Source organism: Lithobates pipiens, unplaced genomic scaffold (assembly GCF_037356315.1).
Source record: "Lithobates pipiens isolate NorthernLeopardFrog02 unplaced genomic scaffold, aLitPip1_a1.2 Scaffold_8, whole genome shotgun sequence".
NCBI classification, from domain to species: Eukaryota; Metazoa; Chordata; class Amphibia; order Anura; family Ranidae; genus Lithobates; species Lithobates pipiens.
This window is the reverse complement of record NW_027507903.1, coordinates 51220523-51364701: the sequence shown is the minus strand read 5'-3', so window position 1 is coordinate 51364701 and position 144179 is coordinate 51220523. Positions and strand designations below refer to the sequence as shown.

The 144179-nt window shown below is 42.8% G+C and overlaps 2 protein-coding genes across 4 annotated transcripts in view; one reads left to right on the top strand and one right to left on the bottom strand.

The window, feature by feature from the left end:
* The window catches only part of CKMT1A (creatine kinase, mitochondrial 1A), a 78488-nt gene extending 46089 nt beyond the window's left edge, over positions 1-32399 (top strand). For all 3 annotated transcript variants that reach the window (XM_077470161.1, XM_077470162.1, XM_077470163.1), the window contains exons 3-10: positions 14831-15029; positions 22290-22385; positions 22534-22755; positions 23309-23394; positions 26211-26334; positions 27347-27481; positions 28572-28697; positions 31545-32399. In XM_077470161.1, coding sequence (XP_077326287.1) covers positions 14831-15029; positions 22290-22385; positions 22534-22755; positions 23309-23394; positions 26211-26334; positions 27347-27481; positions 28572-28697; positions 31545-31661 — 1105 coding nt within the window. In that variant the 3' untranslated portion in view covers positions 31662-32399. The remainder of the gene's footprint in view (positions 1-14830; positions 15030-22289; positions 22386-22533; positions 22756-23308; positions 23395-26210; positions 26335-27346; positions 27482-28571; positions 28698-31544) is intronic.
* Positions 32400-42274: 9875 nt separating this feature from the next.
* STRC (stereocilin) lies at positions 42275-125059 on the bottom strand. The gene is made up of 27 exons (XM_077471297.1): positions 124999-125059; positions 121018-122082; positions 119970-119994; positions 115073-116372; positions 112642-112704; positions 106587-106697; positions 103542-103708; positions 102535-102721; positions 91596-91705; positions 87147-87279; positions 86111-86293; positions 76563-76730; positions 74782-74925; positions 72688-72746; positions 70181-70304; positions 70006-70097; positions 66836-66971; positions 64712-64911; positions 61643-61733; positions 58443-58617; positions 52203-52372; positions 49317-49472; positions 49000-49142; positions 48755-48903; positions 47197-47294; positions 42579-42726; positions 42275-42443 (listed from the first exon to the last, which is right to left on the bottom strand). Exons 1-27 carry the CDS (start codon positions 125057-125059, stop codon positions 42367-42369), a joined length of 5535 nt encoding a protein of 1844 aa, XP_077327423.1. The 3' UTR covers positions 42275-42366.
* Between the last annotated feature and the right edge of the window lie 19120 nt (positions 125060-144179).

Genomic DNA, 144179 nt, shown 5'->3' with positions numbered 1-144179 from the left:
ATTGATCTGTGTAATGCAGTCGTACTCCAGCATAACACATAATACAAGAGGGGTGTCAGCGCTATGTACACTAATCTGCCTCTGGAAGTTGTGCCTTTCATCAAGAGATTAATTCATAATAAATGTTGTAATTATTCACAATGCTGCTTCTTGAAATTAGGACAGGGGACACATGGCATTGATAAGTAGCTTATAGAGGATTTTGTTTCTCTTTGCTAATATCTCCAGGCCACCCAATGTCTGGTTTGTGATGTAGAGATATCCTAAAATCCACATAAAGTGTTTTTTATTTCAAACTCTTTATTCAAAGTTTTTAAGAATACATGGGGTAAGAAGGAAGGCAAAATTAGAACATAGGTCAGTACATCATACATTGTAACAGTTATATGAAAGGTGAACCATCCCATCTTGTATACAATAATGATACAAAAAACAAGACTATAGTAAAGAGGGGTACATTAAAAAACAAGGGGGAAGAATTAGAAGACGAAAAAACGTGGGAAAGGAAATACTGTATTTATCGGCGTATAACTTTTTTTACCCCTTAAAATCAGGGGATAATCGTGGGTGCATGTTATACGCCGAAACGCTACCTCGGAGGGGAAGGAGGGAACGAGTGCCATCGAAATAGACAGAGCTGAGTGTACTGTGTACTCGGCTAGACTCGGCTCCACTCGGCTCTGCTCGCAGTCACGCCCAGTCCCGCCTGCTAGCATTTACATCCCGCCATTGGACCGGTGCTGTGTCCATCATAGGAGCCGGGCCAAGGGGCAGGACTGTGAGAGGAGCTGAGAGGAGCCAAGTACACAGGACATCCGGCTCTGTCTAATGATTCATTTAAAGGGGTTGTAAAGGTAAATGTTTTTTCACCTTAATGCATTCTATGCATTAAGGTGCAAAAACATCTCACACTGCTGGCGCCCCCAGTCCCCCCGTTTTACTTACCTGACCCCTCGAAAATCCCGCGCTCGCCCCCGCCGTCCTCTTCGCCGCTCAGCCTGGCCGCTGATTGGCTGGAGTGGATGGATTGAAAGCAGCGCAGCCATTGGCTCGCGCTGCTGTCAATCACATCCAATGACGCAGCGCGCCGGGGGGCGGGGCCTTGTGATACAGCGAGCGGCTATAGCCGCCGGCTGTATCACGGGAGCGCGCCCGCAGTGCTTCTCACCAATGCGAGGGAGCTCGCATTAACGTGAGAAGCACCTGCGGGAGGAAGCAGAGACAGCCGCCGAGGGACCCCAGAAGAGCAGGTTCGGGGCCACTCTGTGCAAAACGAGCTGCACAGTGGAGGTAAGTATGACATGTTTGTTATTTTAAAAAAATAAAAATTTTTACTTTACAACCCCTTTAAGGTAAGACTGCAGATGGAGACTGTTGGGCAAGGCTGCAGATGGATACTGATCATTCTCCAATGATGGACTAGACTGTAGACATGTGCATTCATTTTCGTCTGAATGCATTTTCGTCCGAATTTCAGGTATTTTCGTTTTGACAAACGATAACGAAAGTGCAGAATCCGAAAAACGAAAGATCCAACATAAATAAATGCTTTATTTTTGTTTTCGTTGTTACAACAGTTCGATATAGAATAGGAGATTCAACGTGACTCTAAGGCCGCGTACACGGGCGGACTGTTCGCCCAACTAAGTTTGTCAAACAATCCGACAAACAGTCCGCTCAAAATTAGCATGAACGGACTTGACCACACACGTTGAACGAACAGTCCGCTGAAAGCGTGCGCGATGACGTGAACGGCACGTACGACGGGACTAGAAAAACGACGTCCTATACACTGCAATGCAACCTTCGCCGTGTAAATTCTTTCTGAGCATGCGCGAGACTTAGGCCGCGTACACACGGGCGGACTGTTCGCCCAACCTTGTCCGCTGAACAGTGTTTGGGCGGACAGTCCGCTCGTGTGTGGGCTTTCAGCGGACAGTTTCAGCGGACAGTTGGACGGACAAAGTCTTTCGGAAATTCCGAAAAACTGTCCGCTGAAACTGTGTTTGAGCGAACAGTCCGCCCGTGTGTGGGCCTGTCCGCTGTACTTTCGAAATGAGCGGACTGTTCCCGCTCGGAAAGTCCGCCCATTTCGAGCGCGTGTACAGGTAGGCGGGGCCCGCGAGGGAGACGTCGCGGGCTCCGCCGCCTGGAATGGGCTTAAAGGGGAACCCCAACGCCGAAAAAAATCGGCGTGGGGGTTCCCCCCAAGTCCACACCAGACCCTTGTCCGAGCACGCTACCCGGCCGGCCAGGAAAGGGGGGCGAGCGAGCGCGCCCCCCCTCCTGAGCCGTACCAGGCCGCGTGCCCTCAACATGGGGGGTGCCTTGGGGAAGGGGGGGCCGCGCGGCCCCCCCACCCCAAAGCACCTTGTCCCCATGTTGATGAGGACAAGGGCCTCTTCCCGACAACCCTGGCCGTTGGTTGTCGGGGTCTGCGGGCGGGGGGCTTATCGGAATCCGGGAGCCCCCTTTAAGAAGGGGGCCCCCGGATACCGGCCCCCCACCCTATGTGAATGAGTATGGGGTACAATGTACCCCTACCCATTCACCTGTGGAATAAAGTACAAAAAAAACACAACACATGGAAAAAGTATTTTATTGCACAGCTCCGGGGGTCTTCCGTCTTCGGGGGTCTTCTCGCCGGACTCCTCCGCTATGTGTGTGTAGCTCTTTTACTAGCGGAGGAGTCCGGCTTTCTTCCTCCCCGCCGCCGGCCTCTTCTCCCGACTTCGGGGGTCTTGTCCCCCTCTTCGGTTCTTCTGCCGGGCCACCGCGCCTGGTCCGGTGGCCCGGTCTTCTGTCGCCGTCTTCCGTTCTTCTGTCGCCGCCTTCGGTTCTTCTGCCGGGCCACCGCGCCTTCTTGTAGCTCTTTTACAGGCGGTGGCCCGGTCTTCTGTCGCCGTCGCCGCCGCCGCCGCCGCCGCCGCCGCCTTCCGTTCTTGTTCTTCTTCTTCTTCTCCTGGAGATGTTGACTCGACGATCTCTCCGGCCGGAATGCCAGGGACACGCTCCGCTGCCACTTATATAGTGACAATGGGGCGGTGTCACATGGTATATGTCACATGGGTTGGTCACATGGGTTGATGTCACATGGGGACTATGACATCGTAAGGGGGCGGGGTCACCATGTGACCAACCCATGTGACATATACCATGTGACACCGCCCCATTGTCACTATATAAGTGACCGCACAGCGCGGCTCTGGCATTCCGGCCGGAGAGATCGTCGAGTCAACATCTCCAGGAGAAGAACAAGAAGAAGAACAAGAAGAACAAGAACGGAAGGCGGCGGCGGCGGCGACGACAGCGGCGACAGAAGACCGGGCCACCGCCTGTAAAAGAGCTACAAGAAGGCGCGGTGGCCCGGCAGAAGAACCGAAGGCGGCGACAGAAGAACGGAAGACGGCGACAGAAGACCGGGCCACCGGACCAGGCGCGGTGGCCCGGCAGAAGAACCGAAGAGGGGGACAAGACCCCCGAAGTCGGGAGAAGAGGCCGGCGGCGGGGAGGAAGAAAGCCGGACTCCTCCGCTAGTAAAAGAGCTACACACACATAGCGGAGGAGTCCGGCGAGAAGACCCCCGAAGACGGAAGACCCCCGGAGCTGTGCAATAAAATACTTTTTCCATGTGTTGTGTTTTTTTTGTACTTTATTCCACAGGTGAATGGGTAGGGGTACATTGTACCCCATACTCATTCACATAGGGTGGGGGGCCGGTATCCGGGGGCCCCCTTCTTAAAGGGGCTCCCGGATTCCGATAAGCCCCCCGCCCGCAGACCCCGACAACCAACGGCCAGGGTTGTCGGGAAGAGGCCCTTGTCCTCATCAACATGGGGACAAGGTGCTTTGGGGTGGGGGGGCCGCGCGGCCCCCCCTTCCCAAGGCACCCCCCCATGTTGAGGGCACGCGGCCTGGTACGGCTCAGGAGGGGGGGCGCGCTCGCTCGCCCCCCTTTCCTGGCCGGCCGGGTAGCGTGCTCGGACAAGGGTCTGGTGTGGACTTGGGGGGAACCCCCACGCCGATTTTTTTCGGCGTTGGGGTTCCCCTTTAAGCCCATTCCAGGCGGCGGAGCCCGCGACGTCTCCTTCGCGGGCCCCGCCTACCTGTACACGCGCTCGAAATGGGCGGATTTGCCTCCTCCTTACGTGGGCGAGTCCGTTCATTTCAAAAGTTGAGCGAACTGTTTGCCCAACCTTGTTCGTCAAACAGTCCGCTCGTGTGTGGGCAAGTCCGCTCATGCAAATTTTGAGCGGACTGTTTGCCCAAACTGTTTGACGAACAAGGTTGGGCAAACAGTCCGCGCGTGTGTACGCGGCCTTAGTTTGTCGAACAAGCCTACACACGAGCGGACTGTCCGCTGAAACCAAGTTTCAGCGGACTATCTTACGGAAATTCCGAAAAACTTTGTTCGTCAGACTGTCCGCTGAAACTGTCCGCTGAAGCCCACACACGAGCGGACTGTCCGCTGAAACACTGTTCAGCGGACAAAGTTGGGCGAACAGTCCACCCGTGTGTACGCGGCTTGACAATAACAATCTGTGTCTATAGAACCTGTGGTCGAATGTGCCTAACCTTACCTCTATTAGTCCAAGATTATATAGAGAAAATATTCGACAGAGAGAAAAGATTTGACAGAGAGAAAAGATTCTAAAGTGCTCATTTTAAAGGCTAATATGCAAGTTACTGTCTTAAAAAGTGTTTGGGGACCCGGGTCCTGCCCCAGGGGACATGTATCAATGCAAAAAAAAGTTTTAAAAACATCCGTTTTTTCGGGAGCAGTGATTTTAACCTCCCTGGCGGTACGATTATTTCGGATTTTAGGTGCTAAAAGCGGTACCATTATTTTGCATGAAAATTTGGCATTTTATATTGTAGTCCTGCAATTCTTAGGAATAACTCACTTAAATCTGTCCAAACCAGAGTCTAGCAGACATCCCGGGTATAATAAAGTTTGAAAAATGAAATCATAAATTATAATATAATAAATAATTATAAATAATTGTACCAAATAATAATATAACAATAATAAAAATTATTCAATAATGTAATCAAATCAAAAACACTGAAATTTGCTCAGTTGCAGAATTGTTGCTGTCATTGCTTTTCAATATTTGATGACGGATCTCCCCACAAATCGCTATCCCTCAATTCTGCGAGTGATTCCAATTTATTTATTAACCCCCAGCTAATTTTTTAAGTGGCAGCTGGAGGGAGGGAGTGTGGGAGCGCTGTGATGATACACTAATTGGTAGGTCATTGAGAGTGTATCTTAAGTTGATTCCAATTTATTATTGCTGTTTTCTAGCTGGTCTAAAACCATTTTTGATGTAAAAGGACAGTTTTGGTTGCTATGGACAATCTCCAGTTTCCAGGCATAAAGAACAGTTTTTATTACATAAAACTGCATGCAGGACACTGGGCAGACCACTAGGGACAACGGGGATGTGAAATATTTACATACAGCAATGTAATCTGTAAGATTACATTATACTGTATGTTTACTGTTTGTTTCACTTTTTGAATTTGGCGCCGATCTCCGTCCCTGTGCGTCGCAACGCTCGCAGGGCACGGAGATCGGCGATGTGATAGATCGAGCGAGACACGGCTCGCTCGTACAGCGGGGAGACAACGCTGGATCCGAGGGAGAAGGTGAGTAAACGTCCTCCTGGATCCAGCGATGCAGTCCCGAGTCTGGCTCGGGGATACCGCTTTTGGTATGAAAATTCCACCCCGAGCCAGACTCGGGAATACCGTCAGGGGGGTTAATAATGATTAAAGTGAAACAATAAAAGTGTAATATTCCTTTAAATTTCGTACCTGGGGGGTGTCTATAGTATGCCTGTGAAGGGGCGCATGTTTCCCGTGCTTAGAACTGTCCCTGCACAAAGTGTCATTTCTGCAGGAAAAAAAGTCCCTTAAAATCACTCGGGGCTATAATGAATTGTCGGCTCCTGTAATACAGAGAACACTCATTGAAAGTCATTGATTAAAAAAAAGAAAAAAAAAAAGTGTGGGGTTCCCCCAAATTCAATTACCAGGCCCTTCAGGTCTGGTATGGATATTAAGCGGAACCCCGCATCAAATTTAAAAAAAAATTGACGTGGGGGTCCCCCTAAAAATCCATACCAGACCCTTTATCCGAGCAAGGCCGGCAGGCCGCAGGAAAAGAGGGGGGAACTAGAGAGCACCCCCCTCCTGAACTGTACCAGGCCACATGCCCTCAACATTGGAAGGATGCTTTGGGGGTCTGTGGGGATGACAAGGGTTAGCAAGTGAAATGCATGCTCAATTGGGTTGAGATCAGGTTATTGATTCGGCCATTGCAGAATATTCCACTTCTTCTCCTTCAAAAGCTCCTGGGTTGCTTTTACAGTGTGTTTTGGATCATTGTCCATCTGTACTGTGAAGCACTTTCCAATCAACTTTGCTGCATTTGGCTGAATCTGGGCTGACAGGAAATCTTTAAACACTGCAGAATTCATCCGACTGCTTCTGTCTTCATCCAACTGTTTCTGCTTCTGTCTTCTGTCACATCATCAGTAAACACCAATGACCCAGTGCCACTGGAAGCCATGCATGCGATCACACTGCAAGTTCAACTTTGTGACCACAGATGATATTGTGTGCTTTGGATTATGAGCTATTCCAACCCTGCAACACACTTTTTTTCTTCCCATTGATCTTAGTTTCAACCGTCCAAAGAATGCTTTTCCAGATCTGGTCTGGCTATTTTAGATGTTTTTTGGAAAAGTCTATTCTGGCTTTTCTATTCTTCAGGCTTATGAATGGTTTGCGCCTTGTGGAGAACCCTCTGTATTTGCTCTCGTGAAGTCTTCTCTTGATTGTAGACTTTGACAATGATACACCTACCTCCTGGACAGTGTACTTCAAATTCAATGTTGTGATTTGATTTTTTTTTTTTAAATAGAGAGAGAGGATCTTGCGATCATCTACCACTGTTGTCTTCCATGGACGTCCAGGCCTTTTTATGTTGCTGAGCTCACAAGTGGGTTCTCCTTTTCTCAGAATGTACCAAACTGTTGATTTGGCCACTCCTAATGCTGCTGCTATCTCTCTGATGGATTTTTTTCATTTTTGAAGCCTTACAATGGCCTGTTTCAATTGCATGGACAGCTCCTTTGAACACATGATGTAGGTTCATAGCAATAGATTCCAAATGCAAATAGCACACTTAAGCCTTGCACACAAAATCACAATTTAAAAAGTACTTTTTTTTGCCTGGAAGTGCACTTTAAATCAGATTGGTGGCTGTAAGAAGCCACTTAGTACTGAGAGTTTTGTGGATTAGGCTGGCTGTCGAGGGGAGACAGCAAGAAATCTAGAGTGGGAGTGTTTCAGAATAGCGCCCCTGAATCAGCAGCAGGGGTTCCCAGATTACCAAGACAAATGAATGTGCTACAGCAATGCCTAGATGAAAAATTGAAATACTGCAGCATTTGTATGTAGTCTATAGCATGAACCAGGCATTGGGAGGCCTGGAGACGTTAGTAAAAAGAAACAAAGTCCTCTTTATGGCTGCTAATTAAAAAAGAACTTCAGACAAAAGGGACGTTCCACTCTTTTTCCGCCTCCCCCGCTTATGCCATATTTGTTTTTTGTTTTTTTGGGGGGGGGGAGTGGGCACCTAGTTTTGGCAGGTACCCATTCCCACTGCAGTTTGGATCGAACAGGTGAGCAATGGGGCCACAGGGAAACCGCACAAGTGTGAACCTAGTATAAGAAAGAATTAGAACATCTGTCAAGATTTTATTGCTGCTTGTTTCCATGCTGAAGACATCCACCCTCTCTATTTGTTCTGGTGACCATTATCACTATTGTAGAAAGTCATGGGAACTTTTATATGTGTTACTGGAACAAGAAGTGATGGTTAAAAGGTTAAAGCAGAACTAAGGGCACAGTGCTTACCTTCTCTCCAAAGGTCCAGCATCTGTAAGGGGTCCCTCGCTGGCGTCAGCACCTTCTCCATGGCTTCTTACAGGTACCAGTCTTCAGCCATGAGGTCACTGGGGTTGAAGTCACTCCTGCACATGCACTGGAGATAGACATCCCAGCACACATGGGCAGTGCTGGCGATGTAAACTGAGCAGCACAAGAGCAGCTTAATGTGCATCTTAAAGATGACCGTGAACAGGCAGGCAGATTTATTTTATTGCATAAGGTACATTGCATGTCTCCTCTGTGATAAATATCCTGCCTGCTTGCAAACTCTATAATTTTGAATTTAGTTAAACTTTAAAGCCCAACTCCATGTTTCTTGTGACTTTAAATAGTTTGTTTGGACCAAGCTGGTCCAAACTTTTTCCTTTGCATTGTGTTCCAGCAGTGGGATGGGGACTTCCTGCCTCACCCCAGAACAAAATCAAGTTGGGCTGAAAGCTACTCAACCATTCACAGGAAGCTTTCTATTCCATCAATGAATACAAGGCTTCCTCTGATTGGCCGAGGTGGAGATTGTAATGTCATCTGTCCACCTCTCCACCTCAGCCAATCAGAGGAAGCCTTGTATTCATTGAATAAATACAAAGTTTCCTGTGAATGGCTGAGCAGTGCTCAGCCTGACTCAATTTTGTTACAGGAGTGGGACAGGAACTCCCTATCTCACTGATGGAACACACAGCACTGTATGTAGCTAATGGTACATACAGTTTTTACAATGCTTCCAATGAGTACATCCATTAGTGAAGCAAATATGGTTCACCTTGGTACAAATGTATTATTTAAATTACAAGAAATAATTTTCTTGTAATCGATTTTGTATTGATATTTAACCAACAAACTCTGCTGCTTTTTAGTAACTCGGGATGAAGAATGCAGTAAAACAGAGGTTCTACATATACAGTGGTGTGAAAAAGTGTTTGCCCCCTTCCTCATTTCCTGTTCCTTTGCATGTGTGTCACACTTAAGTGTTTCGGAACATCAAACCAATTTAAACAATAGTCAAGGACAACACAAGTAAACACAAAATGCAATTTGTAAATGAAGGTGTTTATTATTAAAGGTGAAAAAAAATACAAACCATCATGGCCCTGTGTGAAAAAGTGATTGCCCCCTAAACCTAATAACTGGTTGGGCCACCCTTAGCAGCAACAACTGCAACCAAGCGTTTGCGATAACGTGCAATGAGGCTTTTACAGCGTCCTGGAGGAATTTTGGCCCACTCATCTTTGCAGAATTGTCCTAATTCAGTTACATTAGAGGGTTTTCGAGCATGAACGGCCTTTTTAAGGTCATACCACAACATCTCAATAGGATTCAGGTCAGGACTTTGGCTAGGCCACTCCAAAGTCTTCATTTTGTTTTTCTTCAGCCATTCGGTGGTGGACTTGCTGGTGTGTTTAGGATCATTGTCCTGCTGCAGAACCCAAGTTCGTTTCAGCTTCAGTACACGAACAGATGGTCGGACATTCTCCTTCAGGATCTCTTGGTAGACAGCAGAATTCATAGTTCCTTTTATCATGGCAAGTCTTCCAGGTCCTGAAGCAGCAAAACAGCCCCAGACCATCACACTACCACCACCATATTTTACTGTTGGTATAATGTTCTTTTTATGAAATGCAGTGTTCCTTCTACGCCAGATATACTTGGACACACACCTTCCAAAGAGTTCCACTTTTGTCTCATCGGTCCACAGAATGTTGTCCCAAAAGTCTTGGGGATCATCAAGATGTGTTGTGGAGAAATTGAGACGAGCTTTGATGTTCTTTTTGCTCAGCAGTGGTTTTCTCCTTGGAACTCTGCCCTGCAGGCCATTTTTGCCCAGTCTTTTCCTGATGGTGGAGGCATGAACGCTGACCTTAACTGAGGCAAGTGAGGCCTGCAGTTCCTTGGACGTTGTTGTGGGGTCTTTTGTGACCTCTTGGATGAGTCGTCGCTGCGCTCTTGGGGTAATTTTGGGCGGCCGGCCACTCCTGGGAAGGTTCACCACTGTTCCATGTCTTCGCCATTTGTGGATAATGGCTCTCGCTGTGGTTCGCTGGATTCCCAAAGCTTTGGAAATGGCTTTATAACCCTTTCCAGACTGATAGATCTCAATTACTTTCTTTCTCAATTGTTCCTGAATTTCTTTGGGTCTCGGCATGATGTGTAGCTTTTAAGGATCTTCTGGTGGGCCTTACTGTGTCAAGCAGCTCCTATTTAAGTGATGCCTTGATTGTGAACAGGTGTGGCAATAATCAGGCCTGGGTGTGGCTAGAGAAATTGAACTCAGGTGTGGACAACCACAGTTATAGTATGTTTTAACAAGGGGGGCAATCACTTTTTCACACAGGGCCATGATGGTTTGGATTTTTTTTCACCTTTAATAATAAACACCTTCATTTACAAATTGCATTTTGTGTTTACTTGTGTTGTCCTTGACTATTGTTTAACCACTTCCCACCCGGCCAATGCATATATACGGCCGGGTGGGAGCCGTCTACTCCTGATAGGACGTTCAGGAACGTCATTCAGGAGTAGCGGGATCGCGCGCGCGCGCGCCCGCGCAGCGGCGCGATCCCGATGTGCTCGTGTCACCCGGACACGGCACATCTCAGATCGGCAGGAGGGCTCTGTGATTGGCCCTCCTGATCACATGACGGCCGTGTCCAATCACGGCCGTCATGTGATGTAAACAAACAGCCGGTTGCTAGGCAATCGGCTCTCCTCTCCTCACACGGAAGTCACCGCTGAGGAGAGGAGAGAAGAACGCTGCAGCCGGCTGATGATCAGTGAGTATGGGCTGCTTTTTACAGCTTTTTACTCACTGATCATCAGTGTAGTGTAAACACACAACACACCACACAGTACAAACACAGTCCCCACACATGTCCCCAAAACACACATGTCCCCAAAACATACATGTCCCCAAATAATAAAAACACATGTCCCTAATAATAAAAACATGTCCCCCACATATGTCCCACTAAAATCACATGTCCCAATGATTATCTGCACACATATGTACGTGATCACCTGCACACATATGTACATGATCATTTGCGTACATATGTCCGTGATCACACAAACCAATTATTATACACTTAACGGAATTTTTTTTACCAAAAACATGTAGCAGAATACATTTTGGCTTAAATTTATGACAAAATTTGATTTTATTGGATTTCTTTTCAAATAGAAAAAAGAAAATATTGTTTTTTTTCCAAATTTTCGCTATTTTTGCGCTTATATCGCAAAAAAAAAAAAACGGAGTCGTGAATAAATAACACCAAAATAAAGCTCTATTTGTGCGAACAAAATGATAACAATTTCATTTGGGTACAGTGTAGCATGACCGCGCAATTGTCACTGAAAGCGCTAGAGCGCTGAAAGCTGAAAATTGGGCTGGGAAGGAAGGGGGCGAAAGTGCCCTGTAGTGTAGTGGTTAAATTGGTTTGATGTTCCGAAACACTTAAGTGTGACAAACATGCAAAGGAACAGGAAATGAGGAAGGGGGCAAACACTTTTTCACACCACTGTATTCATGCAATATTTCTCAACTGATTTTTAATAATAAATCTGTCATTGTTATTCAAGTTGTCTTCTAATAAGAAAAAAAAGCTATGACTAGAAAGACATAATGAAATGTAATAGCAAAAGGTCATGAAAATCACAGTGCCATAATGCATTTAGTGTTCATAATTAAAAGGTATTTTTGAATATCTAATAAAAGCATAATGCATCCATGGCAAGTGAGGGATGACAGTCATAACTAAGATTGAGTTTGTAAACCATGCATAAGGCAGCTTTCTGTACTAACAACTGCAGCACATTGGTAAACCAGAGAAATAATATATATATTTATTTTTTATATAGTTTAATTGTTTTATTGTTTTCTTTGTTATGTGTCATGATCTTAAAGCGGTTGTATACTGCTGGACTAAAGTCATAATGTGCTAGTATGTGAAACTTACCTTAAAATGATGCTGTTCCAGTGCCACCATGTCAGCGCTGCAGGGGCTCTCATCTTCACCCACTTCTCGCTTCCAGGCTCACGAGTTCCCGCTCTGTGACTGGCCGAAGCTACGATGGTGTCACTCCTGCGCATGCGCGTGGAAGCCGCCGTTCATGGCACAGGGCTCTGAAGGAATGGCACAGGTGACTGTTCCGTCAGAGCGCATGCACCAGTGATGTCACTGGCTGCATGCAATGTAAATATCTTCTAAACAGTGCATGTTTAGGAGATATGTACATTACCTATAGGCTTATTGTAGGTAAAAGTTTGTAAGGGAAGTTTACTTCCTCATTAAACAAAAAAAATCAAATAGTATGCGACACACATGGTTTTGTATTGAAATGCATATGTTTTAAAGTGATACTAAACATACACTGCTTAAAGTGAATGTAAACCCACCATTCACCCACTGTAAACTAATGGCACAGTATTAATGTATATATACATGCAAGCCTCCTGCATGTATACCTACCCTACAGACGTCACCCCCGTGTCAGATGTCATGCGTAGGAGCCCAAAAAAACTATGAAATAGGTGGGTGGGTCTCTTTGCCGGAGCTGGGTGGGCAGAGTCGTGATGTCACAAGACTTCTCATCCACCTTCACACTCTCCTAGGAAAGGCACCACATGACTTCAGCATGCCCAATTATGCTGAGGTGTGGAGCAGCCAATCCTGGAAGAGCTGGAGAACAAGGGGGGGGGGGGGGGTGTGAAGCTGGAATTGTAACACTCTCTCTCTCTCTCTCTCTCTCTCTCTCATGCCGTTCATGAGATAAAGACATGAGATGTCAGTCACAACATTGGAGGATGTGGCGACACAAACTTATCAATGTGACATTTTTTATCTTACTAAAAAAAGACAACAGAAATGCTCAGAGCTGGATTAACTCTTTGTGGCAAGACTGGGCACAGATGACTTGACATCCTTTACTGTACCAGGTAGAAGTCTTCATGAAAAATACAATTTTCAGGTTTACATCCACTTTCATTTACATTGTCCCTTTATGTAAGTGGATGATGGCACTGTAATTATTCTAATTAAAAAAATTAAAAAATCTAAGTACTTTTTTCCTAATGGATATACAGTTGTCACATGACCCAGATCTTCCCAGCCTGTCTGCAGGGAAACATAAGCAGGAGGTTCTTCTAGTCCTCTGCTATTGGTCACATTTTTAAAAAAATGGCAATAAACAGTTTTAAATTGGCATACAAATATGTATTTGAAATCAAATCTTTATTATTTTGTTGAAATAACATGGTGTGAGTGCATTTCTGCCAGTCACAGGCTGTGTCACACCCCTCCAGCCTGTGTCTTAGAATAAGAGGGAGGTGAAGCCACCATTAATCTAGATGTAATATCCCACCCTTATTGGTTAGTGGGCATGGAGGAGGAGGGAGGGAGTGGGTTTTCATTTAGCACAGTGTATACACCCACATGTGTGACTCTATAGTCACATGGGCTGCTCAAATGTGACAGGGAGGAAATGCTCAGCATAGAAACTCCCTGAAAACTGAGCATGGGCAGAGTTGACACCACAGCTGCAAAATCCCTGGCTGAATTGGGGACATGAACAGAAGAGGGAGATAGAGAACAGCATGATCAACCATGTTGTATGCAGCATACAGGAAAGGAATCTCATTGTGACCGAGTGGGTATGAACAGCATGTGATACGCCATTTATTGGTAGTCTTTTATAATGTGGGTTTAGTGACACTAGCTAAAGCTAAACTTCATAAAGAAACCAAACCTCATGAGTTTAGTAATAGAAACATGCAGAAATAAATGACATTTTAATTCTAGTTTAGTGCTTTAATTTCCTGCTCAAATTTTGGGTCATATGATGCAGTTTAGCTGCTCTAAAATGTAAAATATGTCAATGTAAGAGAGTGTATACAAGTAGGCAAACAGCTACTGCTTGTGATCTTACTGAAGTTTTTTCTTAGACTACTTGTAACAAAAGTAGAATTAAAACCCTCAGCATTTTAGTTTATCACATTGCACATCATATAATAATCATTCCCCAAAAAACGATTTGTTTAAATTTTTACCCCATCACGTATAGTTTACAACTTTCAATGCTGGCTCCTACTCTCTCAGTGCTGCTTCCCTGAACTTCTGGTCTTCACAGTAAAAAGGTAACAGTAGACAGTGCAGTCCTCAGTCAGTCTGTTAGGAGAATGGAAGAGCGGAGGAGTGCCTTGCAATCCTAGGCTATGGGACTGTGTGTTTCTATCGCTGGACATAGGAGACACAACTCTAGTCCTTGCATGCAAGAATGGCTCTATAGGGCGCTTAAGGATGAATAGAGCTGTTTCATTACTACAGTGCCACATAGCAGGTAATCACTAGTGTAACTACTTATACACAACTAGGCTTTTGAAAGATCTATAACTTAACACTTGGGGTTGATTTACCAAAACTGAAGAGTCCAAAATCTGGTGCAGCTGTGCATGGTAGCCAATCAGCTTCTAACTTAATTTTCTTCAATTAAGCTTTGACAAAAAAAATAAAAAATTCTGGAAGCTGATTGGTTTCTGCACAGAGCTTCTGCACAGACCAGATTGTGCACTCTCCAGTTTTAGTAAATCAACACCAATGTTTGTTCCCATTGTCATATTTTAATTTCTTCTAGAATGAAGCCAAAAAATGAAAGACTTGACCCATGGACACTAATGTGAAATGAAAACACGGTTACCCAAAATGATTATAAATAGGGGGTTGCAGAAAAGCAAAAGATGTGCCATCCTTTCACAAGGACAAATTGTGCTTAATAAAATGACCAGAGATTGATAGTAATATCCTCTGTAATATCATTTACATGAACCTACCACAAGCATCATTGTATTACATCTTTATTTATCTCCAATCTCCTACAGTGCAGAATATCCCGACCTCCGAAAACACAACAATTGTATGGCAAGCAACCTGACTCCTGCCATTTATGCCAAACTCTGTGACAAGACCACCCCAAATGGCTTCACCCTTGACGAATGCATCCAGACCGGAGTAGATAACCCAGGACATCCCTTCATTAAGACTGTGGGTATGGTGGCAGGAGATGAAGAATGCTATGAGGTGAGAAAGTCTTTGAGTATATATTGTAAGGGATCTTCCCGGGGTAGGGTGTGTTTGGACACAGTTCACAGCAGACTTGGAATATATGAAGCAGATCTTGGCGTTTATTCGTGGTACAAACAGTCCAGCAAACAAAACATACAGCAACACCGTGCTTTCTAAGTACAACAAAATAAACAAAAGACCTAGCCCGGCTGGGCGCTTACTAACAGGTTCTTCTCACCTATCTGACAATTATAAAGACAGCGTCTTTTCGTCTGGATATCGCAGGGTGGGTTTTAGCTCCAGCAGTGTCTGTGCTTGCAGCTTCCTTCAACATACAGGCTGTTCATTCCCTGGCTGGGAGCAATCACCTGCAGACCCTACAGAGCCTTTAGCTTCCCAGGCTAATTAGGATCCAAGCTCACCTGATCCCAAACCCAGAACTGGATCGGGGGATGTGGAATGACAGGTCCCTCTACCAAACCTACCTGCCATTCCATATAAACCCAGGCCCGGCAAAATTAAATAACAATTCAGCAGCATATCACTGCTGAGAAACTGATCCATCCTGGATTTACCATCTCACACTGTGTAGCAACCTAGGTGAGATGTACACCCCCTCGATCACTTCTCCAGTGACATGTCTACATATCCCCCCCCTCTTTTTCAGACCGGAGGGCTGAGCCTTTTGTCCCCACAGACAACTTACCCTCGACAATGCGTCAGCATTTGCCTGTAATTTCCCTGGCCTGTGTTCCACAGTGAAATTAAAGTTTTGTAGGGAGAGAAACCATCTAGTCACTCTTGCATTTCTCTCCTTGTTTAACTTCATCCATGTTAGGGGGGCATGGTCTGTCACCAACTTGAATTTCCTGCCTAGCAAGTAATACTTTAACGATTCTAGGGCCCACTTTACTGCCAAACACTCTCGCTCCACAATGGCATAATTTTTCTCGGCCGGGGTTAATTTTCTACTCAAGTACGTCACCGGATGCTCCTCACCATTCACTACTTGTGAGAGTACTGCACCTAAGCCTGTGTTAGAGGCATCTGTCTGGACCAGAAACTCTCGTTTGAAATCGGGGGTAACTAACACAGGTGGTTGGCACAAGGCAGACTTAAGGCTTTGGAAAGCCTTCTCGGCCTCTGGGGTCCACGTGACCATTGCTGTCTTTCCGCCCTTTGTCAAGTCAGTTAGTGGAGCAGCAACTGAGGCAAAGTTCGGCACAAACCTACGGTAATACCCCGTAATACCCAGGAAAGCTCTAACCTGTTTCCTTGTCAGGGGTCTAGGCCAATTCTGTATTGCCTGAATTTTATTTAGCTGTGGCTTAATCAACCCTCTCCCAATAATGTAGCCTAGATATTTGGCCTCTTCTAGGGCTAGAGCACACTTCTCGGCATTTATGGTCAACCCCGCATCACTTATGGCATCCAACACGGCCTGTACCTTACAGAGGTGACTTTCCCAATCAGGGCTAAAAATGACCACATCATCGAGGTAGGCAGCTGAGTAATCACGATGTGGTCGCAGAATCAAGTCCATCAACCTCTGGAAAGTTGCAGGCGCTCCATGTAACCCGAATGGCATCACTACATACTGGAATAGCCCATCAGGGGTGGAGAATGCAGTTTTCTCTTTAGCCTCACCAGAAAGTGGAATCTGCCAGTAGCCCTTTGTGAGATCGAGAGTGGTTATGTACCTGGCGTTACCCAACTTCTCAATCAACTCATCTACCCTGGGCATAGGATACGCATCGAACTTGGAGATCTCATTCAACTTTCTGAAATCGTTACAGAACCTCCAAGTTCCATTGGGCTTTGGGATTAGCACAATTGGGCTGGACCATTCACTCTGTGACACCTCAATTACCCCCAGAGCAAGCATACGTTTTACCTCAGCAGATACGGCTTCCCTACGTGCCTCCGGTATCCTATAGGGCTTAAGGTTTACTCTGCTTCTAGGCTCAGTTTCAATGTGATGATGGATGAGGTGTGTACGCCCTGGGAGGTCAGAGAACTTTTTTTTGTTTTTCTGTAAAAATTCCTGAGCCTCCTGTTTCTGTGACACTGATAGAGTATCACCTACCTTGACTGGAGGGATTGGTTGTGACAAATCATTAACAGTATTTGTCGCCACCAAGGATTCCCTGTCTTTCCAGGGCTTGATCAAGTTTATGTGATAAACTTGGAAAGGCTTCCTTCTACCTGGTTGGTGCACCTTGTAGTTCACAGGGTTCTCACCATTCGAGTTGGTCTATGGTCATCACCCTAGGGGTCTACTGGACATTGCAAAAGAGACATGGGAGAATGAGTCCACCCCATACAAGAGTGTTTTTGGAGTGTAGTTGCAGCTTTCACCCAGAACAACAGCAGATGATGGCTGCACAACAGCAGGCTCAGACAGAGGCCAATAGACGACATGAACAGTCCATGGCTGCACAACAACAGTCCATGGCTGCACAACAGCAGATGATGGCTGCACAACAGCGGATGCATAAGGAAGAGTTGCAAGCTTTGCGCCAAAGCCAACAACAACTTATCGAGCACCTGATAGTAAATCGAGAGGCGCCTGTGGTTACTAATCCACCCACAATGGAGGGAGCCGCTCCAGAGATTTTTTTTGGGAGAAGGACTGTGCAGAAAGCGCTGCAAAAGATGACTGCTGAGGACGATGTTGAGGCCTTTCTAACAGTATTTGAGCGCGTGGCTGAGCGAGAGAAGTTACCAGCTGCTGAGTGGGCAGAGGTAATTGCACCCTATTTAACAGGTGAACCCCAAAAGGCCTACTATGACCTCAGTGAGCAAGAGGTTAAGGACTATACTCGGCTAAAAGAGGAGATACTTGCCCGCATTCTCCACCAATTGTAAGGGATCTTCCCGGGGTAGGGTGTGTTTGGACACAGTTCACAGCAGACTTGGAATATATGAAGCAGATCTTGGCGTTTATTCGTGGTACAAACAGTCCAGCAAACAAAACATACAGCAACACCGTGCTTTCTAAGTACAACAAAATAAACAAAAGACCTAGCCCGGCTGGGCGCTTACTAACAGGTTCTTCTCACCTATCTGACAATTATAAAGACAGCGTCTTTTCGTCTGGATATCGCAGGGTGGGATTTAGCTCCAGCAGTGTCTGTGCTTGCAGCTTCCTTCAACATACAGGCTGTTCATTCCCTGGCTGGGAGCAATCACCTGCAGACCCTACAGAGCCTTTAGCTTCCCAGGCTAATTAGGATCCAAGCTCACCTGATCCCAAACCCAGAACTGGATCGGGGGATGTGGAATGACAGGTCCCTCTACCAAACCTACCTGCCATTCCATATAAACCCAGGCCCGGCAAAATTAAATAACAATTCAGCAGCATATCACTGCTGAGAAACTGATCCATCCTGGATTTACCATCTCACACTGTGTAGCAACCTAGGTGAGATGTACACCCCCTCGATCACTTCTCCAGTGACATGTCTACATAATATATATATATATATATATATATATATATATATATATATATATATTTCAGAGTAGTAAGATGGACAATGTGTCATATTGCAGCATATTCAGTTCCCAAGTACAAAAGTACAAAAGAAATTTGATTTTAGGAATAGGTTAGTGAGTTTAGGTTGTTGCAGATATTGTATACTGTACATATTTGGACTGTATGTTTAGCACACTTGAGTCATTCTTTTCTGATTCCAATGTTATACCCTTGGTGGTGTAACTTTTTTAATATATGATAAAGCGCTGAGACTAAAGTATGTTGTAAAATTATGTGCACTGCATAGATGCATTCAGCTGTAAAATTATTAATCCCCCTTTGGATGACTATCTCTATATCAAAGAATACAGTTAGTGACCCTACTATAACAACTACTGACACACGACCAATCAAACTAAATAAAGAGCACTCCTCCAACCTGAGCAGACTGATATGCTTGCCCTGAACAGAGGATCAATAAAATACAAATGTACACTACTACTAAGCAAGAAATAGAGCCTGCAAAATGTCAGAGGAACAAAGATCAAGTTGCAATCAGGACCAGCGGTAAATTTCAGAGATAAAAGACCGAACCAGTGGTAAATGATAGAAGGAAAGGACGAGGCCAGTGATAAATGTCAGAAGTAAAGGATCGAACCAGTGGTAAATGACAGAAGGAAAGGATCGAAGCAGTGGCAAATGACAGAAGGAAAAGACCAGACCAGTGAAAAAATGTCAGAACTAAAGAATCGAACCAGTGGTAAATGACAGAAGGAAATGACCGGACCAGTGGAAAATTACAGAAGGAGAGCCTCTATTAAATAACAGATGCTCAATAAATGGATTCCTATTAGGACTGAAAGGTCCATTTATGGGGTTCTATGTCCAAATATTGCCCCGAGGTCCTTTGGCATCTAGCTACACCACTGAGTCTGCATATGTCACCATGTACATAATATTTACACGCTAGATACTCAGAAAGAAGGTTTTTAACTTCATAGAGTTGCCCTGATCTCCTCTACATTGTAACAGCAGAGTGAAGGCCTGGTATTTTACCTGCCAGCACTACACATACTCATGTACCTGGGCATTTCTATTTACTGTATACCTGCATACTAAGCATCATGGTCATAAAGGTGACGGGAGCAAAACACCCCGGGCCTCATTCATGTAAAAGATATTTCCATTGTGGGTAAAATGTTCACATGTTTTTTTTAACTAATAAGTGCGATAAGCAAATATGTCCCCAGACAGTTGTAAAGGCATAACCCACTAATTAAAGTGAGCTGGAACTGAATGGACTCAGCTCGGTTCTGTTAATTTGCACTGCAGTTACAGTAATAATCCATGCTGGTGCTGTAAACACAGATGGGAAAAACATCTTTCTGCACTGCAGGGAAGTTTTACAAATCTGCTTAGCTACTTGAAGAAGTAGGTTAGGGCTAAAAGAATGATTCTTAGTCGGTCATGAGACTAAAATTCATGTGATCAATGATTTTCTGTACATTACAGTGGTTTTAATAGGAACTGTTATACGGGAGATTTGTAGGTGCTCTACTAAGTAATCGATCACCCACAATCAAACAATGCTGCAATTTGTGTAGCAGAAAGTGTTAAGCCACATATACACTATCAGATTTTCTGCAGATTTTTGTCTTCAGATTTACCAAAACCATATAATATGAGGTCAAACCTTAGGAGTTTCAATTTGTATGCAATCAGGCAGGCCCTTGCACCACATGGTTTTTGTAAATCTGAAGACAAAAATCCTCAGAAAATCTAATAATGTGTATGGGGCTTTAGTGATTAATCTCTTTTTACTGAAGATTTGACAGAAGAAAGAAATTCATTGCTCAGCAATAGTCATCTATGTAAATATTTTTCCCATTTTAAAGACCATCCTTAAATATACAATATAATTGCTATAATAGTCATTTGACAGTTTATTGCAGCCAAGATAAAACTGGCAAAAAATGCACAATTTTCTTTCTTGCAGCCATGAAAAGCGTGCTATGTCTCACAAATATCCCATCACCTGCTCACATGGCTGCCACACTGCTTTTACCAGAAATTTGCACAAAGCATAGGACCAAGTATAAGCAATTTCAAAATATAGAGATGTATACTTTCAAAGGCTGTTGTAGATTTTCTTATTACACTGTTGGGGTTATAATTGTAAAGGTAGACCTTCTTATTTTTAGGTTGTTTTAGAAAGTGCTGACAAGGCTTACATTAAACTGTATACAGTAAATAAGATTGTGCCCAGGACATGCATAATTCCCGTGTAGCTTTTCTTTCCTGTTGCCTACAGTTTCTTACTGCCTTACAAATGTGATAGGTGGTTTCAAAAAACAAGAAGAAGGTGTTGGGGGATGGAAGGGTGGATATATTTATTAGCCTCAGTTCCTAATACTCAACCGCCCGCTCCTCTTTAAATTTTAACTGTGCTACTAACCTCTGGACACTAATCTAGCTCATCTCCAACCAGCTATCCATGGTTAAAGTTAGTACCTGCTCAATGAGCAATAAACTCTTTGTAGAGTTTTTGCTTCTCAGTGTTGCCTGTTCTTTATTACTGGTTAACAAATGTGATATGTGGTTTCATAAACCAAAAGAAAGGTGGTGATGGGAGGAAGGGTTGACATATTTATTAAGTTCAATTCCTGATACTCAACCATCTACCTCCCTTCAAATTCTAACCATGCTACTTACCTCTGGATATGAGTCTAGCCCATCTCCAACCAACTTTCCATTGGTTACAGATAGTATCTGATCAACGAGCAACAAAGTCTTCTTCGAGTTTTTGCTTTTCAGTTTTGCCTTCACGTTCTCACTGGCTAACAAATCTGATAGGTGGTTTAATAAACCAAGAGGAAGGTGTTGAACGGTCAGCTCCTGATACTCAAGTAGCCCTTCAAATTCTAACCTTGAAAGTCTATTCTGAATACTAGACTACCCCATCCCCACTGGTTAGAGTCAGTATCTGCTCAGAGAGCAGTAAACATTTATTTGAGTTATTGTTTCTCAGTGTTGCAAAGTATTAATTCAGATCCAGTATCTGGGCTTCCATATGAGCAAACCACTTAAACAGAGAGCAGCAGTATTTACCCTCAAACACTAATACATTACACAGGAGGTATACAGGACAGCATTGTCAATTTTGTCAAACATATTACATATCATGTACTACAGGCATACCCCACTTTTAAGTACACAATGGGGTTTATTTACTAAAGCTGGAAAGTGAAAAATCATGCTCACTTCTGCATAGAAACAAATGAGCTTCTAACCCTAGCTTGTTCAATTAAGCTTTGGTAATAAAACCTGGAAGCTCGTTGGTTTCTATGCAGAAGTGAGCCTGATTTTGCACTTTCCAGCTTTAGTAAAGACACCCCATTGTGTACTTAAAAGTGGGGTATGCCTGTCTATGCTTTCACTAAGGCTCTTAGCAACAACCAAAAAAAGCAGTTTCAAGGTCAGTGTGCCGTTTGCCTTCACTACAGAACTAGAGGTTTGTATGAGCCTGCTGACCAAAAAGTCATAGAATTACGGAAAAAGCCATTTACAGAATTGCCTTTGGTAAACCCTGGTTTTAGTCGTGATTTTAAAATGTGCAGCTAAAAAAATACATTTTAGTGGATAAACTGCAAATTTCACTTTCACTCAACCAGGTTTTTCACAGGATGTATAAATGATATTGAATATTGTAGTAGATCAAAATGATCCATGTATTGTACAAAAACCTTAGATAATAAAATTAAGTGTAATGATCTGAAATGGTTTTCTTAATGTTCTAGGTATTTGCAGATATTTTTGACCCCGTAATAAAAGAGAGACATAATGGATACGACCCAAGAGCCATGAGACATCCCACAGATTTAGATGCCAGCAAGGTAAATGTCATAATAAATGCAAGCACCAAGGAGAAAAACATAAGTTCATGACACTGGCCATAGGAAATGGCAAATCTGATCAATTGAATATATACACCAAATACAGTAATAGTACCCACTCTGTGTTCTTTGTGCTTGCTCTTTGCAGATTAAAGCTGGCCATTTTGATGAGCGTTATGTACTGTCATCTCGTGTTCGCACTGGAAGAAGCATCAGAGGCCTAAGCTTGCCCCCAGCATGCACACGTGCTGAGAGGAGGGAGGTTGAGAAGGTGGCAGCGGATGCCCTTAATGGACTCAAAGGAGACCTTGCTGGACGCTACTACAGACTCAGCGACATGACAGATCAAGAGCAACAACAATTAATAGACGTAAGTGTCTGACTAAGACGCAACTTTCTCTACATTAAACTCAAGCGTTACAAGTAAACTAAGCATTTTTCTTGAATTACATGAACTAGGAATATATACTAATCATCACAGTTACAGTTAAAATCTGTAGGGATTTTGTTTTTGTTTTTTTACCTGTTGCTAGGGTAATCATTTCCCATTTTAGATATTGCAGACTTGATTTGTCTTTCCAGACAATTTATGCTAAGTTGGATACTCTATATCTGAAGATAACAAACGTGCATGCAGATAGATGCTTCTCTTCTCTCTTAAACATGGTGTCACATGGACTTTATACACACATTAATATAAAATACTACAATTATCAGTACATATAATGACTTGAGGGATGTCCTTCAAAATTTCATTTGATTTAACATTCTTTTTTAGAATGAATAAACTTTTTTTTACTTACCTTTTTGGCTTTGTACTATTGTGTGTAATATGTCAGAGTAGGTTGGCATTACACTGTGGAGAGCTATAAATTTGTTCTTCTGTATCTTAACTTCATGATTCCTGACTTTTCTCTTGATAGGACCATTTCCTCTTTGACAAGCCTGTGTCACCATTACTGACAGCAGCGGGAATGGCCCGAGACTGGCCTGATGCTCGTGGCATTTGGTAAGAGGCTGTGAAATAATGCCTAGGTCTGTTAACAAACAGGCAGCAATATGTTAAGCCATATGTTCTGATCATTTCACTTAAGGAATTTAGTAACAGATGCAGTCATTCAATGTATGTTCCTTAGTACTTTGATAATTTATATATATATATATATATATATATATATATACAGATATAAATATATATATACATCCAAGAGATTAATGGGTCTTCCAGTGCCATTGAAATGTGGATAATAAAACACTGTCACTTTGATTTATCTTCACTGCAAGACCAGTGAGTGCCCCTATACCCGTTTTTGGATTTGGGTGGATTACTTTATGGGTGAGCACCTGGATATTAAAGTGGATCTTCACCCTTTTAATGTGTTCTCCTCTTCTCCACCCCCCCCCCCCCCCCCAATCCTCCGGCATTTGCCTATAGGAATTACGCCGCTGCTCCCTTGGATGCATGATGTGCATATCCCAGGTGGCACCAGGGGCACTATACAATTCCATTCTTTTTTATTTTTTCTAAAAAAAATCCTAGCCCCTCCCCCCATCCTCTGGCATTTGACTTCACAATGACACCGTTGCCCCAGTGCCTCCTGGGATGCATGATGTGCATATCCTAGGTTGCACCAGGGCACTATACTAGTTCTGTTCAGGAAGGAGGAGGGGGGGATGAGCCTAGAAGCAACTGCAGCCGGAACAGCCGGTAGCTTTCAGAAGGCAGCATTGTGGAACCAGCCCCATCCAGTAGCTGCAGAGAGGAGGATCCCAGCAGGTCAATGTTCTGCTGACAAGGTGAGTATCCTTACTGTGCAGAACACAGTATCAGGTTAGCAGAAGAAAAAAAATACGAGGGTTGATAGGAAAGGCTGAAGTTCCTCTTTAACCTCACAAATAGAGTGCAGTGCAGGGGCGTAACTATAGGGGGTGCAGCAGTCGTGACCACAACTGGGCCCTGTGCTGGAGGAGGCCCATGCAGCCCCCTCTACATATGGCCGGCAGCAGCATAGGCAGCTAGGGATACCAGTGCACCATGCACACGGGTGGTGGAGGTGGAGGGTGACTAGCAGAGCTCCATGCTCGATTATCGCACTGGCTGCTCTTTAGTTGTGCATTCCCCGCATGACCTGTGTCCTCGGCCGGCTCCTCAGAGTACCCATCTCCTGCTTCATGCATTGCTGCTCAGTCCGATGTCTGTTCTCCCCAGCCAGAGTCCCGCCCCCCCTGAGTCCGGCCCACACTGCACTGCATACTTCTCCCGGGTAAACAAACTTTAAGCACACAGATGCAGTGCAGCCCTATGAGAGACGGCTCCCTGGAGGACACTGCAGGCTTGTCTGCCAGCCCCCCTCCTCCCCCGTCATACACAGATGATGAAAGGTCTTTCTGGGAGATATGCTGATTGCCCGTCCAGCACACTAGATGGAGCCCAGGCCAACATGGATGAGTGCCCGGCCTGCAGCTTGGTCATGGTGAGTGAGAGGACCCCACCCCCCACACACCATTACATATCCCCTCCATCTCCCCCTGGGGACAGGGGCCCCTTCTCATGTGGGGACAGGGACCCCCATCTCCCCTGGGGACAGGGACCCCTTCTCACCTGGGGGCAGTAACTTCATCTGCCCTGGAGAAAAGGACCTCATCTCTTCTGGGGATGGGGCACCTAAAAATAAAAAAACTACTGATGCCAGTGGTGGAACTACATGGCTGACAAAGGTCATACCTGTGACCTCGCCCTGGAGTTCCATCGCCGGACTCAGAGGGAAGGGCGCTGGCTGGGGTTCAGGGGGGCCCTTCATGGTTTCTTGCATCGGGGGCCAAGAAAGTTCTAGTTACGCCACTGGTGCAGTGGCTACCTTTGGGACAATATACATACACTATATTACCAAAAGTATTGTGATGCCTGCCTTTACATGCACATGAACTTTAATAGCATCCCGGTCTTCGTCCGTTTCAATATTGATATTGAGTAGGCCCACCCTTTGCTGTTACAACAGCTTCAACTGTTCTGGGAAGGCTGTCCACAAGGTTTAGGAGTGTCTATGGGAATGTTTGAGCATTCTTCCAGAAGTGCATTTGTAAGGTCAGGCACTGATGTGGTCGAGAAGACCCTAAATCCTGGGATGCCATTAAAGTTCATGTGTGTGTAAATGCAGGTGTCCTAATACTTTTATTAATATAGTGTATATACAAAAGGGTCACTGCACATAGCTTTTCTTTGCTTGAAGAAAAATAAATGTTATATTGCAGGACATAGATACATACAATGCTTTGAATAAACCTATGCACCAAAAAAAAAACATTTCTTCTACCATTTTATATTTAGCTAAGAGTGCGGTGCTGAGTTCAGTGATACAAAAGACCTAGGCGCTCAGTTTAACAAAAAATGTATTCCAATGGAAGCGGATATTTCCATGAGAACAAAGAGTAAAGCAGATTCTAGTTTTTAATTAAATCAATGTTTCAATGAGAGGTTGCTCGCCTTCCTCAGGGTTACTAGGAAGAAGGTGAGTTGTGTCTCACCAAATTGTACTTTACAACAAATTAGCATCTGCTATAATTCTTTGTTCTCATGGAAATATATGTTTCTATGCCTCTATTGGGAAATAAGTGATCAGAAATGAAACTTTGGGGAACAGGTACCTATTTTTCTTTAGGTTCCTGCTCTTACAGTACTTCCTCTGAAATCGCCCCACCCGCCTGCAGACTCCTCCAGGTCCAAGAGGACTGCAGAACCATTCACACAGTGCAGCTCACGCATGCACAGTGAGGAGCCACTATTATTATTATTATTAGTAGGTAACATTATTTTTATTTTTTTAGGCACAACAATGACAAGACTTTCCTCATCTGGATAAATGAGGAGGATCATACCAGGGTCATTTCCATGGAGAAGGGAGGAAACATGAAAAGGGTGTTTGAAAGATTTTGCAGAGGACTGAAGGAGGTAAGGAAGAGCACTGGAAGGTATTTCAGTATTTTTCACAAACAGCATAGCGTGGGCGGTAAAACGCCGCCTTTTTAGCGGCGTTTTACCGCCGGATATGCGGCGCATTTCGGGCGCTAGCGGGGCGCTTTTACCCCCGCTAGCGGCCGAGAAAGGGTTAAAACCGCCGGCAATATGCCGCAATAGACTAAGTTGTCGAAAAATCCGATCATTCAGAACGTGATGACGTAATTTCATTACTAAGTTGTCGAAAAATCCGATCATTCAGAACGTGATGACGTAATTTCGTTACGATGGGACTACATTCAGGCTAGTAGCCAATAGCTTTGATGTAGGAATTTGATCTGAGCATGCGTGGCACTTGGTCCGATCGGAATTCTCTACACATGATCGGAGTATGTCCGATCGAACCAGTTGGTCGGAAAATATTTCCAACAATTTGGAAAATTGGGTCCGACGGATATTCCGACAGAATCAGTCCGATGCATACCACACACAGTCGGATTATCCGACATCACGGTCCGATAGGACACATTCCGACGGATTCTCCGACCGTGTGTACAAGGGCTAAGACTGAAACCAGTGCACAATGCAGAATGGGGAGCAGAACACCTGCCACTTCTTCTACATCTGTAGTACCTAGGCAAGAAGATGCTGATGTCATCTATCAGTCTGAAAAAGGAATCTTTCAATTACGTTGTTAAGCGATGAAAAGTCAATTTTCAGCCATGTCAACCGTTTATTTGCTTATAAAATAAAAACTGGTTGTGGCTTGTTCCTAACAGACACGCCTAGGCAAACATACCTCCCCATCTAACCACTCTCCCAACTAATATATCAGAGGAAATGCGTTGTTCCTTTCTGATTCTATTACATTATCCATTGGGCTATTTGTTTTTGGTGTTTATACAGTGCACTGTTGGCGAGCCAGTTCTTTGTTTATCTCTGACATAGTATAAATCAGCTGATACCGCTTATGTATGTTAACAGACTGTCACTCTGCCCTCTACAGGTTGAAAGGCTTATCCAGGAGAGAGGCTGGGAATTCATGTGGAATGAGAGGCTGGGATATATCCTGACATGTCCATCTAACTTGGGCACTGGCTTGAGAGCTGGCGTTCACATTAAACTACCTCTACTGGGCAAAGTAAGCTATGTACACTTTTCCAATGTATGATCAGATATTTACTTCATACTAGAGCTGCACGATTCTGGCTAAAATGAGAATCACCATTTATTTTGCTTAGAATAAAGATTACGATTCTCTCACGATTCTCGTGGCGTAACATCAACTTTCACATTATACAAAAAAATTGCGCTAATTTTACTGTTTCGTATTTTTTTTTATTCATTGTAGTGTATTTTTTTCCCACAAATTTGTCTTTGAAAGACCGCTGCGCAAATACAATGTGACCTAAAATATGGCAACAATCGCCTTTTTTTCCCCAGTGTACACTATTAGGCTGCATTCACATCTGCACATTCCGGGAATGAGTGCAGAAATGCGTGTTCACGCGGCATGCAAATGTGACTGGGGCCTTACTCACCACCTATTTCCTATTTCTTACAGTTACATTTACAGGCATATAATTTATGCATCCTTTTTTATAAATGTAACTATAATTTAGACTAGGGATTAGGGTTCATGTGTGTGAAGTCACCCTCTTCTGATCAGTATTATCATCACTAGAGTCGCTTTTTGGACACTAATACGTATAATACTCCAATTTGCACTTTTGTCTCTGTGGATTGATGAAAATTGGGAGAAAACAAATCTCTTTTTTTTAGACTTGATATTAAGGAATGATACTAAATTTCTTCCACTGTGAGCTTGCTTGTTACAAAAATATTTTTTTATGTTCATAGTTACATTTTTTAGCAATATTGATTTTCATTGTTTATGGCACTATCTATGCATTTGTAGGATTCAGTATCACATTTGCATTTTCCAGGGGCATCGGGCAGGTATGGTTTAGTATGGACCAGTGCAGCTACGTAAACATATACCATGCCTGAAATTTATCATTTTAAATGGTGAAAATCATCAAACTTTTACCAGTAAAAATTAGTGAAGTATTGATGAAGCGGAATATTTTATTTTGTTAAATAATACCCAACTTTTTTTTTCACATTGAAAGCATGTAATCAATTTTTTTCTTAGGAATTGTTTTATTCTGTAGGATTGTTTTCACTTTTCTGAATACTATGTTCTGAGATCTGTTTGTGAATGTTTTTAGGATCCTCGCTTCCCCAAGATCCTAGAAAATCTTCGTCTTCAGAAGAGAGGAACAGGAGGAGTTGACACTGCCGCTGTTGGTGGTACATTCGATATCTCGAACTTGGACCGCTTGGGAAAATCTGAGGTAGAGAACAGTGATAGTAATATGTGCTTGGGGGTGGGGGGTGCGTTAAAGTCTATTTAAAAATATTTAGTAAAAAAAAAAAAAAGAAAAAAAAATTCAGAGTGGGTATGTGGGTAATTAGCTCCAAACTACATCAAACATGTAATTACTTCTTTGCATTACATTAGAGATTTATCAAGAACAGTCTGCATAGGAATATATATATATATATATATATATATATATATATATATATATATATATATATATATATATATATATATATATATATATATATATATATATATTTATTTATATACACACATTAAAAAAATGAATATTAGAGAAACGATTCATATAATATGGATGTGTATACAATAAGTATCAATTAATTTAATAAAAATGTATTTATTTACATAAACCATTACAATTAAAATAAATTGTAATACAAAAGTGATTCAGAACATATAGTATATATACAGTATTATACATACACACAAGAAAAATCTCCATCCATCATCCACATGTATTAACCTCCCTGGCAGTATAATTATGTCAGACTTTTGATGCTGAAAGCAGTACAATGTTTTGCATGGAAATTTGGGGTTTTATATTGTAGACCTGTAATTCTTAGTAATAACGCACTTAAATCTGTCCAAACAAGAGTCTAGTAGACATCCCGGGTATGATAAAGTTTGAAACATAAAATCATAAATTATAATATAATAAATAACTATAATTAATTATAAAAAATAATAATATAATAATAATACAATTTATTCAATAATGTAATCAAACCAAAAACACGGCGCTCGCAGGGAACGGAGCCCGGCACATTTATAGATCAAGCAGATTACATGGCCCGCACACACAGCGGGGAGGACTTCACAGGATCCTGGGGACAAGGTAAGTAACTTTGCCTGGATCCTGTGATGCAATCCTGAGTGTGACTCGGCGTTACTGCTTTTGGTAATGAAAATTCACCAAGCCACACTTGGGAATACTGCCAGGGAGGTTCAACAAAAAAACACTGCCAAATGTGTGACCACCTATTGGAAAGCAGCTCACGTTTTTGTTTGACCTGGGTCAGGAAGGTCACTCATCTCTGTGAGCGAGATTCCTTGAGTGGATTATCCTACTCACATATTATACTTACCTGTTCTGTGCAATGGTTTTGCACAAAGCAGCCCCAAACCTCCTCTTTTGGGGTCTCCTATAGCTGATCTTGGCTTCTCCTCTTCTGTGTCTGCGCCACAGTAAGCCACTTTCTATAGGAGTAGACGTACAGGCTTGTTCCCATCTATTGACACACACAGTGTGGCTTGGCCCCACCCCACGCTCCCTTCTCACAGGATTTTATTGATAGCAGCGAAAGCCAATGGTTCCCATTTCTGGCACTGAGTCCTGTGAGGAGAGAGAGAGCAGCGCCGCTGCTCTCAGGCACAGCACTGAATCAAGACTGTGCTCAGGTAAATATTGAGGGGTGGCCGGGTAGGGGAGGGGGGCTGAATAGCTGAACATGAAAGGTTTTTTACCTTAATGCAGAGGATACATTAAGGTAAAAAGCTTATAGCCTTAAACCTTTAAACCAATGATTCTCAAACTGTTACACGCCATGATTTGCAGGTGTGCCGTGGTAGTTTAGATTTTATTTTTTTTAAATGCCCAGCATTTGAAACCTTGAATTTATCGATAAAATTAAATGATAAATCAATGTTCCATTTGTAACCATGGAATCATTGGTTCCTTTTGTAACACGAGACTTGTGCAAGATTTGGGGAAAACTTGATTGCTCTAACAAAGACTGTTTGTTCTGTCTGGCAACTTTGGAGCCTTGCTTCAATCTCATTTACTCTCAAAAGCATGCACATTCTTCATATTAAATTTAACATTAAATATATATGTAAAAATAAATAAGTTCTTCACCACAAAAATGGTTAAATCTTTTCAGGTGTGCCGTGAAAAAGTTTATATCTTTTTGGTGCGCCACAAGACAAAAAAGTTTGAGGAACACTGCTTTAAACCTATGCATTTACACGATTGAATTACATATGAGCGCTTATCAGACACTTTTGTATGTAAGAATGCTAATAGGGGTGTGAATTAGGTCCCGCAATGTGCATGGATATGGTGAGGTTACTAAAAAATAATGACCTTTTAGAATATAGAAAATAAAGAGACCGAGTGCTTAGAGTAATATCGAAGTTAGAGAGAGGTATTCTCCTCTTTGACAGGTGTCACAGAACAAGCATCCCCATTGGATAATTTCCCCTCACCCTCTCTGCTAAAGACAACTGTAAAATGGTGAATTTACTATTCTTGATGTCAGTGGTCAGCAGGACAAACAGAGAAGGTGAACCTACCTAGTGAGGACATAGAGGACAATATACACCTGACAGGGTTTCGATCTTCACTACTCGTATCCAAAACCTGCTCTTTGTTGTTTTGGATAATATATATATATATATATATATATATATACATACAGACACATACACACACACACATACACATATATAATACACATACACAAACACATTTTACCTTAAAGCACCCACCTTGATCACATAGATAGTTTGAGTTTACCCTTGCTTTGAGTTGCCCTTGTAGGATGGACTAGGAGGCTATGAATAAACTCAACAATAACTTAACGCCTCTTAACAATCATGTGCCTAAATGGAAAATTGGTATTAAATGACTTAACTAAAATCCCTGGGAAGCTGCAGTGAATTAAGCATGCCCATATTTATAGTGTCACCTTCAGGTCACAATAAGCTTTGGCGAGCAAGCTGATTTATGAGCCAAAAGTATCTCTCCAGTCCTCTTACCGTTTACTGCCCTCACCTAATCGTTTTATAATCCCTGCAGGTGGAGTTGGCGCAGCTGGTCATCGATGGAGTGAACTATCTGGTTGACTGCGAAAAGAGACTAGAAAAAGGACAAGACATCCGTATCCCAGCACCAGTGGCTCAGTTCAAGCACTAATCCAAAGCTATTACTGTCATACAGCAACAAAAAAAAAAAAAAACATATGTGGCCTGAAGAATGTATATTAATCATGACAACACATCAGTGAATGGAACATCATTTATACATTGTGAGTTCACCTGACTTAATATGGTGGACAGGAACAGCATGCACCCTATGGGCCTGATTTACTAAGGGTAAGCTTGCCTGCCAGGTTGATGATTTCCAATAACATAACAAAGATGCCTTACCCTAATTTTTGAAAAGTGAATGTGATATGTACAGTATGAATGTAAATGTCACATAAAGTACCCAATGAAAGGTCTAAGCAAACATAAAATCACTAAAATGTAGCATACATCCTCATTGACATATCACCCCAATTCCAATTTTATATATATATATATATGTATACACCGGTACACGGAAGGGTTTATTTTGATTTATTTACAAAATTATTTTTGTTACAACTTTGAGCATAATCCTGTTTTTACAATTTTTTCTAAACGTTATGAGCTAGAAGTTCTTCAGAATGTACTACTTATCAATTGCTTGCTAACTGATCACCCACAGTAAACCACATCATAGAGATCATCAGCTAAGCCGGGTTGTCGGCATTGCTTAACCTCATTGGCAGTGTGAGCTCAGATTTAGTAAATCAGGCCAAATATGTTGTACAGCGGTTAAATTATGTTGTGGACATCTCCGTATATTAAAAGCAAATGTCACCATGCTAATAAAATTCACTGCTGCCTATACTGCTTGCCTTTCTTATCATCTGAAGTCAAAATAATTGATAAGGAAAACGTTCTTGTGAAAAATCCTGTTAGTAGATAATGCCAACAAAGATTTGACAAATTTCATTCAAAATTCCATTTACATTTAACATTTGGATATGGAATTAATGAAGTTTCAAAAACAAAAACCACATTCACTGTTAGAATTTCGCTCATTGGAGAAAAAAAGTTTCCATCCTGTACCTTCGTTCTTTTACTCACATGGTCAAAACAATTATCGATTTCACCGCAATTTGTGTCACACTATGTGTACCAGTATATTCCGATCAATTATTTATTTACTTAAATATACACATAAGGTAAATCAAGTTTAAAATGTGAGAATCAGAAGACTCCTATTTACTAAATGCTAAATTAACAAAGCAACTAAGTGAACACTTCTTGTATGAGGAGGTGTGTACTAAGGACTGACTGCTTTAGCTGTCATTAGCGCACGTATAATGGTTAGTAAGTCTTGGTGCTGCATAGTGAGCTTTGCTAGACAGGCCAGGTGTGTGTCCTAATATGCACCTGTATATTGACAGCTCATATAGTGTAAGCAGTCTGTTGAGTCTATTTAACCTCCCTGGAGGTATAATTATTTCTGATTTTAGGTGCTGAAAGCGGTACAATTATTTTGCATGGAAATTTGGCGTTTTATATTGTAGGCCTGTAATTCTTAGGAATAACTCTCTTAAATCTGTTCAAACAAGAGTCTAGTAGACATCCCGGGTATGATAAAGTTTATAATATAATTAATGATAATAAATAATAAAATTATTCAATAATGTAATCAAATCCAAAAACACTGAAATTTGCTTATTTTCAGAATTGTCGCTGTCATTAGATTTAGTGTTTGATGACGAATTTCCCCACAAATCGCTATCGCTCAATTCTGCAAGTGATTCTAATTTATTATCATTGTTTTCTAGTTGGTCTAAAATCACTTTTGACATAAAGGGACACTTTTTGGTTGCTATGGACAATCTCCAAATTCCAGGCAGAAAAAAACAGTATTTATAATATAAAAGTGCATGCAGGGCACTGCACAGACCACTAGGGACAAAGGGGGTTTGTAATGTTTTTATACAGTACTGTAATCTGTAAGATTACAGTACTGTATGTGTTTTGTGTTTTTTAACTTTTTTGAATTTGGCGCCGATCTCCGCTCCCGTGCATCGTAACGTCGCAGAGAACGGAGCTCGGCGGCACTTGGGCACTGTGTGAATCGAGCGGAGGACGGCTCGATCACACAGCGCGGAGGACATTGCTGGATCCAGGGGACAAGGTAAGTAACCTCTCCCTGTATCCAGCGATGGCTCGGGGGTTACCGCTCATGGTACTGAAATTGTAGCCCGAGCCAGACTCAGGATTATCGCTAGGGAGGTTAACACATTGCATCTTCTCATCTGAAATTGATTTGATATGTTAATAAAAAGAAACAAAAAAAAACATTTTTTAAAGTCTATGTAGCACCCTGGAGTTTAGTCAGGGAGCTCCTTACAAATTTACTTACCAGGCGTAGTTATCCTGGTCAATTGTTAGAGATCTATTGATTTCCTCCTAAGTTTGGCCTTTTTGCACTTTTCTCTTCTACCACTAGGAGGCCGGGTACTTGGTGGTACTAGATATGAGAAGGGCAACTCGAGGTCAGGTTATGGGTATATGGGGTATCTCAGCCTGTGGGCAGGGGTTTTCTTGGATCCCTTGGCCTGCTGGGAGCACTTATATATTTGGATGGAGTCAGGTGATCTATGTTCTGTGACACCCAGACGGTTGTCTGGGTAGACGTGTGTCATGTTGTCCCGGGCTGCTAAGCTGGAGATTGGGCCTATCCCATGGGTATCTGGCTGTTGTCTATCCAGAACCAAGAGCTGAGTTGGGATTGCGGCTTGCAGTCCCCACCAGAAGTGACGGTTCTGTCGGCTGGAGAACCTGTCAGTGGTCGGAGGTAAAGGGGAAGCTGGCGCCACAAAGGGACCATCCACCTTATTGCCAGGGACCACAGTGAGTAACTGAAACAAGTATCGGAGTAGTATTTTAACCAAACAGGCACGGTGGAGAACCTGGAAATTTCAGACAGTGATCAAGTCAGGGACCCAACCAGCGGAGGTGACACTTGCAGAGCAGCCTTGTGTGTCAAGCCAGGGACTGAGCAGGCCAATAGGGGTGAAGCTTGAGAAGTATTGGGAATGCCAAGCTAGAGACCCAGCAGAGGGGCAGGGGTGACGCTTGATGTAGATACCACAGTGAAGATTGGAGGAGCTCAAGGAATTCAGTGGCAGTGAATCAGTGGGTCTAGTGAGAGACTGGGAACTCAGTGTGCTGAGGAATTACAAGGAGAAGTTGTAGTGAAGGTCAAAAAACTGTTACGCTTTGTGTTAGGAACTGTTAAAGACTGTTGCCATAGGAGACAACATTCCTGCACGTGCAGATGTGGCTTCTAGCTGGAGGTCTTTCCCTGCACGGCTGTCCTCCTAATAAAGTCTCAGAGTCTACTAATTGAACTTGCAACTACCTAAGGGTTTCCTGGCCCTAACCCTCTTTCCCCCCCAAAAAAAAAAAAAGAGAAATTAAACCTCTTTTACATCCAAGAAGTGTCCAGCGCCCAATGACTTTCACAATCGTTGCACCCACTATGCTTCACAACCCACTACATACAGAAGGATGTCAGCTATCTTTGACCTTGGAGTTTCTCATTAGACCAAAGGAGGCAGGAGACCTTGCTACATGTATCTAAACCCAATAAAAAATAATATAGTGCAGCTTACCAGTACTTAGATGTGGTGGCTTCATGTCACATCGGGATTCTGGGGTAACACACTTCTACCCCTACAGTGACAACACCTAAACAGGCCATTATTAAGGGGGGGGCAGTTTTAAGACTAGTTGGGTGTAATTAGAAATCTACTTTAGGTTGGTTTCAGTCTACAATTATCTGCTTTGTGTTTACATTACAGAGCTGACAGGCTGCCAATATTCTGGAATGATAGAAGGTAATAGGGAAAGAACTAAGATTTCAGAGCCTATGTTGTAAAATTTAAAGCTGAATTTCTCTGAAATACAGAGGCTACAGAGGTGACTGAAGGCTTGTTTTAAAGCATATTTTTACAGTTTTACTGCTACAGTATATAAAAACGTAAGTGTGCATAGTGAGGGCACAAGTTCATTTTTACATTTAGGATCTGATCATTTATTCAGTAAACTCCTTAGTGGAAAGAAGGCTTTTGGTCCACGGCTGTCTGTTCTAACATACATGTCGAATAGCCCAGCATGTGATCAATACTCGCAACCAACAGCTGTAAGCGCTGATCGCTGTATTCTGGTGGGGGGGGGGGGGGGGGGCATAATACAGTGTTTCAACAGGGTAGATCCCTGCATCACACATTGTTTGTGTTAATGCAGCGATTTATCACTTTAGGAAATTTTTTTTGTTCAACCCGCTGGTTGAATGGAAAAAAAAAACAAAAAAACGGAAGTGTGTACCCAGCTTAAAGTGGTTGTAAACCCTTACATACACCCAGTGAAGAGGCTATCCTCAGGTGCTACACAGAGATGAAACAAATCCTCCTACATCAGTAGTTCTCAACTCACTGACCCAATAACAGGCCAGGTTTGCAAGATAACTGAAATACATCACAGGTGATATCGTTTGCTGCTCAGTGATTGCAGTATTCTAGTCTGCATCTCCCCCAAGGTAATGCTTAACATCTGGCCTGTTGGTGGGTACTGAGGACTGGAGTTGAGAACCACTGTCCTACATAAATTGTATTTGTCTATCTGTAGGCTTCTCTTTTCTACATCGGTTCAAAATGCTGAATTTATGAGCTTGTCTGAGAGTTCAGAAAAATGGGGCTGAGAGCTGAAGTTTCACTCCGCAGAGCTCAGTAAGGAAAGCTCTGAGAGCTGATCGGAGAGAGGGGACACACGCCCCTTCACACAGCACACAGTTACAGAGCTGAGGCTGTCAGTTTGCTAAAGGTCCCTCCCCTGTCACCATTTTTCTCTTGGTGTCAGGTAAAATTGTCAGAAGTGACTGCTGGTAGCAGAGGAACGAAGCAGCAGACATAAATTACATAAATGACAATCAGTCCTTTTAATTTAATACAAGTACACACTATAGAGGGGTATGATTTGTTCATATTTCATATCTGAGGTTTAAAACCACTGTAAACTTGTCTGCAGAAGCACAACAGACCAGACATGATCATACCAGTGCTCAGTATTGAGTCAGTAAACCATTGCCCTTCTCGGTGTAGACTGCTGGCTGGCTAGTGGGGCTAGTTGTGGTCATTTAACAAACGTGTTATTTACTCAAATATGTATTTACTAAAACCTTTTGTTCTAACTATATATTTTTGTTACAAAACTATTTGCACCTTTTATATTTTCATCTCATTTCCCACCATTATATGAAAGACATCATTTAACATGAATAACAGGAGTGACACCAAAAGAAATTGATATGCAATAGCAAATATTTGCAACATGTCAGTCTTATAAAGTGATGCAATTTTTTTGGCCATTTCCATACAATCATAGCTGTCTGAACAAATTACAGGACCCCATAAAGCTTGTATATCCATCTTTGTGGGAATAAGGTCTCTTCTGAACTAAAAGGTCACCAGGCCGTTCCAAATCATTTATAATTAAGGGTTTGCTATAGAATGAATCCCCCTCGTCTGGCTTCCCTCACAGTGGGGTCTCTGTAGGTTCTTTTATTGAGGTGGCTTCTGTCTGTGGATAAGATATTGCAGGGAATGGTAGTCACAAATGCTGCTAATGCAGTGACCCAAAAATCAATGTAGATCCTCTTTAGAAATGAGATGATGTGAGCAATAAAATTTGAATCATCTTATTTTCTCACTTGAATTATTAACTTCGGGAACATGTGAAGATAAATACTTCTCTTGATGGGATATTATAAATAAATGAGTGCGTGGGCCATGTGTTCAGACTGGACCTGATTCTGGAATCTTTATTATTTGAAATCAGCATCCTCTAAATCTGAAAGATCCCAACCCTTCTATCTCAAAATACAAGAAGCTTTGTATGTAATGATGATGTCTCATTTAGACTAATTAATTAGTCACTGGTAAAAAAAAATAAGGGTAATAAAATAAGATTCAAATTACCTTTTTAAAAAAGTGCAGAGCAATGGTACGTGCAATAAACCTTACCAAACAATGGCATTTCACCTTTCACCAGATAAATGAAAGGAATTTACAGTTAACTATTAAAACACTATGGGGTTGATTTACTAAAGACACAGTACGCATGTCGGGGGACAACGGCCCGTGTGTATGTCGTTTTGTCCAACAGAAGACGGCTCCTGCTGGACGTGCATGCTAGAAAACCAGCATCCGACCGACCCCCCGATCAGCAATCTCAGCCAATGGTAGAGTTCTCAGCCAATGGCAGTTCTTGTGGGGGGCTGTCCTCCTGTCAGAACAGCTCAGGGGAGATAGCTGAACTAACCTTGCAAGGTTAGTACATTGACTCCGACCGGAGCTGACAGTTCTTTGTTCAACCTGCAGGGTTGTACAAAAAAAAAAATGAATAGTGTACCCAGCTTAAAGCGGAGTTCTGCTTAAAAAAAAAATCCAAAGTCAGCAGCTACAAATACTGCAGCTTCTGACTTTTAATGATCAGACACTTACCTGTCCCAGGTTTCCAGCAATGCGGGTGTACGAAGCCCCGCTCATCTCCCCCTCCTCCCTGCGGCGCCACCGTTGTAACTGTGGGCGCCAGCTGTGACTTCACAGTCGGAGACCCACTGCGGATGCGCGAGCTGCGCCGCGACTGGCCGGGTAATCATCTGGAACCTGTGAGGGAGGGGGGAGAGGTGATCTCCCTTCCGGTGCCGCGGTGCACCGGGAGGAAGAGGGAGCTGGGACCCTCTGAAAAGAGGGTATTCACTCCCCACCCCCAACAAAAATGACTTGCCAAATGCAGCATGTCAGGGGGTCACCTTCCCTTAAAGCCGAAGTTCCATTTTTGGGTGGAACTCCGCTTTAAGGTAAACATGGACCAAAAATCTGACAGTTGGTTCGGCAGGAACCTCACAACTTTGAGCCCCTGTGTACAGCTCCTCGTCCAACAGAAGTCAATCGTGAGAAAAAACTGCATCTGATCCATTGGCTGCCAGAGCTGATCAGTGTGTTCTGGTGGGGACGCAGGGGGGGGGGGTCACCCTGTCAGAACACAATAGCACAGTGGGGGAGATCACCAAACTCATTTCAGATGTCTTAGTACGGCGATCTGTACGTTTTGTTTTTACGTTCAGCCTGCTTGATTGAAGAAAAAAAAAAAAAAACTATTGCATGTACCAGGCTTTAAGGCAGGCATGTCCAAAGTCTGGCCCACGGGCCAATCGCGGCCCACGGTCTGGTTATGAATGGCCCGCCTGGTTATCTAAACATATATATCTTTTGTAGCCCCCGACGATCTCCCAGCGCCGGGGCCACAAAAGATATATAGGCTCAGTCTGGCTGCCTCGGATATAGGAGGCGGTACGAGTGCCGTGCACACAGGAGTATTTCCTGTTTACACTGCAGCCTCTGTAATAGGAAGTCCCATCATCCGCCATTGGACGACTGTTCTGTCCATCAAAGCAGGCGGGACTTGCTCTTAAAGAGGCCGCTGTGTAAACAGGAGATTCTCCTGTTCTTTGGCGCTCGTCCTGCCCCCTCCATGTCCCCTCCAAGACTGCACTGATGGCAATAGTGAGTACATTCCTGGCTAATGGTGGGTGTATTCCTGGATAATGGTGGCTGCATTCCTGGCTAATGGTGGCTGCATTCCTGGCTAATAGTGAGTGAAATCCTGGCTAATGGTGGGTGCATTCCTGGCTAATGGTGGCTGCATTCCTGGCTAATGGTGGCTGCATTCCTGGCTAATGGTGGCTGCATTCCTGGCACTGGTGGCTGCATTCCTGGCAAATAGTGAGTTAAATCCTGGCAATGGTGGGTGCATTCCTGGCAATGGTGGGTGCTGCATTCCCAGCAATGGTGGGCGCGCAGATGGGCACTGACCCTTATTTTGCTTCACAGTTCTTTATTTAAAATTTTCAGTGTTTTTTATTTTTTTTCCTGAAACTTCCCTCTTAAAGTGAAGGTGCGTGTTATTCGCCAGTAAATACGGTGTATCCAAATAACACGCCTGACCTCTTCCCCACACACAGCCACAAAGGCAAGAGAATTCTTGTTGGGCAGTGTATTAGTGTTCGAACGAATTTTAATGGTTCAAAGAATGTCAGGCAAAATGGTCGGCCCTCGCGCATGTTCACTTCATCAAATCTGGCCCTCTTTGAAAAAAGTTTGGACACCCCTACTTCAAGGAAAATAGACTGTTTACTTTGCAAGGGAATTTTCATTTTGCAATGGAGTTTTCCCTTAGCTTAGTGAATGATTTGAAGCTCCATCATCCAATTATGTGAAAGCAAAAATACAGTTTTTTCTATTTTCCTTGCCTAATATTCAGTATTCAGTGCAAAGTGAATTGTATTCACATTCACTTAAGCCAGGCATACATGGATTGAAATTCGCTAGTTCAGCAGGACAAGACAAGATTTAATCTATGTATGGTCAAGCTGATTATTCCATCCACTCATCAACTTTGGCAAAACCAGCCTAACGGATTTTTTGTATATATTAATGCCGGCAGCTATAGCCGCTAGTAGTAATTATTTTGTCCTTCTGACCAGGAAGGGCTCCCGTGCCCCCTGCTGGAAGAACACAATAGTGCTGGGGAGGCATATACCCAGAAACAATGATTGTGTTGATGGGGAATTTCATGATTTTCTTTCCTTCCGTTCATGGTGGAAGGAAAGAAAATCGAATCATCTATGGGCTGCCTTACTGAAGAAAAAGGTCCCTTGCAGAGTGAACATCCTAATTGCCTTTAGTAAATCAACCCTTATAGGTCAGACAATGATATTCTGTGCCTTTAAATCCATCTGAGATACGTCACTTCCTTCTTGAGACACAGGTGGAGCGCACAACGTCAATAGTGGTTTCGGTTTCCATATTCACTTGCCATATTGGGATTCTTGTTTTTAAAGGGAATATGTAAGTGCATTTTAACACGTTTTTAATAAACATTATTTAATTGACCTACTACACTATGAGAGATCTTTTTATCCTTACCCTCAGCAAGTGAGTTCATTATAGAGAGCTTTAAAGGTGCAAGAGCACTGATGTCCATTTTGAGGAATACATTAGTCGGGATTCAGAGCATATAGTGAAGAAGTTTAGAGATCCTTATCCAAGCGAGTTTGACCATACTTTGAGAGCAGGGGTCATATCTTTCTGGTGAGTGCAAGGGGGGGTGCTGGTGGTGGAGAAGAAGAACTATCCTCCCTTTGGTGGCACTTTACTTTAACTATGTGGATTTAAAGGTACAGAACACAAGGTTTATGGACTTTTGTTTTATTTCAAAGGCACTGGATGCATGATTTATGGACTTTGTTCATTGCTCTATAACTATATAATTTGCACGTGTTTACACATTTTTTGTTTCTTTTGAGAGCAAAGTCCTGTTTATATGGTTTATCAATTAGCCCTAGTGGCTTTAAGATGTGCAGCTCTTAAAGTGGTATTTACACATATATTTATCATTTCACATAGATTTACACATTTGTGGTTATTGCTTGAGAGCGCGGCCCTCTTTTTATATTGTTTATCTCCTATTTGTATCTATACTAATCCATGAACAGCCATTCAAAAGCATTCATTTTACAATAGGGATCATTGACAAAGATTTACTGCATGTATATACTTTTAACCAGCTGTGTGGAGATATCTCATTTGTGTGTATGGAAAAGAAATTACCTCATCTTTATCAACAACAGGTTGCAGGAAAGAAAATCATTTGATTCCCCCAAGTCAATGCTGATGAGGGAATGTCTCCTGGGAAATTATTGTGTTCTCCCAGCAAGAGGGGCGGTGAGTGGGAGCCGTCCCTGCTGGGAGAACACAGTGAATATTACTAGCGGGTTGTACCCAAATCGATCGATCTACAATCAGCCTGTCCATACATGATTCAAACCTTAACAAAAGGGCGAACTGCTCAAGGTGGTGTACTGAAGAAAACGTCCTCCTCAAAGTGGAAGCCAGGTGCAGGCTCAGCACAAGCAACAGAAGCAGGACAAAACACTGACGCATTTCACAACATCATTGTTGCTTAGTCATAGCTGATAATTCGAACCGTCTATGGTCAGCTTGAGGGAAAAGTAACCTGTGCATTATGTAACCAGAGCTTTACAAAATAATAAACGCCAGCATGGGTACAATACAAACCATGACATGAAGGTTAGGAGGGCCCTGCTATTATAAGCTTACACTATAAAAGGGAAAGGCAAGGTTTGCAAAAAGGTAATATCTGTGTGGGGATCAGTTGATAGAGAAAGTAAACGTTCAGTTGAAGTGGGATAGGTTTCCCTGAGCAGGTGAGTTTTTAGTTATCACCTAAAAGCAGAGGAAAAAAGAGATGGACAGATGGGGGTGGAGAGTTCCAGAGGGTTGAAGAAACTGTGGAGAAGTCATAAAGGCAAGCATGGGAGGAGGACACGAGGTTGATGTGGGAGGAGTGGAGAGGATGGCTTTGGTGGTATTCTGAGATGAAGGGGATGATGTATCTGGGGGGCAGAGTTGTGGAAGGGATCTGAATTTTGCTTTTAGTATTTGGAATTGTATTTGTTGGGCAAATTAAAGCCAGTGGAGGGATTGGCATGTTGAATAGCTTTGTGAATTGACTTTATAATACTTTCCCTTGACAGTTAACTTTGTGAGACTGGGAAACTCTTAGAAAAAAAAAAAAATCAAGTCATAGATTTTTTCAGTATTTTTAGCTGTGTAATTTTATTAAAAATCCAAGTGGGATTTATAAGCATTGTTTTACAAAAACATTTTCTAATCAGCCAACCAACTAGGCTGGGATACTGGAGCTCAGAGAAGGAATGAGAGCAGCACCATGACATGAATAGCAGGATTCCAAACAACAAGTGATCCCACGTTTTTCTCTCCTGAGGAAAAGAAGAAAGTCAAATCACTGCACTGCAAGTCATTCTCGAAATTTTGGGTCAAACTTCAGGGTCAACTTAGAACCATTTCCAGAGTCATCTTATATATTGCAGTAAAAAACTGAAAAAGTACTTTACCGCGAGGATCCTCATAAACGTCCCCTTCATACTGAGCACTAGAGATGGCCTGACGTTGCTGGCTGCTGAGATGTTGATACTGCTCAGGAGTCACTGCCATGGCCTGATCACTGGTGAAGGAGGAGAGCTGAGCTGGGCTGAACACAACCTGCCAACAGAACCGTCTTGTTACACTGTGTTTGCTACTATAAGGGGTAATGTATATGAGCATCTTGTCTGTTACTGTGTGTCATAAATACAGTAAGTAACTGAATAGTCAGCTGAGCAAATAAATAGAGCCAAGTATAAGTATTTGGGGGATGCTCTACTAGTCAATTTTACCAGTAGGGTAACCCCCATGTGCACACTGGAATGATGCATTCAATATATGGAATTACAGTATTAGTTTTAATATTGGTAATAATAGTTACATCTCCAAGAATGAAGAAAAGAAAATAGTTCTGGGGGGTAAAACTATAAATCACAGTGCTGCGTAAACTGGTGGCGCTATATAAATCCTGTATAATAATAATCACAGGGCTCCATAAAAAGGTTTTATGGAACCCATCAGTGGCAAGCAAACCTTTAACCATTTCATCTCTTGTATACCACTTATAGACCAGGCAATTTTTAAATTTCAACTATGGGCCTATCGAATCAGCAATAGCAGATAATTAAATAATAATATATTGTTTTTTTGTTAGTACAAACAATCTCAGTAAATTGTCTTGAAAAATGTTTTTTTTTCTAGGCAATCTATAGACTAAACATTCAACAAAATGAAAAAAAAAAATATATATATATATATATATATTTTCCCCATAGTTTGGACTTTTAAAATAAGTGTTTTCCGGTTATTAAAAAGTACACGCTTTGATTTATCATTTCTCCTCTGTACAAGGATAATAATAATTTAAAAAAAGAACATTCTTTCATCTCTGGGATTAAAAGTTAAGTGGATCTTTTGATCTGCACTGTCAGTACAGATGGATTAATCTGTTAAAGGGGCTGAAATGAAGGCTGAACGAAGTAAATCTACTCATCTATGGCCAGCTTAAAGTGGTTGTAAACCCTTACAACCAACTTTGACCTACAGGTAAGCCTAGATCAAGGCTTACCTGTAGGTCCAAGAAATATCTCCTAAACCTACACGGTTTAGGAGATATTTGCCGAAAGACAGAGGCGTGCAGGCGCACTGAGCACGCCGCTGTCAACGGCGATATGCCGCGAGTGGCGGCTCCCGTGCACATGCGTGGCAGTGACGTCATCATGGCTTCGCCGAATGACAGCGGCGGAGCAGCGAGAACCACCGAGAAGATGGATGCTGCGGACTACAGGGGACAGTGGTGACTTCGCTGACTCCTGTGTCAGGTAAGTGACACATAATGGACTCATATGCGATGCATAGTAGTCCATTATGCTTTACCTTTGCAGGGAATCAAAGAGGAAGTAAACCCAACAGGGTTTACTTCCTCTTTAAGCCTCCTCTGTCAACAGGTAGTTAAAGTGACACTAATAAAAATGTTATACCTGTATATGCTCACAGGCACTTTCAAATCTCCATATTCTTTTTTTTTTTCTTTGATGCTGTGATCTGACTTCCTGTTAGAGGGTGGCTACGTTAATTCCCCATGGTCCTGGGGGGGGGGATTTAATAAAACCGGTGGTCACACTATCTGGTGCAGCTGTGAATAGTAACCAATCAGCTTCCAGGTTTTACTGTCAAAGCTTAAAGTGGTATTAAACCATAGCTTGCAAAATAATGTATAAAAAAAACAATCCCCAGCAAAGGCAAAGGCAAAGGTTGTATTGTGCTAGTGTGCATTGCATACTAGCACATTATGAAATACTTACCTAGAACAAATCCATCCAGCGGCGCCCGCCAGACATGTGGGGTTTGTTTCATTCCGAATTAATATTCAGACAAATTTTTCGTTATTTGGAGATTTGGATATATTGGAATACCGAATTACAATATAAACACATTTTACTGAATGCTCTGAATAACAAAAACAAAATTTGTCCAAATTTCAGAAATTTGGACTGAAATTCAAATCAAATTTTACATCGAACTCCAGTCGAATTGTAACTGTACACATATTGTTGAAATCAAAGACTGTGTGTGTTATTAGAGTACCATTTTGAAATAATGCTGTTTTAGTTAAGCCAAAGGGGATTTAAAGAGTCATTGTAACCATTTGATGAAGATTTTTCCTTTGTTTGTTCACTTTGCCACATTCATAGTAAGTGAGGTTGAAAAAAGACACAAGTCCATCAAGTCCAACCAATGTGTGTGATTATTGGTCAGTATTACATTGTATATCCCTGTATGTTGCAGTCAATCAGGTGCTTATCTAATAGTTTTTGAAACTATCGATGCCCCCCGCTGAGACCACCGCCTGTGGAAGGGAATTCCACATCCTTGCCGTACTTACAGTAAAGAACCCTCTACGCAATTTAAGGTTAAACCTCTTTTCCTCTAATTTCAGTGAGTGGCCACGTGTCTTATTAAACTCCCTTCCATGGAAAGGTTTTATCCCTATTGTGGGGTCACCAGTACGGTATTTATAAATTTAAATCATATCCCCTCTCAAGCGTCTCTTCTCCAGAGAGAATAAGTTCAGTGCTCGCAACCTTTCCTCATAATTAATATCCTCCAGACCCTTTATTAGCTTTGTACACGCTCCATTTCCAGTACATCCTTCCTGAGGACAGGAGCCCAGAACTGGACAGCATACTCCAGGTGAGGCCGGATCAAAGTCTTGTAGAGCGGGAGAATTATAATTTTATCTCTGGAGTTAATCCCCTTTTTAATTCATGACAATATTCTGTTTGCTTTGTTAGCAGCAGCTTGCTGTATCATCTACTAGGACCCCCAGGTTCTTTTCCATCCTAGATTCCTCTAGAGGTTCACCCCCTAGTGAGTAGATTGTATTCATATTTTTGCCACCCAAATGCATTATTTTACCTTTTTCTACATTGAACCTCATTTGCCATGTAGTTGCCCACCCCATTCATTTGTTCATATCTTCTTGCAAGATTTCCACATCCTGAGGAGAAATTATTGCCCTGCGTAGCTTAATGTCATCCACAAATACAGAGATTGAACTGTTTACCCCATCCTCCAAGTCGTTTATGAACAAATTAAACAGGATTGGTCCCAGCACAGAACCCTGGGGGACCACTTCCCACCCCTGACCATTCTGAGTATAAATCATTTATCACCACCCTCTGAACTCGGCCTTGTAGTCAGTTTTCACTCCATATACTCACCCTATGGTCCATGCCAACGGACCTTATTTTGTACAGTAAAGGTTTATGCGGAACTGTGTCAAATGCTTTTGCAAAATCCATCACGCCTATGGGCCTTCCTTTATCTAGATTGCAGCTCACCTCCTCATAGAAGGTTAATAGATTGGTTTGGCAAGAACGATTATTCATGAATCCATGCTGATTACTGCTAATGATACCGTTTTCATTACTGAAATCTTGTATATAGTCCCTTATCATCCCCTCCAAGAGCTTGCATACTATTGATGTTAGGCTAACTGGTCTGTAATTCCCAGGGATGTATTTTGGCCCTTTTTTAAATATTGGTGCTACATTGACTTTTCTCCAATCTGCTGGTACCATTCCCGTCAGTAGACTGTCAGTAAAAATTAGGGACAATGGTCTGGCAATTACTTGGCTGAGTTCCCTAAGTACCTTCGGGTGCAAACCATCTGGTCCCAGTGATTTATTAATTGAAAGTGAATTGAAAAAGAAAAAAAAATCAAAAGTTTTCGATTCGAACGATTCAAAATTTATCAATTCGAATGCTTTGAATCAAAAAAAAATTGGTAAATTCCCATATTCTCCAGAGTTTTCATTTAGGCCCCTTTCACATAAATGCGAGTTCAAAGTCGCGCAATTTTACGCAATTTAGTGGCCACGATTTTGCCACGATTTCAGGGAATGCCTGTGTAACTGGCATTAAAGTCAGACCAAAGTAGTGCAGGGACTACTTTGAAGTCGGAATGACTTGAAGTTGTTCTAATATGAATAGTTGTCATTGGAAATCATGGGGAACGATTTGTCATGCTACATTGCAGTCCCAAATCGTGGGACAAGTTGTACAAGTGTGAAAGGGGCCTTAGGCCTTTATGCTCTAGGGGAATGAAAAGGTAGCATAAAAAACTCTCCTAAAGCTGCATTTTGCAAAAGCATTTAGGCACATCAAGTGTTGGGGGTTAATTTATTCCATTGGCCAGAATATTAATTTAATATTAATTTAATCTGGCCACTGAAATGAACGCTTAAGCGCTAAAGGCACCTAGCGTTTAGGCGCATTTATCATTTTTTCTGCCAAAGTGCTCCTCCCCTGAACACTCTCAAATCATGGGCTTTTTCTGCCTCTAAACACTGCAGCCTCTAAATGCCTGTAAACACCTATATATACATGAATGCACAGGCTAACAGAGGGCCGTTTAGAGGCAAAGATCAAACACATCTAACAGCCACGTTTTTAATGCCCTGTTTGCACGAGGCCTTCAATTTATACCACTAATGCAATCTTTACGGAAATTATTATTTAAACGAAAAGGTTAGAGCTTGTACAGTTGCCTCATATTGATATGACTTATAAAGTACATTTACTTACAGCAAACTTTGGTGCTGGAATGAGGGCTATTGCATCAGGCGTTAATCCTTGAATCTGATCTCTAACTAAAGAAGACAGCACGATGTCCGGAAGACCAGCTAAAATCACCAAAATACATAGTTAAAGTGGACAGTAATAGTAGAATAAGGTACATTTCATTATTAAAGTTTATGTAAGCCCTAAAAAAAACCATTTATTTGCTATCTTTTGGTCTGTTAAAAATAGCACTGAAATTGTTTTTTGGTAATCATTAACCCTTTCACTGCTAGAGACACTGCCTCGCCACCTGTCACACTGCCTCTCCACCTGTCACACTGGCCCCCCACCTATCATACTGGCCCACCACCTGTGACGCTGCCTCCCCACCTGTCACACTGCCTCCCCACCTGTGACATTGCCTCCCCACCTGTGACACTGGATCCCCACCTGTCACACTGCCTTCCCACCTGTGACACTGGCCCCCCCACCTGTGATAATGCCTCTCCACCTGTGACACTGCCTTCCCCACCTGTCACACTGCCTCCCCACCTGTGACACTGGCCCCCCATCTGTGACACTGGACCCTCACCTGTCACACTGCCTCCCCACCTGTGACACTGGATCCCCACCTGTCACACTGCCTTCCCACCTGTGACACTGCCTTCCCCACCTGTCACACTGCCTCCTCACCTGTGACACTGGCCCCCCACCTATCACACTGCCTCCTTACCTGTGACACTGGCCCCCCACCTATCAAACTGCCTCCCCACCTGTGACACTGGCCCCTCACCTGTGACACTGCCTCCCCCACCTGCCACATAGCTCCTCTTTTATCACATTGCCCACATCATACTATTTCCCCATCACACTGCCCCCAACCTGTCATACTGCCCCACCTGTCACACTGTCCCCTGCCACACTGCCCCCTTGGCACAATACCCTCCTGTCATACTGCCCCCCTCCTGTAACACTGCCCCTTCATAATTCTGCCCCCTTCTGTCATATTTAACCCCTCCTGTCACACTACCCCCATCATACTGGCCCCCTTTGTTACACAGCCCCCCTTCTTTCACAGTGCTCCCTCATTACCTGCCCCCCTCCTATCATACTTCCCAGGTATCCTTTTCCTGTCACACTGCCCCCTCTTGTCACAATATCCCCCATCACACTGCCCTCTTGTCAGTCTGACCCCTGTCATACTGCTCCCCGTCATACTGCCCCCTCCTGTCACATTGCCCCAATTATACTGCCCTTCTTGTCACACAGACCCCCTTCTTTCACAGTGCCACCTCTTATCATACTCCCCCCTCCGGTCACACTTTCCAGATACCCTTCTTTGGTCAAACTGCCCTCCTCCTGTCAAAGTGACCCATCATACTGCCCCGTCACACTGCCACCCATCCTTTCACAATACCCCCCATCATACTATGGGTCAGGGGACCTTCATGGTTTCTTGCACTGGAGACCTGAAGGTTATAGATATGCCTGTTTGAGAAAGTCACACAGCTATTTTTTTTATATAGGAAGGCCTTTGAATAAAAACAGCTGAAGGGCACTCGTGATAATAATAATGATTCACCTGCAAGTGTTCCAATCTCAGTGAAGATCTCCGGGCCCCATCGGCTCACCACACCAAATGCTGAGCTGGATGTTATTAGATCTGCTAAGGTTTCTAGCTGAGCTTCAAAGCACTTTAGTTTCAGGGTTCCCACGAATACAGCTGCCTGGCTGCAAGAAACAAACATGGACATGATGTGTTATAATGTAATATGGAACATTTCATCAAACAAGACCTACTATGACACATACATCAAGCAAACTGACCTGAACTCCTGAATATTCATTTGTTTGAGTTCCTGTACTCCGAGACCACACAGCAGATGTCCAAGAGCTGTTATTTCCATCAGATCTAGGTCTGATGCCCCTTTCTTGTGCTCTTTGAGGATGTTGAGCACTAAAGTCTTCATCTGTAGATAAAAGCTCAGATTATGAGGATGTTCACTGTCAGATGCAGAGAAGTCTGATAATTGGAGGAGAGTAACAAACAAAAAGCACAAGAGCCTTCATCATAAATCTATCACAAAAAAAACATTTTCTTTTTTAAACATCATAAAACAGTTTTTATTTTTTATATGTCAGACCTGTTTAGGGGCCCAGCTGTTCATTCTGCCCAGAAAAGACACAACTGTCCAATCCGATGTATCAATCTCATTTAAATCTTTTTCAGCCATATGAGTGATGAGTTGCCCCATCTGCAGGATGTTTACCAGACTCATACTCTTCACTGGTCCAAACAACTGCAATGCAAACAACAACAATCAATGGAACAATTTTAAAGAATGAGCCATCCATTCCTCCAAATAAAGTGCAACAACACTATGAAGGGGATTTACTAAAACTGGTGAACACGGATACGGGGGGAGGATTGGGATGACCTTTGGACACAACCATTTAAGCATCTAGTCTACACAAGAGACAGATTAATACAATTTAAATTCCTACATAGGAGTTATTACACCCAGGCTAGAATAGCCAAGATCTTGAATATGGTCTCAGGGGAGTATTGGAGATGCTCACACTCGTCTACTGAGGTTGACCACGTTTTCTGGCTGTGTCCGCAGATCCAACAATATTGGTCGGAAATCAGAATGTAGTACCATTGAGGGCATTAACCTCCCTAGTGTGATCCCGAGTCTGGCTCGGGTTGGGATTTTAGTTCCACGAGCAGTAACCCCGAGCCAGACTCGGGATCGCATCGCTGGATACAGGGAGGACACGGAGAAGTTACTTACCTTGTCCCCTGGATACAGCGATGTCCTCCGCGCTGTGTGATCGAGCTGTCCTCCGCTCCATTCACACAGTGCCGAATGCCACCGAGCTCCGTTCCCTGCAACGTTACGGCGCACGGGAGTGGAGATCAGTGCCAAATTCAAAAAAGTAAAAAGACACAAAACACACACAGTACTGTAATCTTAGAGATTACAGTACTGTATAAAAAAATTACACACCTCCTTTGTCCCTAGTGGTCTGTGCAGTGCCCTGCATGCACTTTTATATTATAAATACTGTTTTTTCTGCCTGAAATTTGGAGATTGTTCATAGCAACCAAAAAGTGTCCCTTTTTCAGTGTTTTAGGATTTGATTACATTATTGAATAACTTTTATTATTCTTTATTATATTATAAACTTTATCATACCCGGGATGTCTGCTAGACTCTGGTTTGAACAGATTTAAGAGAGTTATTCCTAAAAATTACAGGACTACAATATAAAACGCCAAATTTCCATGCAAAATAATTGTACCGCTTTCAGCACCTAAAACCAGAACTAATCATACCACCAGGGAGGTTAAGAACCCTACTAAACATATTATTGTTTTATGGGAGGAAAGCCATACTGCTCAACTGGAAAAAAAACAAGGGCTCCGCGTTTGGTGTACTGGAAAGGCCTGGTTAACTCCATGATGCCACATTACAAGGCGACATATGTGGCCAGGGGTTGCGGGGAAAAAATTTGATAAAGTCTGGCAGGCATGATACAAATCCAAGGAAACTGTAGGCTAACAAGGAAGGGATAACAAATGTTGAGTCACATAGATATATAAGATCATTAAGACATGCTGGAAAAGTAATATGAGCTGACTTATTTAAAGTGAAACCCCCATAAGGGGGTCATATGATGAGGTCCCGTAAATCGGTGACAAGTTGTGTTGCTGACTTATGATGTATTCAGGAACAAGGAATGGACTACTTAAAGTGGTTGTATAGTGAAATTGGGGACTTTTACCTACAGGAAAGCCTATAATAAGGCTTACCTGTAGGTAAAAAAAATATCTCCTAAACCTGTACAGTTTAGGAGATATTCCCCTCACAATGCGCCGCTGACTGCAGCGGTGCATGCGCACAGGAGATTCCTGGCTGGAAGCCCGGCAGACGCCGGACCCTGCCGGAGAGTGCGCGGGAGTGACGATATCGCGGCTCCGGAGCCGCGATACCTGGAAGAAACACAGAGAGAACATGTCAGCTCCCTCGGCGTGGATCGGGACAGATGTCGAGGCCTCGTTCTAAGGTAAGTATTTCATAATGAGCTAGTATGCGGTGCATACTAGCTCATTATGCCTTTTGCTTTGCAGGTGAGCAAAAAAAATCAGCGGGTATACAACCGCTTTAACTGAGCTGTGACTTCGGGGGGAGGGGAGGGATGTTTGTTCTGAATGTTGTAATAGAGAGTTGGACTTGTTAGTAAGATGGTCCTTGGCCATGTTAGGCCAAGTAGAGATAGTGCCGCATGGGCACATCTCAATGTTTGTAATGTTACATGAAAAATCATAAACAGAATAAAAAAATTAAAAAAATGGTGAACACGGAAATAACCAATCAGCTTCTCACTTCAGCTTGTTCTTTTAAGCTTTGACAATAAAGCCTAGAATTCCAGTTCACACTGACGTGATGTGGGATTCACAGCGTTTTCTGTGCGCTTCCCGCATCGCATCACAATCACACTCCACTCATGCAAAATGCTGCAGGTGTCAATGTTAAGTTAACGACACTTCAAAAAAGGTTTGCAAAAGGCAGTGTGATTGGCTAAATTGCATTGCATGGGTGTGAATTCCCATGTCATCCGATTCAAGGGCAGCAAAAAAAGATGCATGCACCTTTTTTAGTGTGGGTGTGGTGCGATTTGAGCCATACAAAATGAATGGGCTCAAATCACACTTCAAAGAATCGCATGTGATTTCTGGATGTCCAAATCACAGTTTTCCTCACCGCATCTCTGTGAACCCAGGCTGCAGCTGCTTGGTAAGTATACACAGATGCTCCAGATTCTGTGTACACCAGTGTTAGTAAATCTCCCCCTGTGTTTCTTTGATTTAGGTCTAATCTATGTTTCTGAGAATTCTCAGAAAGATAAAGTGCTAAATAAGCCTTCAAAATGTTTGTTTCCATTTATATTCTCTTATTCAAATTTTGCCCAACATGATATTAGATCAAGGCTTGTAGATAATTCAAAGCGCTTTCATATTTTACCTGCTTTACTTTTCCCAAAGCAGCCTTTGCTTGGTCAACGGAAAGATCAGCATCTTCAGTGATTATATTTAGACAGCCTTCAAAATCGGACAGCGACATGCCACTAATCTGAACTGCATTCCATGCTGAGGGGAATGTTACTCTCATGTCCGAACAACTAGGAATTGGCTCTGCAGAAATAAGTGCAACATCATATTAAAGCATTAACCATTATGCTTCACAGGAAAATAAACCCATTTCCCCACCTAACACCACACATAACCAACCCACCTCAGTTTATGAGCAACATCCACATGCAACAAATGGAAGTCAGCTACTTAAAAATGTAATATATCCTTAAAAAAAGTATTTGAAAATAATGGCTTTAAACTAAAATGCCATAGCCTATATACAGCAGTAAAGTAGACTTTAACACCCAACCACCACACATATTCATCCATGGTGGCATGAGGTTTGAGGTTGTGTGCTGAGCTTCCTTACGGCACACTTCCAACACAATGACTGAACTGTCACAGACAGCTCTTGAAGATGGCTTCTGATCGGGAGCCCATCATAAGACCGATGTGAGAGCTAATTGCGGTGGTCACATGACTGGTCACTTCCTGGAAAATTAAAGCCCATTGAGATGGAAGCCAGGAGGTGTTAAATATTATTCAGGATTGATATACAGTGCTCAGCATAAATGAGATCCTCCCGTTTGAAAAGTAAGATTTTAATCAATATCTCAAATAACATAAAAAAAAATTCAAAAATGTTGACAAAACTGGGTTTTATAGAACATTTGTTTAGCTCATTGCATGAAAGTAAGATTAATAATATAATTTAGATTACAAAATCATCAGTTTTTATTTAAATTAGTTGATGCAAAAATGAATACACCCCCAGCAGAAACTACAACATCTACAGTAGTATTTTGTATGACCTCCATGATTTGTAAGGACTGCACCAAGCCTTCTAGGCATGGACTGAACAAGTTGGTGACATATTGCAACAGCTATCTTTTTTCATTCTTCAAGAATGACCTCTTTTAGAGCCTGGATGCTGGATGGAGAATGATGCTCAACTTGTCTCTTCAGAATTTCCCATAGATGTTCCCCGAATGGGTTCAGATCATGAGACCTACTTGGCTACTGAATTACTTTCACCTTGTTCTTCTTCTGCAACGCAACAGTGGCCTTAGATGTGTTTTTTAGACCATCGTCATGTTGGAAAGTGCACGATGACCAAGTGCACAGAGTGACGGTAGCATCTTCTCTTTCAATTTAGAGCAGAACATCTATGAATTCATCATGATACCATCAATGAAATGCAGCTCCCCAATACCAGCAACACTCATGCAGCCCCACAGAAGGACACTGCCACCACCATGTTTCACTATAGGCACCATTAATTTCTCTTTGTACTCCTCACCTTGCGATGCCATACAGTTTTGAAGCCATCAGTTCCAAAAACATTTATCTTGGTCTCGCATCACTCCAGAGTAGAGTCCCAGTAGTACCTTCTTTTTCAGCATGGGCCCTGGCAAATTCTTGGTGGGCTTTTTTTGCATTGGCTATAGGAGACACTTCCTTCGTGGACGACACCCATGCATGCCATTCCTCTGCAGTGTACACCGTATTGTGTCACGGGAAACAATCACCCCAGTTTGGCCTTCTACTTCTTTAGCTAACTGCAGTGAACTTGCATGGCGATTTTTCTTCAACCTTTCTCATCAGAAGATGCTCCTGTCAAGGTGTTAACTTCCATGGACGGCCTAGACATCTCTGTGAGATGGTTACAGTTCCATCTTTGTTCGATTTTTTTATCCTGTTTGCTATAGTATTCTGACTGATAAGAAAAGCTTTTCTGATCTTCTTGTAGTCTTCACCTTTCTTGTATAAGGAAATTATTTTCTTTCTCAGGCCTTGTGACATTTCAATTCCATGTTGTGCCATTGCTGACAGCATGAAATGGGAAGAGGTTTTCTTTATTAAGTAATGCCCTTTTATAATAAACTGTCTGCTGGACACTTGTTTAATGAATAATTAAAGGGGTTGTAAAGCTAAATGTTTTTTCACCTTAATGCATTCTATGCATTAAGGTGAAAAAACATCTGACAGTGCATGCGCCCCCAGCCCCCCCGTTTTACTTACCTCACCCCTCGAAAGTCCTGCGCTCGTCCCCCAACGTCCTTTCCACCGTTCAGCCTGGCCGCTGATTGGCTTGAGTGAATGGATGGAAAGCAGCGCAGCCATTGGCTCGAGCTGCTGTCAATCACATCCACTGACGTAGAGTGCCGGGGGGCGGGGCCGTGTGATACAGCGAGCGGCTATAGCCACCGGCTGTATCACAGGAGCGCGCCCGCAGATGCTTCTCACCATGCGAGGGAGCTCGCATGAACGTGAGAAGCACCTGCGGGAGGAAGCTGAGACAGCCACCAAGGGACCCCAGAAGAGCAGGTTCGGGGCCACTCTGTGCAAAACGAGCTACACAGTGGAGGTAAGTATAACATGTTTGTTATTTAAAAAAAAAAAAAACACTTTACAATCCCTTTAAACTCACCTGTAGTTGAATTCTTGTTGATTATGATTTTGTTGTCTAAAATTTAGCTTTGTGTCCAAGACTTTTGTTGAGGTGTATTCATTTTTGAAACATGGTCTTGAATGAATTTGTTAGGAAAAATACTTTTTTGTGTCTGCAAATTAACAATACTTGGTTGCAATCAATGGCCTGCATTTGTGGGAGTATTTTGTAGTATAATGTCCTATAGAAAATGTTGATTCTAAAAGGAAAGTAAAGGTTTTCTGACAAATATGTTGGGGTGTATTAATTTATGCTGAGCACTGTACGGCCAACAGTTTGTGTAGCGTTTTACAACATGAGGACAGACAGTACAGTTACAATACAATTCAATACAGGAGGAATCAGAGGGCTCTGCTCTTTTAGAGCTTACAATCTAAAAGGGAGGGTCAAGTAATACAAAAGGTAATAATTGTTGGGGATGAGCTGATGGAGAAAACAAAAGTACAGTTGTTAGGTGGGGGCAGGATAAGTTTCTCTGACAGATTGGGGTAGGGAGTTTCATAGGATGGGAGAGGCACGGAAAAAGTTTTGGAGGCGAGCATGGGATGAGAGGATAAGGGAGCTAGAGAGCAGGAGGTCTTGGGAGGAACAAAGAGAATGATTAGGTTGGTATTTTGAGACTAGGTTAGTGATGTAGCTGGGGGCCAAATTGTGGATGGCTTTGTAAGTTGTTGTCAGTATTTTGAATTTAATTTGTTGGATTGATAGGGAATTAACATTCAAAGTTTTTACAAAAACAAAGCGACTATCAGGTAAGTGAAAGTTGAGGTGTCTCCTCAGCCACTAGTCCAGCATTGTGTCAAACAGATATCTTGCTTTCATTTTGATTTTTTAAGCAAACTTTTCATAAGTGGTACAAGATAAAGTGTCACAGCTACATGGGGCCAGAAAGATGACATCTACAAATAGCAGAGTTGTGACTCTCAAACCCAGTAGTGTATTTAGGTTTTCTGCTGTCCTAGGCCTGACTAAACTCGTGCACCCCCTAATTTAAATATGACCCACCCCTTCCTGTCAAGGTCACACCCCTTGCTGTTTAAGTCCTGACATTTTTGAGTGGGGACACTAGTTCTAAGGGCCTGGGGGGGAGGGCAATGGATTCCCTTAATTTGCATAGATTTACTCTCACTTCCTGTTTGGCTATGGGACAGGAAATGAAGGGAAATCTCTTCAATGGGACAGAGATGGTATAAAATACACTGACAGGGGCTATAAGCCTCCCTTATTCTATCCAAAATGAAAAAAAAAAAAGGCGTTGCCTATAGTTCTATGTTAAGCACAAATTTTTGATCATTTTACGGAGAGAACTAAGAAGATATAACCATGCCAGCAGTGCAGCAGAAAACATACAGTGAGAAAGGTTTGTGGTCCAGGATGATAGTCAAAATTAGAAGCAGCCCCCCCCCCCCACAGTTGCGGAATGCCGGCCGCCGCGATACTGGAAGCAGTGCGACTGCTATATGGGGGCGCTAGACTAATTTGCCTCTCAGCCCAGTCCGCCCCATAAGACTGGCACTATACTAACAGTGTACTGCAAGCTGGCAGGGACTCTTTACTTGCTGCCCCCCTGCAAAGTGCTGTCCTAGGCCTGGGCCTTGTCCGCCTAGGCCAGGATACAGCGTTGCTCAAACCCCTAATACTGGCTAATCTTCTATCCACGATTACGCTATGATATCCGGCCTATGAAAATCACAGACAAGGCAAAGACAAAAGATAGACCTGAGGATGCCCATACTCTCCTTTCAACAGATTCAACTAACGGTTAAGAGTGAAGAAACATTTAGAATGTACAAAGAGTGCAGAAGCAGCCTGTGCTGACAACATCTGCAGCATTCTTCTATAACAGAGGTTGCCAAACTTTCTAAGCAAAGGGCCAGTTTATGGTCCTTCAGACTTTTGGGGGACTGGACAGTGGCCAGTGGGTATAGAAAATGTCCTGGCATCACTCAGAGCAAACAATGTAGTGCCCAAGGGTTGGTGTCAGTGAAAGAAACTGAAAGAAAGTGAAAGAAACTGACACCAGTGCCTCATCACTGGTGGCAGTGGGAGGAATAGTGTCCCATCATTGGTATAATTAGGAGGAATAGTAGGGAGAAAAGTGCCTTATCATCTGTGTCAGTGGGATGTATAGTGCCTCATCATTGGTGTCAGTGGAAAGAATAGTGCCCCATCGTTGGTGTCCTTGGGAGGAATAGTGCCTTATCGTTAGTGTCAGTGGGAGGAAAAGTGTCTTATTGTTGGTGTGAGTGGGAGGAATAGTGCCCCATTGTTGGGTGTCAATGGGAGGAACAGTGCCCCAATATTGGTGTCAGTGGTAGGCATAGTGCCCCATCTGCTCTTTTTGATCCTGCCATAAACTTAATTCCTCTTTTTGATCCTGTCATAAATTTAATCCTTCTCTTTTTGATCCTGCCATAAACGTAATTTCTCTTTTTGACCCTGCCATAAATGTAATCCCTCTCTTTTTGATACTGCCATAAATTGCATCCCTCTTCTCTGATCCTGCCATAAATTGTTTTTTTTTTTTGATCCAGCCATAAATTGAATCCCTTTTTCTCTGATCATAGATGTCATTAATTAAATCCCCGTTTTTGCCATTAATCCAATCCTTTTTTTTTTTCTTGATCCTGCCATAAATTGAATCCCTCTTTTTTGATCCTGCCATAAATTGAACCCCCCCCCCCCCCTCTTTTTCTTTTCTATCTTGACTTTACTTTGTGTTGTTATTGCTAAAAAAAAAAGACGAGGAAGGGAGAAAAAAAATGTACTTGAACATAAGTCTGCATCTTCATCTTCTTCTAAGGAATACATTTTCCCTTGAAGCAATAAGGTCTTAATATTTTATGTAGCATTTTTTCTACACATTTCTTCTTGGCTCAACAAATTAACTTTTTATATTGCCTTTTTTTTTTCTTCCCCCCTTCTCATGTTGGCTAAAAACAGGTGTAGTCACTAACCACTTGAATAATTGGTGGTATCAATTAAATATGCTCATTTTCTGTGACACTAACTTGATGGGCCAATGGAGTTTGCATATGTGTATGTGAATATATATATATATATATATATATATATATATATACATATTTTTTTCAAATTTTTTCAAACCAGCTACGACTAAGGCTATTGCCAAAACGTGTCAGATTTATTGTTTTATTGTCACTCTGATGTACAAATAAACGACACTTCAAGGATTATAGTGTTGTCGGCTCTTCTTACTACTGCCCCATCATTGGTGTCATTGGGAGGAATTTGCCCCATTGTTGGTGTCAGCGGATGGAATAATGTCCCAAGGGCTGAATAAAGGCAAGCAAAGTGTTCGGCCGCAATTTAGACACCACTATCTTATAACATACTTTGATGTACATGGATATATGCCTTGCCCAGTCCACTGCACCCAGTAGATCATATTGGCTTATTTCCATGGCCCCTTACACCACTGTTCTTCTGCCTTATGGAATACCATTAAACTTCACGCCATCTGCATTACAGCCTATGTTTACCATCAAATTAAATACAAGCTACAGACATGTGGATCTTTGGATTTCTGTTCAGCATCAGACCTGGACCAACATGCATGTGCATGTTTTGTCTCAGATGGTAAAGATTCTATATAAGCAAAGTAAAATTATAGTAAAACTAAAGCTTAGTAGAAGAGCTCATACTTTTGTGTCTTACCTCTGTTGGTGCGAAAACCATTCTTAGTCAAGGCTGATGCCAAGAGATTTTTGATCCTCCTTGCTCTGGCCAGAATGTGAGAGTTTTGTTTTGTGCAAATCATTCCGATCTCACTGTCTTCCCATACTCTCTGACTCTCCAGAAGCCATTCCAGAATATCTCGTCCCAGCAAATCCTAGACACAAGCCAACGTAAACATACTCATGCCAGATTACATATAAAAGACATATTGCTGATTCAACAAAAGTAATATATAGATGGGACAATGTAAATGTTTTCTTATCGTACAATGATCCAGATACCTTTTGTTAACCATGAATTTACTGTACATCTAATTAACCCAAAAATGAAGGGATATCTTGATTGACATTGAACCTAGGGGCTTCCTTAAAACCCAGCAAGAGAGAAAAGGGATGAGGAAAGAGGTGCCAAGCCACCAATAGCGTAGCAGGCTTTTATGAGTTGAAAGTTAAAATACGAAGCATATGCACTGACAGACGTTGCTGGTGTTAAGCATTGAAACAAGCCCAATGTAAAAGTCATCACTTCCCAATCCAGTCCACACCAGAAGCACTGACAGGAGCACAGTGAAGCTGGGGCAGGATTCCAAGCAAGCAAGCCGTCATGGGAGACTTGATCTGTCAACGATCTGTCAGGAAGCTGTCAACCATCCAGGGTGCTGTGACCAGAACGCGTTTCAGGGGCCAAACTAAATTTTGCAAAAACACATCTGAAGTCTCCCAAAAGCATGTGGGAAAATGTGGCATGGTCTGATGAAACCAAGGTTGAATTTTTTTGGCCATAATTCCAAAAGATATGTTTGGCACAAAAACAACACTGCACACCACCAAAAGAACACCATATCCATAGTGAAGCATGGTGGTGGCAGCATCATGCTTTGGGGCTGTTTTTCTTCAGCTGGAACAGGGGCCTTAGTGAAGGTAGAGGAAATTATGAACAGTTCCAAATACAGTACCAGTCAATATTGGCACAAAACCTTCAGGCTTTTGCTAGAAAGCTGAGAAAGAGGAACTTCATCTTTCAGCATGGCAACAATACATACATCCAAATCAACAAAGGAATGGCTTCACCAAAAGAAGATTAAAGTTTTGGAATGGCCCAGTCAGAGCCCAGACCTGAATCTGATTGAAAATCTGTGGGGTGATCTGAAGAGGGCTGTTCACAGGAGATGCCCTCACAATCTGACAGATTTGGAGTGTTTTTTGCAAAGAAGCGTGGGCAAATATTGCCGAGTGAAGATGTGCCATGCTGATGGACTCAGACCCAAAAAGACTGAGTACTGTATTAAAATCAAAAGGTGCTTCAACAAAGCATTAGTTTAAGGGTGTGCACACTTATGCAACCATATTATTTTATTTTTTTGATTTTTAATTCCCTCCACCTAAAATATTTCAGTTTGTTGTTCAACTGAATTGTACAGTTTATAGGTCACATTAAGGGCCGGTTCACACAGGGGGCGATGCGAGGCGACACCGACTTGCCTCGCCGCGACCTGCCGCGACCTCAGCGGCGACTTGCAAATTACTTCTGTATAGAAGTCAATGCAAGTCGCCCCGAGGTCGCCCAAAAGTAGTACAGGAACCTTTTTTCTAAGACGGAGCGACTCGAGTCGCTCCTCTTAGAACGGTTCCATTGTACAGAACGGGGGCGACTTGTCAGGTCGCGGCACGGCAAGTCGTGTCGCCTCGTGTCGCCCCCTGTGTGAACCGGCCCTAAAGGTGGCAAAAGTTCTGAAATTATTTCTCTTTGTTTTGTTTTTTTTACATCACAGAAACCTGACATTTTAAAAGGGGTGTGTAGACTTTTTATATCCAATGTAGACTGTAATAAAAGCACATTAAAGAGGGATTCCACCTAAAAAAAATATTAAAAGCCAGCAGCTATAAATACTACAGCTGCTGACTTTTAATAAATAGACACTCACCTGTCCCAGGATCCAGCGATGTCGGCAGCCGAGACCGATTGATCGCTCGGCTGCTGCCGCCGCCATTCTAGGTGAGGGAATCAGGAAGTAAAGCGTTGCGGCTTCACTTCCCGGTTCTCTACTGCGCATGCGCGAGTCGCACAGCGCACTAGGAATGGTCCGCTCTGTCTCTGGGACCCGGCGGGACAGGAAACAGCATAGACTCCCGTGGGAGTCTATGCCCAGAAGTGGGTGCAAATACCTGTCTTAGACAGGTATCTGCACCCCCCTCCCCCCTGAAAGGTGCCAACTGTGACACCAGAGGGGGGGGTTCCGATGAGCGGAAGTTCCATTTTAGGGTGGAACACCGCTTTAAGTACAAGGGAACAATTAGAACCTCTGGTGCTTTGTGATGTCGATGTTCTTAATGTCTCTCTTCCTTTGTGGTCACCAAGAGTGAAAATAAGGGAATAGTGTCCTTGACAAAGGCAGCAATAAAAACCTAACAGACCCTGTAAACTCACCTAAGGCCGACCATCAGAGAGAATTTCTTTCCTGCAACCATACACAGACTGTGTTGACAGGGGAATGCCTCCTGTCAAACCATTGTATTCTCTTGGTGGGGGGGGGGGGGGTGCAAGGGAAGCCCCATCATGGGAGAACACAGTGATTATTGCTAGTGGCTATAACAGCCACTTGCAATAATCACATGTTAAATCTGGCAGGCTGGACCGATGGATCAACTTGGGTACATTTAGCTTGCCCATACATGGTTCCAATATTGTCTGGTTCCTGCTGAGGTTCGTACTGTCTATGGCCGGCTTAAGGGACCCAAAGTTAGAAAAAGCTTTAGGCTGGAGTCCAGTTTTAAAGTTGTTTGTATTTTATTTATTTATAGCCTATTTCAAAGAATGGATCAACAGATAGAAGTGGACCTGTATCTGAAACAGTTTTATAGTGCTAGATGGAAAGAACATGCTCGGGTCTGGTAGAGGGTCACGTTTCCTCATTCCATGCAGGGTTCTTTATATATTCTAAAAATATAGGTGGTTCTTTATAGCAATATGTCTATAATCTTCCTCCCAGCCTCAGATGATGGTTGACAGTAATGCTCCAATACGGCCTTGAGCCCTGCCTTACTCCACCTAAAACCATAAATAACTGCTCCACTTTAAATCCAAAGAAAAACGAATAATAAAAGAAGATCAGCAGGTCTAGCTGTAGGGTCTTTCATTTTAGATTCACTTATTCAGACACAATATGTACAGATTCTTACCTTGGGTACAGAATTGAGCTTTTCTGGGGTAAGATGAAAGATCAGTCTCCCAATTTGTTCTATGTGCTTGTGTGTCCACTTAGTAGGATGTCTAAAGAATATGTGAAAGGACATAGCTCAACAAACAACCAAAATGATACAATTTAATTGACTGTTATGAGAACCAACATAAAGCCGTATTAAACCCAAAACTAAATATATTGCAGCTTACCAATCATTAGATGTGGTGGCTGTAGTTGTTTTCTGTTTTGGGCTTTCCCCTGGTGATCTGGCCAGCAATATACCACCCGTATTATACAGGCACTACTCTGGATGAATGAGCCCAGGAGGCAGAATTTGACAGCAGCTTTGATAGTCTGGGGGGAGGGGAATGTTTGAAATACTAGCAGATATAAATAGAGTAACATATTGAAGCTGAACTCCAGCTAATACTTTTAATTGGTTACAGCAAAAAAGTTTTGTTTTTTTTCCTTTTGGGATAAAGCTTTTACATAAATAAATAAAAGCTGATACTTTTTAAGAATCAGTTCACCTTTTGTAACATTATACCCCATTTAAGGATATAACATATTACAAATCCACCGCCCCCCGCACCACTCAACGTTGTGACAAGCGGTGGGGGATCTTCTCCCTCTGATCTCTGTCACACTCTGCAAAGAACAAAAGAGTTCTGTGAATAGAAAACTACAAGGCCTGGCAACCTTTGTATGGCCAAACAGTTCTACGAGTCTGCAAGAGCCCTGCACTGCACCACAATCTACTGATCATGGGTACAATGTTGCATTTTTTTTACCTGCAAAAACATGTGCACTTATTATGTTTCTTTAAAAGGTGAACTTATCCTTTAAATGCCCTTGTCAGTGCTAAATGGTTTATCTCATCCCTGTAACTGCAATAGAACTTTTCTGCTGAAAAACAGCAGACTTACTGGCCAGATCACCAGATGGAAATAGGATTGAAAAAAAAATGCTTTAACCACTTCAGCCCAGGAAGGATTTACCCCCTTAATGACCAGGCCATTTTTTGCTATACGCACTGCGTTGTTTTAGCTGACAATTGCGCGGTTGTGCAATGTTGTAGCCAAACAAAATTTGTGTCCTTTTTTTCTCGCACCCGTACACACGGTGGGAGATTCCGGCAACCAAATCCGTCGGATTAATTCTGACAGATTAATTCCAAGAGAGGTCCGGAAGTGATGTTGCATACACACGGTCGGACTTAGTTGTCGGAAAATCCGATAATACATAACGTGATGTCGTTATCTCGTTATGACAGGACTACGTTCAGGCTAGTAGCCAATAGCTTTGGTCTAGGAACTTTGTCAGTCGGAGTAGGCTACACATGATCGGAGTATGTCCGATCGGAGCATTTTGTCGGAAAATTTTACCGGCAAGTTGGAAAAGTTGGTCCGTCGTATATTCCCGACGGAAACAGTCCGATGCAGACCACACACAGTCGGAATATCCGACAAAACGGTCCGATAGGAAACATTCCGTCGGAATCTCCGACCGTGTGTACAAGGGCTTAGAGGGACTGCGACATTGAGGCGGACAGATCTGACATTTAGACACTTTTTTGGGACCAGTGACATTTATACAGCGATCAGTGCTATAATCAAGGGGTTAACTGTGTTCCCAAGGGCAGTGTTTCTAACTGTCAGGGGGACGGACTGACTGGGAGTACAGAGAGATCGCTGTTCCTGATCACTAGGAACAGACGATCTCTCTCTACTTCCCTGACAGAATGGGGATCTGTTTGTTTACATTGAAAGATCCCCATTCTGCCTCTCTGTGGAGCGATCGCGAGTGGCCGGCAGACATTGCGGCCACCGGTCATGTGAATCAGCTCCAGCACCATATCTATTACACGAATCGCCGTACCGGTACAGCTGACTTACCATCATTTATCGGTGGTGGCTGGTCGGCAAGTGGTTAATTTTATATTGGTCATGGTGACACTAATAGGAATATTTATAAAAAAGGGGTTGCATTGCTTACACTGATCTACATTTTTTTGACATTTATAATTTTTCCTAGGACCAACATTTTTATGAAAACCATGGTCTCTGGTATTGTGACTGTGTGGGCTGTGATAAGCCATGTTGGTCTGACATAGCCACCAATCACTGAATAATGATTGATTAATCGCTGATTAAATCCGTTAGGTATAATACCAATCAAGGATGAAAGAGAAATTATTTTCTATTTTAAAAATAAAATGTTACCTAGAGTTGGATTTCCTATTTAAGAATAGTAATCAACAATGTTATCAATACCTGTACCATGTACCCTGAAGGTGTGTTTTCTGGATATTTTAGACAAGGAGCAGTGGCCGAGATATAACAGGACCACGTTAAGAGAAACATTGTTCTTATCTAGGAAGGCTGTGGTGCTTAAATGGATCCAACCTACCTCTTCCTCTATCAGTCAGTGGATTCAATTGATAAATCAAGTATTACCCTATAAAAAATTCATTTTTGAACAAAGGGGATGTCCACATAAATAAAATAAAGTAAGGGCCGCTTGGAGTTCTTCTAATCTTACCATTACTAATAACTGAGAGAAATTACTAATACACTAGCCGACAGTGACATTGGGAATATTTTAGTATTATCATATATAAAGGAATGGTTTAATTTGCTCTTTCTTAGCCTTCATGTTTCTGTGATGGTGTTTTGTCGAAAATAAGTATTGGGACTGTTATGGCATATTACTTTGTGCGTGTATTGAACTCAACTGTGCTTATGCTATGGGAAAAGTCTTATTTTTGCATATGCTCATGTTGAGCGTCATGGATATTGTACCAATTGTTACATCTTTGACAATGAAAAGAGTTTAAAAAAAAATAAAGAATAGGAATCAAAGAATTTGGCAAATGGCTGTAGACATGTATGAATGCCAAATAGGCTTCATAAGGAGATGAATGTTCTAAACTGATAAAATTGATCATTCCCAGCTTTATAAATAATTTTCCAAAAATTGGCTTCATTTGATTTGTGAGTTTGGTAAGTAACTATACAATGGGACATGTAAACTACATATCACATATTCAGAATTGTATTTTGTATACCCCAGCATGTCATCTTCCACTAGGATCTGCCCCAGGTGTCTACTGAATTCCTCGGACACACAGTACATCTTCAGCTCATCAAGGTGGAGGAGCAAGTGTTTCCTATGTATGCCAGAAAAGTTTTCTTCTCCAATGAATCCAAACAGAGGACCCAACAGATCCATTTCTTCTGCAGTTATTATTCCATTCCCTGGGATTTGCTAAAATAATAGAAATATTAGAAGAAGCAGAAGCTCACACTGTGACCAATACTTACGACTTAAACCTAATGTGGCAAGTTTACCTTCCCTCTGATAAATACAGCAGCATATACAGTATAAATATTAGGATACTCATATATGAAAGCTGGGCAGCTATAATTATTGATTTTATCACATGTGTGAGGTTTATCTTAAAGATCCTGACATTCGGCACCCAAGTCACAAATTATTTTTATTCTGATCTCGGAACAGGGACTACAAGGGCTAAAGGGTGTGTTAGCTCTGGTGATCACAAAGTTATGTGTCCATTCACCTCTCTAGCTCTTTGGACATATCTGGTACGTCCAATGTCCGAAGAGGGAAAACAAGTTAACAGCTGAAGTACCAGCCACAAGGTTGTTCATGTTTTTACCAGCCAGTGCCTGGCTTTACTGCAAAAGTAATCTGAGACTGTAGACTTGCCCAATCAGGTTTACATGAATTCACAGGCGCCAAGCCCCAGGCCAGTGCCCTCCTTCAGGGGTTTCCAAGGCTCTCAAACTCCTCCTGGGACCACCAGAGAAGACATCAGGATGGTTAGTGGGAGGAGCTTAGGGAACATCTGTTTTCATAAATTATTAGTTGTCATCTGCGTAATGCTATCTCATAGGAGGCTTGTTAGACCCCTTGTGATGGCAAAATAGTTAAATGTTAAAAAAAAATTGGGAAAAAATGTAAAATATAATAAAATAAATAAAAAATAATTATAAACACCTTGTCGCCCCATGTACAAACATCCAAACACAAACACATGAATATATAAAAATAATTGTGCAACACGTATCCCTGCGCATGGCAGTGAGATAAAAAATGTTTAGGTCCTTTATTTACACTTAACTCTAAACTGATGAGCTGTAGAGGCATTTAAAGCATTGCCTACTGATCATTTTGGCTACTGTTGTTTTTTGCAGGCATGCAAAGTTTTTAGATCTGACACATTTAGAATCTATTTATGCAACACACACTCATCCTGTATGTTTTACCAAAAAAACAAAACAGCGATTATATTGTGTTTGCGTGCACTTAAAGTATATAGGTTTGATGAACAGTTGTGAAAAAAATTGTGCAGCATTTAAAAGTGTGACTACCATGTTACTATTCTACAGGGCCTCGGTTTTTAGAAAATATATAACGTTCTGGGGATTTAAAAAAATCATCTAGCTAAGAATGAAGATTTTTACAAAAATTTTAAAATTGCTCCAGAGGGGGAGTGCCTAATTAATGTTAGATTAAAGCCGCGTACACACGGGCAGACTGTATGGCCTACTTAGTCCGTCGAAACACATTTCAGCGGACAGTCCGCTTGTGTGTGGGCTTCAGCGGACTTTTTCAGCGTGCAGTCCGGCGTACTAAGTATTTCGGAATTTTCGAAATTCTGTCCGTCATACTTTGGTTTCAGTGGACAATCCGCTCGTCAGTAGGCTAGTTCAACGGACTAAGAATGGCGCATGCTCAGAAAGGATTTACACGGCGAAAGGGTGCATTGCTGTGTATTGGACTTCCTATTTCTAGTCCCGTCGTACGTGCTGTACACGTCATCGCGCAAGCTTTCGACGGACTGTTTGTGCATCCGTGTGTGGTCAAGTCCGTTCATTCGAAAGTAGGACGGACTGTCCGTCGGATTGTATGACGGACTAAGTAGGCCATACAGTCCGCCCGTGTGTACGCGGCTTAAGAGTTAAGAATAGGGTTAAGAGGACTGGACTACCACAAAACATTACATGTGCCAACATGCCTGCATTTGCTTTATCAGCAAGAAAAAGTTGTCCTGTGTACCTTTCTGATTTAGTATTGCTATTGCCATTCATAAATACTAAATATGGCCCTGATAGTAGGTTAATATACACGATAAGTAAAAACTGTAAATGACTTTGGTTCTCCTTACCAAGGCATATAGTGCTCTTTGAGCCAATACTGATTTTTTGTACAGTGGGAGTTCCATGAATGCTTTTGGATATTTATGGGCATATTCCAGGAACAGCTTCAGTGAGTCATTGGAAAGTCTGTCAATCAGCTTCAGCCTGGAAAAAACAATGACATAAAGTGAGATCATGTTGTCTTGATGCATAATGCAAGACAAAATCATAATTATAGAAATAAACACACTTTCAAAAAATTCTATAAAACATTTGAAAACATCAAGATTAATTACTCTATATTTTTTAAATATGTCTACCGTATAGCCCGCTTGTTCTCAAATATTTTATTGTAAAGCTTTGTATTTGCTACACAATGCATAACAAAATATGAAATACTTAGGTAGATGTTGATTTCATATACGGTATACCAAAAGAATGACCTTTACTTTAAAACTGCAATTATTGAATAATCTACAATTTGCATGATTGGCCAAATTCAAATTCTTCAATTTGCTGGAGGGAGTTTGCATTAAATTAATACAAAAATGAGCATCATACCAGCTGGAAGAATAAATACACAGTTTTGTAACACTGTGGCTGAACAGGCACAAGTATGAAAGTTGTCCTCAGTAATAATATCTGCTAATATGTTCTGAACTAAGGTGCCACTTCGGTTCCCTCAGGGTTCCAAAAGGTGCTTTACATATGACTGCTGTGTAAGCAGCCTTATATAGTGTGGGGCGTGGACTTAGCCCCCTGACACCTTGATTGGCCAAAGACACCCTGCCTTTGGCCAATCATGGCTCGACCAGCAGATCGCACTGTGATTAGCCAAAGCAGCAACTGTGAATGCACTGCGATCTCAGTGCATTATGAGGTGCTCCGCGGTGCTCAAATTTGCCGCGCACACCCCATATGTTCGGTTTGTTTGCGGACAAATGACCACCCGATGTATGATTTGAACTTATGTTCAATTCGAACATCGGACCATCCCTATTAATAAGTAGCATTTAAGTGTTTTATATTTTAGAATGGGGTGCCTCGTTTGAAAAAAGGTGACAAAAAAAAGAATTTATTATTCAGTGTTCTTAGGGCTAGTTCATGCCACAAAAAATGTGATCCAGATCCATTCCAGATGCGTTTGTGCATGCATATTTTTGATGCGTTTCTGCATGTGCATTTTTAATGCATTCAAGACTTTTTTTTGCATTGTCTGGTATGTTTTTTTTTTATTTATTTTTTACGTTCAATACATTTTTATTGTTTACAATGCAATATTATAGTGACAAAGACATGTAAGTTCCAAGACCAAAAAAAAAGCAACCAAAGAAATAATTATACCAAGCCAAAGAAAAAAAATGCTAACGGCACTAGAGAATCTGACATGTGTAGTGAATAACATAAAACGAAGCAGAAGGGTTCTCTTATTATTCTGGAATCACATCTAATGCAATTAGTCACCAATAATAGTATAACAATAATTTATCATAGTTTAACCTTGGGAGAGTGGAGTTGCGAAGAATAAGAAGGGGATAGACAATCCAAAGACATGCAGGTAGGTTAATTGGCTTCTGTCCAAAATTGGCCCTAGTATATGAATGGGGACCTTGGATTGTGGGCTCCTTGAGGGTAGGGACCAAAGTGAGTGTGCAATGTACAGGGATAGGGACAATTGTAGACACTCACTCAGGTTGAACTGGATGGACTGGTGTCTTTATTCAAAATAACTAACTAACTATGAGAGACAGTAAAAAAGTAAAAAGGAGTAATGGTATGGGTAATGAATCTCCAAAACAAAGAGAGAACTAGGACAGAGATGTAGCTATTAGGAGGGGAGGAGCTTGGTGTCCGCATAGCACCTGGAGTCAAGGACAAAGGTACATGGATATATGACGCCCGGGGTTCAAGTTCATTCAAACAGAGCACTTTGGTCATTGATAATACTAGTCATTTTTTCATGTATCATATTCCATTATATTTTGTGTTTATCTCATCTAAAAGACACTAAGGGTGTCTTCCATGCTCCCTCTTTAGTGATTTTCGCTGATGGTAATATAAAATAAATGAGGCGTTCCAAAGGACGGGGCCATCCGGTATGTTTTTGATGCATTTTACTGCATTCCAGTACAGCTCTGTGTAGGAAAAATGCAGAATGCTCTACTTTTTTTTCTGGAACTGGAATGCACTGGAACTGCAAGCACCGATGTGAACTATGCCATCGAAAACCATGTAACCTACTTTCTATACGTTTTGGATGCAGGAAAAAAAAAAAAAAGCACTGGAATGCATGTGGTGTAAACTAGCCCTTAATTCAATAAAATGAAACCTGTCTGGTTATTGTGGGTAATTGCACTCTGCATATATCATTATTCCAGGTTGTAATACTTTTTTAAACATGACCATAATATCCCGGCTCTGAGATGCCAGTCACTTTGTATGGGTACAGGGATGTGTTTGGACATCATGCTGTCTAGGTACACCTAAATGATGACACCCTATTGTATGAACTCTGCCCTTTGTGTTAAGTGATAATTTGAGCAGCATCTACTTCTAGAATGCGCTTTTGGAGATATCAAATATACTGCTTTATATGCATAATAATTCTATTTAACCATAAAGACCACCAAGCAAGTGAAAGGAGAAATAGTTTCAGATTTTATGAACTATAAAGAACTTTTTGACTCCTCTCAACGCCCCAATTTATGAATTGTAAGGCTTGCTGTTCCACATTATAACCCTGCTGCCCTGGGCACTGGCCCATAGGTGCTCTATTGAAAAAACACCCACTATAGGTATTACGGTGTATCTAAAGTAAAACTTTTTTTTACGTTTCGATTGAGTGGAGAGTATCAAAACCTCTGTCGGTTTTTTCATTGCGGTCTGTGTCCCTAATAAGCAGATACACTTTCTCGATTTGTCCTGGTGTCACGAAGATTGAAAGTGAGAAAGAAACCAAATATTTGAGTTGCCTTCAGAGCAGGACTAGAGGGGCAATCTTCCAATGAGGACACTTGTTCCTATGATAACTGTCTTTTCCTTCACTTTAGAGAAATTTCCCCTCACTTTCTGCTGTGCCTAAAGAATAGGAAGTGAAGGGAAGATGCCCTTAACTGGGCAAAAAGGAAAAAAGCCTGCAAATATTCATCAATCCATCCAATCCATCCAAGATATAGCAAAGTAATATAAGAAGACTTACGGGAGATCTGTGACAAACTCAGGGCCCATCCAGCCTGTGTCTTCCCAGGTTATCTCAGGCCGCTTCTCGATTTCCTCTAAGATACACTTCCTCTAGGAAACATGAATACATATATTCAAAAACCTGAAACCACATCAAAGAACCATAATTGTATTATTGACATAATAATTCTTACAAGACTTTTGCGCAGACCGCTAGGTATCCCTTGAAGATACTTAACCACGTCTCTGATATCTGAAAGAGAGTTAAGTTGCTGCAGGTTGTCACATTCAATCCCATTAGCCAAAGTCCCAAGGGTCCTATTTACAATGAAAACAATTTGGAAAATGTTATAGTCTTTGTCCATTGTTCACCTTTAGGGCTCATTCACATGGCTGACATGGGCCATACACCAGCAAGAATGAGTGTTTCTCTATGGAAGGTATGCATAGGTGTGTGCACAAAGCAGACAGTTTGTGTTCATAGCCGTGCATCTGTCGCTAACCACATGCAGCAGCTCGGATGTGCGCACAGCTACCACGTCTGTCAGTCTGTCATTGATTTATACAGTCTTTTGACCACCACTGATAGTGTACACCTACCTACTGCAGAGAAATGTTGATTTTTGGAGGCATACAGCCCAAACTAACTGTGCGAATGAGCCTTTATAATCTAGACAAGCTGAACTATCATAAAGTGTGTATCAAGGCAAAAAAAATCAGTTCATCAGTACATTTCACCATGTACCCTTTAAGGCCACTTTCACTTTTTTTAAGGCGTTTTACAGGCGTTTTTGTGCTAAAAATAGGGCCTGTAAACTGCCTGTGCTTTCACACTGGGGTGGTGCGCTTGCAGGACAGGAAAAAAAGTCCTGCAAGCAGCATCTTTGGGGTGGTGCGGGAGCGGTGTATACACCGTTCCTCCACCACCCCTGCCCATTGAAATCAATGGCCAGCGCTGCAGAAGTGCCTGCAAAGCGCCGCTGCCGAATCGCTTTGCAGGCGCTTCTGCAGCGCTGGCCATTGCTTTTAACTCTTTTTCGGCCCACTAGTGGGTGTTAAAAGCACCCCACTAGCAGCCAAAGAGAGCCTCTAAAATGAATTTGAAAAAGGAGGATCACTGGTAAGTTCTATTCTGAGGATGTGGAATTTCCAGCTGTAATGGGAAGATCCGACCGAAGATCTTCCCCATCTGGTCTCCTCACCACTCCCACAATGCTCCACCCAGCCCCCAGACCATGCCCAGCCAGCCTCCTACCAACTCTATGCAACAGCAGCCCCACTAATGCTTACTTCCCTGTCCCAAGCCCCTTTAACCCCTGTAATGCCAGCCCTCCATTTATTGCCTTTGGGTTTTTACTCCGGGCTTTTCTTTCTTTGTCTTTTTTTTTTTTTACATGCTGTCACCAGTGCAGTACATATCATGTGACTGGTGTGGCAGTAATCAGGATTTTTTTTTTTACCATTTTGTTCTTTTTTTTGTTCATACTTTCATCAGAGTAGTGCAGTGGTACCATAGTAAGCCCTTGTACACACGATCGGAGATTCCGACAACCAAATCCATCGGATTTTGTCCGACGGATTTTGTCCGAAACTGTTGCATACACACGGTCGGACGAAGTTGTTGGAAAATCCGATCGTTCAGAACGTGATGACGTTATTTCGTTACGACAGGACTACGTTCAGGCTAGTAGCCAATAGCTTTGATGTAGGAATTTTATCTGAGCATGCGTGGCACTTTGTCCGATCGGAATTCTCTACACATGATTGGAGTATGTCCGATCGGAGCATTTTGTCGGAAAATATTTCTGGCAAGTTGGAAAATTTGGTCCGACGGATATTCTGATGGAAACAGTCCGATGCATACCACACACAGTCGGAATATCCGACAAAACGCTCCGGAATCTCCGATCGTGTGTACAAGGGCTTAGGGTGATCAGGGATTTTTTTTTATACTGTCATTGCTTGTAACAGTGATGATCAATGTTTTTAGCAATAGTTAACTGTCATGAATGGCTTTCCATTCATGACAACCTGCTTACTGTTGACAAGCTGTGATTGGCTACAGCTAATCACATGGTCCAGGGTGCTGTGATTGGCCTAGGTACCATGTGATACCTGTGGGCCAATCACAGCATCACAATACAGTCGAGAATGGAAGCCATTCATGACCGTTTTCTTGACATTGTAATCATGTGATTGCTATGACCAAGCATAGCAATCAGATGATATCCAGGCCGCTCACAGCAGCTGGGTACCGAGCATTGCTGTATGCCCCAGGGGATGTGCTAGTGCACATGTGCTAGGCGACATACCAGTATGTCGCCTAGCCTGGCTGTGCTACCTGTCCGCAGTCAATGTACCGTGGGTGGGTGGAAAGTGGTTAATAATGGCACCGCAATTTTAATGAAAGTTTGCCACGATTCTTTGCGAGTTTCTGGAAGTTTGTGTAGAAAGCAAATTTTTGCCTGCATTCTCTGAATGCTTAGGTGTGAATGCAGCCTTAATGTGTGTAGCTAATGCTAAAAGAATCCATTACAGAACACAAAGCAGATGCATATTTATGTAATGGAAAAAGTTTGTTTAGGCTAGGCTGGCACACACAAACTATTTAGATTCAGATTAAACCTGGAATTTCACTTTAGACTTGAACAAAGCTTTCTGCTCTACCTGGTGGTCATATTGTATATTGCACATGACTTACAGAATGGTATTCTTGGTCAGGTTTGCACCAGCCTGAATCTTCCTCCAGAGGAACTGGGTCTGCGGGGGGGGTAAAATGCTATTAATGCAGATCTTATTTGTTTAGCGTTTAAACTGGCTACAACAGGCACATGCCTATCAATCCTCAGCAGTTGTGTTCTCACAGAAATCACTAACAAAACCCTATTGAAAAATGTGCATAGATTTATATTATAAAGAAAAAAATCATCCTGATACAAAAAAGTCACTTTACTCAATTCTCTCAATTTAATTATGAACACGTTGCTATATTCCTTTATTAACCACTTAAGGACCGAGCCTCTTTTGGAGATTTATTGTTTAGTCAAAAACTGTTTTTTTTTTGCTAGGAAATTACTTAGAACCCCCAAACATTATACTTTTTTTTTCTAACACCCTAGAGAGTAAAATGGGGGTGGTTGCAATACCTTCTGTCACACCGTATTTGCGCAGCGGTCTTACACTTTTTTGGAAAAAATACACTTTTTTGAATTAAAAAATAAGACAACAGTAAAGTTAGCCCAAGTTTTTTTTATATTATGAAAGATAATGTTACGCCCAGTAAATTGATACCCAACAGGTTACGTTTCAAAATTGCGCCCGCTTGTGGAATGGCGAAAAACTTTTAGGTTAGGAACTTGTTCCTTGCTGTTTAACATTACTGCCAGTTGAGAGTCAGCTTTGTACCATTGCTCCTTTCCCTTGGGATTGCAAACACTTCCAGTTGGGATGACTGAGTGGTCCAATGTGACATCCAAGACCCCAAGCTAAATTTATTCAGAGTACACTGGCCAATGGATATCTTAAGTCATTTTAGATAGTATTTACTAGACACTTGCACACTGAAATATTTTGTTTCGGAATTTAGTTTTAGTCCGAAAAATAAATGTATTTTGTTACTCCTGAAATTGGTTTTTATTTATATAATTTCGTTAAAAAATGCATTAGTCCGAAAATCCGAAATAATTAAGGTCGAATCTGTCATTGAAGGCTTATGCTGTCTGTCGAATGTTTTAAGAAGATTTGATGGAGCAGCTAAACTGTACGATGCCGCAATCATACATTTCCGGTTGAATGTTCCGCCTACAAGCTATAGTAGAATTCTAATGTTGTATGACACTAGTAATAATTATATTTATTAATTATTCTTATTAGTCAACCAACATTAGAATTCTTCTATAGCATATGGGTGAAGCATTTGACCATAAATGTCCACTCACGGTGACTGCTTCGTCAAATCTTCATGTTCGAATAATCTTGGACTAATAGAGTTAGGTTAGGCACATTCAACCTTTTTTGGCTATTGTCTCTATAATGTTGAATCTTTTCTCTCTATGTTGAATCTCTTTATGTCGAAAATCCGAAATAATTAAGGTTGAATCTGTCATTGAAGGCTTATGGTGTCTGTCGAATCTTCTTAGAACATTCGAAAGACACCATAAGCCTTCAATGACAGATTCGACCTTAATTATTTCGGATTTTCAGACGAATGTATTTTTTAACGAAACAAAATAAATAAAAATGAATTTCGGGAGTAACTAAATACATTTATTTTTCGGACGAAAACGAAATTCCAAAACAAAATATTTCAGTGTGCACATGTCTACCAGTCAGAACGTGCAGCCTTTGGCTAACAGTGGTGATCAGATGCCGGTCGGCTGCTGGTTTTCCAGGATGTCCATTCGACAAAAGTCAGATGTTAGGCTGGCTTCTGTCAGACAGGCTGCTGTACACAATGGCCACATGTCAGCCGGTTTCTGTTGAGCTGGCCAATATTTGGACCATGTGATAGCATAAAAGTGAAAATATAGGAAAAACATTTTGTTGGCTAACTGGTCATGCAAGCTTACTAGAATACTAAATAGGCATTGTATGACTCAAAAGCTTGCATGACAAAATATAGTAAGTTAATCAATGAAGAATAACCTCAACCATGAAATCTAGACCCTTACAGGATGACCACATTGTTGCCTGTCTATAGCCCATATGTAGAAACATTCTAAAGCTGATTTGGTTGGAATAAGTTATATAGAAAAGCAAAGTAATATGATTTGTCCCAATAGGAAGAGCATCAAACCTGCTGTGGCATCCAGTCCAGCTCCCCATACAGACTCATGTTCCTGAACAGAATCTGTGTGTCCAAATGCAGGAGCTTCAGTGGGGCGAAGGGCAGGAAACAAGAAAACTGCTCGGGCCAGAGCTCTACATCATGGATATATTTCTAGTTTAAATAAAAGAAACAAAAGAATTTATAATTACAATGTGAACCATAAAAACATTCAATATATACATCAAAAAATATAAAATTAGAGAGGTTTGGATGAATGGGCTGAAAGTTGCACCAATTATTGAAGCAGATTAAATCAAAAATGATCCCATACAAAAAAGCACAAGCAGTAGTTGCAGTCCTGCAAAGATATTGGGGTTTACTTAAAGCGGGAGTCCACCGGGACTCCGCGTTTTTTTTTTTTTTTTTAAAAGCCAGCAGCTACAAATACTGCAGCTGCTGACTTTTAAATAGTGACACTTACCTGTCCAGCGCGCCCGCGATGTCGGCACCCGAAGCCGATCGCTCGCTCGGCTGCCGGGTCCCCCCGCCATCTTGGGTATGGGAATCAGGAAATGGAGCCTTTCGGCTTCATTTCCCGGTTCCCTACTGCGCATGCGCGAGCCGCGCGGCGCAATCCGGACGGTCCCCGCTGCCTCTGGGAGCTGTGTGTTTCCCAGCAGGCAGCGGGGCACTTGCTGAAGGGGGCGGGCGCTTGCGGAACGGGGCGTAACGTACGCCCCGTTCCGCAGAGAGCTAGCCCGGAAGTGGGTGCAGTTACCTGGATTATCCAGGTAACTGCACCCCCCTCCCCCCTGAAAGGTGCCGATTGTGGCGCCGGAGGGGGGGGGATTCCGATGAGCGGAGGTCCATTTTAGGGTGGACCTCCGCTTTAAAGGCAAACATGATGTTCATTTTACAAGGGACTTTTCACCAGAACTTACTGAATGCGGTGAAAATACATTTTTAAAGAATATCCAACCACGTGCAAGGAAAATAAATAAACAAACAAACAAAAAATATATATATAATGTATGGGGGTTTGAAGTAATTTTCTAGCAAAAAAAAAAGGATTTTAACTTGAAACAACAAATGTCAGAAAAAGGTTTAGTGTTTAAGTGGTTAAACTATCCTCATTTACACAGGAAGTTTATTCTTTTGACAAATTGTTACACTGTTTATACTTAAGTTCCATTGCTAAAGAATGTTGTGATTCTTGGCAGACTGCCCATTTTTTTTTCTTGCTCTCTTTTGACATCTGTGGCTTCAGAAGAGCAGGGAGAATTCTTTGCATAGACAGAATAGTGAAACACTTTTGTCAGGATTGCAATGGGGAAAAAAATTGCGATAACGATTCTTGGCAATTAATCGTGCAGCTCTAATACTCACCTAGGTTCTGCCACTCTGTTGCTCACTAGAGCATGGAGCTGGGGAGGGGAGGGAGCAGCTGGCTCAGTCCTCAAGCGGAGCAACTGAGAGGCTGAGCCAGCTGCCAGCCCAAGCATAGTGTTGGGATCTTTCCAAAACCTGGACAAGCTCTGTGACATCAGCCAACAGCTGGCTTTAGCCCACTGTTGACTGAAAACAGGTCACAGGAGTTCAGAACGAACTGCACTCCTATGATTCATAGAAGAGGTAGGGCTAAAATAACTTTGGCTACACTTCTCCTTTATGGTGTCCTGTCCAATTCCAGTCTGATTGATTGGTATAGGGCAACACAGACAGCTCTTGTACTTGGCATATAATAATAAAAAGCCCAAAATGAAATGATTATCGTTGCTGAGTGTACAGAACCTGGCATAATCACATACCCGCAATGACTGCATAATGGCTGCCTTCTGTGCAGAAATCAGTAAAGGCAGAGAAGAACCTAAGCACTGACAAGCTCTTGTTAAGAGATGGCTGGGCAGAGAACGCAGATAATCTGGACTAAGGACAGGAATCAAGGAGTGCAATCTACAAATCACTTGTTCTGCCACCTGCAAAATAAGGACAAATACATCATTATGTCATTTCCTTTTAGTCCAAGAACTGGCTATGTATTAAAAAGACACATCACTGGCTCACCCACCAATAGCAGCAACGAGTCCAACTCTAATAAACATCAGCAGATAAGCATAGAAAGTACTAACCAACTTGTTTTGTTGAAGATTGCCAGCGCTAGTCAATATAGAGTATAGCACAACCGTGAATGTAGAGTATGGCTGAGCATGCCCCTACACCAAAGCAGTGCCATATAGTTCTATTATAGGCTGTTATGTAGGGCTATATATATATATATTTATATATATAAATAGCACCGTATCTCATGTATGCACTAGTCACTTTATTTATCACATTTCATTAAATTAAGTCAGGATATTTAATTTAGGAAGAGCGCTCCATTTTTTTTAATATATTTATATTATTGGCTCCATTACTGGTTCATATACGAGTTTCTCATATAACAGTATTTGATTCACCATCCTGATTCATGTGCAAAAAAGATGGGGAAATAGGTTGGATCCATTTGATTGCAATAGCTTTTTGAGCCAAAAATAGTGTCTCTCGCACCATAACTCTATCATACCTCTGTCACTGTTCCTCATCCAAAATGCCTAAAATACATATTTTTGGTGTAGTTCAGGGCATAGGCACCGATAGAATGGAGGAGAGAGTCTATCTTACCAGCTTCCAATACCTAGCTATGACAGGGCACACCCACATAATATGTGCAAAATCAGCACTTGTGTAGTTACATCTCTTACAGCTAGGTGTGGGTATGCAGCGCACAGCATGTAGCCTCACTGGGGTGAGATATGATTGGTGAATCATACAAAGTTGCATTAACTTAGTGTTACTAGCTGGAGACACTTATTGGTGTGAGAAGCAAGCCTCCTCACAATCCTCATCCGAAAAATCTGGAATAGCTTTTTGGTTTCTATGCAGAAATGAGCCTGATTTTGCACTTTCCAGCTTTAGTAAATTAACCCCATTGTGTACTTAAAAGTGGGGTATGCCTGTATATATGTTTAACTTCTATCCATACAGCTCGAGCTAGATTTAAGATTAGCAAACGTACTTTTTCTAGAACCGTCATAGGCGCTTCCAGTGCAATTAGTAAATTGTTTAGCTTAAGAACATGGGCCAAGTGTGACCCCACCACTACTGCCGTGACAAGTGTCACCCAGTCTGACAAATGACGTAGTTGCCCAGCTAAATAATAATACATGTGAAGGAGTGCCATACAGGCATACCCCACTTTTAAGTACACAATGGAGTTTATTTACTAAAGCTAGAACATGCAAAATCAGGCTCACTTCTGTATAGAAACCAATGAGCTTCCAGGTTTTATTACCAAAGCTTAATTGAACAAGCTGGGGTTAGAAGCTCATTGGGTTCTTTGCAGAAGTGAGCCTGATTTTGCACTTTCCAGCTTTAGTAAATAAATCCCATTGTGTACCTAAAAATGGGGTATGCCTGTACCTGCTTCCAATTTAGGGTTCTGTAGGGTGGAAAATGTAAGCTTTCATTGGTTATTTGCCAATATAAAGGAACTGAGTAATGCATCTAGAGTTTTAAAGAATGATTTTGGAAACTGGCATGTGGGAGGATACAGAGACATTTTGGCAAGAAAATTTTTTATTTGATTTATTCTACCTGCCGGCAGCAGAAGATGAGCCCCAAGTGGTGAGTTTAGTTCTAATCACTTGAAGTAAGGGTTCCATGTTAACTTTTAAGTCGTCTAAAGGGGCTAATGTGGTTATTATTCCCAAATACTTAAAGTGGATGTAAACCCTAACAAATACCCAGTGAAGAGAATAGCCTCAGATAATACACAGAGAGGAAACAAATCTTCCTACATAAGTTTTACTTGTATATCTTCAGTCTTCCGCTTTCTACACCCTTTAAGATGTGCAGATTATGTTAAAAATCTTTATTTCAGTGGTACATGGGGGTGGGGGGGACTGGACTTGAGAGCTGATTGGAGGAAAGGGACACACCCTCCCCCCCTCCACATAGGCAGAAGAACATAGTAACATACAGAGCTGTACTCTGAATAGACAGGCGCTCTGCTGATCTCAATCTAAGCTCCCTCCCCGACACAAATTTTCAGCTCATGTTATCTCATGTGTCTGAGAACTTGTCAGAAGTTACTTATGCTGATATGGGGATCGGGAGCTTGGTCCCCAAACAAGCAACCTTAAAGAACAGGGGCAATTGGACTATTTTGGTACAGATTAAGCTAGAGTAAATTTAAACAAATATGTAAACAAATATTGATCTCCATATCTCTAAGTATCTGGATGGTGGTACAATTTTCTACATACCCTCTACCACTATTATCGTCATAGAGGCTATATCTATTTTTCCTTACTTATGTCGATAATAGAGGAAGGGAGCACCAGAGAGAAATTGCACTTACAGCTTTGGAGAGAGATACAAAAAAAACACTACAGATATATGTACTTAGTTCAAATTTCATGAATGGGGTTTACAACCCACTTTAAAGGAAGAAACTATTTTAATAGGGTTTGTGGGCTGACAGTTTTTAAGCAGTTTTATATAACAATTTTACACATATTGTATATAAATATAAGTCCGTTCTCTCACGGAGTTTACAATCTAAGGTCTCTATATACATATACTAGGGCCAATTTAGACAGGAGCCAATTAACCTACCAGCGTGTCTTTGGAGTGTGAGAGGAAAACTAAGTACCCAAATGAAAGCCACACAATAACAGGGAAAATGTGCAAAATTCATGCAGGCAGTGTCATGGTTGAGATTCAAATGACCGATGACCCTAGTGTTGCAAGGAATAAGGGCTAAGTACTAAGCCATGTGGTTGCCCACATATTGTTGCTTCTCAAAGGAATGTACCTCCTTTCCTCACTAGGTTAACCTGGCATTTTGTAATGGCTTATATTCATTCCTGAATCCCTGTACTCACAAACCCAAATCTCAAATTACTTAATGAATCCTAATGACTCACTGTCAGTCAAAACATTTTTTTGGTGTTTGGATTACTTCTTATGTCTGATCATCATGAACTGTCTATAATCAGCATTGGAATCAATATTTTCATTAACCTCCCTGGCGGTACGATTATTTCGGATTTTAGGTGCTAAAAGCGGTACCATTATTTTGCATGAAAATTTGGCGTTTTATATTGTAGTCCTGCAATTCTTAGGAATAACTCACTTAAATCTGTCCAAACCAGAGTCTAGCAGACATCCCGGGTATGATAAAGTTTGAAAAATTAAATCATAAATTATAATATAATAAATAATTATAAATAATTGTACCAAATAATAATATAACAATAATAAAAATTATTCAATAATGTAATCAAATCAAAAACACTGAAATTTGCTCAGTTGCAGAATTGTCACTGTCATTACTTTTCAGTATTTGATGACGGATCTCCCCACAAATCGCTATCGCTCAATTCTGCGAGTGATTCTAATTTATTATCGCTGTTTTCTAGCTGGTCTAAAATCATTTTTGATGTACAGTGACAGTTTTGGTTGCTATGGGCAATCTCCAGTTTCCAGGCATAAAGAACAGTTTTTATTATATAAAACTGCATGCAGGACACTGGGCAGACCACTAGGGACAACGGGGATGTGAAATATTTACATACAGCAATGTAATCTGTAAGATTACATTATACTGTATGTTTACTGTTTGTTTCACTTTTTGAATTTGGCGCCGATCTCCGTCCCTGTGCGTCGCAACGCTCGCAGGGCACGGAGATCGGCGATGTAATGCATCGAGCGAGACACGGCTCGCTCGTACAGCGGGGAGACAACGCTGGATCCGAGGGAGAAGGTAAGTAAACCTCCTCCTGGATCCAGCGATGCAGTCCCGAGTCTGGCTCGGGGATACCGCTTTTGGTATGAAAAATCCACCCCGAGTCAGACTCGGGAATACCGTCAGGGGGGTTAAAGCATAGTTACGGAAGCTTAAAGACATTTTACAGATTTCAAATTCATGACATTCTTTTCAAAAGGCAGAGAAAACTTTTACTTAAATGTTAATTTGTATTCTAAAGCAAGCCTTTTATCTAGGCACATTGGCTAAGTGGTTAGAACTTCCACCTGGCAGCACTAGAGACATTGGTTCAAATCCCAACCACAACACTACCTGCCTGGAACCTGAATGCTCTCCCTGTGCCTGTGTTTGTTTTTTCTCCCAGTACTCTGGTTTCCTCCCACACTACAAAAATATTCTGGTAGGTTAATTGGCTGTACTATGTGTATGCATATTAGTTTTTGGACCTTAGATTGTAAGCTTCTTGAGGGCAATGTGGGGTTATTGAATGCACCAAATGTCTAGTTTACACGAAACCAATAATATGGGTTCTCACAGCACGGGAAGGTAGGAAAGAATATCAAGGCAACTGAAGACATGTGAAAAAAGTCTAAACCAAGTACAATGCCTTGAAAAAGTATTCATACCCCTTGAAATTTTCCACATTTTGTCATGTTACAACCAAAAACGTAAATGCATTTTATTGGGATTTTATGTGATAGACCAACACAAAGTGGCACATAATTGTGAAATTGTGAAAATGATAAATGGTTTTGAAATTGTTTTACAAATAAATATCTGAAAAATGTGGTGTGCATTTGTATTCAGCCCCCCCCCACACACACACCTTTTGCTGCAATTACAACTGCAAGTCTTTTTGAGTATGTCTCTACCAGCTTTGCACATTACATTTTTGCCCATTCTTCTTTGCAAAATAGATTGGATGGAGAGCATCTGTGAACAGAAATTAGAAAGTCTTGCCACAGATTCTCAATTGGATTTAGGCCTGGACTTTAACTGAGCCATTTCAACAAATTAATATGTTTTGATCTAAACCATTCCATTGTATCTCTGGCTGTAGGGTTATTGTCCTGCTGGAAGGTGAACCTCCACCCCAGTCTCAAGTCTTTTTCAGAGCCTAAGGCCTTGTACACACGATATGAAAATCAGAAGGGAAAATTCAGTAAGACGAGCTGTCTGCGGATTTTTGGATCGTTAGTACGGTGCTTTTGACAGCTGATTTTACTTTTTCCTCAGACAAAAGCTGGATATACAGGCTATAGAATTTCTGTTGGAATAGAACTCAACATCTCATTTTCGTATGGTCAGTACAGAAATCGTCACACAAAAGTCGAAAGTACAAATATGCATGATTGGAATCAGGGAATGACTGGGAAGAGTTTGGTCTTGTAAACTACTCTTTGTAATCTAGAATTAACAATCGTGATGCGGCAATTGCTGAAATGACGAAATGCAGTGCACATTCCAAATCTTCTTTAACCACTTGCTTACTGGGCACTTAAACCCCCCTCAGTCCCAGACCAATTTTCAGCTTTCAGCGCTGATGCACTTTGAGTGACAATTGCGCGGGCATACAACACTGTACCCAAATGAAATTTTTATCATTTTTTTCCCACAAATAGAGCTTTCTTTTGGTGGTATTTAGTTACAGCTCGGAGTTTTATTTTTTGCTAAACAAACAAAAAAAGATGCAAAAAAAAAAAAAAAAAAAAATCATGTTTTAATAGTTTGTTATAAAATTTTGCAAACGGGTCATTTTTCTCCTTCATTGAAGTGCGCTGATTAGGCGGCACTGATAGGCTGCATTGGTGGGCACTGATGGGCTGCATTGGTGGGCACTGATGGGCTGCATTGGTGGGCACTGATGGGCTGCACTGGTGGGCACTGATAGGCATAGTTAAGGCGGCACTAATAGGCACAGATAAGGCGGCACCGATGGGCACAGATAAGGCGGCACTGATGGGCAAAGATGGGCACAGATAAGATGGCACGGATGGGTGGCACGGATAAGTGGCACGGATGGGTGGCACGGATGGGCACTGATAGGTACCACAGATAGATGGGACTGATGGGCACTGATAGGTGGCACTGATAGGTGGCTCTGATAGGTGGCACTGCTGGGCACTGATGGGCGGCACTGCTGGGCACTGATGGGCGGCACTGCTGGGCACTGATGGGCGGCACTGGGGTGCAGCACCTTTGAGGCAGATTGGGTGGCACTGTGGGTGGCACTGTGGGGTGGCACTGTGGGTGGCACTGTGGGTGGCACTGTGGGTGGCACTGTGGGTGGCACTGTGGGCACTATGGGCACTGACAGGGGGCACTGACGGGGGGCACTTACTTTTTCTTTTATTTTACTTCAGGATGGCACTGCGGGAGGCAGGTGGGCACAGGCAGGTGGCAGGTGGTCCCTTGTATTGATGGCCGTGATCGGGACTGATGTCCCGATCACGGCCGCCGGTGATCGGCTTTTTTTTTCTCTCCTCGCGCTGTCAGCGCGAGGAGGAATAATAGCCGATTACCGGCTCCGTTCTATCACATGATCAGCTGTCATTGGCTGACAGCTGATCACGTGATAAGGGGTCGGGATCGACCCCTTACACGGATCGGTGATCAGGCGAGTCTCACGGACTCGCCGATCACAGAGCGCGCCGCGCGCGCCCCTCAGGGGGCGCGCAGGCCGCTCGTAACCAGGACGACGTCAATAGACGTAGTCCTGAAAATGTAGGTCCGCGCTAATGCCGTCATTTGGCAATAGCGCGGATCTGAAGTGGTTAATGGGATAATAATGAAGCTGCTTTGCTGGTGATACTGATGTAGTTTGCTAAACGTATTTTAAAAGGTATTTGTTTTGTACGATCTGAAAATCGTGAATCAATGCTCACCAAACTTCTACTAACACGAAATTAGCAGAAGGGGCACTTGAGAAATTAACTTCTTCTTTATACTCGCATAAAGAGTACAAAATCTTGCACATGCGCTTTTGACAAAAAGCAGATGCTCAGTCGTACAACAATCGAACCGTGTGTACAAGGCTTTACACGTTTTCTTCTAAGATTGCCCTGTATTTGGCTCCATCCATCTTCCCATCAACTCTGACCATCTTTCCTGTCCTTGCTGAAGAAAAGCATCCCCACAACATGATGCTGCCACCACCATGTTTCACAGTGGGGATAGTGTGTTCAGGGTGATGTGCAGTGTTAGTTTTGCGCCACATATAGTGTTTTGCTTTTAGGCCAAAAAGTAAAATTTTGAACTCATCTGACCTTTTTCCACATGTTTGTTGTGTCCCTCACATGGTTTCTTGTAAACTCCAAATGGGACTTGGCTTTCTTACAACAATGGCTTTCTTCTTGCCACTCTTCCATTATGGCCAGATTTCTGCAGTGCACGACTAATAGTTGTCCTGTGGACAGATTCCCTCACCTGAGCTGTGGATCTCTGCAGCTCCTCCAGAGTTACCATTGGTCTTTTGGCTGCTTCTCTAAATAAAATGTTCTCCTTGTCCAGCCTGTCAGTTTAGGTGGATGGCCATGTCTTTGTAGGTTTGAAGTTATGCCATACTATGCCATACTCAAACAGTGCTCCGTGGGATGTTCTAAGCTTGGGATTTATTTTTTTATAACCTAACCCTGTTTTAAACTTCTCCACAACTTTATCCCTGACCTGTCTGGTGTGTTCCATGGCCTTCATGATGCTGTTTGTTAACTAAGGTTCTCTAACAAACCTTTGAGGGTGTCACAGAATAGCTGTATTTATACAGAGATTAAATTATACATGGGTGGACTCTATTTACTAATTGGGTACCTTCTGAAAGCAATTGGTTCCACTAGATTCTAGTTAGGGGTATCAGAGTAAAGGGGGCTGAATACAGATGCATGTCACATTTTTCACATATTTATTTGTAAAAAAAAAAATGAAAACCATTCATCATTTTCCTTCCATTTCACAATTATGTGCAACTTTGTGTTGGTCTATCACATAAAATCCCAATAAAATACATTTACATTTTTGGTTGCAACATGACAAAATGTGGAACGTTTCAGGGGGTATGAATACTTTTTCAAGGTATTGTAAATATATTATACATTCCTATCTATTTACCAATGTTAGCAGAATAATGAATACAATAGGTAATGTTGATTGAGAGAGTTTAGTTCCCCTTTAACCCTCACTTTACATGCAAAAACATCATAAATTTTAACCTTAGGTCTAAAAGCTTACTATAAAGCTAAACTGCAGACATTAAAGCAAACAGCATTATACATCTGCAACAATGGTTTGTTTGCATTACTGTCAATAGATTACCATAAGTGGATGTATTGCCAATTATTTAATATATTAATTGGAAAATAAACTATATGAGTGCATAGAAATCTAAGGAAGAGGAATGTTGGTGGCTTTACTGTATACTCCACAGTATATCGCTAGCGGTTTTTCAGATACCAGTTGAGTCTACTCAGTAAAAAGCTGAACATTCAGACTATTTGACCTCATCCCTAGAAGCTGGCAAATATGGCATGCAAAAAGTATCATATATGCAATAAAAAAAAGTAGTGTTGCATATACTTACATTAGATTTGGGGGTGACATGACTGAAAAGCAAAAACCCCTGAAAAAAAAAACTGTTATTATTACAATATATAAAAACAGCCTAACCAAAAGGTTAATAAACATTTTGACATATTTTACGTTTCAGTCACTGGGGTTGATTACTAAAGGCAAATAGGCTGTTCATTTTGCAATAGAAAGTGTACTTTGCAAGTGACCTTGCCCCAAACTGTATTGAATGTTGTAAAGTTTCAAGGAATACAGGTACCTAAAGTGTTTTATGTTCTATCCCAACATAAAAAAAAAAAAAAATATATATATATATATATATATATATATATATATATATATATATATATATATAAAAAATGATATAATATTTAAGCAGGGACCTACATGGAAGCGGGTGTTAGTATCCTTTTAGGAAGACCACTCCCTGGGAGATGCTAGTGTGTGGAGTACTGTGACCTTTATAACCTGGTGTGGGTGGGCCCTGGGCAGAAGGTGGATGGAAGCTGGTTACCCTTTACTTATAGCATGCAGGTCTATAGCTTGGGGAGTAGTAGACCATCTGCACTTAGGCCCAGAGACAGACTCCATGTGAGGACCCACTGCTGGAGGACTCATGAAAGAGCATTTGGGAAGATAGCTCAACTTTACGAGTTAAGGGTTGATGGCACTGATGTGTTGTGCACTGTGAACGGGAGAAAGTGATGTTGAGAAGCTGTAGTTTGTTATTCACTAACTTGCTGAAAAGGCATCTTGTGTGGACATTTTTTATTCAAGAAGGTGGACCTCGGACCTAGAAAACATGAAGGTGGGGCCCAGGTCTGGAGAATGGTGGGACACAAAATTTCTCCTAAAGACAGGTATATGTGTACCTTAAGAAGAAGCAGAGGTGATGCCTTTGGCCAGCTTGGTGGGAACCACCATCTAATCCTAAACTTGTCAATATACATACGCCATCTGCTTTTTAGAAGGAAGTGACTTTACCTGAGCAAGTGAAAGGTCAGAGGCTTGTATCATTGTCAGAAGATTAATCACATGACTTTGTGGAAGTGTCTGGAAAAATGACACTCCTAGTTCGGAAAGCAGACTTCTCCAAGTGACGAGCTCATTAAAGTCCAATGATTGTACACTGACTTTTCTCAACACATCCACTAATGAATAAGCCAGCTGAAATATAAACATGAACTTTTATCAAACTGCACATGGAGCTGAAGCTATGCTATAACAAGGTGCACAAAATATGGACCCAGCACTGGACCCAGTGCAATGACAAAATGAGTTATTACACATATGACAAGTGTATTAGGACATTTTAGGGAACTGACTATATTTTAGCTACTCATCTCTTCTTGTTAATTTTAAAGCAAAAAATGAATGCTGCCTCCAGATTCATCCACCCTACCAACTGCTCAGTTTCTGCTACCCCTCTTTGTCAATCACTTCACTGGCTTCCACTTACCCAACAAATTAAATTCAAAATACTAACAACTTACGAAGCCATCCACAACTTGGCCCCCAGTTACATCACTAACCTAGTCTCAAAATACCAACCAAATCGTTCTTTGTTCCCCCTAAGACCTCCTGCTCTCTAGATACCTTTTCACCTCCTCCCATGTTCACCTCCAGGACTTCTCCTGAGCTTTTCCCATCCTCTGTAACTCCCTACCCCAATCTGTCAAACTATCTCTTACTCTGTCCACTTTTAGACAATCCCTGAAAACCCTTCTCTTCAGAGAGACCTATCCTGCTCCTACCTAACAACTGTACTTTTATTTTCTCCATCAGCTTATCACACACTTATGTTTTGTATCTCTTGACCCTCCCTTTAGATTGTAAGCTCTAATTAGCAGGGCCCGCTGATCCCTACCGCATTACATTATATTGTAATTGTACTGTCTGCCTATATGTTGTAAAGAGCTGTTCAAACTATTGGCGATATATAACTCATACATAATAATAAAACAAATTGTGGAACTAAATAGCAAGCTAAAGAAATATGTAACTAAAGAAAAAAACATACTCGCCCACGGTGGGACAAAGTCTTCTGTGAAATGCATTCAAGTAGTTTCTTCTCCAGCACTCCTAATGGGTAGTGGAAAGGCTGAAGGTTTTGCAGGTCCTCATATGTCAAATAGCAAACGAAGCCTGCAAGCCTTTGTACATGTCAGTGTAAAGAAAAAAACAAACAGACAAAATAAAGAAATCAAGATATCAGAAACTGACTATAATAACCAGACACAGTGGGGTTGATTTAATACAACTGGAGAGTGCATATTCTGGTACAGCTGCACATGATAGCCAATCAGCTTGGATTCTTTTTTAGATATTGGGGGTTATTTACGAAAGGCAAATCCACTTTGCACTGCAAGTGCACTTGAAAGTGCAGTAGCTCTAAATCTAAGGGGTGGATCTGAAATGAGGGGAAGCTCTGCTGATTTTATCATCCAATCATGTACAAGCTAAAATCCTGTTTTTTATTTTCCTTGCATGTCCCCCTCAGATCTACAGCGACTTTACTTCCAAGTGCACTTTCAGTGCTAAGTAGATTTTCCTTTAGTAAATAACCCCCATTGTGTTCTATTTAATTCTTACTGTATAAGGTTTTGATTTTACATGGTATATTGTGGTGTAATCATACGCATGAAGGATAGCGCTGTAATTTTTTGGGTTATATAGCTTCTAACTTCAACTTGTTCTATTAAAGCTGTAAAAAAAAATCTGGAAGCTGATTGGTTTCTCTGCAGAGCTGCACCAGATTTTTCACTCTTTAGTTTTGGTAAATCAAACCCACAGTTTCCAAGTATGGTTATGACTGCTACAATGCAGGACTAGATGATGTAAATATGGCCAGTGGATGAACAGTACCTGAATGGAAACAGTTTTCAAAATCAGAATGCTAAGGGTCCATTCACAACCGGACTGATGCACTGATCTTGCACATCACACTGTTTCCTTTTTTTCATTTTTTTTTAAAGAACTTTGTTAAAATGTCACAGAGTAACATTTCATTAGGTTCTATTGGCTACAGCGTGAAGCAAGTGGTGGATTGCATTGCAGCACAATGCAGTGGTGTGAACTGGCCTAGAAGAAGACAAGAATTTTGCCTGATCTTCCAGGGAGACTGTGCTGAACCAGCTTCCCAGAGCAATCCCACTGTACCTTTTGTGAATGAGCGTTTAGAATTTCTCACCCTATTCGGGATCCCATTAATCTTGTTTTAGTTACTCAACAATCTCAAATCCTAAATTCTTTATAGTTTTCAATTAGGCTGGGAATGCTTTAACAGCCTTGGAGACACAAAGGGAAGTCAGAGGATATCTCTACAAACAAGGTAAGTTCGGTACGCTTAGACCCCTTTCACACTGGGGGGCTTTGCAGGTGCTACAGCGCTCTAAATAGCGCCTTCAAAGCGCCCTGAAAGAGCAGCTCCATTCACTCCGGTGCGCTGACAGGACGGTAAAAAAATTCCTGCTAGCAGCATCTATGGAGCGGTGAAGGAGCGGTGTGTATACGGCTCCTTCACTGCTCCTGCCCATTGAAATGAATGAGGCAGCGCAGCTATACCACCAGCAAAGCGCCACTGCAGCAGTGCTTTGCAGTGGTTTTAACTCTTTCTCGTCCCACTAGCAGGGGGTAAAACCGCCCCACTAGTGGGCGAATACCACCGCTAAAACGACAGCAAAGCAGCACTAAAAATAGCACAGTTTTACCGCTGGTGCCCGCACTGCCCCAGTGTGAAAGGGGCCTTAGACAGTTCTCACTGAAACAAATATTGCTATTGTAAAATGTCCCATTTATGTCTGTTCCAGTGACAATTAAAGATGTATGATTTTTCATCAGTATTAAAGCAGATGACAATGGTTACCAGGACAAATATAGAAAGTAAATCTTCATTATGCTGTCCATAGACTGAAAGTTTTTTTTGTTCGGCATGTGGATTAAACGAACAAATCTATCCAATTCCTGCATTAAAGTGGTTATAAAGGCTGAAGGTTTTTTTATCTTCATCCATTCTATGCATGAAAGTAAAAAACGTTCAGTGTGTAGCTCCCCCCTCAGTCCCCCAATACTCACTTGAGGCTGATCCCGATCCAGCGATGTGCACGAGAGCAGAAGCTCTCCCAGGTCTCTGCCTCCTCACTGGCTGAGATACAGCAGCGGGAGCCATTGTGGGGAAAGGGGGGCCAAGATGCACTCTGTGTACCTCATAGACATACAGGGGTGGCTTGGGAGTGAGCCCGTATGAGTGCCCCTAGAGCAAGCAGCTTGCCATGGGGCCACTTAGCAGGGGAGTGCAGGCGGGGTACACAGGGTTGCCAACCTCCCGCAGCATTTTTTACTGGAAAAACATGGAAAATGTACTGGCAGAGCACATTTTTTACTGGCAACCTGAGAAATTACAGAACTACTATTGAAAACGAACGCAGTGAATATTTGAACAGTATAAACATGATGTGGAAACACTGACAATACTGAGAACAAATTTGCTTGATTTACACTTAAAAAGTCAAAAAAGCATGGCATTATCAGTCCCTTTTATTTACTGACAGTTGTAAAAAAAATCATAGATGTTTACAAACTGTCCGTAAATTTACTGGCAGTTGGCAACCCTGGGGGTACCTGGGAAGAGGAGGATCGGGGCTGCTCTGTGCAAAACCATTACACAGAGCAGGTAAGTATGACATGTTTATTATAAAAAAGCTGAACCTTTACAAAAGCTTTAATCCTCTACAAGAGTGGTCATCAACCCTGTCCTCAGGGCCCAGTAACAGGCCAGGTTTGCAGGATAACTGAAATACATCACAGATGATATAATTTGCTGCTCAGTGATTTCAGTATTCTAGTCTGCATCTCCCCAAGGTAATACATACCGTAAAACTTGGCCTGTTAGTGGGCTCTGAGGACAGGATTGATGATGACCACTGCTCTACAACACGGATGGATGAATTGCTTGATGCAGCTATCATACTTTGACAGCTGGCCCAGCCTTCTGTCCAAATACCCAAACAGCGGCTGCATTTGAATGGATCCTACCACTGTTCAGGAAAAAATAATCCTTTGTTTTTGGGTGGAATTCATCTAACATGGACACTCACTGTGCAAATTTCAGATGGTTCAACAGGAACTGGCCAAAATTCACATAGTAAATGACTAGATTAACGGGGCCACAGACAGCAATAAAACCAACATAAAAAGAATTCTATCCCTTCTACTCTATATTCTGACAATGGGACCCATGCTGTTAGAACACACTGATCAGTGGCTGCAGTCACTGATCAACGACAATCTACCAGCATATGACTTTGACAGAAGTCGATCAAACAACTGACTTCTCTCGAGTAAAGATGGGTATGCGCTAATCGAAATCCTGGCAGTCTGTGCTGAGCCGGCCAAGTTTCGCTCAGTGTAAGGTCAATTTTACACAGATTTTGACATATTTCACAAAGTAGAAATACACATTTAATGCAAGCGACACTGAGACATTGGAACTAAAGCATGCTTATGGCTGGTGCTACCCTGTTTCCCCGAAAATAAGACCTATTGTGATTGTCGGTGATGGCTGCAATATAAGCCCTACCCCCCAAATAAGCCCTACCCTGTTTCCCCCAAAAATAAGCCCTACCCTGAAAATAAGACCTACAAGGACTTTAAAGTGGTTGTAAACCCTTACAAACCAATTTGACCTACAGGTAAGCCTAGATTAAGGCTTACCTGTAGGTCCAAGAAATATCTCCTAAACCTACACAGTTTAGGAGATATTTACAAAAAGAGAGGCACCATTGTCTACGGCGCATGCGATGTAGACAGTGGCGTGCAGGCACACTATCGCCGTTAGCAGCATGCCGCTGCTAACGGCGATATGCCGTTAGTGGCGGCTCCCGTGCGCACGTGCGGGAGTGACGTCATCGATGCTCCGGCGCTGTGAGTGGCTGGAACAGCGATACCCGGAAGAAGATGGACACTCCGGACTACAGGGGACAGCGGTGACATCGCTGGCTCCTGTGTCAGGTAAGTGACACATAATGGGCTACTATGTGATGCATAGTAGCCCATTATGCTTTACTTTTGCAGGGAAACAAAGAAGTAAACCCAACAGGGGAGGGCTTATTTGGGGGGTAGGGCTTATATTGCAGCCATCACCGACAGTCACGCTAGGTCTTATTTTCGGGGAAAGATCATACTTCTTGAATGTTGTAAAACCTTTAACATTCATTTAAAAGAATACAACAAAAGAATAAAACAACAGTTACATTATAAAGAGACATACGGTAGATAGAAAACAAACACAAGTGTTAAAAAAAAAAGAGTCCCACGCCATTTATTTGTATTGAAATCTTACAATTGTAATCTATTCGGCCAATAAGATATGTAATTTGCCTTCTAGTGATCATGTACAACTATTGAACTTGCTGGTAGCAGGTAATGCAATCCCAGAGCGGTAAATTCATTGTTAAATAGCACTATATACCTCTTTATTTTGTCTACATCTTGGCTCTGGTTCATCAGGCTCTGTGCCACAAAACGTCCATGCATCATACCCAGGTTCACATCTTTCCAGCCATCTGCCAGCAATTTAATCTGTTGGGCACAAAACAAGTGATTAGTATGACTGTCAGTACCTCACTAGCGTCCCTTTTATCCTGAGCTTGTACACTTCCCTAACACAGTAATCTTATGTATAATACATTACACAAATCTACTGTAATGATCACTATGACATTAAAAGTGCAGTCAGATTAAATTCAGGGAGCAGCTTGCCCATTCTTCTTGTAGGACATTCAGGCGTATTAAATAAATCAGTGAAATTAGTCAAGATACAGACTGGTGTGGCCGACAGCAACCAATAAGATTTGTTCTAAATAAGATACTGTAAGTGAATTGTGATTGGCTGCTATGCGTTTCTGCAGTTTGCTAGTTAATGTATTGAACAATAAGGTATCTACCACTTCTAGGCCAAATGTTTTGAAAAATGAAACTACAATTTGATGCCAGCAACAATATATAATAATGGATGTATCTAGGGATGAGCTTCGTGTTCGAGTCGAACGTACGTTCGACTCGAACATTGGCTGTTCGGGCGTTCGGCGAAATCCGAACTCTTGGTCCGTTCGCGTCAAAATTTGTGTGGCGCGAGCGGACCACAATGCACTGCGGTGGCGCAGTGCATTGCTGGCTCGTGATTGGCCAAGCATGCACTGTGACCCCGCATGCTTGGCCAATCGCAGCGCCAGCAGCGAGGAGAGCCATGATTGGCCACAGGCATCCTGCCTGTGGCCAATCATAGCTCAGGCTATGTAGTGCACGCCCCACACTATATAAGGCCGCCTTTGAGGCGGCCTCATGTAGTGTGTTGGCATCTGAAGCAGTGGGTGTTCTGTGTACCTTCAACACAGTTACACACCAATCGTTTTTGGCTGATTTCCTATCTTGCTCTTGTGTAGTGGTTATTGTCTGTGCCCTGACCGCAGTATACACCACTATATTCACCTCACCTATATAGCTAGTGATCTAGCTTTAATAATAGAGCTTGCAGTCAGTAGTGTTAGGAGATAGTGCGTGCTGTCTGCGTGCTCTGTACCCAGTACATACCGCTATAATCCACCTACATAGCTGTTCTCTATTTGAGCCCAATTGCCATCTGCAGGAGTTATTGGAAGTTGTGTGTGCTTCCAGCACAGCACAGTATACATCTGTATATACCCCTTTAACTCTGCTGTTTTCTGGTTATTGTCTGCGTGCCCTGACCGCAGTATACACCGTGATATTCACCTCACCTATATAGCTAGTGGTCCATCTTTAATAATAGAGCTTGCAGTCAGTAGTGTCAGGAGATAGTGCGTGCTGTCTGCGTGCTCTGTACCCAGTAAATACCGCTATAATCCACCTACATAGCTGTTCTCTATTTGGGCCCAATTGCCATCTGCAGGAGTTATTGGAAGTTGTGTGTGCTTCCAGCACAGCACAGTATACATCTGTATATACCCCTTTATCTCTGCTGTTCTATAAAAAAGGCATCTGCAGGAGTTAGTGGGTGTTGTGTGCCTCCAGCACAATATAAACTACCCAACTACTGTTTTACCCAACACCCTTCAGGCCATTACCATGTCTGGAAGGCCAGCAAGGAGAGGCAGACAGGCGCGAGCCGATAAAAGAGGGAAAGCAGGCTCTGTGTCTAGAGACAACAGTGCTGGCCGTGGATGCGGTGCATTGTCATCAGCACGTGGCCATGGGTTATGCTTGTCCTTCTTTTCTGCAGCTGGACATGTTGAACCGCAACATGCCAACGACTTGGTAGAGTGGATGACCAAGCCCTCTTCATCCTCCTCATCCTCTCTCACCCAGTCTCAGGGTAGTAGCAAAGCAGCTGCCAACACATCGTCTTCCCTCCTCTCAATGTCATCATCAGTGACTCCTTCCCTAGACCCACCACGTCCTCCTGAGGAGTCTCCTGAACTCTTTGAGCACAGTGTTGGGTACATGCTCCAGGAGGATGCCCAGTGTTTGGTGGGCTCTGATGATGACACTCAGCTAGAGGAAGGCAGTAGCGTGAGCGCAGAGAGAGGGGATGCTCAAGAAGGACAGCAATCTGGCAGTCATGTTCCACAAGCTGCAGCATACTGCCAGGTTTGCTACAGCGATGAAGAGGGAGGGGATGATGAGGGCACTGACTCCACGTGGGTGCCTGGAAGGGGGGAGGAGGAGGAGGAGGAGGAGGAGGAGGAGGCACATGTCCAACGAGGCAGGATGCCCTCCGGGGGCCAGCTTAGGGGCAGCACACCGACTGAATCACACCGCAGAGCTCCGCCTGTGCATAGCGCTGCCTCTGCGCGTTATTCTAAAAGTTCTTTGGTGTGGGCCTTTTTTGAGACGAGTGCATCAGATCGTACCGCTGCTATTTGCAACATATGTCTCAAGCGTATCTCACGTGGCCAAAACATCAGCCGCTTGGGCACCACATGCTTGACCAGACATATGTTGACCTGCCATGCAGCTCGTTGGCAAGCGTACCTCAAAGACCCACACCAAAGAACAAAGCGGACCTCTCCTTGCTCCTCATCAGCTGGCATCTCCAACCCCACTAGACCTTCAGTCCTCTCTGAAACCTGCTCTGAGAGGAATGAAGGTGTAGAATTAGGTGTGTCACAGCCAAGTGCTTCCGGGAACTCGGCTAGTGGTACATCCACATCCGATTATAGCAGGCAAATGTCCCTGCCCCAGCTGCTGGACCGGCGGAAGAAGTTTACTCCCAGCCATCCACATGCCCAGCGGTTGAATGCTAGCTTGGCTAAATTGCTAGCACTTCAACTGCTGCCTTTTTAGTTGGTAGACTCGGCCCCCTTCCGTGAGTTTGTACAATGTGCGGTTCTTCAGTGGCAGGTCCCCAAACGCCACTTTTTCTCACGGAAGGCGATTCCGGCTCTCTACCGGCATGTGGAAGGCAATGTCCTTGCCTCGCTGGACAGGGCGGTCAGTGGTAAGGTGCATATTACCGCTGACTCATGGTCCAGCAGGCATGGACAGGGACGTTACCTGTCTTTCACGGCCCATTGGGTCACTCTTCTGGCTGCTGGGAAGGATGCAGGACAAGGTGCAGTAGTGTTGGAGGTTGTTCCGCCACCACGCCTCCAAAATGCTACTATTGGTTGTGACACACCTCTCTCCTCCACCCCCTCCTCTTCTTCTTCCTCCATGGCCTCTTCCAGTGCTCTGTCCTCAGAACCAGCGGTGCTCCGTAGGCGTTCCAGGGGCTACGCAAGTACGCAGGCAAAACGATGCCATGCCGTGCTTGCGCTGGTTTGTTTGGGGGACAGGAGCCACACTGGGGCGGATGTTTTGTCAGCTCTGCAGGGGCAGGCCGAGAGGTGGTTGATGCCACGCCAGCTTAAGCCAGGAATGGTGGTTTGCGACAATGGCACCAACCTCCTCTCCGCCCTCCGACAGGGACAACTGACCCATGTGCCCTGTGTAGCTCACGTCCTTAACCTGGTGGTGCAGCGGTTCTTGGGCAGGTACCCCGGCTTACATGATGTCCTGAAGCAGGCCAGGAAAGTCTGTGTGCATTTCCGCCGATCATTTAATGCCTGTGCTCGGCTGGCTGAGCTCCAAAAGGAGTTGAACCTGCCCAAGAACCGCCTTATATGTGACATGCCCACCAGATGGAACTCAACATTGGCCATGCTGCAGCGGCTGCACACGCAGCAGAGGGCCATCAATGAGTACCTGTGCGACTACGGCACCAGGACAGGGTCAGGGGAGCTTGGTTTTTTCTCACCACGCCAGTGGGGCATGATCAGGGATGCATGCACTGTCCTGTCACCGTTTGAGGAGGCCACAAGGATGGTGAGCAGTGACAGTGCATGCATCAGTGACACTGTACCTCTTGTCCACCTCTTGGAGCATACGCTGCGTGGAATAATGGACAGGGCACTTGAGGCAGAACAGAGGCAGGAAGAGGAGGACTTCCTTGCCTCTCAAGGCCCCCTTTATCCAGACAGTGTTCCTGCTGTGCCACCCATCACACAGGAAGAGGGTGAGGAGGAGGAAGAGGAGGAGGAGGATGATTGTGTCAGCATGGAGGTGGAGGCTGGCACTCAGCATCAGCATCAGCAGCAGCAGTCTTATAGGGATGATTTACAGTCCCAAGAAACACGTGGACTTGTACGTGGCTGGGAGGAGGTAGCTGCGGATCATGTTGTCCTTAGTGACCCAGAGGACTCCGGACCGAATGCCTCAGCTAACCTACGCTGCATGGCCTCCCTGATCCTGCAAAGCCTGCGGAAGGATCCTCGTATTCTTCGGATCAAGGAGAGGGACCATTACTGGCTGGCCACTCTCCTTGATCCACGGTACAAGGGTAAGGTTGCCGACCTTATCTTGCCATCGCAGAGGGAGCAGAGGATGAGACATCTCCGGGAGGCCTTGCAGAAAGCTCTGTGCAACGCGTTCCCAGAGACTGGGAGGTCACAAACTCCTGGTCCTGGACCTGGTGGCCGTCTGACTGATGCTTTCAGACAATTTTTTAGTCCGCAGCCCCAAGGTATGATTGGTTCCAGCACCCATCGCCAGCGTCTAATTTACATGGTGCAGGAATACCTAGGGGCAAGGTCAGACTTGGACACCTTTCCCACCGAAAATCCTCTGGCTTACTGGGTCTTGAGGATGGATCACTGGCCAGAGCTTGCACGGTATGCAATTGAGCTACTGGCCTGTCCTGCATCCAGCGTTCTTTCGGAACGCACCTTCAGTGCTGCTGGTGGCTTTGTTACCGATCACAGGGTGCGCCTGTCCACCGAATCAGTTGATCGACTGACCTTCATCAAGATGAATCAGTCTTGGATCACCCACAGCTACCAAGCACCTGAAGCTGATGTAACCGACTAATTTTTTTTGAAATACCACATCCCTTCAAGACTGCCTATGCTGATGCTGAGTGACTGTCCTGTTATGTTGATTGTCTATCCTCTTCCTCCTCCGCTGATATGTTGGAAGAACATTTTTGGTTCTGGGTGATGCCAGCAGCCCAATTTTTCTGTCCCTGTTTAACAGGGGCGTTTAATTACAATTTTTGATGCAATGCTTTGCAGCAGGGCTAATTCCTGCAATAAAACTAGAGTATATGGCAGAGGTTGGAGTGTGGTGGCACCAGCACCAGTGCCTAAGGCCCAATTTTTCTGCCCCTGTTTAACAGGGGCGTTTAATTACAATTTTTGATGCAATGCTTTGCAGCAGGGCTAATTCCTGCAATCAAACTAGAGTATATGGCAGAGGTTGGAGTGTGGTGGCACCAGCACCAGTGCCTAAGGCCCAATTTTTCTGCCCCTGTTTAACAGGGGCGTTTAATTAAAATTTTTGATGCAATGCTTTGCAGCAGGGCTAATTCCTGCAATAAAACTAGAGTATATGGCAGAGGTTGGAGTGTGGTGGCACCAGCACCAGTGCCTAAGGCCCAATTTTTCTGCCCCTGTTTAACAGGGGCGTTTAATTACAATTTTTGATGCAATGCTTTGCAGCAGGGCTAATTCCTGCAATAAAACTAGAGTATATGGCAGAGGTTGGAGTGTGGTGGCACCAGCACCAGTGCCTAAGGCCCAATTTTTCTGCCCCTGTTTAACAGGGGCGTTTAACCACTTCCCACCCGGCCAATGCATATATACGGCCGGGTGGGAGCCGTCTACTCCTGATAGGACGTTCAGGAACGTCCTTCAGGAGTAGCGGGATCGCGCGCGCGCGTGCCCGCGCAGCGGCGCGATCCCGATGTGCTCGTGTCACCCGGACACGGCACATCTCAGATCGGCAGGAGGGCTCTGTGATTGGCCCTCCTGATCACATGACGGCCGTGTCCAATCACGGCCGTCATGTGATGTAAACAAACAGCCGGTTGCTAGGCAATCGGCTCTCCTCTCCTCACACGGAAGTCACCGCTGAGGAGAGGAGAGCAGAACGCTGCAGCCGGCTGATGATCAGTGAGTATGGGCTGCTTTTTACAGCTTTTTACTCACTGATCATCAGTGTAGTGTAAACACACAACACACCACACAGTACAAACACAGTCCCCACATATGTCCCCAAAACACACATGTCCCCAAAACATACATGTCCCCAAATAATAAAAACACATGTCCCTAATAATAAAAACATGTCCCCCACATATGTCCCACTAAAATCACATGTCCCAATGATTATCTGCACACATATGTACGTGATCACCTGCACACATATGTACATGATCATTTGCGTACATATGTCCGTGATCACACAAACCAATTATTATACACTTAACGGAATTTTTTTTACCAAAAACATGTAGCAGAATACATTTTGGCTTAAATTTATGACAAAATTTGATTTTATTGGATTTCTTTTCAAATAGAAAAAAGAAAATATTGTTTTTTTTCCAAATTTCCGCTTTTTTTGCGCTTATATCGCAAAAAAAAAAAACGGAGTCGTGAATAAATAACACCAAAATAAAGCTCTATTTGTGCGAACAAAATGATAACAATTTCATTTGGGTACAGTGTAGCATGACCGCGCAATTGTCACTGAAAGCGCTAGAGCGCTGAAAGCTGAAAATTGGGCTGGGAAGGAAGGGGGTGAAAGTGCCCTGTATTGTAGTGGTTAAGTACAATTTTTGATGCAATGCTTTGCAGCAGGGCTAATTCCTGCAATAAAACTAGAGTATATGGGAGAGGTTGCAGTGTCGTAACACCAGTGCCAGCGGCCCAATTTTTCTGCCCCTGTTTAACAGGGACATGTAATTACAATTCTTGATATAATATTTCACAGGAAGGCCCGCTCCTGTGCCCACCCAGAGTAATTGTGAGGACTTATAGTGTTGTGGCACCAGCACCACAACCACCAAAGGTCAATTTTTCTACCACTGTTCAACAATGGCATGTAATTACAATTCTTGATATAATCGTTCACAGCAGAGCGCTCCAGCGCCCACCAAGAGTAACTTTGAGGGCTTACAATGTTGTGGCAAAACCAACACCTTGTTCCGCCATTTCTGCAGAGCATATAGGGCAGGCCCCTACTTTCAAACATCCAATTTACAAACATCTCCTACTTGCAAACGGAAGGAGACAACAGCATTTCCTTTTTTTAATATGGGTACGGGGTTCCCCTTAATATGCGTACAAGACCCAAATAGGCTGGTAATGGGCAGAAAGGGCTACCCATGCCATTTTTCTGAATGATTTTCAACCATATTGCAGGAACCAGATATAAGATTAAAACCGCAAGCAGTTTTAAATGGTGTTATTTCCGTTTAATGTCATTTTGTGCAGGGACTGTTCTAAACACGGGAAACACGTGGCACTTCACAGGCATACTACAGACACCCCCCAGGCACCATATTTAAAGGAATATTTCACTTTTTTTTTTCACTTTAATCGTCATTAAAATCAGTGCTCCCGCAAAAACGGCCATTTTTAAAAACATTTTAGGCATTGACCCATGTCCCCTGGGGCAGGAGCCAGGTCCCCAAACCCTTTTTAGGACAGTATCTTGCATATTAGCCGTTAAAATTAGCACTTTCCATTTCGAACGTTCGAGTCCCATAGACTTCAATGGGGTTCTAACGTTCGTAACGAACGTGGGGTCCGTTCGAAAGTTCTGGTGCGAACCGAACCGGGGGGTGTTCGGCTCATCCCTAGATGTATCTAACTCCTTAACCCTTTATTACAGGTATTTATGTAGCACCAACAATTTACGTACAAGCATTACCCACTTTTAAGTACACAATGGGGGTTTATTTACTAAAGCTGGAAAGTGCAAAATTAGGGTCACCTTTGCATAGACACCAATGAGCTTCCAGGTTTTATTACCGCTTATTATTAACGCTTAATTCAACAAGCCAAGATTAGAAGCTCATTGGTTTCTATGCAGAAGGGAGCCTGATTTTGCACTTTACAGTTTAGTAAATAAACCCCATTGCGTACTTAAAAGTTGGGTATGCCTGTAGTGCTTTACATATATTGTGCATTCACATCAGTCCCTGCCCTGAAGGAGCTTACAATCGAACGTCCCTAATACACAAGCTTACTTACACACTTTAGGGTCAGATTAGACCAATTACCCTACAAGAATGTCTTTGGAGCGTGGAAGGAAACACATACAAGCATGCTATACTCTGATTAAAAAGTGTTGTGTCTCTCTCTCTCTCTCTCTCTCTCTCTCTCTCTCTCTCTCTCTATATATATATATATATATATATATATATATATATATATATATACACCTGTATGTATGTGTATATATACAGTATCTCACAAAAGTGAGTACAACCCTCACATTTTTATAAATATTTTATTATATCTTTTCATGTGACAACACTGAAGAAATGACACTTTGCTACAAAGTAAATGTAGCGGTCTAAACCCGCTGCAGGGCGGCCTTGACTGAATGGGCTTACCGGTTACTTTCTCTCGGCCTGCTCCTCCACTTCTAGGGGTTCCCAGGGTTGATACCCAACAACTTGTACACTGACACAGATGAAGTCCTTTCAAAAAGGTTTTATTTTGCAGTAGAACTTTCAATTACCATAGTCTCTTTGGGAACAGAGGGCACGGGTGAAGAACTTAGGCACCTTGAACTGCAGGTTTAGCAAAGTCTCTATTTCTACCCAGAGAGTAGCCACTCGCAGCTGGGTACTTCAAGGCTGAACAGATCTCTAGCCAGAGATCATGGCAGTCAGCACGTTGACTCAAAACTTGAACAAATCACTAAACAGGAACCTTTTTCCTCTGTACCTGGAACGTTTCCCGTCTCTTTTATAGTACTGGAAAAGTGTGAATTCATCAATGTCCTTCCCAACTCAGTAACCAGGCACTTCTCAGAATGCCACTTGCTGGCCCTCCTCCAAAGAGTCCTCCCCCGGTCACTTCCACGAGCTGCGGTGTCCCTCCAAGCTGAGAGCACACCCTCAGTTACTGCGCCTCAGACCAGCAGGTTCCGAGACTCGGGAACGGACGGATCCCTACCCCAGACCAGGCAGGTCTATCAGGGGCCACTAACAGGAACATGTTGCGGGGTGTCGAATACCCCGTGGCCGGGACCCCTCACAGGGCTACCCCAGTCCTGGAACCAGACGAGACCACACGGGTCTCTCGAAAAACTCCAGAACCCCGAACATGTGACCCACACCCGTTTAAGTACTCCCTCCCAGACTTCTCAGCAGGCCCCTGGCACTCCCGCTGATTGGCTCCGAGAGGGCCAAAATCCAAACATCCGACCAGTCTTGGTTCTGACATGTCATGTGCACCTCACCATCCACATGACCAGGCAGAACTTCCAAACCTAGCCTGGCCAGAGTGGTGTTAAGGCCAACCTACACAATTAACCCTCAGAACCTTTACTGTTCTGAGGCCAGAAAAACTAAATTTACAGGCGTGTGACATTTGATCCCAATTGTCATCCGCTACATAAAGTAGTGAGTGTATAGCTTGTATAACATTGTAAATTTGCTGTCCCCTCAAAATAACTCAACGCACAGCCATTAATGTCTAACGGCCATTATGCCGTGTACACATGACTGGACTTTCCATCAGAAAGTCAGAATCATTTCATTGGATATTCTGATCGTGTGTGGGCTTCATCTGACTTTTTTCTTCAAAAATTCTGACGGACCTAGAATTAGAACATGTTTTAAATTTTTCCGACAGAATCAATTCCTATCGGGAAAATCATTCGTCTGTATGCTATTCCAGCGGACCAAATACAATGCAAGGGCAGTTATTGGCTACTGGCTATTGAACTTCCTTTTCTAGTCCCGTTGTATGTCATCGCATTCGAAATGAACGGACTTTGGTGTGATTGTGTGTAGGCAAGTCCGTTTGGTCCAAACTCCATCGGAAAGACCGTCAGAGTTTATTCTGAAGGAAAGTCCAGTCGTGTAGCGGCATTATAAAGTCCAAACAGGGGAGGATGCCCATCAAGATATGATCAGTCCTGGAGTGATCCGATGCCACTCTGCAGGCTCCGCTGCCAATCTCCCAGCTGTTGGGGATGTGGATCCACTGGCTGTGTGTGCATCTCCGGGGGACCGGCAGTGGAGTCTGCAGAGCGGCATCCACTGTGCAAATCCCTTTGATTTAGGGTAACAGTCAGTACTATTGGGTGTTGGTCATGGCTTTTTCTATCCAGCTTACCAGTATTCATCTCGAGAAGTGTTTTGGATCTTCATGAACTTTAAATGACTTATTGGACTTTTATTTAATAAGCTCTGCACCTCTTAATTTATTTCTTCCCTTGTACCCAGCAATATTGTGTCAGCTGCTGCTGTTTGCCTGTTATTGATCTTAAGCGCAACAGATTTGTATTTTTAAAACTGAAAATGCACTGAAAAATGCATAGGTGTGAAGCCGGCCTTAATCTGGAGGAGGGGTCTTTCTCAGCTAGGCACACCCTCCTGTCTGCAAGCTTGAGCTAAGGGCAGATGGATTCAATGAAGTAATTGCTACATGAATCGTCTGCTCTTACTCAAAATGGCTGTAGTTAGCAATGCTAGGTGGGGTATTTTTCAAAGTGATTTCTCAACAAAATAAAGCATGGAGACATGGATGGATGGGTGAGTTTGCTTTGAATATTAAAATGAATTAAGTAGCGTTTAATGTTAGTTGTGCTTAGATACAGTTTAGTTACCCTTTAACCTAATAATATAAAATTATTACATTTTAAAGGAGTTTTTTTTTCCAATATTGGCATTTTACTTTAACTGGGCAGTAACTAGTTATTATATGGACACTCTTAGAAAACATATAGGAGAATCTTAAAGGCATCAGCATTGCAAAAAGTCTACTTTAGACAACCGTGATCAGCAGAAGCAAGTCTGGCACCATTGTACACAGTGCATGCTACATGAAGAACTAAAACCCATACTACTAGTCTGGTAAACATGACATACTGACCTGATCAGCGCTCAGCTGGATGAAATGACAGAACGGCATGTAGGGTAGCAGTGGTTGGATGGATGTGAGAAAGTTTGGGGGCCACGATGGGATATCACCAATTGTTTTAGCTTGTAGGAGACGTTTCACAAATGCACGCTTCTGAGCAATCTTCATATCTGGACTATGGATCCTGATTGCTTCTAATCTAGAACAAATTAATTATTTTCAGCAAATTATACTTGCCCTGAGCTGTATGTCCAAATATACAAAATACTGCTTTAAGCTGGCCATAGACGGTTTGAATCTCTGCATGTTCCTGCTAAAGTGACCGCGATTTGAACCATGTATGGGCAAGCTGAACGTAAAGTTGATCGATCGATCAATGTGGGTACAACCAGCCTGTCGAATTTTAGATGTGATTATTGCTAGCAGCTGTTTTAGGTTATAGCCACTAGCAATAATCAATGGGAAAGAAAAGAACCCCCCCCCCCCCCCGTTCCTCTGGGAGAACACAATGGGGGTTATTTACTACTAATAATAATTATTTACTAAAGGAAAATCCACTTTGCAATGCAAGTGCACATGGAATTAAAGTCGCTGTAGATCCGAGGGGGACACGCAAGGAAAATAAAAAACAGCATTTTAGCTTGCACATGATTGGATGATAAAACCAGCAGAGCTTCCCCTCATTTCAGATCAACCCCTTAGATTTAGAGCGACTGCACTTCCAAGTGTATTTGCCTTTCGTAAATAACCCCCAATGGCTCTGCGGGAGGGTTTGATGGGGGGAATCGAGTGATTTCCTTTGCTACATAGATCTCATACCAGTGCTGCTTACCATATACAAGCCTTTATATTAGTACTCTAAATACAGATTGCTACAACACTACAATGCAACAAATATCATTAAAAAATAATTTATATATTTTTTTAAAACATCTAATAATTATCAAGACAATGAAGATTTATTTATATATGTAAACAACATTTTTTGATTAATCTTGTTGCTTGACCACCTGACTTACACGCTCTGATTGGCCAGTAGGTTGAGTGGAAAGCTGACAATGTCAGATATAGACATAAATGGTATAAACTGAGAAAGATCCACAAATATTTGGGGTGTTAAGCGGGGAAACTTTTGGATAACCATTGATGTCAGAGTTTCTAATCCTTTTTCATCTGGTTGTGACACCTGGAGAAAGAAAATATGTATGTTGTTATAGAAAAAGACAAAACATATATAATATATTTTAAAAATATAATACATTGTTATTTCACAGTGGTGTTACACATAATTTGTTCTAACTTGACTGTAATGGATCAACCAATAATAAGCAGTAATAATAATAATAATAAGCAGTAGTACCCCTAGTTTCAAATAACATCTGTATACATCGGCAATAGGAATGTCACTGGAAAAAGTGGAAGCAAAACTGATGTGAAGGAACCATCATTTAGAAGATTTGGCACAAAGAAAGCTCTGCCACTCTAATGCCCCATACACAGAAATGCCACCAGCAAAAAAACAAAGAGAGCTTTTGGTCAGAAAATGCGATCGTGTGAACGCTCCATCAGACTTTTTCTGGCAGAATTCCAGCCAGCAAAAGATTGAGAGCAGGTTCTCTATTTTTCGGTCGGAAAATGTTCCTATCTGAAAATGCGATCGTCTGTATGCAATTCCGACAAGCAAAAAAACACACATGCTCGGAAACAATTCAACGCATGCTCAGAAGCATTGATCTTAATTTTCTCAGCTCGACGTAGTGTTGTACGTCACCACGTTCTTGACGGTTGAAAGTTCAGAGAACTTTTGTGTGACCATGTGTATGCAAGGCAAGCTTGAGTGGAATTTCCATCTGAAAAAACATCCAATTTTTTTCCGACGGAAATTCCTGCTTGTGTGTATGGAGCAGAATAAGGTCCTTGCACAGCATCCCATGCATATACTTTATATAGACCAAATTTCTGGACTACTGTCCGCCAAAAAAAAAAAGTGTGGGGGTCCCCCAAATTCAATTACCAGGCCCTGCAGGTCTGGTATGGATTTTAAGGGGAACCCCGCGTCAAATTAAAAAAAAATTGACCTGAGGTCCCCCTAAAAATCCATACCAGACCCTTTATCCGAGCACGCAACCTGGGAGGCCGCAGGAAAAGAGGGGGGGACAAGAGAGCGGCCCCCCTCCCTCCTGAACCGTCCCAGGCCACATGCCCTCAACTTTGGGAGGATGCTTTGGGGGTCTGTGACCCCTCAAAGCACCTTGTCCCTATGTTGATGAGGAGAAGGGCCTCATCCTCACAACCCTGGCCGGTGGTTGTGAGGGTCTGCGGGCGGGGGGCTTATCAGAATCTGGAAGCCCCCTTTAACAAGGGGACCCCCAGATCCCGGCCCCCCCTGTTTGAAATGGTAAGGGGGTACAAAAGTACCCCTACCATTTCACAAAGAAAGTGTAAAAAATAGTTAAATAATAAGACAAACACACTTCTGAAAAATTCCTTTATTAAAAATAAAAAAAAGATTCCAGCGGTGGTAATCCACTCTTGCTATCCAGCGACGGACGATCATCTCTCCGGGGTCCAGCGATGGCTCATCTGAATCAGTGCAGCGAATCCATCCATCTTCTGTCTCCACAGAGGAGACACTGCGGGGATTCCGACGGCCTGACGTTTGTTATATGTGGAGGGCAGGGCCACCCGTCACCTGACCCCGCCCCCCTCTGATGCAAGGGGAAACCCGGGGTTCCCCGTGACGTATGGGTGACCAAGCACCCCTCTGATGTAACACAGGCAGGTTTCCGTTACATCAGAGGGGGGCGGGGTCACCCATACGTCACGGGGAAGCCTGGGTTTCCCCTTGCATCAGAGGGGGCGGGGTCAGGTGACGGGTGGCCCCGCCCTCCGCATATAACAAACGCCAGGCCGCCGGAATCCCCGCAGTGTCTCCTCCGTGGAGACAGAGGATGGATGGATTCGCTGCGCTGATTCAGATGAGCCATCGCTGGACCCCGGAGAGATGATCGTCCGTCGCTGGATAGCAAGAGTGGATTACCACCGCTGGAGCTTTTTTTTTTTTTTTTAATAAAGGAATTTTTCAAAAGTGTGTTTGTCTTATTTAACTATTTTTTACACTTTCTTTGTGAAATGGTAGGGGTAATTTTGTACCCTCTTACCATTTCAAACAGGGGGGGCGGGATCTGAGGGTCCCCTTGTTAAAGGGGGCTTCCAGATTCTGATAAGCCCCCCGCCTGCAGACCCCCTCAACCACCGGCCAGGGTTGTGGGGATGAGGCCCTTCTCCTCACAGGGGAACATTTAGGAATGTAATCAGGGCAAGTGTAAAAAAACAGTGCCCACCAATGCCAACGAGCAGTGCCCACCAGTTGCAGCAATCAGTGCCCACCACTGCCCAAAAGTGCCACCAATCAGTGGTCATTAGAGGCGCCAGTCAATGCTGGCAATCAATGCCGCCTATCAGTGCTGCCCATCAATGCCCATTACTGCAGTCAATCAATGCCCATCAGTGTCGCCCATCAGTGCCACCCACCAATGCCCATCAGTGTCCATCAGTACCGCTTATCCGTGCCGCCTATCTGTGTCCACCAGTGCAGCCTATTAGTGCCCACTATTACCACCTATTAGTGTCCACCAGTGCCGCCTAACAGTGCCCATTAGTGCTGCCTATCAGTGCCTATCAGTGCTGCCTATCAGTGCTCATCAGTGCCACATATCAGTGCCACCTGTCAGTGCCCATGAGTGCAGCATTTAACAAATAAAAAACCCAGCAGTGATTAAATACCACCAAAAGAAAGCTCTATTTGTGTGAAGAAAACAATAAAAAATGTGTTTGGGTACAGTGTAGAATGACCGCGCAATTGTCATTCAAAGTGTGACAATGCTCAAAGCTGAAAAATGGCTTGGGCAGGAAGGGGCTGAAAGTGCCCTGGAGGCAAGTGGTTAAGGTAAAAAAAAAAAAAGATTAGCTTTTAAAACCATTTTAAGCAATAGTTATTATTTATTGTAAATGCTTGTTACCTTATATTGCTTTGTCATTAATCTAGCTGTACTTCATCTCACCTGAATTCTGGGCCATGACCTATGCATCAGAGAGAGGAACCTTTCCACTGCATCGTTTTCTGCTGACATGAGGACCTTCTGGAATCCTTCTTTTGGCATGTGCAAATATTCCTGTGATACAACAAAATTGGATGACTTGGAATGTAAGTCTCAAGATGACCATCAAGCAGCAAAGGGTCTGCTATTCACCGAAGCAGCACAAGACGTGAAAAATGTCTTCCAGTGCTTTTTTCTTAAGTGTTTTTTTTTGTTGTTTTTGTTTTAGAAAGAGTGTGTGTCATTTTCAGTATTACATTGCGCATGACAACTTAGATTTTATTGTGCTTTATGTATTTAATCTGAGCCTGCAAATTTTAACAGAATGTAAGAAAAGGCATAAAAAGCTGAATGAAAAAAATAGAGCTTTGACAATAGATCCAGCATCAATTATAGCATACAAAACTCATTGGCATTAAAATATGAAAAGTTTGCCGGTGTTATGACATATACCGTCCGGCCATCAAAAAGTGTCCGCCCCATACTGCTCAGGCGCAGCGCTTGCGCAGTATGGAGCAGGAGGAGATTCGGAAAATCTCTGAAGATGAACGGCGCCTGCGCCATGACTCCAGGAGCAAGCCCCACCATCCAAGTGGACATACGGCTGCACATATTAGAGGGCCCTTCGTGGGCTCGCTTCGCACACCAAGCTTCGGGCACAGCCTCGCTTCGCTCGGCGCTTTTTATTCTAACTCTATGTTCACTTGGATGGTGGAGCTAGAACCTGGACCTCACGGCGCAGGCAAAGTTCATCAAAGTTCATTTTCGGCTATTTTCGGAATCTGCTTGTTGACACTATCCGACAGGGGACACTATCTGACAGGACACCGGGACTACTTTTATTATTAGAATTAAACTTTAACAGTTAAATAAGATGGAAGCTGGATGATTGTCTGCTTTAGGCAAGCAGATTTTTTTTTGCTAGTACACAGTTTTCATATATTAGCCATATTGCCAAATAAACACAAACTCTTAACCCTCTTGTGTTTTATTGTATTGTAACTGTACTGTCCCTTTATATTATAAGTGCTGTGCAAACTGTTGGCGCTATATAAATCCTGTAAAATAATATTATTAAACAATATTGATATGTGTATAAGATATTGACAGAAACATGATGCTACTCCAATGTCGTTAAATTTTCAATTTAAATGACTAATTCAGGTATGCTGATTCAGCATTAGATTATAAAATATGTAGGTGGGGTGCAGCGCGGTGCAGTGGCAATAATTCACACAGTCAGGTGCAATAATAAAATTGCATTGACACAAAGCAGCAACAGTTCACAACAATTCCAGTGGAAAGACTGCCAAGCTGGGTGCACTCACGGTTACAGCAACATGAACAGAGCAAGTTCTGTCCGGAATGACAGCATCTGCAGAGAGGGGCAGGATGTGGCCTGGCCATTTCGTGCCCATATGGGAAGATGCCCAGAGGAGATGTGACCCTATGCTTTCCTTCCTTGTCAGCAACCATTCCGTACGATTCCTACTATCCCTAACAGATGGGGTACCTTTCCCTTCACTGCCCACTTGCATACAGCACACCAAACTCAGGAGCCAGGGCCTTAAATAGGCTCTAATTGACCCAAGATGGCTGCCAGATTCACATGGAGCAACAGCATCCAACCGGATTGCTTCCCAGTGACCCGGGAAGCCATAAAGGAACCAGGTTCCTCCTGACTTACTCTCAGTTGCAGAGCCGCTCCGGTTAGGCGCCATCTGCAGTGGAGAAAAACTGAACCTGCCTTCAAATATATAATGAGTACAGAGAAAGAAGACAGTAAAATGAAAAAGTGAGGAAAAGGAGTGGAGCAAGGAGCAGGGTAGGTGGGAAGGACATGTGGGAGAAGAGGGGGAATAGTAATAAGTATATTTTTATTATTGGGCTACGTCAACCAATCAAAGGGGTATATTTGGCATGGATCTCATGTTACATTATTAAGATCGCATAACTACAGATATCAGCTCACTGTATTACTCCAAAGAACAGAAAGGGCTTGAAGTAGTTCTTTAAGCAGTTAGGTCTTAGTTTTCCATACTATCAATGTAATGAAAGGATGCAGAATGAATCTAGTGGTGTCATCTAGATTCCCCAGGACCCTTTCACTCATATGGATGGGCGAACACCGGTTTGCACATGGAGGTTTGTCCTGTGGCTTCCTCACCATGTTTATCATAGATGTGGCTTGGGCTATGATTGATGCAATGATAGGCAGTAGAATGGGAAAGTGACCTAAACCAATAGAGGAACTTCTTTAACCTGTTGCCGCCCGCCCGCCATCATATGAGGTGATGGACTTTGAGTGGGGATATCTGAATGATGCCTGTAGTTACAGACATCATTCAGATATTGCTGTTTTCAGCCGGCGATTCCCTACACCAATCATATCGGTTGTTCCGCCGCTTGATCATTCTTATGGGATGCGAGAGGGGACAACCGCTCCCTCCGGTGCTTCTACCGACTCACCGCTATGATTGGTGAGTTGGAGAACAGATCCACCAGCTCTGGATGCGGATCATAGAGATTTTGAGTGGAGCAGATAGTTGCCAGAGTCTCTATGATCATCAGAGGCCAGGCGCGATGTTATGGCATCATGCTGGCCTCTGCATTCAAAAAAACAGTGCCGCGTCAGCTGGGAACCAATGATGGTTTTTTTATTTTTTTATTTCAGGTTTCCCAGACAAGTGGTGAGATGTTGGGTCTTATTGACACCATATCTCACTGTAAAGAGGACCTGTCATGTCATATTCCTATTACAAGGGATTTTTACATTCCTTTTAATAGGAATAAAAGTGACCAAATTTTTTTTTTTTTAAAGGCGCCCCTGTCCCCGTGTGCTCGCACGCAGAAGCGAACACATGTTCCCGCCCACACATGAAAACGGTGTGTTAAAACCATACATGTGAGGTATCGACGCGAACGTTGGAGCGAGAGCAATAATTTTTTCCCTAGACCTCTTCTGTAAGTCAAAACATGTAACTAGTAAAAAAAAATGTCAAGCGTCGCCTATGGGGATTTTTAAGTACCGAAATTTGGTGCTATTGCACAAGCGTGTGCTATTTTAAAGCGTGACATGTTAGGTATCTATTTGCTTGGCGTAACTTCATCTTTCACAATATGCAAAAACATTGGGCTAACTTTACTGTTTTTTTTTGTTTTTTTTAAGGCACAAAGCTGTTTTTTCCCCAAAAAATTGCTGTGGAAATACCGTGCGAGATAAAAAGTTGCAACAACCGCCATTTGAAATCTCTAGGGTCTTTGCTAAAAAAAACATATATATATATATATATATATATATATATATATATATATATAATGTTTGGGGGTTCTATGTAATTTTCTAGCAAAAAGATTATGATTTTTACATGTAGGAGAGAAATGTCAGAATTGGCCTGGGTGGCAAGTGGTTAAAGTAGGGCTTTTCCATTTTTGACCCTCCACACTTGCAGAAAACTGACTGGATATGTTTGGAGTGATGTGATATCGGTGATGTAACATGGGATCTATGCCTAATACACCTCTTTGGAACAATCTCTAAATGTATTATATCTCGGGCTTGATATCTATCATGGCTTTGATGGATTTATCAAACATCATTTCTAAAAATGTTATGCTGCTGTGAACAAGCAAGCTTGCCAAGCTTAGGCATTTACTATTGAGCAAATAACCTCATGTCATTGTCAAGGCAAATACATTCCTGGAACTTACAAAAAACCATTGATAATGCCGCGTACACACGTAGCGGACTATCCGGCGGACTTAGTCCGGCAGACTGTCTGCCGAACTTTCCGAACGGGCTACTTGCCCACACACAGCACTTTTTCAGCGGACTAATACGGCGTACTAAGTCCGCTGGACTATCCGCCGTACTTTTGAAATGAACGGACTCCCCCACACACGAGGAGGAAAGTCCGCTCATTTTGAGCGCGTCTCCAGGTAGGCGGGGCCCACGAAGGAGACATCGCTGGCCCCGCCACCTGGTATGGACTTAAATGGGAACCCCAACGCCGAAAAAAATGGCGTGGGAGTCCCCCCCAGGTCCACATCAGACCCTTGTCCGAGCACGCTACCCGGCCGTACCAGGCCGCGTGCCCTCAACATGGGGGGGTGCCTTGGGGAAGGGGGGGCCGCGCACCCCCCCCACCCCAAAGCACCTTGTCCCCATGTTGATGAGGACAAGGGCCTCTTCCCGACAACCCTGGCCGTTGGTTGTCGGGGTCTGCGGGCGGGGGGCTTATCGGAATCTGGGAGCCCCCTTTAATAAGAAAAAAAGAAAAAAAACACAACACACAAGGGTTAAAATAGTTTATTGCACAGCTCTGGGGGTCTTCCGTCTTCGGGGGTCTTGTCGCCGGACTCCTCCGCTATCTTCTTCTAGCTCTTTTGCTATCGGAGGAGCCCGGCTTTCTTCCTCACCACCACCCTCTTCTTCCGACTTCGGGGGTCTTGTCCCCCTCTTCGGTTCTTCTGCCGGGCCCACCGTGCCTTCTTCTAGCTCTTTTACAGGCGGTGGCCCGGTCTTCTGTTGCTGCTGTCGCCGCCTTCTGTTCTTCTGTTCTTCTCTTCTTCTCTTCAGATGTTGCCTCGTCGCTCTCTCTGCTCACAATGACGGGGACAAGGCGCGCGGCGACTTATATAGGGACATCACCGGATGATGTCCCTGCCTATTATGATGTCACAGTCCCAGCATCTTCTGGGACTGTGACACCATAATGGGCGGGGACATCGCGTCGCGTCAGTGCCATTGTGAGTGGAGGATGCGATGAGGCAACATCTGAAGAGAGGAAGAGAAGAACAGAAGACGGCGAAAGTGGCGACAGCGGCGACAGAAGACCGGGCCACCGCCTGTAAAAGAGCTAGAAGAAGGCGCGGTAGCCCGGCAGAAGAACCGAAGAGGGGGACAAGACCCCCGAAGTCGGAAGAAGAGGGCGGCGGTGAGGAAGAAAGCCAGGCTCCTCCGCTAGCAAAAGAGCTAGAAGAAGATAGCGGAGGAGTCTGGCGAGAAGACCCCTGAAGACGGAAGACCCCCGGAGCTGTGCAATAAACTATTTTAACCCTTGTGTGTTGTGTTTTTTTTAACTTTATTTTACAGGTGAATGGGTAGGGGTACATTGTACCCCATACTCATTCACATAGGGTGGGGGGCCGGTATCCGGGGTCCCCTTATTAAAGGGGGCACCCGGATTCCAATAAGCCCCCCGCCCGCAGACCCCGACAACCAACGGCCAGGGTTGTCGGGAAAAGGCCCTTGTCCTCATCAACATGGGGACAAGGTGCTTTGGGGTGGGGGGGGCTGCGCGGCACCCCCCCATGTTGAGGGCACGCGGCCTGGTACGGCTCTGGAGGGGGGGCGCTCGCTCGTCCCCCCCTTTCCTGGCCGGCCGGGTAGCGTGCTCGGACAAGGGTCTGATGTGGACCTGGGGGGGACCCCCACGCCGATTCGGCGTTGGGGTTCCCCTTTAAGTCCATACCAGGTGGTGGGGCCAGCGACGCATCCTTCATGGGCCCCGCCTACCTGGAGACATGCTCAAAATGAGCGGACTTTTCTCCGGGTCGGGAAAAGTCTGTTCAGTTCAAAAGTACGGCGGACTGGCATACGCACGGCCGTATTGTCCGCCGAAATGCGAGTCCGGCGGGAAGATTGGAGTGCAAAACTACTTTCTAAGTCCGCTGTACTTTTGGGTAAAAAAAAAGTCCGCCGGAGGCTACACACGGGGGGATTGTCCGGCGGACTTGAGTTTGCCGGACTTTTCCACCCGATTGTTTGATCGTGTGTATGCGGCATAAGGGATCCATATACATTTTGCATAATGCAAAAAATTAGTAGTCATTAGCTTCTAATTATAGATCATGATCTGAGGATCCTGTTTGAGGACTGAGCATAGCGTCCCACCACTGGAATAGCGTTCAGGAAGCTTTGGGGAAGGCATTTCCTGAGATATTACTGATCATTCCCAGATCAATAGAAATGATGTTGACCAAGCTCATTCTAGGACAGACAATGCGCAAGACTTACCTGAAGAAGAATTTCAAAAACTGTAACATTTTCCTCCTTCTGAATGAGTTCCCAGAGCACGGGCTGTCAGACATAGGTACAATACATACAGATTAATGACCTAAGAATTGTAATATACACCAGACATATAAGTGCAAGTGGTTATAATGGAAACTATAATGTGGAATTCTGATGTATGATAAAGGGATCCATCTGGTCTGTCCATTTTACGTACTGATATATTTCTGTAAAGAGATCCTAAACTCTTTAAAAAAATTATATTCAAGTATGTATTTCTAACTCAAAACGTCCATGAAAATGCTCTCAGCCTCCTCCAAATCTGAAAATTATTATATTTTTGCCACTGTGATCCAATTTCCTGTTAGAGGCTTGTTCTCACTGTATGTAGAAATGTAGACACCCTCTCTTGCTTGCTCATGAGATGGACTATTCACTATGGACTATGGGTTTTGTAGAGTACTTGACTAAGCCCTCCTATCATTTTACAGCCAAGGAAGCTGCAACCGTAGCCTCTGTTTGATCTGCAGTTGCCATGGTCTACACGTGATCAGTTGTGAGCACAAGTGACTAACCATTATCATTCACTGCATGCCTTGAATGTAATGCCCTGTACACACGGTCGGACTTTCCGGTGGAAAATGTGCGATCGGATTGTGTTGTCGGAAATTCCGATCACACGTTGGCTCCATCTGACTTTTTCTGTCGGAATTTCCAACACACAACGTTTGAGATCTGGATCTAAAATTTTCTGACAACAAAATCCGATCGGAATTTAAATTCCGATCGTGTGTAGACAATTTCCGAAGCACAAAGTGCCACACATGCTCATAATAAATTACGAGACAAAAGCTATTGGCTACTGGCCTCTTTATAGTCCCGTTGTACATGGTGTACGTCATCTCGTTCTGAACGATTGAATTTTCCGACAACTTTGTGAGACCGTGTGTATGCAAGTCAAGTTTGGGCAAAAATCTTTTGGAAAAAATGGATTTTGTCGCCAGAATGTCCGGCCGTGTGTACAGGGCATTACTGTTTTGGAAAATCCATGGGTTTAGTTCCACTTTAAAGTGTATCTAAAAAAGCAAAACTTTGATATATTGCAGCTTACCGATCTTTTATTTTTATCTCGTCATCCAGCCAGTATGTCTGCTATTTTTAAACTTTCTTTAACAGATAGAGCTGTCCAACAAAAGTGTCAGTTAGACGGTTGAGACAAATCATTTTAAACTGACATAAGTGCTTACAATGGTCAGCTTTTACTTAAAATATAAATACAATCCACCCATGCTATGTGTTTGTGCCTATACACTACTCCTGTTGCTGTTGTTTATTACACAATCAGATATTATACCACAAACCACAGCGCAAACAGTACCAGATTACTAAAGTGCATACACCATAAACTTTGAACAGCAAAACAAACATATCATAAGATCATAAAAAATGTACAATGTGAGCTGAAAAGCAAGTAGCTAGTGAAAGTCTGTATTTGGACTCCAAAATAAAGTCAGTGATGTCACGTCTGGTGAGCGGTGGAACGCACGAGAGGTTGTGAGAACCAAGCCCGTTCCTGGAGCGAGCCGACTGCTGTGTATAAAAAACTTAAAGGATGTTTGTACAAAGCAACTATAACTCTGGAATATTGTGTGTTTTTAATCTGTTAATATAAAACTAGAACGTACTTTACGTACTATACTTTATGGAATCTCTATCCTTCATGCACGAGTGGTAATTACATAGGAGGATATAGAGGAAGTGACATCTCCCCGCTCACCAGCCTAAGCCTGATAGACCCACATGTAGTACTGCTAAGAGGTCCATAGCATCTGGTGAGTTAAAGCACAAGAGGGTGTGTGGACCACAGATTACCATGTGATATTTTTGGAGCAATACAGCACTTTAGAATATTTCTCCACAGGAGCACTTTTGGAAGAAATTATTTTTGGACTTTCATTAGCTACTATTAGCAAAATTATACACCAGCTCTACTGTCAATATGATGATCTATGAACTGTGAACCGGTGCTCTAGCCTGGACGTTCAGGCCCCAAAATGCAATACTTGAATCAGAAAAGGGCTGGCAACTCGGATGCTCTTGAATAAAAGTCCTTTATTTCATTACATGGGTAAAGGCTATGCTGATGCGTTTCAGCTAAGAAGCCTTCAGCAAAGCTATCAGGGACACAAAACTTGTGACCAGGCCTTGGAGTCCAGTTGCCATGGCAGAGCCCCTGCTGGGGATCAGGGGGGCTCTTTATTTTTTCTTGCACTAGGGCCCTGAAGGTTCTACTTACACCTCTTATTACTTTCCCTTGGTAGTCTTTTTGATAATGAGCTCCATGTTAAGACAAACTTCAGGCTCCAAATATTACAAGTAACAGATCACATACAATACGGTTATTAAAAAATCTGATTTGAGAAGAGTAACTCACGCTAAAGCAGCTCAGAAGATCCTCCTTATTAGAATCGCTGCTCTCCTTTTCTAGATACAGCTCCACAGTCCGCAGTATGCTTAGCGAGGAATTCATCTTGAAAGAAGCCCAGAAAGAGCTATTATCCAGCAGGCTAGAGAGGAGAATGGCTTCTCCCAGTCTATCCCTTGTTTCCTTACCTATCTGCTCCGGGTCTGAGAAAGTGAAGAGAAAATCAAGCATCTTCAGTAGATACTGGACATTGAGCGCCCAGCCATAAGACTCACTGTCACACTGGGATAATTGAGATACCAGACCTATGATGTACGATACTGGATTTCTACACAGTTGGGAGGAATCAAAGCTTGGGGAAATAGGTAATGCATCTGCTAGTCTTTGGAGAAAGCATTTTCCATTTAAGGATACATTTTTCCAGCAGTAATCCACAACCCACGGGTGGACGGCTTTAAGCAAAAAATATAAAGATGCATTTCTGCATACTAAATCCTTAAAATCCTGCATGTTGATCCCTTTGCAGTCTTCCACCAATGTACCATTTTGAAAATCATTACTGTCCCAGGACTTGTAGCTACAAGAGCTATGATTTGCATTCAGCATAACTGTTTTTACGATCTGTCTTTGACATAGTCTGGTTACCCAAGTCCTAGTATCCTCTGGCATGCTGGATAATGAGTTAATACTACAAAGTTTCTCCATCAAGAAAGTTTTATTTTCAAATAGGCATGTCTTTAAGGATTTGGGGTTCATGGACATCCCCTGCCATACATCCGAGCATCTAATATTGTTCCGTAGTTCTCTGATGGCCTCAGAGCTGTTTAAGACATTAGTGCACAGGTCACTCATCATTGATAGATCTTGGTTGCTCCTTGAAAATGATGAGTTTTTGCAGACAGTAGTATTAAATTCAAGTGGGAAATATTCTCTGCATACCCACACCCAAAATGAGTCTTCTTCCATGGAAGAAAGGTACCACGCAGCATCAGAGCAGGCAGTCTGAAGGTCATAAGTTGTATCTACTGAGTAGCCAGTAGCATTGTAAATATTGCAGTATAAGAACACTGTAAAGTTGGAGACTCCAGGCAGTCCTGGAATAGAATCATTGCATACTGCTTCCAGGACTTCAGTATATGGTTGAGATTCCTCCAGCACATCAGATTGTGACCTCCTGGAGATGTTATGTGTCTTGACCTCTGTTTTCCAAGCAGGTTTACCACATGTCAGGATTGGGGGAGCTGATGGAAAACTTGTTGATGTAAAACCAAGGGACTGGACATTCCATGATATATTATGTTTTATTCCCCTGAGTAGAACACAACATCATATTAATGTGGAACACAACACTATTATCAAATGGCATAAATATTGATTGTTCTATAATTGCAGTAGACTGAAATGCATCTCTAGCCACAACATTTTGTTATAGAGTAGAGTATGGTAAGAACCCCTGTCAGTTTTATTTGACATCTGTATCTCCATTTTGGAGATATCTAAAATAAGAACCAATAAGGGAGGTATTTCAATAAGAAGGATACCATACCCCTTCAATTTATAGACAAGAATACATTGTAAAAGGTCATTGATTTTCCCAGTAACCCAAAGACAGAAGACAAACTGGATATAGAGATGTATTACGCTAATCAATTAAAAGTAATCAAGTTAAAAAACATAATTGACATAAACTTCCCTCTAACCTAACTGGGGCCTACATGCTTGGTAAAGAACATTCAAGATATAAGTTACAGATGCTGGGATGATCTACAAATCAGCAGTCCCTCAACATCTTTTGCGTCATGAGCCACTTCTTCGGGAAAACTAGGGATATAAAGACTCTGAAAGGGAGCACAATATTACTTGAAAGATCTAAAAAACTATTGATACAAATGGCATCAATAATTAAAAAAATATAATATATATAGAAAAAAAATAATCAGTAAATTGTAGTGGTCCAAACGGGCTTACCCAAAAATAACAGGAAATGGCAAACGTGGCAGGAGAGTCCAAGGCTCTTCTTTACCAAGCATTGATGTCCCAGCAGGGTTAGAGATGAGTTTATGATAAATATGTTTTTTAACTGGATGAGCTCTGCCTGTTTTTAATTGATTTAATGTAATATATTTTGATATTTTTATATCCGGTTTGTCTTCTGTCTTTGGGGTATGGGGAAAAACCAATAGCCTTTTACAATGTACTCTTGTTAATTTTGGCGATGTTCCTCATCTTCTATTCCAAGGAAAATGTAGTCCCTGGGACAGGAATTGAGGGGGGTGGGGGGACACACAATAGCAGTAGAAACACTTCTTATTAACAATGTATAGGAAGACTAGAACCTCTGTTAGCTTTTTATGGCTGTCTGTGTTCTGATTGGGAATTTCTGGTCTGTCCTTACCACATGGACAACAATGTCAGCAGAACAGGGAATGAGATCCCACTTAACACTCTGTTCCAAAAATGGGGGAGTAAAGACCTCTTCCCAGGAGTGCTCAGTGCTAATCAATCTACTGCCAGACCTGAACACCAACACTTGAGGTGAAGGACATGGAAATCAACGACCCTGTGTAAACTCCAATTCCATCTGAAACAGTGTCTGGGCTCCAGAAGGAAAAGAGCAGAAGGGGAGATGGGAGAGGTAAGTATAAAGGCTGCATTCACACCTGAGCTCTACAAAGTTGCGTGTTTTACTGCGTTTTTACTGCGATTTTTGCTGTGATTTTGCCGCAATTTTGTACAGGTCACCAATGTAAAAAGCAGAAAAACGCCTGTAATCTGCCCCAAAGAAGCTCATGTTCTTTTTTGAGTTTAAGGCGTTTTTGATGCATTTTGCTTCAAGTGACAAAACACTTAGATGGGAACAGGTGCCATTAAAAAGAATTGGATTTTGCTTGTTGGGCACTTTTCAGGCGATTTTATGAGCTGAAGACACTCAGGTGTGAATGCAGCCTAAGTGGGTCTAGGCCTTACTAGTACCCAGATAGCAAGGATAACTTGCCACAAATTTGTGACAGTGTTGAATTGTAAGTCTGTTAACTTGCTGCACATTTTCACTGGCAATTTGTGCACTTGCAGAGCACTTGAAGCTACACTGACCCCTGTGGTGGGATGACTATTGTGCAACATAACTGAACCAGAATGTACAACAGATTTGCAGAATATTTGCAAAGAAAGTTGATCTGGAGTCATGCAATGCAGACTTGCTGTAATTGTGCAACAAACTTGTGAAGCCGGGCAAGTCTAGCAAGTCATTTTCAAACTTGCAGCACAATTACTTGCTATCTGGGTAAGGAACTCTGTCTCTTTACTAAATAAGAAATGTGATAGAACCTCTCAAATTCAGCTAATAATGCATTTTATTTCTGGCAAATGAATCAGATTCTACAGTCCCTGTATCTCTCTTGAACGTCTCTTACATCCTATGGCCTAATGTTCTCAGGGCTATGGCTGGTCAACAATTGTTAACTAAATCTGAATGATTGTTGGGTAATCATGGGCAAAACATCTCTTACTATCTCAAAATCCATATTTTCATTGTTGATGGAACTTTTTAGGTGCCCCATTGATAACAAAAGCATGGATTTAGTTAACAAGTTGTCGCTACAATTAATGTCAAGTGTATCGCTAATCATCAGTATCAGTGGATGTCTGTGTGGAGACAAATGCTTAGTGAGATCCACGTGCAATAAAATGTTGCCATTTTAAGCAAACAATAAGATGAGTGACATTTTGATATTTACAAAGTCCATTTTATCAATAACTATTACTAGTGTGTGCATACTTTCTTTACAGAGTACATTTTTTTAGGAGGGTCACGCTAAGATAATAATTTTCTTAAGGTACTGTTGATGCATAACACAGTGGGGGTTATTTACGAAAGGAAATTCCACTTTGCACTGAAAGTGCACTTGGAAGTGCAGTCGCTCTATTCAGAATATATAGTATGGTGTATAGATGTACACTGTGAATGATGACGTGTCCTAGACTATTAACCTGAACCTGCTTATACCCACCATACTGAAACCCCTGAAATTATACAGTATATTGCCTTAAACACAAAAATCAGGGGGGAGCACTCAGTTAATAAGAGATCATACTAAATGCCACTTGTTATCTGCAACAGAAATACAGATAGTATGAAAATTACATATGACAAACTCAGAGGTGTAACTAGAATTTTCAGGACTACGGTGCAAGAAACCATAAAGGGCCAGCCTGAGCTCCCTCCACGGTGGTGGAATGCCAGGGTCTGGTTGTAAGTGTGACCTTTCTGACCCTGGTACTTCTGCCACTGGTGTCAATAGTTTTTTTATTTTTATAATTTTCTTTTTTTTCCAATCTATTTTATTTATTTATTTACTTTTACAATTTAATTTTTTTTTACAATTTTTTAGGAGCTCGGTTGGGGGGCTTTGGGGAAACATCAGGGGTCTAAACAGATCTCTGTTTCACCTTTGAGACAGAAACAGAGAATAAGGACACAGCCCTCAATCTCCATCTCTGCAACCTCAAACTCAGAATGAATGGACAGGAATAGCTCTGCACAGATCTTCCCAATCATTCGGTACAGATCACTGACTATTCAATAAGACAAGGAAGGGGCCAGTAAATGACACATTTACCAGCCCCTTCCCCACTCTCCACCTTGACAGATTCTTGACAAGGGAAAACCCAGCAGCGTTGTGAGGGGGCGGGGGGGTGGTGTCAGGGGATCACACAGGGGCCCAATCACAGCAAGGGGTGGATAGAAGGGGCTATAGGAGGAAAATGGAGGGGATCAATTCCAACACATACTACTCCACTGCCCCTCCTATCCAGGAGCACAGGATAATTGCCACCCCTGCGACCCATGTGCATAGGACCCTGCATAAACTTTTAGGATAACAGTATCAGTGGATGCAATACTTACCACAAGAGCAGTTGCTGCAGATTACCTGAACAAAAAAAAACAGATATTGTTGTCAATTTAACACAACTGTTATAAAAGTGTGCCAGTATAAATCTAAACTAGAAGAATTTGATATGATTTTGATAAGTGAACAGGACCATGGATCACCTTAATATATGAGTCATGGATTAAAGAGGAAGTAAACTCTCCCACTCTGATGCTTCTCTTCATTTAGTCCATTATAATAAGTCATTATCAGACTATAGCCACTGTAATCCAGCCGAAATCGCATATTACTTACTGTTTAAAGAAACTTAAAAAAACTTGTTTCCAGGGGTTAGGCAGCACCATCTTAAGTATTGTTTTCTGAGTCCACAGTGGAGTGTATTTCCGCCCTTACATTGAGCACTTCCTGTACTGTTAACCAAGCCTCCTTCTCAATCCAACGTTTCTATGGCAACCCTGCTTCCCTGTTCATAGCTGACTTATTTATTTCATAGTATTTACTTGTGCCGATTGTCTAATGCTTCCCTTTGTCAGACTTATCAGCTTCAGCTGATAAGACTGCAGTATTGGCTAAGTTTAGACTGTATGTGAGGTCACATGGTCACATGGTGTGTAGGAGGAAGCTCTGAATGATTAGCAGAGTTCAGTGTTGTGCCGTAGGAAATCCTAATAACAGATAGATAAGACATAGAGAGTGTGCCTTAAATCAGGGGAGATCTGGGCATGCTCAGTGACTTCAATCTACAGAACAACAAGGATTACAACAATACTAAGCAAGTAAGGAGATATCTACAAGCAGTGTTCATTAGGGTTTTTTATGCTGATTTACATGGGACAAAGTTGTGGGGGAGGGTTTACAACCACTTTAAGAACAGGATAGAATTTTGTAAAGATTTGTTTATCTTCTCCCACTTCTTAAAAAACTAGATCTATGTGAACTAATACACACAAACTTTGATTCACACTGTATCTCAGAATATTTTATTAAACCATGCATTTATCCATAGTCTGGCCATTTATATTCTCTCATATATATATTGGTTATACATGCAGTAGAACCTACCTACTGAACACTTTCCATTCTGATCAGCGTGGGGTATTCCAATCACTGATGACACTCTGTTCATCAGGGTCCCTTTCATGCGAGAAACTTTTCTGTTCAAGTTGTCATATACAGATCTTTCCATTCGTTTCATAAGATTGTAGTGAAGATCTTCTAGTACTTCCCAGACGACATCCTCTGGACTCCCTTCCACATCATCAGTCTTGGTTCCACTCTCCTTCTCCTTGGAACGGTAAAAAATGTCAAAAACATTTTGTACTTCCTCCTGTTCAGATAAAGGATTAAATCTACTGGAGTTGGCATGTTTTTCCTTTAAGCTTTCTGAAAGCATATTGAAAGGCCTATATTTCCCATGTGATGCAACTGAAATCCCTGACTGCACATTGACCACAGGTGTCCAGTTTTTGCCTTCAGGGGGCAACAGGAGCTTTAGAATCTGAACAGGATTAAGACCACAGTTACTGTGACCCATCAAAAGACATAGGACCCCTTGAAGAGTTGAAGTCCGTGTTAAGGTTCCACTAAGGAGTGCTTGAAACAGAGTGTCCATCAAACCACCGAGCATCTCCCAGTTATGTCCTAGAAGATTAAGAGCATTTTGACTGTTGCTAATTGATTTGAAAACTCTCTGTAAGAAGTTGAGAAGAACACTCCAGTTTTGACTTCCTCTTAGAGAGACAAGAAAGTCATGTAGCTTTAGGAGTGGTAAAGTTGGAGATCTCTCCACTGGTATCTGGAGAAACTGTTGAAGCAATGAGTTCCAGGCTTCACCCTCCTGCTCGTTTGATTCTTCTTTCTGTAAATATGATGAAATATTATAGAGAAATTCCGACAGACGATTTTTCTTTGCTTTGTTTTTCCGAGTCCCAAGGAGTGATGGATCACTTTCCGATGTAGTCCAAAAAGATCCAATATTAAATACCATTCTATCCAGGAGCAATTTTATGTCATCAGATTGAAGTTTTGTTTTAATGTTCGACATTATGGGAAGATGATTCTTAATTTTAGATTTCCATTTGGACAAAATCTTTTCTAAGTTGCTTTGCTGCCTTTCTTGATTTTGTCCTATATCAGTGAAAATAATAAAAATTAGCATCTTTGTGGCAGCAACCTTAAATTATGCAACAGAACAACAAAGCGATACTTTTTTTATTTTGCTATGCATTTCCTTTTCATATACTAACTTTTTTCAGATGGCTAGAAAAAGTCTAATAAAATGTAGTTACATTAAAGAGTAAAGTATGCAAAAAAGCAACCCTGGCCAAATACACATACACATACACTTATTGTCAAAAGTATTGTGACACCTGCCTTTACACACACATGAACTTTAATGGCACTGGCACTCCAGTCTTGAGTCCTGACCTCAACCTGATAGAACACCTTTGGGATGAATTAGAATGGAGACTGCAAGCCAGGCCTTATCATCAATCATCAGTGCCTGACCTCACAAATGCACTTCTGGAAGAATGGTCAAACATTCCCATAGACACGCTCCTAAACCTTGTGGACAGCCTTCCCAGAAGAGTTGAAGCTGTTATAACTGCAAAGGGAGGGCCAACTCAATATTGAACCCTACGAACTAATAATGGGATGCCATTGAAAGTCATGTGCGTGTAAAGGCAGGTGTCCCGATACTTTTGACAATATAGTGTATTTACCATTTTCACATGGCTATAAGTACAGGGGACATCATTACTGCTGATCTTCTCAAACAAAGATCAATCACAAACGCTAAGCATTGTATTTATGACTGATCTCCCAAAACGATCCTTCAGCAAAAAAAGATAATAGACTCCTAAATAATATGATATGTCTTATACTAGAAATATCACAATGTACCATCTTGCAAGATTTTATGCAGCAGCATTGCTAAATCTACCCTTAGGACACAGTGTGATCCCTTTGGAGCATCTGGAGGAAGGAGTAACACATTGCTAGACCATTCAATTGTATTAACCAATGCTACATTTCACATTAAAATAGACAGGTTACTGGTAAAGTCACAATGTTTCAAATCTCAGTATGCAATGATGATATGATAGCCTATCCATGTTACACTATGCAGAAATAAGAAGATGTATGTGTATGCGCACACAATTTGATGTGTGTTATTCACTTATATAACATTGCTTTTCATTTTCTGTTATAAATGGAACATTTTCAATAAAAACACTGCACATAAAAAAAGATGAAAAGAGCTTAAAGGTGAGGTACTACAACCTAAAACAGTATAAATGAAAACATCTTGTTTCCAAAACCCTGTAATTATTGCTGTAGCCAGGTGCTGGACTACAGAAACATGGTGAAGAAGGATACTCTTTGCAGTCAGTTGTACTTTCACTTTCTACTGTTATACTTGATTTTGTGTTACATAATCCCCTCCAGTCACCAGGGGGAGAGCTACAACCTGGAAAGCCCATGGACTTCTATTCAGAATGCTGAGGATCATGAGAATCGAAGTCCGGGACAGCCGCCAAAGATTGCGACCCATGGACCCTTTACACCACAATGCCCATAGTATACTGAGGGAGTGGTGGAATAGTTTTTAACAGACTGCTCTAAGAACTTCTTCCTCTTGGCGCTGAGGGGGCTGAAGAGAGCACATCCGCTGCATAATGACCAGATTGCTGAGAGACCGGACCGGTCAAGACACCTGAGGCAGCCCAGCAGAGACTGCAGCGACCACATCTGCACTGTTACCTCAAGGAGACCAGAACATCCTCTCACTCCTCTCTACTTCCCACTGCCGAATCTCGGGAGGCATTTTGTGGACAGACTGAGGGGTCCCCCTTTTCTGCAGCAAGAGTTCACAGCTGCACTACAGGGACTGGTGAAAGGGCATAACTCGCAGAGACTGAGTTGCTGGAGGCAGGACATTAAGTATACTTCACCTCTACTACACCTAGATATTAAAAAGATAACTTTATGTAAATTATATATATGATCTAAGTTGTGAAAATGTTTTAAAAACCTTGTCTGTATAGAATGTCAATACATGTACCCATGTGCTGGTGGTTGGTAATGTATTCCATTTCTCACTCCTGGTTTGCTTTACTAACACCATTATTTTAAGTGTTCCAGACAGAGACTGCCTACAGCAGGGGCATCCGAACTTTCTAATCAAAGTATACGTCCCTTCAGACTGTGGGCGGGGGGGCAGACTGTGAGCAGTGGGAATAAAATATGTCCTGGCATCAGTGGGAGGAATAGTGCCCCATCATTGGAATTAGTGGGAGGAATAGTGCCTCATCATTGGTACTAGTGGAAAGAATAGTGCCCCATTGTTGATGTCAGTGCCAGGAACTATGCCCCATTGTTGGTGTCAGTGGGAGGAATAGGGCCCCATTGTTGTGTCAGTGGGAGGGATCATACCCCATTGTTGTTGTCAGAGAAACAGTGCCCCAATGGTCAGATAAAAGCATGCACAGGGCTGCAACCATCCCCAGGCCTGTTTGGAGACCACTGGTCTACAGTAAAAAAAAAAAAAGCTTACTTAAGCTTTCTGGAATCTCTAGTAACATAAAACACCATAATGCAAGGTCTGAGTTTTATGCATAACTGAATATTTGTCTTGTCAATGAATTTTATCTAGAATTTAGAATTGCAATGCAGTCAAGATAACATATCAGTATGTCCAATTTAATCAGCCAAAACATGAAAACAAACAAATGGAACTCACAGTATGTTTAAATAATTAGGGTTAGTAGGTTATGGCAGATTTCTCCAGACCTATCTGCAGATCTTTGCAATGTTTTTATATATATTTTTTCCATGTTTGTGCATATTTTGTATTTATTAATTTTCAGTGAAGTGTCTGTCTCAATTGTGGGATCCTAAAATGGTCTGGGAAGTTTATTGTTTTATTAGTATATATCAGAACGATTTGTACTGTAGAAGTGGAAAAAACGAACCCTTAAGCAGGAAACAGTCTACTAATCCTGAAATGCCATGCTAGTGTTAAGCTCCATTTTGATTTACCTTGGCTTGCAAGAGGCACCAATATCAGAATCATCCAGAAGATGAGTTTTTGCCATTCCATATCCGTATTATCAAAGCTAATGGTCCTCCGATACAAGAAACATGACAACTCCTATGTAACCTGAAGAGTCACATCTGCCCATCTATATTTCTGTACAAGACGTGTGGCATCTTCACTGTTGTCCGTGACAGGGAAACAGGATCTGTAACATGACATGAAGGATCTGTCACTTGAGCATCACAGCAGCTTTCCTCACCTGAGCAGTTTCTGGAGTTACAACCATTATTTACAACCAGTCCTCATGTTACACTTTCCATTGAATAGACACATGAAAGAAAAGCCAGGGAAAGCATCAAATTCTTAGTGTTAGCATAGCTACACTATATTACCAAAAGTATTGAGACACCTGCCTTTACACGGACAAGAAATTTAATGGCACCCAAGTCTTAGTCCGTAGGGTTCAATATTGAGTTGGCCCAACTTTTGTAGCTATAACAGCTTCAACTCTTCTAGGAAGGCTGTCCGCTATGTTTAGGAGTGTGTCTATGGGAAGGTTTGACCATTCTTCTAGAAGCGCGTTTGTGAGGTCAGGCATTGATGTTGGATGAGAAGGCCTCCGCTCTAATTCATCCCAAAGGTGTTCTATCCAGTTGAGGTCAGGACTCTATGCAGGTCAGTCAAGTTCCTCCACCCCAAACTCACTCATCCATGTCTTTATGGACCTTGCTTTGTTCACTGGTCCAAGTCATTTGGTGGAGGGGGGATTATGGTGTTTATGGGTTTTACAGCACTTGGCCCGTTAGTTCCAGTGAAGGGAACTCTTAAGGCGTCAGCATACCAAGGCATTTTGGACAATTTCATGCTCCCGTATTTGTGGGAACAGTTGGGGGATGTCCCTTTCCTGTATTAACATGACTGCGCACCAGTGCACAAAGCAAGGTCCATAAATACATGGATGAGAGAGTTTGGGGTGGAGGAACTTTACTGGCCTGCACAGAGTCCTGACCTCAACCCGATAGAACACCTTTGGGATGAATTAGAGCGGAGACTTCAAACCAGGCCTTCTCGTCCAAATTCAGTGCCTGACCTCACAAATATGCTTCTGGAAGAATGGTCAAACACACTCCTAAACCTTGTGGACAGTCTTTCTAGAAGAGTTGAAGCTGCTTTAACTGCAAAGAGTGGGCCAACTCAATATTGAACCCTACGGACCAAGTCAGGGATGCCATTAAAGTTCATGTGCGTGTAAAGGCAGGTGTCCCAATGCTTTTTGCAATTTAGTGTATATGGATAATGTAAATTCTGACAGTTAAAATTCAGTACTTGGCCAACCCAGGATATAACATATCTAATATGATGCTTGGCCTCCAGAAAGGTAAATTTAGGAAGCACATTTACCATAGTAGGAATTCGTAATTTGTCTATATTTGTAATACATTTCAATTTCTCCTGCTTCATAACATTCATTTAAAGTCTTTGTTTCATTTTTTTTTAATCAGCACAGGGAATCATACTTACATTCAATGCAAAGTGTCCCTTGTGCTGGTGGCTGCTGTCTTACTGTAGCTGAAATCTTCTGCCCTCTTATCCCCTCCCCCTATACCAGTAATCTTCCTGTACTGCAGGGGTTAATACAACCACTCAACCTGTCATAGACACCCATCAAGAATGCTGACTATGCCTGCCCTTTCCACACTTCTCCTCCATTCATAGAAGCTGTATTCTCACTTTCATGAATAAAGCGTGCTGTATAAATTGAAGGAGGCAGACCTTTCATTCATCTACCCATCCTCCATTCATAAAGTGCTTTTCATTGCTGAAAGCTACAGTATAGCTTCTATGAATGGAGAAGGGGTGGACATAGGGGATGATTTACAAAAACTAGAGTGCAAGAATTGGTGCAGCTCTGCACAGAAACCAATCAGCTTCCAGGTTGGATTTTTTTGTTTTTTTTCAGCTTAATTGAACATACTGAAGTTAGAAGCTGATTGGCTACGATGGACGTTTGCATCATATTTTGTATTGTCTAGTTTTAGTAAACCAACCCCTTAGGCTCCTTTCACACGGGCACCTCTGTGAAGCGGGATCCACTTGCTCAGTGGGTATCTCTCTGCTGATCGCCGTTGAGTATGACATGGCCCTGCTGTTTTCTAGGGGGCTGTCAGATGGAAATTAAACAGTTGTCCATTTCCATCAGATCTGATCCCCAAGATGGATGGGGAATAGGTCCACCATCCATCTGTATTTGGTGGATAGGATCAGATCCGATGGCGGCGCTCCATAGAAGAGACCGGAGGGTCCAATCAGGTCCATCTGAAAAACTGGCAGACCTGATCGGATCACCCGTGTGAAAAGGGCCTTAGTCTGCACTACTGATGAGTACCTTTGACATGTCCAGTGCATTAACCCCCACAGCACCAAAGGAATACCACTGGGTATGTGGAGAGGTGGGTAGAGGACTGAAGACTTAAGTAAGATGTAAGTACCGTCCCTTAAGCCCCATACACACTATCAGATTTTCTGCTTATTTTTGTATTCAGATTTACCAAAACCATGTAGTGCAAGAGCCTGCCTGATTGCATACACATTGAAACTCCTAAGGTTTGACCTCATATTATATGGTTTTGGTAAATCTGAAGGAAAAAAATCAGCAGAAAATCTGATAGTGTGTATAGGGCTTTACTGATAAAAAAAGAAATTAACTAAACAATGTGGTCATAGATGATTCGTTTTTTGTTTGTTTACCTAGAGGACTGCATGAAAAAAAAAAAAAAACAACAACCGATTCCTCCATCCATACATGTGAGGTGGGTGGAGGAATCCTCTCTTTTCTTGGACATTGTATTCTAACAACAGGACTCTCCGCCATCAGAATACACTGATCAGCGGCTGGTCAAGAAAAAAAAAGTTTCTACTTTTCCAACAAGCCCAACGCAACAAAAGCCGATCTAATGAATGCTAGCTTACTAGTTGCAACATGTTAAACATCTTTTTATGTACCGTATTTTTCGGACTATAAGGCGCACGTAAAAGCCTAAATTTTCTCACAAAAACGACCGCGCACCTTATAATCCGGTGCGCCTTATATATGACCTGTTGACATCGCTGGAGTTCTTTGGTTAATGCACCCGGAATGATGGCAAGCACTCACTTGGGCTTTAACAGTATCTGTCAGATGGGCGCGCATGGAGTCACAGATCAATAGGGATGGAGATTCGTGGAAAAAGCCACCCGGTCTCTTGACGTAAACCTTCGGACTATAAGGCGCACGTAAAAGCCTAAATTTTCTCACAAAATCGACCGTGCGCCTTATAGTCCGATGCGCCTTATATATGGAAATATCCATTTTATCAGCCGGTCGTTGCTAGTGCGCCTTATAATCCGGTGCGCCTTATAGTCCGAAAAATACGGTAATAAGAATTGTTTCCAATAATATAAGGCATTTTCATTAAATCAAGCATAGCTATCATTATCTATGAGCTGAACACTCTGCAAACATTTTTCCCTGAAAACATGTTCTGCTTTCAATTAAAAAAATTCTCTAATATAACTTTGTGACGATTTTAATAATCACCTATAAAATATATGCTATTGATGACAGGTAAAAGACACCAATCCTGTTTGAAATATCTTTCATCCAACTACATCTAGGTAATTATCAGTACAATATTATCTAGAGAGAGATAGGTGTAAGACCAGCCTAACAGAACAATTTACACATTATAATATTTTAATATATTATTATAATATAATATGTATTATAATAAAATATATATATTTTTTAAAGTTTGTTATTGAATAAAGATACTTACCTCTCATGCGTAATTGCTCCAACAAAATGTTATACTTTCCCAAGAATGTCTTGAAGCTGTAACTCGGATGTAATTTAATTTAGGAGAAAGCAGAAAACCAACCAGCCTCATTCAGCAGCCTCTATCCATTGGATGCAATCTATCTGATCAGGTTGCTAATGATCAGCAATTTATGAGGACAATAGCTCTGTCCATGGTACCCATCTCTCAGAGGACGGCGAAGGAGAAAACTGTGCGGGGAGGGGCAGCTTACAGACCTTTCATGTCACTCTTGCATCTTACTCACCTGCCCTGTGGGTCACATTTCTTCTCACTACATGCTGTCACTGTAATTGGCATTGGTCTACAACACATACACCAGTTTTGTTTTATGTCAAACCAACAGATGTAAAAAAAAAACCAAATAGGTGACTTCTTGCGCTAATCCACGTCACTAACGTGCCCCATATCCTCAAACAATATCTACAGATAGCAGCTCCTACCAAAAAGCTACCTATTAATAAAGTACATAAACCAAAAATCTTCAAATGTATTAAAACTAGTGCATAACCCACAGCTATTATTTATTATGAAAACATCATTTGTGCAAAAATGTAAACAAATAATATGTGCAACAAAGCAAATAAATAGTTAAAATTTGTATATAATCAATCAGTCCAGTGCAAGATCTATATATATATATATATATATATATATATATATATATATATATAGATAGATAGATAGATAGATATAGATATAGTGGCAAAAATTAAGTCAAATTAATGCAAAGAAAATATAAAATGCATCCATATACCGTCTAGTTCATGCAAAAAATACATAAGGTAATAAGGTACGTCATTTAAATTTCCAGTTAGTGCATCAGAATTGGTAGTTGTGTGTAGGCTGATCATGCTATATAAGCTTGAAGCCCACTGCTTCCATATGGTCATATAGGACTCCTTCAGTTAGATGTATCAAAGTACAGTAAGGCCATTATAATGAGAAGATCATTGCCTGATTTGGTCAGTAATGATCAGGAAATGACTGTATGTCTATGGGAATATTGTGGCCTCTCCAGACTCCCCCTGTCTGAGCAAATATCGGAGGAAAAAAGTATTGTCCAGAATAGATTTTTCCGGGACTATTGTTATGCTCCTCATCTGGACTAAGATTTGGTTGGTATTATCAAAGTGTTCTCGGAACATCCTTACCCAGGAAAATGCCCATAAACTTTTCTCATGGTGGTATATGACCCCTGACCGCATATTTAAGTTAAAACCCTCATGTTCTTTCGCAGCTGCAGGAAACATGGCACCTGTCTGCATGTATGGTGAACCTGCCCTAGGGCAATCTGGTTCTGGACATGAGCTTTTCCAATGCTCAGGTCTATCTTTAATGTTTCCTTACCTTGTAACTCCTAGGAAGCCTTTCTAAATGAACCAATACTATCCATTACTAAACACCAGAGCAAGCTGGTGAGGTTTGTGCATCTGGCTGCATGGCACATTTTGATTAGAGCGTGGAGGCAACCATTTATTAAGTTGCGGAAGTTAAATAGAGGCTAATTGGCACAATGGTGCACAAGAAGCTTGCCTCCATTCCCCGCGCTAGGTTTTTAAGAGTTTGGGATCCCTGGATCACATATAATGCCACGGGGGAACATTGATTGAACTCTGCTCTCTGTATGATCCTATCCTGTAGCCTTTGTACAGGACTGGACCATTGGAACCCGTGCCCCCCAGGACCCCCTTTTTTTCCCTCTCCTCTTTCCTTGATCCCAGGCATGTCCCTTATTCTTTATTTCCCTCTATGCTCTCCTTACACTCCCGTTTCTTTATACCCCCTCTCTTTTCTAACCCCTTTCTTTTCAATGTCCCTTACAAGGGTCATCATATTCTTCTTTCTCCTTTTTGCCTTGTTACACAAATTATATTGATAGATAGATATTTCTATAATAAGCAATTTTCACTATGAAACCAAAGAAGAGCACACAGCGCTCCAGACGAATCTTCAGGTGCAAATGGATAACAGGTGCAGACCCCGGCTCACCCCCGTCCAATGCGGATAAAATGAAGAAATGGTCGCACTCTGAATTTCTAAGAAACTTGCTTGATGTACCTTTATTGTCACAAGTGTATCAGACAAACACAGGACAGGCAGTTGACGCGCCCTATTTAAATGAGGAGCCTACTTAGTGCCAGTGCTGGATTGTCTCAAATTGTTCCTGTGTACCTGCTGTTACCTTGCTTGACTGATCCTGAACATCCGGTTCTCCCTGGCTACTCTTTCGGATTATCCCTGCAACCTTGTCTGCCTCTGTTTGCCTGCACCGATCCCGGGTTGAACTTCTGATTACGGCTCTGTCTTCCGATTTTGTACCTTGCTGCCAGCCTGTTACCGACCTCTGCCTGTCCCTGACTACGAGCCTGCCTCCCGTTTGTGTACCTCTCTGCCAGCCCGTTGCCAACTCCTGCTTGTTCCTGACTCTGCAAGTGACTCTGTTGGACTTTTCCCGGACTAGTCCGGTGATCAGTATCTCACCTCCTCCACAAAGGCTCCGGTGTTCCTGATCTGCTATCACCAGTCTGCAGGCACCTGCAGCCTTCCGCTGCCCTAGCAGTTCCTGTCTCAACCTCCAGGGGTGCTAGGACCGGGGCCATGCAAGAGGCCGCCCTCGTAATTTCGGACTCCGCTGTAAGGTACATGACAGCACCAAGCCATGTGCTTGACTTCTCCAATCCTGTAATGTTCCACACACATCATCAGTTGGGCACTATTCTTCCAATCAAAACCAACTATGGGGCACTATTCCTCCCAATATAATAAATGATGGGGCACTGATGCCTTGGCATTTTCTACTCCCACTGGCTACAATCTGTCCCCTCTAAAGCCTGAAGGACATTAAACTGGCCCCTTGCTTAAAATGTTTGGAGACCCCTGCTCTATAGGATGCATAAACTTGTATTCTAAGGCACTATCACGTAGATTTTTTTTATCACCTGCCTTTAACCAATCAGTGAGTAATACACAGCAGTTATCAAATGACAAGTGAAACCCTGTTTGGCGCTATTGTTTATTAAACTAGTATAGCACTACCCCCGCAGGAGCCATTTGGTATGATAGGACTTCTGTTCTCTGCCAGGAATCTGTAAACCGCTTCAGCCCCTCTGAGACATATAGATATAATACCTCTGGAATAAGGCCAGTTATCTCAGTTCCCACAAGCAGGTCATTACGAGGCGCAGTCTCGCGCTCTGGTCCTCACAAATTCTGTCTTCTGGCTTTAAAGATATAGCAATGATACCCAGCTCCGTTCCCCGCACACCAGGCACTGCTCTCTGTGTAAGCATGCACAGCAACAGGTTTGCATGCACTGATTTCCCCGCACTGTCTGTGTTAATCTTTGCAGGATTGCCCAGGAAAAGTCCTGTGCTCTCCTCCAACCTTAGAATCAACATTTAATCAGATCATGTTACTTGGGTACTATGTGGAGGAATTTGTTTTATGCCCTTGCAGTGACTTGCCTTCCTAGTTACAAATAGTGATGCAATTTGGGTTTACCACTACCATGGGTTTGAGGCTGGGGTGGATTTGGAATGTGCGGTCCAGAAGAACGTGAGAATGTGCCGATTCACCTGGTAAAGTTTTTTTTAAAGCATAATGCAATACATGGCCTTTAAACTATGATCAGCAGGCTCATATATTATAGGAAAAATGGGATGGGACTTTGAATGAAGCATAGCTGCAGGGTAGGTATGCAAGGAAATATCTGAAATTCATTAGCTAGGTATAAGATTTGAGGGTAAACAATAATAACATGAGTAACAATAATATGAATTGATTATATTTCATATATGTGTATATACAAGTACATATTATAACAAGGTTTAAAATAATAATCAATATTTCATTAAAAAATGCATGATTAAAAAAGACAGAAATCATCTTCAATTGATTGAAGGATGAGACATTATAGATAGAGTCAGGGAGAATTTCAGACGCATGCTTGCAAGTGGTAGCATAAAAGTGCTCTACGTGTTTCGTGGAGTTCATCCACTCATCAGGAGCAGTTCCAAGGTTAAAATTATCTACAAAGAGATAAGTGAATGCATGAAGATCAGACAAAATCAGCACAAAGGGCAAAGGAATAGAGGGAGGGAGGGAGACTCAGCTCCCCCAAACACTCTTACTTACAATAAGATTATTTCTTAGAAAAGAAACTGTTGACAGATAGAGGCGCTGTGAAAAACAGGTATAGATGAATCTACCGTATATACTCGAGTATAGGCCGACCCGAATATAAGCCGAGGCCCCCAATTTACCCCCAAAAAAACTGGCAAACTTATTGACTCGTGTATAAGCCGAGGGTAAGACATGCCTGTCCATCCCTGTGTGTGTGTCCGTCCATCCCTGTGTGTCCGTCCATCCCTGTGTGTCCGTCCATCCCTGTGTGTCCGTCCATCCATCCCTGTGTGTGTGTGTCTCCATCCATCCATCCATCCCTGTGTGTGTGTGTATCCGTGTGTGTGTGTGTGTGTGTGTGTGTATCCGTGTGTGTGTGTGTGTGTGTGTGTGTGTGTGTGTGTGTGTGTGTGTGTGTGTGTGTGTGTGTGTGTCCAGCCTACCTGTGTCCTGAGCCTTTGTCCCGAGCCTCCGTCCCGTGCCGAGCCTCCTTGCCTCCGTGCCTCGCCGCCGTGCCTCGCCGCCATGCCTTGCCTCCGGTCCCGTCCCGTCCCGTCCCGTGCCGTGCCGTCCTGTGCCTTGCCTCCGTCCCGTGCCCTCTTCGTTCGTCGGCGGCCATTGTAAAATTCAAAAGCTGCGCCGCCGCCTTCGCCTGTGATAGGCGGAACACTGAATTTCCCAGCAGCCTGTGTTCCGCCTATCACAGACGTCGTATCATCCTCGTCCGTAGTACGAGGATGATACGAAGTCCGTGATAGGCGGAACACAGGCTGCTGGGAAATTCAGTGTTCCGCCTATCACAGGCGAAGGGGGAGCCGGAGGCGCGGCTTTTGAATCAGAATGGCCGCTGTCTGTCTGCTCGACACGCTGATCGAGCGGGCAGACAGCGATGACTCGAGTATAAGCCGAGGGGGGCACTTTCAGCCTCAAAAAAGAGGCTGAAAATCTCGGCTTATACTCGAGTATATACGGTATACATTCTTTGCCTCATATAAAGTCCCAATTTCCCCTTCCCCCCTCTTTGTGTCTAGATATTAGGGATGGAAGCATAAAACTGCGGTAGCATTCAATCATTACCTTTAGTATTTTTGACTGCATTTGTGATCGGGTCAGCACCCTGGGCTTTTTTATTGTATACATTATATACTCTTTTTATTTTTGTTTTGTTTTGGCTGCTGATGTACACCTCTAATTCCGGAGCTGTGATGCGCTTTGGGGCCCTCCCTCTTCCCTCCGCCCCTTTTGGACGCAGCGTCGGGGGCGGGTCCCCCATCGCATCGACGCCACGCCCCGTGCGCCGTGCGCATGACGTCACTTGTTGACGCCATGCGGCGGCTTGCCGAGTGTTCATCTGCGATTATTAGGAGGTGATTTGGGCGCCGGCTGCCGAACGCTATCAGCTGTTCGGACGCTGACACCGCCACCCCTCAGATCTTGTAGGTGGTCTCTGCAGCTATACCGTACCACTAGTTGATACACGCCGGTTGAACTATATTTCCTCACAACTTCAATGTATCCTGTTTGACACTCACTCCCCTCAGTCATGGTAACTATAGTTTTTTTGGACTATCTTTTGCTTTTCACTGTTCACATTATATGTTTTTATTTATTCACACTAACTATATCCAACCTATCTGGCTTAGCTATATGTCTCCTTTCATCTTAATGATTTTATTCACTGGCTTCACTACCTTTTGGACTGTAACTTCATTTCACTTGTCCCTGCACAGATATAATTATATACTTATTTAATCTATTCCTCTACAGAGGTCCTTTGGAAAAACTTTTTATATATGGTTATCCTGGGATTACAGGGCCCTAGATGTGTCACTCCCAATCAACTGTGGTGCGCTGTGGTCGTTGAGATTTTTGCCTCAGCTCCGGTGGAGACTTGTTTTTCACAGCGCCTCTATCTGTCAACAGTTTCTTTTCTAAGAAATAATCTTATTGTAAGTAAGAGTGTTTGGGGGAGCTGAGTCTCCCTCCCTCCCTCTATTCCTTTGCCCTTTGTGCTGATTTTGTCTGATCTTCATGCATTCACTCATCTCTTTGTAGATAATTTTAACCTTGGAACTGCTCCTGATGAGTGGATGAACTCCACGAAACGCGTAGAGCGCTTTTATGCTACCACTTGCAAGCATGCGTCTGAAATTCTCCCTGACTCTATCTATAATGTCTCATCCTTCAATCAATTGAAGATGATTTCTGTCTTTTTTAATCATGCATTTTTTAATGAAATGTTGATTATTATTGTAAACCTTGTTATAATATGTACTTGTATATACACATATATGAAATATAATCAATTCATATTATTGTTACTCATGTTATTATTGTTTACCCTCAAATCTTATACCTAGCCAATGAATTTCAGATATTTCCTTGCATACCTACCTTGCAGCTATGCTTCATTCAAAGTCCCATCCCATTTTTCCTATAATACTTGATTAGGGATGGAGGTAGATGAATCTATACATTCTTTGCCTCATATAAAGTCCCAATTTCCCCTTCCCCCCTCTTTGTGTCTATGATCAGCAGGCTCAGAAACGCAAATTAGTGATTATTTTTGATGATTATTCAGGATTTGTAGCTTGTGCAGTGTTTTACAATATAAAGCGAGACAGTACAAGTACAATACATATATCAGTACAAGAGGGTTAGGATGGGCCCTGCTCCTAAGAGTGCACAACATAATATGGAGGGGCAAGTGGTAATAACTGTGAGGAATGAGCTGATGGAGGAATTAAAATTCAGTTGTTAGGTGGGGGGTGGGATAGGTAAGACATTCTCTTACTCTAAAAGGAGAGGGGCACAAAGCAGCCATAGTGTCACTGTATTTAAAGCCGCTGTAAAGAAAGGATAGCAAAATCTTATGTAGCCCAGGCTCCTGAAGAGCACGCACTATGTGTCTTGTCATTTAACTATTCCTGAAACCGCAGTTTGGTTTTGGGTTCAATTACACAAAATTTTGGCCTCGGTACTAGTCTGGCTGGATTGCATGGTGTTCTGCCTGACCATAGGTGGCGCTGTCATCTCTGGCAGGGTTTAGAACGCAGTCTAGTTGGGTGCATTGGGTGTTTATTCTCTCTTAGAGCCAGCCCAGTAGGAGTGTTCTCTTGCTGTGCATGGTGGGAGAGGGTACTTAAGGTGCTGACGTGACGTGCTTCGAGGTTCCGGTCCAGAAGATCTTTCTGTCTGTTTGGTCCTCCTGGCCAGCCCCCAGGGCTCTTATGGCCCGGGGTGCGATCCATCTGACTCCAAGTCTTGGGGCTGGCTGGCCCGAGGCAAAGTAACTGAAGGAAGGATTCGAAAGTGGTACAGTGCTGTCTCGGTTAGTGGAGAGGCCCAGCAACTATGGAAGCATCCAGGGGAGGACTCTTCAGGGGAAGGCCATGAAAGGGTTGGCTTCACGAAAAGAGCCTGGAGGCTAAGTTAAAAGACCCTAAGCGAATCTGATCTCGTATGGTATCGCTGGACCGGCTGAAAGATACTGGTGCTGTATGAGGGTTCTCTAAGCTGCTATATCCTTTCAGTTATTCAAGTGTCCTATATCAAGTCTGTGGCAGAGACTTTATTCAAATGTTCTATAGCAAGTCTGTGGCAGAGACTTTGCATTGTTTGATTTAAGCACCCTGTTGGCTGCTAGGCCTGGAGAGAGAAGGACTATCTGATAAGGGTGAGGATCCAGCTGTGAATGGCTATTCTTTGGATTTCCTAATGTGAGAGACTTTTACCTACTTTGCCTTAGTACTAAGAGTACCTGAACTTTCCTACCTAAACCCTCTAACCATACGTTCAGAGACTGTGTTTTGTTTAGCCTTTTGCAAATAAAAATCCCTTAAGTGGATCTGGCGTCAGTCTCTACAGTTCTTGGGCCATCTACCTCAGGAAACCCCTAGACATGAGGTGAAGAAGGTAACGGTAAGCTCAATTAAATCAGCCGCTCCTTCGGGGGGTCAGTGCTACACTTATAAACATACAGAGATTAGGGTAAATTAGGCTGCCTTTTGGTTTTCACTACATTGCTGCTTCATTTGAAATAACTAAAAACTAACTGAAAGAATAATTTGCAACTTAACCACCTCACATTATATCACTCACGTTTACAGTTCCCCCTATACCCATAGATAGGTAGGTTCTAGTTCTTTTAGCTCCTATTATTCTATGACTAATATTTGAATTTCCTATTCATACTTAGAGACATGTAGAAAAGCCCCTCTTTATTCTTTTACCCTATTCAGGGATGGGCCCTGATTCCTTTCATTTCCTTTTCCACAATCCCCAGGACTCCTGGACACTCCACAGAGATATAAATTCCACTGATTCCAGCACCCTAGGGCTCAGAGGGACAACGCCTGATGAGAGCAGTAACTGGGAACGTGATTGGTCACCAGATGCTGGTCCATCTAATGGGTGACATAGAGGGATGCCTGAAGGAGCAGGGTGGGTTGCCATCCAATAAGACCAGATACGTTTTACAGAAAAAAAGAAGCAACCCATGTTTGGAATTACATTAAGTATTTGGAGGTAGAAAATAAATATACCGTGCAAAATGATATATGCAATATATTGCTACATACAAAAAAATAAATGTAAAATACTGAAAACAATCAATAAATAAAACAGTCTGAAGTGAAAAGTGCTGGTGCCTGTGGAACAATGATGAAAAACTCATATACAGTGCTGTGACTTGATAAGCAGTTCCGTCCTCCTTATGTGTTTAAATAGGGAGCCCCCCTAGTAGTCACCCTTAGGATTGGACCAACTATCGCTAGTTAGGTCAAGTGTGTGTGTGGAGTGAACCCTGTAGATATTCTCTAGACTGTTGGTTAACTATGTTGAATGTTCATGTATGAGTGCCTGGCACCCGGAGTGAACAGCAGGTAAAAATATCATCCGTGAAATCTGCCTGATCAGTTCATACAGTGAAGGGCTAGATTTCCGGGTATGGGCGGAAGTTGTCACGATCACGTGGTTCAAGCTCGATGCATTTGGGCCTATCAGATTGCCCATCCTCAGTTATTTGGAGGTGGCCATAGTATACTCGGAGCAGAGGTGTACTGCTGTGTACCGCAGATGAAAATCCACTGGATCGTCCAGAAATTTGGAGGTAGCCATCCAGAAATTGATAAGTATTTATACTTACTCCTTTCTCTCCTAGCCATATAGAGCATTTACTCAATGTAAGGGGTGGGGAAGGGTTGGCAGGATTAGGCCTGGGGGGCAAGTCCAGTCAAATGGCCCATTTAACCACCGAATCAGCTCACCATCACCAGTATAAGCAATGATGAGGCTACATTGATGGGCACTGGTGAGGCTGTACTGATGGGTACTGGTGAGGCTGATTTGCATGGGCACTGGTGAGGCTGCATTGATGGGCGCTGGTGAGGCTGCACTAATGGGCACTGGTGAGGCTGCATTGATGGGCACTGGTGATGGTGAGCTGATTCAGTGGTTAAATGGGCCACTTGACTGGACTTTTCCCCCAGGCCTAATCCTGCCAACCCTCCCCTGCCCCCTACATTGGGTAAATGCTCTATATGGCTGGGAGAGAAAGGCGTAAGTATACATACTTATGTTACTCCTCGCTTCCCTAGCAGCTGGTGCTCTTCTACACTGTCTGACATTCCCAGGATGTGGCTGTTCCCTTGACATTATAGTGTACAGTGCAGGATTGTTGGTCCTACATTGTACATGATAACATTAGAAAGCTGCAACTTATCAGGCAGAAGAGGGAACCAGCTTTGGGGGACTAGTTGCAGAGCAAAGATGAAGCCTGCAGGAGCAAGGAATAAAGTAAAGTTTGTATTTATTTCCACCCTAGTCACACAAGCATTTCGCCCATGCAATGCAAGAAGGACTGCAATGTATGGGTAAATTTAACAGCAGCCTGCAGTGAGGCTGTGCTCAGGGTGACAACAATGTTGTGCAATGTTAATGCAGAACAATCGGCATTGTCACTCTGTTACAGGAAGTAAATAAAAGATCCACTGGCAGCATCAGCACTGACCATAGTTGCACTTCCTTCACACATACACCTTCACAATATCTAAAACAATATAGTAGTTGGGATGGTCTCTTATTCCAAGAATAAAGAGCAGAAGGCAAAATTTATCTGAGGACATAGACCGTTGGATGGGCATTAACATCATTAGCTTCGTTCCCCTTTGTTCCATGACCTAAACTGTCATTAACTGCCTATTGAAAGCAATGGTTTAGTTTACAATTGTTTGGGTGGAAAGAGGAATGTCACTAAAGAACATCAAGCTATAGAGAGGTCATTGGTTTCTACTTAATTGAAAAGATGTAGTCAAATGAAAACTGGTTGAGCTTAGAAAATTGTTGCCTTCATTAAATGTAAGTGATAATGCACACTCATTTGCAGACAATAGTAGAGTAATTAAGAGGAAATACATAATTTATGAGTAACCCAACAACAGGCCGCCCAGCTTATCCAAAGACATAATTTGGGTTCCAAACAAAAAAGGTCAACCAGCTCTGTTTGATCATTTACTCAGCAAGACTATCAACATAGAGCACCTGGGCATTGTATTCACAATTACACAACTAATCCTCTTTCATTTAATTCACTTGGCATATAATAATTGAAACACATTTTGATATACAGTATGTAGGTTCTATATCGTTTAGCTCCTACTAGGCTATGAATAAACTTTTCATATTCATACTTGGAGACTAGTAGAGGAGCCCCTCTTTACTCACCCTAATCAGCAATGGGTCCCAATCTCTATAATTTCCTTTCCCACAAACCCCATGGCTCCTGGACACCCCACAAACCCCATGATCCCCCCTGCTTCCTGCACCCCAGGGCTCAGAGGGACCACTCCTGATGGGAAAGCAGTGACTGGGAACATGAGCTGTCACCAGATGCTGGCCCTTCCAATGGGTGACACAGGTGGATGGGTGAAGAACAAGGATGGACTGCCATCTAAAAAGACTAGATACATTTTACAGAAAAAAAGGAGCAACTGAAGTTTGAAATTCCATGAACTGTTTTGAGGTGGCCATAGTGAGCTCAGATCAGAGGTGTACCAGTGTGGATGTACCCGTGACTATCACAGGTGAAAAAAACACTGGATCCCCCAGAAATCGAACAGACAGATCAATGGGAGGTAGCCATCCAGAAATTGACAAAGGGATTGCCCAGCTCCAGACTGAACTAGCTGCACTGAGGCATGGACAGGAATACCCTGAGGGGCTAAGGAAAACATCCCTGCTTTTTAATGGTGCCACCTTATCCCTTTAAAGCCAAACACCTATTAAATACACAGGTTCTGTGGCTCATTAAGGTGGTAGTTTAAAATCTCACTTAGTGCCTTATCTGCATTAACTTAGCCTCAGAACCTATGTTATTAATATGTGCTTGGCTTTAAAGGGATGAGGTGGCAACCCTACCCTGCTTGGGGGAAGCAAACACTGCCACAGAGACAATATAGGCAGGCAAGGCTCCTTCTCTCTGCTGGGACTGCCAAAAATGTGTCCATCAGCTTAGGGACTGCAGAGAAAGCCATTCAACTAAAATGCTCATCCGCTAGGAGTTAGGTGGTGGGTTACCCAGTGAAATTACTTCTCACTCATGCATAGAAGTGCATGGTCACTGATTCCCCTGTTATACATGGATACCTCAGCAGTCAAGAGATCAGTGGGTCACAAGTCACTACGCTGCCAAAATCACTGTTCCAGTGATATAATCTCAAAATTAAAATGAGGCTAGATACCCCATGGATACTGCTGACACCTTACACATGCAACCATAAGAAGATGGCCACTGGCGATTAGGATTGGGCCGAACACCCCCCAGGGTCAGTTCGCATCAGAACATGCGAACCCTATTAAATTCTATAGGGCACGAACACAAAAAAATCAAAAGTACTCCAGTACATAGTGCTTAAAGTGAAACAATAAAAATGAAATATTCCTTCAAATATTGTGCCGGGGGTCCCCCTTAGTCTGCCTGTAAAGTGGCGCATCTGTGCAATGTGTAGAATAGTGCCGCAGCAAAATTACATTTCTAAAGGAAATAAAATTACATTTACATAGTTACATAGTAGGTGAGGTTGAAAAAAGACACAAGTCCATCAAGTCCAATCTATGTGTGTGATTAAATGTCAGTATTACATTGTACGTATATCCCTGTATGTTGCGGTTGTTCAGGTGCTTATCTAATAGTTTTTTATACTATTGATCCCCCTCACTGAGACCACCGCCTGTGGAAGGAAATTCCACATGCTTGCCGCTCTTACAGACAGTAAAGAACCCTCTATGTAGTTGAAGGTTAAACCTCTTTTCTTCTAAATTTAATGAGTGGCCACGTGTCTTGTTAAACTCCCTTCCACAAAAAAGTTGTATCCCTATTGTGGGGTCACCAGTATGGTATTTGTAAATTGAAATCATATCCCCTCTTAAGCGTCTCTTCTCCAGAGAGAATAAGTTCAGTGCTCGGAATCTTTCTTCATAACTAATGTCTTCCAGACCCTTTATTAGCTTTGTTGGCCCTCTTTTTTTTTCCTCGCTCCATTTCCAGTACATCCTTCCTGAGGATTGGTGCCCAGAACTGGACAGCATACTCTAGGTGCAGCTGGACCAGAGTCATGTAGAGTGGGAGAGTTATCGCTTTATCTCCGGAGAAAATCCCTTTTTTAAAGCAAGCAAATATTGTGTTTGCATTGTTAGCAGCAGCATCTACAACATCTCCTTTTCCATCCTAGATTCCCCCAGAGGTTCTCCCCCTAGTGTATAGATTGCATTCATATTTTTGCCACCCAAATGCATTATTTTAAATTTTTCTACATTAAACCTCATTTGCCATATAGTTGCCCACCCCAATAATTTGTGCAGATCTTCTTGCAAGGTTTCCACATCCTGCAGAGAAGTTATTACCCTGCTTAGCTTAGTATTGTCCGCAAATACTGAGATTGAACTGTTTGCCCCATCCTCCAGGTTGTATATGAACAAATTAAATAGGATTGGTTCCAGCACAGAACCATGTGGGACCCAAGAACCCACCCTTGACCATTCCGAGTATTCCCCATTTATTACCACCCTCTGAACTCGCCCTTGTAGCCAGGTTTCAATTCATGTATTCACCCTATGGTCCATGCCAACGGACCTTATTTTGTACAGTAAACGTTTATGGGGAACTGTGTCAAATGCTTTTGCAAAATCCAGATACACCACGTCTACGGGCCTTCCTTTATCTAGATGGCAACTCACCTCCTCATAAAAGGTTAATAGTTTGTTTTGGCAAGAACGATATATAGTCCCTTATCATCCCCTCTAAGAGCTTGCATACTATTGATGTTAGGCTAACTGGTCTGTAATTCTCAGAGATGTATTTTGGGCCCTTTTTAACCACTACAATACAGGGCACTTTCGCCCCCTTCCTTCCCAGCCCAATTTTCAGCTCTCAGCGCTCTAGCGCTTTCAGTGACAATTGCGCGGTCATGCTACACTGTACCCAAATGAAATTGTTATCATTTTGTTCGCACAAATAGAGCTTTATTTTGGTGTTATTTATTCACGACTCCGTTTTTTTTTTTTTTGCGATATAAGCGCAAAAATAGCGGAAATTTGGAAAAAAAACAATATTTTCTTTTTTCTATTTGAAAAGAAATCCAATAAAATCAAATTTTGTCATAAATTTAAGCCAAAATGTATTCTGCTACATGTTTTTGGTAAAAAAAATTCCGTTAAGTGTATAATAATTGGTTTGTGTGATCACGGACATATGTACGCAAATGATCATGTACATATGTGTGCAGGTGATCACATACATATGTGTGCAGATAATCATTGGGACATGTGATTTTAGTGGGACATATGTGGGGGACATGTTTTTATTATTAGGGACATGTGTTTTTATTATTTGGGGACATGTATGTTTTGGGGACATGTGTGTTTTGGGGACATGTGTGGGGACTGTGTGGTGTGTTGTGTGTTTACACTACACTGAAGATCAGTGAGTAAAAAGCTGTAAAAAACAGCCCATACTCACTGATCATCAGCCGGCTGCAGCGTTCTGCTCTCCTCTCCTCAGCGGTGACTTCCGTGTGAGGAGAGGAGAGCCGATTGCCTAGCAACCGGCTGTTTGTTTACATCACATGACGGCCGTGATTGGACACGGCCGTCATGTGATCAGGAGGGCCAATCACAGAGCCCTCCTGCCGATCTGAGATGTGCCGTGTCCGGGTGACACGAGCACATCGGGATCGCGCCGCTGCGCGGGCGCGCGCGCGCGCGATCCCGCTACTCCTGAATGACGTTCCTGAACGTCCTATCAGGAGTAGACGGCTCCCACCCGGCCGTATATATGCATTGGCCGGGTGGGAAGTGGTTAAATATTATTACTACATTCTTCAATCTGCTGGTACTATTCCAGTCAGTAAAAATTAGGAACAATTGTCTAATGGTATTGGCAATAAGTATCCTCGGGTGCAAACCATCCGGTCCCGGTGATTTATTAATGTTACGTTTGCCATGTCTAATTCTAATTCTGTTTTCTGTTAGCCATGAGGGTGCTTCCTGTGATGTGTCACGAGGATAAACACTGCAGTTTTGGTTACTGAAGCCCCCCGATTCCCTTTTAAAGACTGAGAAGAATAAATTCAATACCTTCGCCATCTCCCCATCTGTCAGGGATGCTATACACAAACATCCAATATAGGTGATCAGATCATTGGGCAGCACCAAGGAATCAGGGACAAGCGAGTAAATGGAAAAAGTATGCTTATTAAAGATAAGGACACATGTGCAAACCAACAGCAAACCATAAACAAGTAAATAAGTGCAAGACACAGCAAACCCAAAAACACCTAACTATCTAACTAGTATATATACACAAGCAAATGAAACAAACATGAAATAAACACGGCAGGGACAAAAGCAACAGAACAGAAGCCAGATATAAGGAAGCAGATCGTAAAGGGAGCAGGCAATAGGGAACAAGTCTCAAGAACAGGATACACGGAACGGGGTCCAGGATAAGGCAGGAACAAGAGCAGGTTCAGGCAGGGACCAGGATAGCAGATGGAATTCTAAAGCATTTGAGCTTGGGTTCGGGGCGGGTTTATATAGACCAGCAGACCCACAGTGGGTGTGCTGATAGCTGGTCGGTAGTCCAGGCAGGGAGAAACCCGCTAGTGGCCACCAGAATTACACCCTCTGGTGCTGAGCGTAACAGTGCC

Coding starts and splice junctions, on each gene's coding strand:
- STRC (XM_077471297.1), bottom strand. CDS start 125,059: ATGGAATGGCAAAAACTCATCTTCTGGATGATTCTGATATTGGTGCCT. Junction 116,373..119,969: donor CTGCAGCAACTGCTCTTGTG/GTAAGTATTGCA, acceptor TGTTCTACTCAG/GGGAATAAAACATAATATAT. Junction 102,722..103,541: donor CTACTGGCCAATCAGAGCGT/GTAAGTCAGGTG, acceptor AATTTGTTCTAG/ATTAGAAGCAATCAGGATCC.